Below are 127,500 nucleotides of genomic sequence, written 5' to 3'. Positions count from 1 at the left end.
TCTCCAACACCCAGCCTTCTGTCTGTGAAGAGTGACAAGTCTAAGGGAAAACCTCCTAACTTCAGTAATGAACCTGGACCTCAGTATGTGAATCTCCCTATACATTATGTACACTATACAATATTTACACTATAAAATATTTACACTATACAATATTTACACTATAACACTATACATTATTTACACTATACAATATTTACACTATACAATATTTACACTATAACACTATACAATATTTACACTATAAAATATTTACACTATACAATATTTACACTATAACACTATACATTATTTACACTATAAAATATTTACACTATACAATATTTACACTATACAATATTTACACTATAACACTATACATTATTTACACTATACAATATTTACACTATAAAATATTTACACTATACAATATTTACACTATAACACTATACATTATTTACACTATACAATATTTACACTATAACATATTTACACTATAACACTATACAATAATACACACTACACACTACAATACACAACACTGTGTATGTGTGTGTGGGTGTGTGTGTGTGTGTGTGTGTGTGTGTGTGTGTGTGTGTGTGTGTGTGTGTGTGTGTGTGTGTGTGTGTGTGTGTAAACTATGGAATATGAACCTGTTATTGTACTGTAACTTTGAAGAGCTTTATATAATGGTCAATAATAATATAATGGGACATGAATGAGTGACTGGTCTATGGGAGAACCTATTAACTTCAGTAATGAACCTGGACCTCCAGATACACAGTATGTCAATCCTCCTGTACAATATAAAGCATAACGGACACTCAGACAGTAACAATCCTCCTGTACAATATAAAGCATAACGGACACTCGGACAGTAACAATCCTCCTGTACAATATAAAGCATAACGGACACTCGGACAGTAACAATCCTCCTGTACAATATAAAGCATAACGGACACTCGGACAGTAACAATCCTCCTGTACAATATAAAGCATAACGGACACTCGGACAGTAACAATCCTCCTGTACAATATAAAGCATAGCGGACACTCGGACAGTAACAATCCTCCTGTACAATATAAAGCATAACGGACACTCGGACAGTAACAATCCAGATTAATGACACATTGTTGTGACGTCCTCGACTGTCTGACAGCAACCAGTTGTGGTGACTGAGAACTGTAATCCATGTAGATGATAATTATGAAAACATTTATGTTATTCCAGAGGTCTGTACCACAGAGCAGAGTCTCCAACACCCAGCCTTCTGTCTATGAAGAGTGACACGTCTATGGGAGAACCTATTAACTTCAGTAATGAACCTGGACCTCCAGATACACAGTATGTCAATCCTCCTGTACAATATACTGTACACAACACTATGACACAACTACGGACCTCAACCAGGGCCGGTCCTGAGCAATCTGGCGCCCCAAGCAGGATTTTTCGCGGCGCCCCCCCCCCCCCCTCAAAAAATAAAAAAATTAAAAAAGTTTTTTTTTTTTTTTTTTACTCTGTCCCAAAAAATGAGGAGACACTGTGGAGGCACTGGGGGGACAGTGGGGACACTGTGGAGGCACTGGGGGTCCATTGGGGAGGCACTGTGGGGACACTGGGGAGGCTCTGTGGAGGCACTGGCGGGACACTGGCACTGGGGAGACACTGGGGAGGTACTGGGGAAGCACTGGGGAGGCACTGGGGGGGCACTGGGGGGACAATGGGCAGACAGAGTTGGGACAGAGTAAAAAAAAAAAAAAGTGTTTTTTTTTTTGGCGCCCCTCCCCCATGGCGCTCGAAGCCGCTGCTTCGTCGGCCTGTAGGAAGAACCGGGCCTGACCTCAACACACACTGTATGTCAATCCTCCTATGCTTAAGATTGGATCTTTAAACCGCTCACACTAGAGGATAATCACGCCCAATATTCACTCTGAATCTAGGCTGGGGTACGGACGTTTTCAGGCCATGTCCCAATCTGCAATTTGTGAAACATCATGAAAGGAGAGCCCACAGTTCACTAGCTGTTCCTAAACAATTATAACACCATGAAAGGAGAGCCCACAGTTCACTAGCTGTTCCTAACAATTATAACATCATGAAAGAAGAGCCCACAGTTCACTAGTCTAGCACTGTTTCTTAACAATTATAACATCATGAAAGGAGAGCCCACAGTTCACTAGCTGTTCCTAAACAATTATAACATCATGAAAGGAGAGCCCACAGTTCACTAGCTGTTCCTAAACAATTATAACATCATGAAAGGAGAGCCCACAGTTCACTAGCTGTTCCTAAACAATTATAACATCATGAAAGGAGAGCCCACAGTTCACTAGCTGTTCCTAAACAATTAGCACATAATATACAGAAGCATGATGGTTAGACATTATTATTCTAAACCAACACAGACAACCAGTTGAAGAAATCACAGACGGTGGCTTTAACCTTTACTTTTATCGAATATCTAGATAAACAATCATGGTTTTATGGAAGATGCTTCTGAACATGTATTCTATAGTTTGACCACTTCTAAGAAACAGTTTTTTATGTGTCCTGCATCATTAGATGCCCAGCCCGCACAACGCTTACAAGACAATCACTAAATGTACAAACACCAACACAGCACAAACACAATACATAAACAGTTATGGATACATTGTTCTCCAACGTAACTGCCACGCCTTCTCTATGAACTTTCCTAAAAACAAAAACATCCAAAACAAATCTGGCTTCTTATCTTGGATTTTAACATAATGAATCCACAAAGACATCATTAACTATAAAGTAGTTTTACGTTGGTTGTAGAAAATAGAAGACTAAAATAATCTGGTAATTTGATAGATAGACTTTGTGTCAAATAGATGTTTGAAAGATGATCAAGGATCTTATAATAATATCCTGCTTTTATGTCATCTTGTTGTGGTAACAGTTTATCCTGCCTGTCACAAATCACTCTCATGATCTCCATCTTGTTGACAAAACAGCAGCTAGGATTTGAACCGGTGAAGTCAAGAAGATAATAGAACGCAGCACTGCCAATAGTACAAATGTAGTTGTTTATCAAAGCAAAAACTTTGCACGTGGACGTGTCTTAATCAGTCAAACAAATTGATTAATTTATATCTTAAATAATAATGTTTGATTGAAAGATTCATGAATATACCATATAGTTTTATGACATGGAGATTATTATTGTAACACAATTCTGCGTGGACATATCAATGATGTAATATGTCATACTATATTATTATATGTCCGTATTAAAGACTATTATTAATACATTGTCTTCATCTCCACAGGGAGAGGAAGAGGAGTCGTGTTGTGGCAGAGCAGGCGTCCAGGTGTTCAGTGTGTGAGGAGGTTCTGACAGATCCAGTCTCTATCCGCTGTGGACACCAGTCCGCTCCCACAGGACACCGTGGCTTTCCCCAGTGTGGAAATACATCCAGAACCACACCTGGACTGAAGACACCCAGTCAAACCACACCTGGACAAAGTGGGTACTAGGCTTGGGCGATATTGATTTTTTGATATCGGTATTGATAACGTGAATAATACCGCGATAATCGGTATTATCGGTTTTATTAATAAAACATTAATATATCACACTGACGGGCTGAATTTCCCAATAGAGTGCTATTTCTTGTTATGGCCACTGTACTGTACTGTACTGTACTGTACTGTATGCCACTGTACTGTACTGTACTCCGCTGTACTGTACTGTACTCCGCTGTACTGTACTGTACTGTGCTGTATTCCACTGTACTGTACTGTACTGTACTGTACTCCGCTGTACTGTACTGTACTGTGCTGTATTCCACTGTACGGTACTGTACTCCACTGTACTGTACTCCACTGCACTGTACTCCGCTGTACTGTACTGTACTGTGCGGTAAAATGACGATATTAGTATTATGACGGTATTCTGTATTATTTATATACTCCGCGATATTACCGGTATTCGGTATTATTTATATACTCCGCGATATTACCGGTATTGATTTAAAATATCGCGGTAAACGGTAATATCGGTATATTGCCCAAGCCTAGTGGGTACATGCTTTTGGTTAGACATACCATTGGTCCGATATCTCAAACCCTCACCCTAACCTCCCACGGGGCAGCAGTAAGAATGTGCACTCATTGGAAATTGCAGAAATCATAGTCAGACTAAATGTGTTTTTTTGGTCTGTATCAATTATATCTTAGTGCAAATAATGAAGCTAAACAACTATCACTCAACAACTAGACAAAAACAACTGATCTTGTGTTACTTTTGGCAGTTTTTAGATGTATTTGTATTAAATCTGCGTGCGGGGTGCATTGGACGTGTATACACGTCTGTAGGTCCTTTTTAATGATATAAAACACAAATAACTACATCTATGGCACTCTCCATGGGTTTGATCACAACGGCAATGTTCCGTCATCATTTCTGACTTAACCAATCATCTCGTTTGGAATATAAACGCTTATGGAGAGAGACGCTTCTCTTCCTCGCACTTCTCAGCGCAAGGAAGTAACGGAAGATTATGCCTCCTGGTGTTGGGGGGTAATGGAAGACGTTTCAGAGTAAAATCTGCCCGATCTGCTTGGCACTAAAGCACCATTATTTTTGAAACATTCTGGCGCATTCATGGTGTTAACAAAGTGCATATTTTCTGTAGGGCATTAAATTAGTAATGTGTGCTGTAAACAAATTAACCTGAATATTTTAAACATAAATGTTCTTCTCATTTCAGACGTCAGTCTGCAGGATGATTTGAACGATTATAAGGTCAGTTTGCAGGACAGTCTTGATGAAGTGAAAAACCACATGACGGAAGAGTCTGGAACCTCCCTCACGGAAGAGTCTGGAACCTCCCTCACCAGCACCTACTCAGAGCTCTACATCTCAGCGGGACAGAGTGAAGGGGTTAAAGGGGGAATGTCATTCCCCTCGGGAGATAAGAACGGCTATTTTTCATGCTAACGTGATTATGACGTCAGCCAGGCAATAAAAATTTCCCCGTCTTCTATGCGGGCTTGCTCGCAGAAGTAGCATAGCAACTTATGCTACTCTTTTGGTGTCACATTTAGCTTCATACTGGGTGAAAGTCTCATTCAAAAAATTATTTTTTCGCTCGAAAATGTTAGTTACAATGACATTGAGTTGACGTGTTGTTTTTTTTTGGTAACTGTTGCATAATCGCAATTTCGCACTCGAGTCCCATGCCCCGGCCATCTAGCTCTGTCTCCCCCCCGCTGACATGCCCTCAACCACGGCTAAGTTCAGCCTGCTGCGGTCGGAGCCTTGCTCACAGGTTGAGCAGCACTGCAGCGGGCTAAAATGCATATCCGTCATTCAAATATCTCATGTACCACAACATTGTTCAAGTGCACTGTGTGTTTATGCTTATTCATTGTAATAATCAATATCGCTATGATGATTTATCGCCGCGCCGCTCCGCATGACAGCATGTAGTCTAGCCCGTCTCAGATGCCCCCTCTCACCGCCGGCCGCCGGGGCACTGAGCCCGTGAGCCGGCCCTCTTCTCGTCATGCAGGCTGCAGTACTCATAGGCTCATAGCACACGCACACACACACACTCTCTCTCTCTCTCTCTCTCTCTCTCTCTCTCTCTCACACACACACACACACACACACACACACACACACACACACACTCACTCACTCACTCACTCACTCACTCTCTCTCTCTCTCTCTCACACTCACACACACACACACACACACACTCTCTCTCTCTCTCTCTCTCTCTCTCTCTCTCTCTTCAAATGCCGTAGTTACCACAACATTGTGAACTGTGTGTTTGTTTATTCATTGTAATAGTCAATATCGGCTCGCTATGATGAATTATCGCCCTCGTTGTCCGATCCGCTCCGCGGGGCTGAAGCATGTAGTCTCCCGGCAATCAGATCATGCCACACCGGGGCATTTGCACTGGGGCTCATCGTGTCGTGAGCACAAGTAACCTGACACCGATATGGGGGGGGGAGCTCTCTCTCTCACACACACACACACACACACACACACACACACACACACACACACACACACACACACACACCCAATATGGGGGGGCGGGACCTCTCTCACTCACACACACACACACACACACACACACACACACACCGATATGGTCTCTCTCTCTCTCTCTCTCTCTCTCTCTCTCTCTCTCTCTCTCTCTCACACACACACACACACTTCATTTTCACATCGCACAACATGCACAATGATTGTTTACTTTCAATTAATTATCAAAAAGTATTCTTGTTTTTCATTCATTGGTAGAATGTTCCCACACTAGTGAAGTTTGTAAAGCAACTACTACAGATAATATTTCATGTTCTTGCTGTCTACGAGGAAACCACCTTCGTAATTCCTTTATTGTCTCCACCAGGCCGAAGGCATGGGGAGAGAGTATGTTTTGCACTCCGTCCGTCCGTCCGTGTGTCCGTCCGTCCGTGTGTCCGTCTGTGAACAGCTAATCTCTGGCACCGTTGGCTTGATCGCAGCCATACTCTGCACACACCCTGAATGCCAGAGCTGAACCTCTGCCCCAAAGTTTTCACATTGGCCTGTTATAGCGCCACCAGGAGGCCGCTTTGTGAAAAACAAATGTTTTGACAGTACACCTACAGATTTTGTCCAAACATTACGCAAATTGGTACACAGTCTCTCTAGAGCCATTCAACGAAACGGGTCTTTCAGATTTTTCAGACTCCATCCTGATTGGCTAAGATTGGCTTCCAAAGTTCGCAGGAGTTCTCCGTTTCAAACAAAATGCTGCAAATCATGAACACATCGTGTGATTTCCGTGAAATTTTGCACGCACATTCCCACTAGGTCGAGGAAGAAATGCCACTTGAATATTTTCAACTCAGCCTAATGGTGGCGCTATGACTGGCCGAAAAGTGTTTTTACCTCTAACTGCACGGATCTGTGGATAACTTTGTATGCCAACTCCCTAGACGCCAACGAAAAACCTTTGCCTGGAATTTTTCACATCTGCTCTTTATAGCGCCACCAAGAGGCCGACATATGTAAAACACATTTTCTAATATTACTCCTTCAGATTTTATCCAAATTTCACGCAAATCGGTACACATGCTCTCCATAGTCATGTGATCAAGACGGGTTTGTTTGATTTCTCATAATCCACCCTCATTGGCTACGATTGGCTTCTAAACTTTTCAGGAGTAGCCCGCTTTGTACCCGTTTTGTACAAATCGCCACAACTACTCAACGCAGCGTCCGATTGTGGTGAAACTGTGCATGCATATTCCCACTAGGCTTTGGAAGAAATGCCACTTGACAGTTTTCAAATCAGCCTCATGGTGGCGCTACAACAGGCCAAGCCGCGTCACACACACACACACACACACACACACACACACACACACACACACACACACACACTCACTATATTGCTCTTAAACATTTTGCCATACATCACACACACACACTCCTATCCTCCTGGTGGAGACCTGTGCCCAGAAGGGCACTTTTTCTAGTTGATTCTGTTGGTTATCTCTGCCCTACCAAGCTCTAGATTCTGATTTTTTTCCCATGCTGTATTGATGTATCATTGTAGGAGAGATGACAGGCAAACGTTGATCAAAATAACAATTCTACACCATACCCATTTAGGACTGAGACCAGATTCTACTAAATGTTTTCTAAATCATTTTCTGAAAAACCTGTTTCTATAAAAGTGGTTTTCAAACTATTTCATGTCAAGGACCCCAAAATATGTATGTAATTGGCCGTGGACCCCAATCTTAAAATGTTGTTTCATGGACCTCCCAGAAACGTTCGCTGTGAATGAATATTATATTCAAAGATTGGCACTCATTTCACGATTTCTCAAAAATGCCAGATCTACAAGTTTAGATCGTTACTCTGTGCACTCTGTGTATGAGCTTGTAGATCTGCTATTTTTAGTTTGTTATTTTTTATGAACTTGTTGATCTATTCTATGTAGATCTGCTATTTTTATGTTGCTCCCATGTAATGGGTCCCTGGACCCAGGGATGGTCGTTTAGATGGGTCCCAGGAGTCCTACTTCAACGACGTTAGAGTACAGTAGGCCTACTGAGTACAGTATTCCATCCCAGAATCTAAGGATGTAATTTTCACTTCAAACTGCAATGATGCAAATAGCCTGCATCCTGTCCGGTCTCAGAGGAAAAAATACGTGAATGTGAGTTTCGCATTTCCCATTCACGTGAATGGGGAAAATTAATTCACTAACTAATTAATGTCTTAGCAAGGAGATAGCACACGATTCCCGATGAAGCCGGTCGTTTTGACATATGAGTGGGTGCGGCAAAAACTGGGAGGAGTAGCGTGACACAATAAAGTTTATAGGCCTAATATACAATAACGTCACCTTATTAAACTAATGGCCTAAGTCATTTTTTGCCGAAAATGAGTTTTTGGCCTAAATCAACTCCTGGTGATGCTGGCCACCTCTGGTAAAATCGCCCCCTAACGTAAAAGGCCTCCCTGTTACACCCTATTAAAAAAATGGCCTATGTCAAGAGTGAGACTTAGGCCATTTTATTTTGCCTAAGTCATAATAAAATGTGACTTAGGCCATTTTAACACACCTTTCAAAATGGGACTGAATGGGAGTGAATGGGAGTGAATGGGAGGTACTGTTACTATGGGACTGATACTATGGGAGTGAATGGGAGTGAATGGGAGGTACTGTACTATGGGACTGATACTATGGGACTGAATGGGAGTGAATGGGAGGTAATGTTACTATGGGACTGATACTATGGGAGTGAATGGGACTGAATGGGAGTGAATGGGAGGAACTGTTACTATGGGACTGATACTATGGGAGTGAATGGGACTGAATGGGAGTGAATGGGAGGTACTGTTACTATGGGACTGATACTATGGGAGTGAATGGGACTGAATGGGAGTGAATGGGAGGTACTGTTACTATGGGACTGATACTATGGGAGTGAATGGGAGGTACTGTTACTATGGGACTGATACTATGGGAGTGAATGGGAGTGAATGGGAGGTACTGTACTATGGGACTGATACTATGGGAGTGAATGGGAGGTACTGTTACTATGGGACTGATACTATGAGAGTGAATGGGAGGTACTGTTACTATGGGACTGATACTATGGGAGTGAATGGGAGGTACTGTTACTATGGGACTGATACTATGGGAGTGAATGGGAGTGAATGGGAGTGAATGGGAGGTACTGTTACTATGGGACTGATACTATGGGAGTGAATGGGAGGTACTGTTACTATGGGACTGATACTATGGGAGTGAATGGGAGTGAATGGGAGGTACTGTACTATGGGACTGATACTATGGGAGTGAATGGGACTGAATGGGAGGTACTGTTACTATGGGACTGATACTATGGGAGTGAATGGGAGGTACTGTTACTATGGGACTGATACTATGGGAGTGAATGGGACTGAATGGGAGTGAATGGGAGGTACTGTTACTATGGGACTGATACTATGGGAGTGAATGGGAGTGAATGGGAGGTACTGTTACTATGGGACTGATACAATGGGAGTGAATGGGAGTGAATGGGGGGTACTGTTACTATGGGACTGAATGGGAGTGAATGGGAGTGAATTGGAGGTACTGTTACTATGGGACTGAATGGGAGTGAATGGGACTGAATAGGAGTGTATGAGGAGTGAATGGGAGTGAATGGGAGTGAGTGGGAGTGAATGGGAGCTACTGTTACTATGGGACTGTCACTCCCATTCATCCCATTCACTCCCATTCAGTCCCATTCACTCCCATAGTATCAGTCCCATAGTAACAGTACCTCCCATTCACTCCCATTCACTCCCGTTCACTCCCATTCACTCCCATTCAGTCCCATTAAATCCCATTCACTCCCATTCAGTCCCATAGTAACATTACCTCCCATTCACTCCCAGTCACTCCCATTCACTCCCATAGTATCAGTCCCATAGTAACAGTACCTCCCATTCACTCCCATAGTAACTACCTCCCATTCACTCCCATTCACTCCCATTCACTCCCATAGTATCAGTCCCATAGTAACAGTACCTCCCATTCACTCCCATAGTAACTACCTCCCATTCAGTCCCATTCAGTCCCATTCACTCCCATTACCTCCCATTCACTCCCATTCACTCCCATAGTATCAGTCCCATAGTAACAGTACCTCCCATTCACTCCCATAGTAACTACCTCCCATTCACTCCCATTCACTCCCATTCCCTCCCATTCAGTCCCATTCACTCCCATAGTATCAGTCCCATAGTAACAGTACCTCTCATTCAGTCCCATTCACTCCCATTCACTCCCCTTCAGTATCAAATGTCTTTGTGCTCTGATATAATTTTAAACACTCTGTGGCTGACCCTAAACCATGGTCTATTAAAAATAATTGGAATAAAAACATTTTGCCTAAGTCACTTACTGCAGTAAGTAATTTGGCCTAAATAAGGTTTATAATTGCCATAAATGGCATGTTCAGATATTGGCCTAAGTCATTTTATCCTTACATGTTACATGATTGACATACAACTTTATTTGTATGTCAATAGTCATATTTTTTCATATTTTTTGGAATTTAAATAATTAAGAAATATAATATATTCTACATTTGGCACAGTTTTTTGTGTTTCCTGAAAACCTTGAAAAAATGACTTAGGCAATTAGTTTAATAAGGTGACGATAAATAAATGTTACCAATAACAATAACACTAAAAAGTGTTACAATTACAATAGTCTGGTTGCAACCACACTAATTACATAGTTTGGTTTGTAAGATGACTGTTAGTTCATTCTATTGGAATAATGGCATGGTTCTGTGGCAAAATAAATATTATGCAACAATGCTGAATCTGCAGTACATACACATATCCCATTTACTACCCAGGGGGCAAAGGGGGTTGACCTGCATTTGTCATAACATACAAAGTTGTCCACCAGAAATAATATCTATGACCCAGTAGGATCACAACCTATATGGACAACCCGGTCAAGTTTTGGGCGAACGTCCAATATGGCCGCCCCAATATTAGCCCCTATGGGGGGTGAATAGGGCAAAATTGTACACATTACAATTCCTGTAAGATCCTATTACCCAGGGGGGCAAACCACCCCTTTTTGATTCTATTGGGTCATAGATATTTCTGGTGGACAACTTTTGATGTTATGGCAAATGCAGGTATCCAAAATCTGACAGGAAGTCTCTTTTCTTTTTCATGTTTGCAGCCATTTTGACAATATGCAAGCTCAAGCATATATGTCCCTTCTGTGCCATGGATCTTAGCCAATGGACTAATATTGCTTGTGTTTGCCAAAACAGTCAACAATCATGGTAGAAATCATGGTAAAGCACTATTTCGGGTAGCCACCAGACCACCAGGGTAGCCACCAGACCATTGGGTCCAGACACACCCAATAATAAAAATAGGTATTCCATTGAGTCTCTCATGGTCAGAAACCATGAAATAGACACCAAGTTTGCATTTCTAGCTCATCTGGTTCAGAAGTTAGAGCCAAAACCTATTTTCTTGGTACTAATATTGTGGCGGCCATATTGTGGCGGCCATATTGGATTTCATGGAAACTTGCAATACAAAATTTTTTCGTATTCATATCATTGATCAACCTGAGAAGTTTCGTGGAAATATCTCTCAGTTTAAAATTGTGCCCTATTCACCCCCCATTATAACTAATAGGGGCTAATATTGTGGCGGCCATATTGGATTTCATGGGAACTTGCAATACAAAAAATGTTCGTATTCATATCATTGATCAACCTGAGAAGTTTCGTGGAAATATCTCTCAGTTTAAATTTTTCCCCTATTCACCCCCCATTATAACTAATATTGGGGCGGCCATATTGGATTTCATGGAAACTTGCAATACAAAAAATGTTTGTATTCATATCATTGATCAACCTGAGAAGTTTCGTGGAAATATCTCTCAGTTTAAAATTGTGCCCTATTCACCCCCCATTATAACTAATAGGGGCTAATATTGTGGCGGCCATATTGGATTTCATGGGAACTTGCAATACAAAAAATGTTCGTATTCATATCATTGATCAACCTGAGAAGTTTCGTGGAAATATCTCTCAGTTTAAATTTTTCCCCTATTCACCCCCCATTATAACTAATATTGGGGCGGCCATATTGGATTTCATGGAAACTTGCAATACAAAAAATGTTTGTATTCATATCATTGATCAACCTGAGAAGTTTCGTGGAAATATCTCTCAGTTTACATTTTTCCCCTATTCACCCCCCATTATAACTAATATTGGGGCGGCCATATTGGATTTCATGGAAACTTGCAATACAAAAAATGTTCGTATTCATATCATTGATCAACCTGAGAAGTGTCGTGGAAATATCTCTCAGTTTAAAACTTTGCCCTATTCACCCCCCATTATAACTAATATTGGGGCGGCCATATTGGATGATCAAATCAATACTGTGTGAGGAATTAACTGGATTTCAAATGTTTTGAATATGCTGATATGGGGAAAGAAATAAAAATGGCCACCAATGTACATCAAATTACTTCAAATTACACCTAACTTCTGTTCTGTTGAACCTAGAATGGTGAGGTTAGTGCCTATACCTACAGTATGTTATCATGAATGAGTAATTGTATAAAAATTAAATATGATTGGAAAATCTCTTATATTTCACACAAATGAGACAATACAGTATGTGAGGAACTAAAGTTAGATATTGGAATATAATACCCCACTTAGCCCAGCCTCTACCCGTGGAAATCGTGCACTTTACGATGACATTTGGCTCACAGTTAAATCATGCCATAAGGGACATTTTTGGCTAACATGGGGCCATCGCAGAGTTGTCCCGTGGTGACCTGGCCGCCATTTTCCAAAATGGCCACGACCACCTGCTGTTATTTTACCAATTCAGGTTTTCAAGGATGAGGAATACAGTGCTACAGTACTATTTACAACATGCACATCAAAATGTGTAATATCGATGTAGTACTGTACAGTACATGTGTTCAAACTGACATGTGAGAGTCAAGTGAGCCCAGGACATCAGCCGGCGTATTCCGTGTACTACTCCTCATCAGACCCCCTTCCAAATAAAACCAGCTCTGCCCCTGAGTCACCAGTACCCAGTGAGGTCATAACACCAGGAGTGTACTCCTAGCCAGACCCCCTTCCAGCTGGCCAACCAGCTCTGCCCCTGAACTGCCAGTATCCGGCATTGCCAGAACACCAGCCCTTGTACCCCCCACCAGATAACACAGTGGAGCAGCAATACAGGGGGCCACGACCTACCATCCCCGACTTCACCAACAGAGACCCGAGTGAGTTTGCCCGCCTCAAATTATCACTCAAACCTGCTGCCATCCAACGTCACCCAGCGGTTACCTCAGAAAATGGGCAGATATGCCACAGTTCTGCATGGTTCTGAAGACGGAGTGCGAGGCTGCAACCCCACCCTAAGAGACAGGGAAAGCTAATGCATACTGTCCATTATGTGAGATTAACGAACACTTCAGTGTACTAGAGACTCATGACAGAACCGATCACAGAATGGATTCGAACCAAGAAGTGGTGCTGGCGCTGTGGTAGATCACACCTATAGCTGCCCAGTGTGATCTCAGGAGGCCATGTAGCCTGTGCATTGGCAAACACCTTGAAGTCCTGCTTGAGGCCTGATGAGAGCTGTCTGGTGAACACCACTGCCGAGGTGCTGTACCTTGACAAGCCAGTTGACGGGAAAAAGGTCCTACTCAAAGTAGCTTGAGTTATATTTCACGACGGTGACTGTTCCCTCGACACTTATGCCCTTCTTGGCGATGGGTCAGAACGCACAATGCTTCTTCCCGCTGCAGTGGAAAGACTCGGCCTCAACCGAACACCTGAAGATCTGCCCTCAGAACTATCAGGCAGGATGTGCAGACACTGAATGGGGCATGAGTGTCGTTCTCTGTGTCCCTATCATGTCAGAATGTCACAGAACACAGAGCTCATTGAGAAGTATGGAGAAACACTGACAGGAGGCCGCCAAGATACAATGCCCCAGAGACCCAGAGTGTGCCACTGCCGCAGCAACGATGTCATGAGGCAAGTCTCCACCAAAAACACTGTGCCTTAAAGGGACGAGTCAAAGGTCAGAAAGCCCACCTCCTGTATGTCCTGTCAGTAGCAACTCAACCTGGCTGCGCCAGGCTAAACTCAACCTGCACCTGAAATAGACCCTCACCACACCTCATGTGGTGGAGTTATTGGTAAAATAACAGCAGGTGGCGGCCATTATGAAAAATGTCTACCATGGTCACAGGACAAATAGTACCACTGTATTCCTCATCCTTGACAATGTAGGATTAGTCACCAGAATCAAGATCCTAGGTGGTCTAGAACCTGAATTGGTAAATTAACAGCAGGCGGCGGCCATTTTAGAAAATGGCTGCCATGGTTACCACGGGACAAATCTGTGATGGCCCCATAGTCAACAATGTTCCTTATGGCATGCTCCAACTGTGTGCCAAATGTCATGCTTTTATTGTAAAGTGCACAATTCCATCAAAATACTGCACATAGATGCTGGACTACTTGCTATTTTTGTGGATATACACCAATACGGGGGGGGGGGGGGGGGGGGTATTATATGTGTAATATGGTCTAAGTACCAAATGCTACTCCGGATTGTGAATCCATACATATCTCATGTGTTCAGATTGGATAATTCAATCAAAAGTTACAACAGAACATGTTTTGCTAATGGGGGGTACGCCCCCTAGAGGCCAATTTTTTTTATCTGGGTGGTTGCCACTGAACCAAAATGGTTCTATAGACCCTCACCTTCAAATTAGTAGTGAAAGTTAAACTTTTACATGAGTTGTAAATGACAACTAAATTTAACATTGAGACGGAACCCCACTACATGAAAAGCTACTTCCACATGTTAAAAGGTATTTTTATGTGACACCATGAAATTGTCGGTGGACCAACCAGTTCATAGGGTTCACCTTCATGAGGTACGGCCACAGTGCAGAATGGATTATTAGAATAACCTTGAAGCAAGGGACCGTGAATACCTTGGCCCTGAGCAGATTTGTGTCTGGCCACTGCGAGGCTACTATAAAGAGTGGGAACACAATTTTTCAAGATTTAGAAAAGATGTCCTGGTCAAAGGTATTTCACAAGACCATCCCATCTAAAGTGAAGATGTTGGCAACAACAGCCAAATCCATTCAAATAATACACTCAAAGTGTATGACCTAAATGCTATCTATTCAAGGGTCATCATACTCCTGTCTAGTGACTGTGAGGTTCATGTGGAGGATGCCCTCGCCTATGAGCTGGCACCAATCTTAACCGCCATGTTCACTGAGGATGGGATGCAAATTGAGAAAGCCAAGTCCACCGGCATGGGACCCAGAGTAGTTTGGATGGAAAAAGACACATCAGGCCACTGAGCCCTAACAATCTACCTGAAGAATACAAACCTGCCCCAGATGGCATTTGTGCAATTATAAAGTGTGCAGCATGCACACTTTATAATTATGTGTAATAATAATGTATAAGTATGAATGATTATATATGGTTTGTCATGCACACAATGTTCTGTTGATGTTTTGGTGTAGAATGCTCACAATAAGGCTGAAGGAGTTAATTCATCAAGGGGTTGTGGTGGAAAGGAGATATGACCACTTCCACATTTATTTTGCAATGAAAATGTGTTGCATTTGCATTGATTTATATTGTATTTTATGGGATTTTGCTGTTTTAAGCATGAAGGGGTTAATATCTAAAAATGCCCTATTCTGAAATCATATATATTGTACATATCCACATCCATGGATAAACACTCTAAAAATAGCATAGTAGCCAAAAAGTGAACCCGGACATGTTGAGTACTCCAACGTTTTATGTTAGAAATGTTTAGTATGGGTCCCCAGCATGTAGAAACTGCCGGATGCTAACTTGCACATGTTTTCATAATTGGCATAATATGTGACCATACCAATTACAACCTATAGCAGGCAAAATATTAAAAATGTCATCATGCATGTAGCATGTGACATGTCAAACTAGGGGGTTTTCATGATGCTGAATCCATTCCAAGCATTAGTTTTGCAAAAAAAAACACTCAACGAAGGGACCCTCAGATGCCCCGCGCACTTTACCCACGCACAGAATCTGTGCCTCGGTAGCACCGAAGCGACATTTCAGGTTGAGGACTCCCCATCATTCATCCCAATATCGAACGTGGAAGATATCAACGGGGTGGAGCAACAAAGATTGGTAAATAAACACAACATGGCCAACTATATCGTCCTGCTCCTATGCTACACAGGCTAAAAAATACCAATATAATAATAATATATGGGGGTAAAGTGTGACATGTAGAAACCATGCTGTTTTATCATATTCAGTATTGCATCGTGTATAGTATATATAGTGCATGTTGAATTATCTCTGGTCAATAGCCCTAATGCCCTTTGCTGGCATTAGAGCTATGGACCAGAGCTAATGTTGAATGTGACTCGGATGAAACTTCATCCCTGATTACAACCAAACCAGTCTTGGTGCTTTTCTGGTTTCATCTTCTTGTTGTATTCACTTGTGCTTGAAATGTAGGCCTACCCATTCTACAAGCTGAATAAAAATGTCAATCAATCAATGATGTATAACGTCATGTGAATCACATTGCAACTATGTGGTGTAACTTCACAACAGAACCATGCCATTATTCCAATTTTGAACATATTTGACTAAGAACATACCAGAACAACCCAGAACAATGTAAATGATTCAGAATTGTTGCATAAGCTATTATTTATTTTGCCACAGAACCATGCCATTATTCCAATAGAACGAACTAACAGTCATCTTACAAACAAAACTATTTAATTTTCACTTATATCACCTTTGTTGTCATGTCTCACATATAGCCTATCAATAAAGGAACCATGGATCTGCATGTCAATAAAATACACCATGTCATTTTCACTTGGAACTTTGAAGTGAAAATGACATCCTTAGACTCTGGGATGCAATACTGTACTCTAACGTTGTTGAAGTAGGACTCGTAATATGTCCCTGGGACCCATCTAAACGACCACCCCTGGGTCCAGTGAACCATTACATTGAGGCAACATGTCACTCACTAACAGAACCATGTCAATAATTGAACCATTGCATGATCACATCATGAACACAACACCAGATATCTGTCTAAACACCTGAACGTGGCCAGAGTGCATGTGGTTGTCGTTTCAAGTCATTATATCACAGTTGTACAAAAATTGTACCATCAAAGCCCATGTACAGTAAATCATGTCTCACAGTCTGTTTCTCTGCCCAATAGGCAGTACCGGTACACAGCCTACCGGAACTTTGTCCGTTGGTGCTAGGGATGTCTGGCAGAGCAGCTCATCAGAACGGTCGTTCCCTCATGCGTCTTCACGAATATTCTGTTATTTATGTTGGATCCAAGGACTCCAAGCATTTCAACCTGCCCCCTCTACCAGAGTCCTAATTTATTGTAATAAAATACCATGTACGGAAATTATGCATTTATAATGTCATATAGTCCAATGCAATGGTTTTCAACCAGTGGCCCTGACCACCAGTGGTCCTTGAGGGGATTCCAGGTTGTCCCCATGGGCCCAGCTAAATGGAGAGTTTGTAACCATTACCAATGGACCCTTTTTAGATCTGGTCCATTTGGTTTCATTTTATGCTCTCAAGAGTACAATTATTGCACATGCATTACAATTCAGGATTCAGGACAGGAACCCTGTTTGGTGCATTATGTTATACTTTGAAGAATATTGAAAAATAGCAGATCTGCATAGAATAGATCAACAAGCTCATAAAACAAACAAAAAATAGCAGATCTACAAGCTTGTAGATCTGGCATTTTTGAAAAATCATGAAAATGAGTGCCAATCTTTGAATATAATATTCATTCACAGCGAACGTTTCTGGGAGGTCCCTGAAACAACATTTTGAGATGGGGGTCCACGGTCAATTACATACATATTTGACATGAAATAGTTTGAAAGCCACTTTTATAGAAACAGGTTTTGGTCTCAGTCCTAAATGGGTATGATGTAGAATTGTTATTTTGCTCAACGTTTGCCTGTCATCTCTCCTACAATGACACATCAATACAGCATGGAAATGTGAACAACATTTTATCCAACAACGACAATATTCTATGTCTTGGGTCTTCTGAGAGGCTAAAATCTCAAATGGTAGTCTGGGTCAAATTCTGAATAAATAATGATTTTTGATTAGGGATGCAAGAAATTCTTGGCTGATACCGATAACAATTTAGCCAATACTGATATTGATATGTTTATTTAGTTAGTTATTTCCCCTTTTTGTGTCAGGGAAACAAATACATATTCAATCAAATAAATGTTCAGAATCCACAGCTTGGTAGGCTGCAGATAACCAACACACCAACATATAATCTACATAAGCTTGGTAGGGCAGAGATAACCAACATACAATCAATAAAGGAATTACGGTAGGTGGACAGCAACAACATGAAATATTAGCTGTAGTTCCTTTACAAACTTCACTAGTGTGGGAACATTCTACCAATGAATGAAAAACAGGAATACTTTTAGATAATTAATTGAAAGTAAACAATACTGAAGAGTAATTTATAAAACTGTTATTGGAAGCCAAGAGGGGCCAAAAAACCTCTATGGTGAATCATGAGCATTGGGGATTTCATGTCTCACACGAATCAACACAGGATGGGAGGACAAAGCAGCCCATGTAACTCCAACACCAACGGACGAATTTGCTGTATCCCAGGTGCCTGTAATAGCGGCATGACCTGTATTTGGAGAGACATGTTTTTAGATTCATCATATACTAGTACTACATTTCAATTTCCTATCATGATACAAAATTAGTTTGTCTATTATACTCAAAACATTTATGTATTATGTTGACAGTACAGCATTGAGGTCATGGGGGTGACCTGCTGCAGTCAAGTGCATGGATCTGCAACCTTTTTGACATGTTTTCATTTCCTCATCATCATTTTATCACGACCACAATCACATGGTATGGAGCACAGATTCACTATTTTAACAGTGGAAGAACATTTTTCAGAAAAGCACCGAATTTATAGATTACTTTTTGTTCTTCAGATTTTAGTAATGCAATTAATTTAAACATAGATGGGTGGGTAATAAAATTAATTGGCAGGTATTTTTGCCTGAAATTCATAATGCTAGTATTCTTACATTCCAACAAAACATGGTAGGCTACTCATCTCCAATTCTGGCTTTATTCCTGATAGTGTCATATCAACATGAAGTGACATATCACATTCAATGCTGTATTGTAATATTTCTAACTGGTTTTGATTGTCTAAAGGCAATACATGACCTTTGTGTTTTATTTATTTCCTTTCACTTCATTTTGATTGATTCAATCAATCAATCAAAATGTATTTCCTTTCACTTCAGGGTGTATAATGATAATTAGAATCAAAGCACTAACACACATATCTCCCAGACAGAAGCCAGGGTGTACTTTGTGTATAAATGTTGTGAGTGAGTCACTGTGAGTGGACTAAAATGTCTAAACGTTTTGTATATAAAAACTCTTATAACACTTATGCCAGTTATCACAAGCCTCCCCTGTGCTTGTGTTGGCTCTCCATAGAAAAGTAAGGGCTACAGCACACATTTTCTTTGGGGGACAGTATTTCACAAAGTCCACGTTGGAACATAATCTTACTAGATCAAGTGGGGGTGACGTTCATTTACCAAGTTGATTATATCGATATGTTTTAGCCTGTATAGTGTAGCCGTTGTGAACGCGAAGAGTTGTGTTTATTTACCAAGCTTTGTCACCCATGCGATAATCAGCGGCCATGGCTTCACACCTCCGACAGCTCCATCAACTGCCTCCGTAGCTGCTGAGCCAGAAGCCAGGGGTTCAAACTGGTAGGGCAATGATGGTTGCTCCACTAAAGTCCCCATCTTCAAATAACGCTTCGCTAATGGTGCCAGAGTCCGTCCTCCATTGCAAGATGCGATGTGTGTGTGTGTGTGTGAGAGAGAGAGAGGTCCCGCGCCCCCATGTGTGTGTTACAGTATGCCTGCATGATCAGGTCTCACTGCGGGGACCAGAGGCAACGCAGCCTCCCCGGGCCAAAACTGCCTCAAACCCGCGGAGCGGCTCGGACAACCAGGGCGATAATAGCGATATTGATTATTATTTACAATGAATAAACAAACACACAAGTTCCCTTGAACAATGTTGTGGTAACTAAGGACGGTATTGCAGAGGGTATACATTTCGTCCTGTGGCTGAGAGGGGACGAAAGGAAGGGAAGAGAACAGCGGTACATTAGACAGGCGCTGCGGCGATGAGAGCTGTCAGAGCGGGCAGAGGCCACAGCAGACAGTCCGTAGTCACGCTGCAGGGCTGCGGGTCTCAGAGCGGGCAGACAGGGGTGTTGGTGACCGGGGGAACGTGGGACTCGAGCCCGAAATTTGCGATTGTGCTGCAGTTCCCCTAAAAAACCCCACGCCAACCTCAGTTGCATTCTAACTAAGAGATTCGAGCGAAAAAATATTTTTTTCCAATTACATTTATAGCCAATATGACGCTAAATGTACCGTCAAAAACGCTAGCCTGACCTAGTAGCCACTTGTTGCTAGCGCCGTAGCGCGTCGCGCGTGGTTTCAAGGGTTTCAAACTGTTTTCAGTCAGACCACGTGATGTACAATACCAGCAATAGGAATTCTAGGAATGTCAGCGGACCTTTAATAGCCAACATGAGGTGATACAGCTTGAGAGAACTTCCAACATGAAGACCTTCCATGACGAACCAATCAACTGCTGTAAAATCCTTAAGATCCTTTTCCCTGGCAGAACAGTTCTGACCAATGGCATCGCTGGCATCGGAAAAACATTCTCTGCGCGCAAGTTTGCTCTGGACTGGGCAAGAGGTTTGGAGAATCAAGATATAGATCTCCTGGTTCTCTTTTCATTCCGGGAGCTGAACTTGGTCAGAGATAAGCAGTACAGTCTTCTCAACCTGATCCATGAGTTCCACCCAACGTTAAAGAAGGTCACAGCAGAGCAGCTCGCTGCCTGGAAAGTTTGCTTCATCTTCGATGGCCTCGATGAAAGCAGGTCTCCGTTGCACTTCGACAAAAATGAAATCATCTCTGATGTCACAGTAACATCATCGGTGGATGCTCTGTTGACAAACCTCATCAAGGGGAATCTGCTCCCCTCGGCCCTCCTCTGGATAACCACCAGACCTGCAGCAGCCAATCGGATCCCTCCTGCATGTGTTGACATGGTGACAGAAGTGCGAGGGTTCACAGACCCCCAGAAGGAGAAGTACTTCAGGAAGAGATTCAGTGAAGAGAAGCTGGCCGACAGAGTCCTCTCACACTTGAAGACATGGAGGAGCCTCCACATCATGTGTTACATCCCACTCTTCTGTTGGATCATTGCTACCGTTCTGCTGGACATGTTGAGGACACTCACCACGATAGGACAGCTGCCCAAGACCCTGACTGAGATGTGCTGCCACTTCCTGTTGGTTCAGACAAACACGAAGAAGCAGAAGTATGATGAGACTCATGAGGGGGAAAAGAGAAAAAAGAAAAGAAACAAAAAAAAGAAAGATAATCGACAGCAGCTCATGAAGTCTGACAGGGATGTTCTTCTGAATCTGGGCAAGCTGGCGTTTAAACACCTGAAGAAAAGTAGCATCATGTTCTACCAAGAAGACCTGGAAGAGTGTGGTCTTGATGTGAAAGACGCCGCGCTGTACTCAGGAGTGTGCACGCAGATCTTCAAAACAGAGAGTGTGCTGTTCCAGAAAACGGTCTACAGCTTTGTTCATCTGAGCATCCAGGAGTTTCTGGCTGCAGTCTACCTGTACCACTGTTTCACACAGAAGAACAAGAAGGTACTGGAGACATTCCTACATGATGATGATGATTATGAGGATGTGGATGAGGATGATGAATACAGTAACAGCACCCTCTCCGACTTCCTGGAAGCTGCTATGGAAAAATCCCTGGAGAGTAAAAATGGCCACCTGGACCTCTTAGTCCGCTTCCTTCATGGCCTCTCACTGCAGTCCAACCAGAGTCTGTTAGGAGGCCTGCTGGGTCAGACAGAGAACAGTCCAAAGGAGATCCAGAAAGCCATCCAGAACCTGAAGGAGATGTTAACTCGTGGTGATGTCTCTCCTGACAGATGTATCAACATCTTCCACTGTCTGATGGAGATGAACGACCACTCATTACATCAGGAGATCCAACAGTTCCTGAAGTCAGAGAACAGAACAGAGAAACTGTCTGAGACCCAGTGTTCAGCTCTGGCCGTCATGCTGCAGATGTCAGAGGAGGTTCTGGAAGAGTTGGACCTGGACAAATACAACACATCAGAGGAGGGGCGAAGGAGACTGGTCCCAGCTGTGAGGAACTGCAGAAAGGCTCGGTTAGTAGTTAACACATTGACTTGACTGCCAATCACGTCATGTTACGTCGCATCGAATCCATCACTTGACTGCCAAGTACGCAGTATTGTGTCCTATGGTCTTTTCAGTGGATTAGTATAGATGGCGCTCTTCATCAACGTACTGTATGAATGATGCTAGGTTGCTAGGCAACAGATAAAACCAGAAATGAACCAGAAGTGAAAGTCTGCCTCCCGTCCGCCTCAATTTAAACAGAAATGTGCTTTGGATAAAAGTGATACATAAATGCACCATTTACAATGACGCAGAATTTTATACAGCCGGTTCCATGTTTTCCCGATCTCAACCCTGTCTGCATGCACAGGACTGCTACAATGTCAACCCTGTCTGCATGCGCAGTCAGTACTGCTTCAATGTCAACCCTGTCTGCATGCACAGGACTGCTTCAATGTCAACCCTGTCTGCATGCACAGTACTGCTTCAATGTCAACCCTGTCTGCATGCACAGGACTGCTTCAATGTCAACCCTGTCTGCATGCACAGTACTGCTTCAATGTCAACCCTGTCTGCATGCACAGTACTGCTTCAATGTCAACCCTGTCTGCATGCACAGGACTGCTTCAATGTCAACCCTGTCTGCATGCACAGGACTGCTTCAATGTCAACCCTGTCTGCATGCACAGGACTGCTTCCGTAAGATTGCATTGGGAAAACATGCTGACTTCAGTGTTGTCCCTGAACGCGTTCAATGAGCGATCGTTCACGAACATGTTCATATTTTGGGTGAACGTGAATGTACTGTATTTCTGTTTGATGAACGTCATTGTGAACGCGTTCATTTCTGCCGTGTGTGAACGTCACTTTCTCACGTTCAACTTCGTTCAAGAGTGAGTGTTTCCATAGAGCCTTCCAGGCGAAATCCCCACTAAGACACACCCTAAACAGGCCTTAATATCTAACAGAAAACCACCAATAAGTCCTTATGCGACACAATTTAACTAATCGTTCTCAACCGTACAATTTCACTGGAGCGCGCAGCACGCAATGAAAATGGCTGATCTACAAGCTCACAACGTGTTGCGTCCGCGACGCGTTGTGAGCTTGTAGATCAGCTATTTTCAGCACGCGGAGATATGCAGGCTGTGAGAACTGAACTGAGAGCCTTCACAATAAAAGCATGCAGCTTTCACAAGTTGGCCCATAATTAAGACAAGGAAAAGGATTAAAGGTGTAGTGAAACGGAAATGGTGGACATTTATTGTGAAGTTTCAAGTTGAAACACCGCTATGAAGTTTCTGAACCAATCAGAGCGTCGCATCCCTTCAGGCGATGGGACGGTAGCTAGGGAATGTTGCTATGCTATACGCAGCAGCGTGGTGTGTGTTTGTTTACAAATCAAATAGACAGCCAGCTCTACCAGTTTACTGTTATGTGGCTTATTTCTACCCTATAATGTTTTCAGATACATATTTTAGCGTGATGATTAAGTTGAAACCGAGTAATACACTGTCTGGATGTTATCTGGAATGGGAATAAAAACGGAGGATTTCTGTAATCAATAGCAGCTGTGCTGCATGGATGCGCACATATTGGAGAGGATACGGGTGAGCTTCATTTTTATTGGCTTTTATCGATGTGGGCCTCGACACGTCATCACGCAGCACGTTTTCGTTTTCAGGAAGTAATAAAAAAATATATTTTTATGGACTTTTGATATAAAAACACACAAAAATGAGAATTTTCCCATTTTTTTGGCATCCATTGTTAGGTATGCTCATATGATGACCACGGAGATGGTCTAAAAGTGTGAAAAACGTATTTTTCATTTCACTACACCTTTAAGAATTCTGTGGCACTTTTGCAAAAGAGCTATTTTTTCCAAAATGTAAAAAAAGAAGGAATTATTTTGGGTAATGGAGAAATTGTAAAAGTTGTAACTTTATTAATCCCAAAGTTATTCCCAATAGGAATAAAGTCTGCGGTTCTATGGCTATGGGCTGCGGCAATAATTTAGAAAAACTAAAAGAAAAGAAAAGAAAAGCGAAAATAACTAAAATAGTTCATTTTGTGGAACCATGAACTTTAGTTCAAAATGTTGAATGATGAACTATGAACTGAACTAGTTCATTTTTAAATGTTTGAACTGTGAACTGAGCTAGTTCATAAAAGAGATGAACTTTCCCAACACATGGCTGACTTCATAAGCAATTTAAACGCTCGTTTCAACCCGTCACTTAGATGTTCTTGGCCGCTAAGAAATAAAACATCTGAGAGCATACTGTAGGTTATGACATTTCTTTTATAATATTGGGGAAAATCAAACTAGTCTTCATTTCACACCTTCTACTGCTGGTTGAAATCTATGATATCTAAATGTCGATCTTCCTGTTATTCTAGTGGTGTTGACCCGAGGGTCACGACCCCTCGGGGGGTCGCCAAATTATTTTGGGGGGTCCCCAAATTATTTATTACAACTGAATGGCTGGGAAATGGAAATGAAGTGTTTACATAGTACACATAGTACATGCATAAACTTTCCTTAATGATTATATCTGGTTTCAGTATTCATTTATGATATATTTTCTCTATTATTAAGGTTATTTTTGCAGTCAGTTTGTATTGGGGGTGGGGAAGCGGGGCGGGGGTCGCGAGACATGGCCAAAGCATCCCTGGGGGTCCCCAGCCAAAAAGGTTGAGAACCCCTGGTCTATTCCACAATACTGTTTATGTCTGGATAACTATAGATAGGAGATGTTTTAGTTAACTTCCATGACAGTGGACTAGGTATCATTTGTTTTGATCATCTCTTATTTAATCTGCATTTACAGACTTGCTGGCTGTAATCTCAGAGAGACAGACGTTGAAGTTGTGTCTTCAGCTCTCAGCTCTAATCCTTCCCATTTGAGAGAATTGGACCTCAGTGAAAACGACCTGCAGGACTCAGGACTAGTGGAGCTGCTCTGTGCTTCACTGAAGAGCCCACACTGTAGACTGGAAGTTCTAAAGTAAGATACATTTACCACATTTATTATGATCACTTCTGTTTTATTATTTATTATTACGGCACGGAGTGCCACGCTATGAGCTTGTAGATCTGCTATTTTTGAAAAATCGTGAACATGTGGCACAAATCTTTGAATATATATTCTCAGGGCGAACATTTTTAACTCAAATAATTTGCTTCTGGGGGGGCATGTTTTCAGATGGGGGTCGGCGGCCTATTACATATCATTTGTTGGGTCCTTGACGTGAAATACTGTAGTTTGAGAACCACTGACATAGAAATATAGGTTTTTCAGAAATGTTCAGATTTAGAAGACATTTTGTAGAATCGGCCTCAGGGTTAATAAGCTTGATATTGAATAATTAATATCCCTTTAAGGCAAATGTACAGGCTACTTTGACATAAATAGTTGCACACCGAAAATAGCTGATCTACAAGCTCACTGTCTCCAAATGTCTTAATGCTCAGGGTGGGATCTATGTTGGTTCTCTGCTCTACATGTAAAGTGTCTTGACACAACTTGTTGTGAGTTGACACTTTAATACAATTTAACTGAATTGAATCACAGAGCGTCGGAGACGCAGCACTTGTGAGCTTGTAGATCGGCTATTTTCGACGTTCAATCCCTTGTAGCTACCGTGCTACCCATGAATACATAATCAATATTCTGCATCTACCTACTGTACCAATCAATTATCATTCTATTAGTCTAGGTCTGTGGTTCTCAAACTGAGGGTCTGGACCCCCAATGGGGTCCCCAGAGGATTAGCATAATGTGCAGCATTGTTTTCTCACTGAACAGTAGACAAACCGTCAGTATAAGTTACAGTATACAGTATACAGTAAGTATACAGACTATCTGCACATTTCTAAAGCAACCACACCGAAGGGTTGGGTCGGGACAAAGTGTTTTTAAGATAAACCACACCAATGCAACTTGGTGTGCAACTCATTGTGGTTGATAAAATAAAAAATAAACAAATAAAACGCTTTGGGTACAATTAAATTACTTTTAAAACATTTTTAAAACCAAATTGTCAAATATTACGGAAGAAAGAGGCAAACATTGTGAAAATAGCCGAACTACAAGCTCACTGCAAGGCTTTGTGAGCTTGTAGTTTGGCTAGTTTCACAAAATGTATCTGTGGAGCCGAGTCAAACTAAATGTAATGCCTACAATTCCAAGTCCTTGTCAGGTAGGTGGTCCTCTGTTCAGATATGATTATTTAGGTATCATTTGTTTTATAATCTCTTATTTAATCTGCATTTACAGACTTGCTGGCTGTGAGCTCAGTGAGACAGGTGTTGAAGCTGTGTCTTCAGCTCTCAGCTCTAATCCTTCCCATTTGAGAGAATTGGACCTCAGTAAAAACGACCTGCCGGACTCAGGACTAGTGGAGCTGCTCTGTGCTTCACTGAAGAGCCCACACTGTAGACTGGAAGTTTTAAAGTAAGATACATTTACCACATTTATTATGATCACTTCTGTTTTATTATGTACTGTATTATGTGAATATAATATGAATGCTGTGGTGAGAATGTATTAATCCATTCTTGGTGGTGTGGGATATCGCTAGGCAACCAGCCGCCAGGTAAGCGTGGGACCCGAGAGAGCCAGTGTGAAAGGAGCATAGAGCAGCCGAGAAGACCACGCCCACCACTGGGCCAGCTGATCGAGGCCTGTTACGTTCCAGCCTATGTGCTGTCTCAAGGCCAAGGGTACTCATCAGGCCCACCTGCGCGGCCAGACAAACAGTTCAAGTGCAGACGAGGCTGCTCTTGCGCTCACTTCCTCACTGACTCTCCGACAGGATAGATCGGGCCATGCTGGCGGTAACCCGCTCCCGATCAAACCTGTGATCCTTACATTAACCCCGCCTGGCTATAGGACGACGGGGAACGAAGTACCCGTCTCAGGCCAGGCGGAATTATACGCCTAAGCAGCAGGAAAGACTGTTTAGAAGCCCCTTGAAAAAGGGAGGACATTTACGTTGTTGTTTCATGCTGCTTTATTATTTCGCACCCCAACCAGCCCATACCCACGGGCCTGTGAATAAATAAAAAGCCATACTGGCGAGTTCTACTACAACCTGAGTGTTCTGGTGTGTTCAATCTCCACAGTGGGAACCCCTTTTGGTGTTTTATACTTTAGCTATTGAAAAATAGCAGATCTACAAGCTCATAGCGCGGCACGGAGTGCCACGCTATGAGCTTGTAGGTCTGCTATTTTTGAAAAATCGTGAACATGTGGCACAAATCTTTGAATATATATTCTCAGGGCGAACATTTTTAACTCAAATCTTTGCTTCTGGGGGGGCATGTTTTCAGATGGGGGTCGGCGGCCTATTACATATCATTTGTTGGGTCCTTGACGTGAAATACTGTAGTTTGAGAACCACTGACATAGAAATATAGGGTTTTCAGAAATGTTCAGATTTAGAAGACATTTTGTAGAATCGGCCTCAGGGTTAATAAGCTTGATATTGAATAATTAATATCCCTTTAAGGCAAATGTACAGGCTACTTTGACATACATAGTTGCACACCGAAAATAGCTGATCTACAAGCTCACTGTCTCCAAATGTCTTAATGCTCAGGGTGGGATCTATGTTGGTTCTCTGCTCTACATGTAAAGTGTCTTGACACAACTTGTTGTGAGTTGACACTTTAATACAATTTAACTGAATTGAATCACAGAGCGTCGGAGACGCAGCACTTGTGAGCTTGTAGATCGGCTATTTTCGACGTTCAATCCCTTGTAGCTACGCCACAGTTATCGAGCTTTACCGTGCTACCCATGAATACATAATCAATAGTCTGCATCTACCTACTGTACCAATCAATTATCATTCTATTAGTCTAGGTCTGTGGTTCTCAAACTGAGGGTCTGGACCCCCAAGGGGGTCCCCAGAGGATTAGCATAATGTGCAGAATTGTTTTCTCACTGAACAGTAGACAAACCGTCAGTATAAGTTACAGTATACAGTATACAGTAAGTATACAGACTATCTGCACATTTCTAAAGCAACCACACCGAAGGGTTGGGTCGGGACAAAGTGTTTTTAAGATAAACCACACCAATGCAACTTGGTGTGCAACTCATTGTGGTTGATAAAATAAATAAAAAGTAAATAAAACGTTTTGTCCCGACCCTTTGGGCTTTAGGTACAATTAAATTACTTTTAAAACATTTCTAAAACCAAATTGTCAAATATTACGGAAGAAAGAGGCAAACATTGTGAAAATAGCCGATCTACAAGCTCACTGCAAGGCTTTGTGAGCTTGTAGTTTGGCTAGTTTCACAAAATGTATCTGTGGAGCCGAGCAGCGTTGTGAGCTTGTAGATTTGTAATATTTTCGCATTCATCTAATGCCTACAATTCCGATTGCTTCTAAGGGGAGGGGGGGGGGGGGGGGGGGGGGGTCCCAGTTCAAATATGATTACGGTATGTTGGGGGCCAGGGTTTGTTTTAATTGAACTAAAGCATCCAGGTGTGAAGGCACCCTAAGTGGGACAAGAGAGTCCTTTAATACAGGGGTTCTCAACCCGTGGGTCGCGACCCCTCAGGGGGTCGCCAAATTAGTTTGGGGGGTCCCCAAATTATTTTTTAAAAAAAGTTTTTTTTTGTTGTTTTTTTTTCACCATTTTTCAAAAATAGCAGACCTACAAGCTCGTAGCGCGCCACTCGGTGGCGCGCTATGAGCTTGTAGATCTGCTATTTTTCAATAGCTAAATTATAACATAATGCTTAAAGCACCAAAAGGGGTTCCCGCCCAAAATGGGTTAAGGTTATTGTAGCAGTCAATTTATATTAGGGGGCGGGGCGGGGGTCCCGAGACATTGCCAAAGCATTTCCGGGGGTCCCCGGCCAAAAACGTTGAGAACCCCTGCTTTAATAGATGCTGGAAGCAGGTTCTAAATCCAGGAATAATGCATATTTAAATTGTTATTTATTAATTCATTTATTCATGTATGTTTCCATCTGGTGTTTCAGCCTGGCTCACTGCGGCCTGTCAGAGAGATGCTGTGAAGCTCTGGCCTCAGCTGTAAACTCTAATCCCTCCCTAAGAGAGTTGGACCTGAGCCTCAACGTGGTGAATGATTCAGTCCTGGAGAACTGCAAGTGAGTAGACTTGGGCTGTGTCCATGTTGGACAGTGCAGTGTTTCCCTTAACAGTGTATTCACTCTGACACGACGTCACAAAGCATGCAGAGAGAACAATGCAGTGCCTCAAAGAAACTGGAAATATTAACCTAGCATTTGTACTCAAAACTAAACAACAACAAAAAACTAAATCTAATAACAAGACATATCCAATATGTGATAGTTTCTGACCGAGGCTAAGTCATATGAAAGCTGGGAATCATATCTTCAAATTTATATATTGGTTGTTCAGTTTGAGTTGACCCACCAGTTTTGGAGATATGGCTTATAGAGTAATGTCTTGCAGAAAACGAGTTGAGAAAACATGCTTGAAATGTTCACTTCTGTGGACTAACATTACACCTATAGCTACATATTTCAGCTCTGACATTTATTTCAGACATGCTCTAGTATGTGAATAGTGACAGTCTGCCTCTTTTAACTCATTTTGGATTAAAAAAAAAAGAACATTGATGCATTGTTGTTCTACTTCCTACAGAGTGAAACACTGTAGTGTCAGCTAGTGGAGACGTTGTGTTAGACAGTTAGACATTGATGCATTGTTGTTCTACTTCCTACAGAGTGAAACATGGAGGAGAAGATTGGCTCACTAATCCTCAACTGAGTCAACTCATTACAAAACGTGAGTTTTCTGTTTTTGTCAATATCACACATTAACATTTATACACTGTTGTATACTTGGTTGATGTTGTCCTGAAAACTCTTGTGCTCTCTACTCTCTGCTCTTGGCCTGGTCCTTAACACCATCAAGATGAGGTCATGTGGTTTGACAGAAACAATGGGCCTCATTCACTAACCTGGTCGTAAACAACATGTATTTCGTCTATATTGGCATAAGTTCAGTTCTGACGTGCGATGCATGAAAGGTGGTGCAGAGCCGTGATGTGTGCAGATCACAGGTGGATCTCGTTTTTTTTTGAAAGTCACAAGTGATCTCCCGTGTCGATCATTGGCATCGTTCCACGCTCCATTTAACAACATACAAGACAACCAGAAATATAAATCACACGTGTGTGAACTGAGCGGTGCAACTATACATGTATTGTTACAGTTACTGTACTGCACTGTGCTCTGTACTGTATTGTAGTGTACTGTGCTCTATGCTGTACTTAGTAAATAGTTACCGTGTGTTACCATGCGGGGGTCCCCGGGGGGTCCCCAGAACAACCAGACCTCCAGGAACACGCCCAGGGGGCCGGCTCAGTTCTGGCGAGCCTTCCCACGTCTGAAACGGTTGAGAAGTGAGAGAGTTACCGTGTTGCAGCTTTCCGTGCTCGGACAGACAGACAGACAGACAGACAGACAGACAGGTACACAGAGAGACAGACAGGTATACAGAGAGACAGACAGGTACACAGAGAGACAGACAGGTACACAGAGAGACAGACATGTATACAGAGAGACAGACAGGTACACAGAGAGACAGACAGGTACACAGAGAGCCAGACAGGTACACATAGAGACAGACAGGTACACAGAGAGACAGACAGGTACACATAGAGACAGACAGGTACACACAGAGACAGACACACATAGAGACAGACAGGTACACAGAGAGACAGACAGGTACACAGAGAGACAGACAGGTATACAGAGAGACAGACAGGTACACAGAGAGACAGACAGGTACACAGAGAGACAGACAGGTACACATAGAGACAGACAGGTACACAGAGAGACAGACACGTACACAGAGAGACAGACAGGTACACAGAGAGACAGACAGGTACACAGAGAGACAGACAGGTACACAGAGAGACAGACAGGTACACAGAGAGACAGACAGGTACATAGCTGTGTAATGGAGAGGAGGCACCGCTCATAAAACTACAGATCTGAGATTTCAACGCGTGTGTAATAAAGTGGAAAATATTGTGAAAATAGCAGATCTACAAGCTCACAATGCCTCAAACTAAATGTAATGCCTATACAATTCCAAGGGCTTGTCAATGTGGGGGTTCAATTATTATGGGGGTCCCCAGTTCAAATATGATTATTTTGGGGGTCTCCAGTTCAAATATGATTATTTTGGGGGTCCCCAGTTCAAATTATTATTCTGGGGGGTCCCCAGTTCAAATATGACTATTTTGGGGGTTCCCCAGTTCAAACATGACTATTTTAGGGGGTCCCCAGTTGAAATATGATTATTTTCGGGGGTCCTCAGTTGAAATATGATTATTTTCGGGGGTCCTCAGTTCAAATAAAATCACACTGTGTGGAGACTTTAAGACATTCTGCCCCCTGGTGGTTGGACTCTAACACTTCACCCGACAGTGACGATCTTCTCTATTACATTTTAAATGTATCGAGACTTAATTTAGTCGACTAATTAGACTAAATAATGTACAACTGACTAAAATAGGACTAAAACTAAATGGTATGTTATTCAAAAGACTAAATCAGAATGTGTTGTCAAAATTAACACGGCATTAGTTTGTAGATCAGTGTGTGTGTGTGTGTGTGTGTGTGTGTGTGTGTGTGTACACGCACATACACTGTGTGTGTGTGTGTGTGTGTGTGTGTGTGTGTGTGTGTGTGTGTGTGTGTGTGTGTGTGTCAGCCAGTGAATGATGTATTTAATGTGTACTGTGTTGTTTTCTCATCAGATTTCCAGCGTCTCACACTGGACACAAACACAGCACACTGTGACCTCTCTCTGTCTGAGGACAACAGGAAGGTCACACAGGGGTCACAGAGGTCAGGGGGTCAGCGTCCTCCTGATCATCCAGACAGGTTTGATGTCTTTGAACAGGTTCTGAGTTCACAGAGTGTGACTGGACGCTGTTCCTGGGAGGTAGAGTGCAGTGGAATGGTTGATATAGCAGTGGCTGACGGAACAATCAGCAGGAAAGGAGATGGTGATGACGGTTGGTTTGGATGGAATGAGAAGTCCTGGAGTCTGTACTGTTCTGGTGATTATGGTTCCAGGTACTTTGTCACACACAACGGACAGCAGACTGTCCTCCCTGTCAGTCCCTCTACAGGCTCCAACAGAGTATCAGTGTATGTGGACCGTCCCGCTGGGACTCTGTCCTTCTACACAGTGTGCTCTGACTCACTGAGACACCTGTACACCTTCCAGACCACTCCCACTGGACCTCTCTATGCTGGGTTCGGGTTATACTCCCCCTCCTCCTCAGTGTGTCTGTGTGAGCAGAGATAGAGTCTCTATGTGAGGGTGACATCATCAGGTCGCCATGGTTACTCAACATGTTTGAGTGAGTGCAGGTTGTCATGGTTACCACCGTCGCCACGGGGTACCGGCCACCGGCCTAGTGTTACATCATGGACTCCATATTTGGGCATGAGTGACTCGCCATGACATCACGGTGACATCATCGTGATGATGTAATAAGCAGCACAGTGACATCATTGTGATGATGTAATAATCAGAGCAGTGACATCACCATTACAGCTCCTGGACGTTGTCATGTCAACACCCCCCAAGCATTTGACCTTTGACCCCGGACCCCCGTTAGATCAGATTTGTGTCGTTAAAAATGTTACAAACTGTACAATAATGCATTGTGAGCTTGTAGATCTGCTATTTTCAAATATCAAAGAAATATATGGTTAATATTTGATCATTTAGCTTCTAGGACCCCCTGGAACCCCCTCAAGGACCCCCGGGGGACCCTGGACCACACTTTGAAGAACCAGTTAGTGTTGATTTAGTCGACTAAAACATTGACGGAAAATGTTTGTGGACTACTTTTTTTCCACTGAGGAAGACTAACATGACTAAAACTAAGACTAAAATACTGACAATGTCAACAAATAAAACCTAGACTAAATGTTAGGGTGGAGAAGAGATCCAGTAGAACTAAAAGACAAGTCATTCTATGCTTGGTTGCATGCTGAAAATAGCAGATCTACAAGTGCAGTGTAGATCGGCTACATTCAGCAAATCAACCATTACGACGCCACCAAGGCCCACCGAAATACATTTTAGTCGACTAAAATCATATCATTAGTCGACTTAAACTAGACTAACACTAAAACATTTCAGATGACTAGAATAATGACTAAAACTAAATGAAGCTTCATTCCAAAGACTAAAATGACAAAAAACAAATCTAAATTTGCTGTCAAAATAAAACAAAAGAACCAGTTTAAACACGTTAACCCTTTATATACACACTGGCTATTTGAAAACAGCAGATCTACAAGTTCACAATGCGTCGCCATGCATATATATATTTTTTATATATATTTCAGAAAATGGTAACACAAATCTTGTGTGGGGGTACCTGTGGGGGTCACTGGCACAACTATGTTCAAATGACCTTTGACCTGGTAGACGGGGATATTCTTTGACCTTTGACCTGGTAGACGGGGAGAGTATTTGACCATTGACCTGGTAGACGGGGAGAGTCTTTGACCATTGACCTGGTAGACGGGGAGAGTCTTTGACCATTGACCTGGTAGACGGGGAGAGTCTTTGACCATTGACCTGGTAGACGGGGAGAGTCTTTGACCTTTGACCTGGTAGACGGGGATAGTCTTTGACCTTTGACCTGGTAGACGGGGAGAGTCTTTGACCTTTGACCTGGTAGACGGGGAGAGTCTTTGACCTTTGACCTGGTAGACGGGGAGAGTCTTTGACCTTTGACCTGGTAGACGGGGAGAGTCTTTGACCTTTGACCTGGTAGACGGGGAGTCTTTGACCTTTGACCTGGTAGACGGGGAGAGTCTTTGACTGTAACTGCTGGGTCTCAGTGTGGAGGCTGCAGCAGAGCTCAGTGTGGAGGCTGCAGCAGAGCTCAGTGTGGAGGCTGCAGCAGAGCTCAGTGTGGAGGCTGCAGCAGAGCTCAGTGTGGAGGCTGCAGCAAAGCTCAGTGTGGAGGCTGCAGCAGAGCTCAGTGTGGAGGCTGCAGCAGAGCTCAGTGTGGAGGCTGCAGCAGTGTGGAGGCTGCAGCAGAGCTCAGTGTGGAGGCTGCAGCAGAGCTCAGTGTGGAGGCTGCAGCAGAGCTCAGTGTGGAGGCTGCAGCAGAGCAGGTTGTTTCTGGACTTCACCTTCGCTGCCGTTCCCTCTTAGGTGTTCCTTGAAGGACAGGGTTCTGTCGAGGGTCACACCGAGGTGGGTTGGATTAGAGGCAGCTTTATCTTGAGTCCACTCAGATGATGTTCAGTTCTCTGGCAGCTTTAGCGTTGTGGAGATGGAATACGTTGGAAACTGGTTTTGTTGGGCTTGGTTTTAGGCGCCAGGTTTTGCAGAACTGGTCCAGTCTTGTAAAGGTCTTCGGTGAGCACCTGTTCCGGTTGGTCAAGGTCTGGTGGTTTGGAATGCCAGACAGATGTCGTCTGCATAGAGGAATGTTGCAGGATTTGGTGGATGGTGGGTCGTTTTGTGTAGAGGTTGAACAGGGTTGGAGCTCTAGAACTGAGCCCTGCGGGACTCCATTTATCTGTGTTCTCCGTGCGCTCGTGTTCTGTCCGAGGTGAACTCTGAACCTCCGGTTGGTCAGCAGAGCTTTAATTACTGCCGTTGTCCAGCAGGGAGCGTCCTTTGTTTCACTATGAGGTCTTTGTGAGTTTCACTATGAGGTCTTTGTGAGTTTCACTATGAGGTCTTTGTGAGTTTCACTATGAGGTCTTTGTGAGTTTCACTAGGAGGTCTTTGTACCAGACGGTATCATAGACAGATGTGAGGTGTATGTGTACAGGTACTGTATACATACAGTCCCTGTCTTCAGTCATCTACCATGCAGACATCTACACCCCCCCCCCCCCCACACACACACACACACACACACACACACACACACACAGCTCCACTGCCATCTAGACCAACTCCCACCAGCTGACTTCACCGTCCAACCAGCCTGGAGAAAGGAATGGGAGGTCCCAAACAAACACCTGGTGTCAGACCCCAACCAACAGGTCCCTGGCACCACCCTCAATAGATTCATAGATCCAACCAACAGGACCCTGGCTCCACCCTCAATAGATTCATAGATCCAACCAACAGGACCCTGGCTCCACCCTCAATAGATTCATAGATCCAACCAACAGGTCCCTGGCACCACCCCCAATAGATTCATAGATCCATGCAACAGGTCCCTGGCACCACCCTCAATAGATTCATAGATCCAACCAACAGGACCCTGGCACCACCCTCAATAGATACATAGATCCAACCAACAGGTCCCTGGCACCACCCCCAATAGATTCATAGATCCATGCAACATGTCCCTGTTCACTCTCTCTGCTCTCCTATATTAAATTTATATCATTTGATCACAACAATGTACAATCTGCAATCCATTCCTTACAATACATTTCACCAATGTGTTTGTAAAGGTGTCTAGTAACAAACAAACGTGTAAAACAAAAGCTTCGTCATTTGGGTTAATATTGAATGTAGAAAAGTAATGGTTTTCCTCTAATGACTGTAACTGATTTATGAACGGCAGTAATGCCCGATGTCCTCAGACACTTTCATTAGTGTTCAATCTTTGTATAATATTTGTATATTTGTATATTTGATATTTTTATATATTGGCCAAATGTATTGACATTGTTAATAGATACTGATATATTGTATCTATCCAGTCTGTAATCACACCTTGGGTGTGACTGTGAGGTGATGATTAGTGATGGTGTGCACCTGCACAACGTCACCACTCCTTCAAAAGAGACTTGACTCCCACAACTCCTCACACTGAAGAAGGCTGTTAGCCCAAACGTTTGTCCCCATGAAATAGAGAAATAAACCTGCTTGAATGTGTTTCTTGGTGTGTGAGACCTCTCTACTTTTTATGATGTTGATTTAAGCTGGCAACGCACCATAAGTCAGAGCACGGTGATCACAAGAACGTTTTCTAAAACAATTTTTTGCAATGATTTCAATGTGTTTGTAAAGGTGTCTAGTAACAAACTAACGTGTAAAACAAATTATTGCAATGATTTCAGAATCATGAGAAAAGGTTGACTAGACTTCATGTCTGCTCTCCTACTGCTGTGAACATGTTGTTGACTAGACTTCATGTCTGCTCTCCTACTGCTGTGAACATGTTGACTAGACTTCATGTCTGCTCTCCTACTGCTGTGAACATGTTGTTGACTAGACTTCATGTCTGCTCTCCTACTGCTGTGAACATGTTGTTGACTAGACTTCATGTCAATCACTCTGGATTCACACATCTACTAAATGTGTTGTTAATTAACTCAAATCAATCATTGTTTATATATCGATTCATTATTAGATCATTATTTCCTAACTCGTTCCATTATTGTGTTTTCATTGAATATCCATTTGATATCGTTCTCATTCTCCACATGTTATTGTATGATCATGTGTAGAAGTCATAATGTTATTGTATGATCATGTGTAGAAGTCATAATGTTATTGTATGATCATGTGTAGAAGTCATAATGTTATTGTATGATCATGTGTAGAAGTCATAATTGTTTAATAAAGTGATTGTTGACAGTCTGTCGTTGTTCCTGTGTATTAATATTCATAGTGTTGTCATGACAACAACATGGCCACAGCTCATTGGTCATGTATAATAACTGTGTTGGGTCTATTATTTCATATATAAACCCACAGTGTCTTTACATTACAACTACAAGGCTAGCAGCACAAAGTAAAAGTTGCAGCATATAATGATGCATTGAGGTTGCTGCTGAGGGTACCAAGATGGCACAGTGCCAGCCAGCTGATGGTGAACTTGGGGGTTCCTACCTGTCAAGGCCTTCTAAGAAACTTCATGTATAAATATAAATATAATATCTATTTATTGTGTATTGTCATCTTGTATGTGATCTGGACCCTGAGTCTGGAATAAACATTGGATACAAGATCTCTGCTGTCAGGAGGAAACCTCTCAACTCCATATCTCTGCTGTCAGGAGGAAACCTCTCAACTCCATATCTCTGCTGTCAGGAGGAAACCTCTCAACTCCATATCTCTGCTGTCAGGAGGAAACCTCTCAACTCCATATCTCTGCTGTCAGGAGGAAACCTCTCAACTCCATATCTCTGCTGTCAGGAGGAAACCTCTCAACTCCATATCTCTGCTGTCAGGAGGAAACCTCTCAACTCCATATCTCTGCTGTCAGGAGGAAACCTCTCAACTCCATATCTCTGCTGTCAGGAGGAAACCTCTCAACTCCATATCTCTGCTGTCAGGAGGAAACCTCTCAACTCCATATCTCTGCTGTCAGGAGGAAACCTCTCAACTCCATATCTCTGCTGTCAGGAGGAAACCTCTTAACTCCATATCTCTGCTGTCAGGAGGAAACCTCTTAACTCCATATCTCTGCTGTCAGGAGGAAACCTCTCAACTCCAAAACCTCTCAACTCCAAAACCTTCATTTTTCAGGAAATGGAAAAACTAATGTTACGTTTTTTTCAGAAATTGAAGAAAACCTTATATTTTTGAAACAAAGCAATACTGCCTCATGATTGGAATTCTTTATTTGGAACCCCGTGAGATACAATATCTCGTTTCCAAGAAGAGGGTCCATCAAAGCTGGTATTGTGACTTTGTATATTATCAGAAACTTGCATGTGTCATTATATTATCACCACTTTACCCGAATACAGCTCAAGTGGAGTTAGGTGGTTTTCTCTGTCATTGATAGTTCTTATCAATGACAGAAAATAATACCTAAAATACATTCATATACATATAAACATATAGTAGAATACAGCTTGTTACAATACATTCATATACATATAAACATATAGTAGAATTCAGCTTGTTAAAATACATTCATATACTATAAACATAGTAGAATTCAGCTTGTTAAAATACATTCATATACATATAAACATATAGTAGAATTCAGCTTGTTAAAATACATTCATATACATATAAACATATAGTAGAATTCAGCTTGTTAAAATACATTCATATACATATAAACATATAGTAGAATACAGCTTGTTAAAATACATTCATAAAAACTATAATACAGCTTGTTATTTAACCTCTTAAAGCGTCTAAACTGGACCTGAGTTGTCTCTGTACTTTTTTTTCTGTCTACACCAAATGTTGGCAGAAATCCTCGTCCTACAGCTTGTAGATCTGCTATTTCTGGCTGAAGGTTCCCCCCAGAATAGAGGGTATGCGTATGACATCATCATCATACCCAGAAGTTATGTGGGAACGCCTACTGAGTGGCAAAAACTACTTTATGGCCTGATTGACAGCCCATACATCCAATCAGAAAAGTCCTATCTGATTGACAGCCCATACATCCACACAAAAAAGTCCTATCTGATTGACAGCCCATACATCCAAACAGAAAATTCCTGATTGACAGCCCATACATCCAATCAGAAAAGTCCTGTCTGATTGACAGCCCATAGAGCCACACGGGGACTACACATTTCACTCCCCCAAATGAGACAGCGTCCCCACTTCTGGTCCGTTAGAACGGTGTACTGCAGGCCAGCCCATAGGAGTCCATTGAAATTCAACAGTAGTTAGCCTACTTTTAAAATGTAACAAAATTAACTGAAGACTATATTGATTTAAATAAAAATATGTTTCCAAATAAATGTATGAAGTGTCTTTGTCAACATATATTGTTGTTTTCTCAATACAGGATGTATATCACATTTAATTTACCACTTGAATGAGTTACCCATAATGTTAACGGAGCAGAGGGGAGACGGCAGACACAGAACCTGTCGCTTTTAAGGGACGTCACTGCCTTTACGAGGCTACGAGCGCCGACTTTGAAGAGTGGAATTCTCAATAATGAATCCCGATCCTGACTGACTTTGTTCATTCATGTCTATATTTGGAACATGTCACAGGCTTACTAATATGTTCTACCTACCACGGAGCTCCGACGGTGTGTTTTACCGCTGTCAACTTGTATATTAACTTGGCTGAATAGTTGGGAAAATAACCCAGCTAAATGGAGGAGTGACATCCTGACATTTACAACTAGTGAATTCTCAAGGTTCAAGTATTTATTTGCCATTTCAAAACAAGTTTGATAGGAAATTGTCATGATACTTCCTCTCACATACAAGACAACACAATAAACAACAGCACAAAGACAAGAACAAAAAGAGACACAAGAAACAGAACCAGACCAGGACCAAGCTGCAGCTTTGACGCATGTATACAGTACAGACAGTAGAAGAAACTGGTTAGTGAAATTATGTAGCAATTTTTAAAGTGCATAATTATAATTAAAGTGCATACCGTCTAGTTTGTGTTTGAAGTGCAAGAGTGTCGTTAAGGTACCTGACTGCTTGGAGGTATGTGCTGTCTCTAAAACGGGAGGTTCTACTCCCAATGCTGCCATATCTCCTACCTGATGGGAGGAGATTGATAAGGTAATGGGCTGGATGGGAATAGTCGGCTATGATTTTTTTAGCCCTCTTCACCAATCTAGTGGGATAGAGTGATGACAGCGATGGAAGGCTCGAACCAGTTATCCTAGCTGCCTGACGTGTAACCCTCTCCAACCGTGTCCTGTCCTGTGCGGTTGTATTACCGTACCAGACAAGCATGGAAAAGGTGAGCACGCTCTCAATGACTGACCTATAGAAGTGTATCATAGCTGTTTTACTGACCTTGAACTTTCTGAGCTGCCGCAAGAAGTAGAGACGCTGGTGGGATTTACTGACCTTGAGGCTGGTGTTGAGTTCCCATGATAGGGATTCGTGGATGGTGGTTCCGAGGAACCGGAACGAGGAGACCCTCTCAACCTCTACTCCATTTATGGAGAGAGGAGGGAGGAAGGTTTTGTTCTTCCTCCTAAAGTCAACAACCAACTCTTTGGTTTTTGAGATGTTAAGTATGAGATTACGGTTCTCACACCACCTCACCAGGTCATCTATCTCATTACGATAGCCAGATTCATCACTGTTTGTGATTAGGCCTACCACAGAGGTGTCATCTGCAAATTTAAACAACAGGACTGAATTAGTGTGTGATTGACAAAAATATGTGTAGACAGAATATAGAAAAGGAGAAAGAACACAGCCCTGGGGGGCACCTGTGTTCAGAACCTTGGATTGTGAGATTAATTTGCCGACTTTGACAGCTTGTTTTCTGTCACTTAAAAAGTCATAAATCCATTTGCAAATGGATTGTTTAACACCCAGTTCCTGCAGGGTTTGGATCAACTTAACAGGAACGATAGTGTTAAACGCAGAACTGAAGTCGACAAATAAGATACGAGCATATACAGGCACAACCCTGGTTTCCAGATGTTGAAGGATAGAGTGCAAACACAAGGACACTGCATCGTCAACACTTCTATTTGCCCTATATGCAAACTGATGGGAATCAAGTGAGATGCTGGACATTAATCTACACACCAGCCGCTCAAAAACCTTCATAATGACCGATGTTAAGGCAACAGGCCTATAATCATTAAGACAGGTGATGTTGTTATTCTTCTTTGGGACTGGAATGATCACTGCTGACTTAAAACAAGCAGGCACGATAGAGTGTAGCAAGGACTGGTTAAAGATGGAAGTGAGGACTGGTGCCAGCTGGTCGGCACAGTGTTTAAGGGTGGCAGGCGACACGCCGTCAGGCCCTGCTGCCTTTCTGGTGTTTTGCTGGCGGAGCAGAACTCTGACGTCATGTTCTGATACAGTGGGAGGTGTGTCCCCCTGCTCTTCCAAAAAGGAGGGGGGCTGATAAGCCCCACCATCGAAACGACAGTAGAACTCATTGAGCCTCCCAGGGAGAGAGGGGTCACTGTCTAGAACATGGTTCTTGGTTTTATAATCAGTGATCGCCTGCAGCCCTTGCCAAACACCTCTGATGTCATTAGCTTGAAGTTTGTTTTCAAGTTTAGCTTTGTAGGAAGCTTTAGCCCTAAGCACGGCACGTTGGAATTCATATTTTAATGCTTTATATAGCACCAAATCCCCCTGCTTAAAAGCATCATGTTTCCTCCTACAAAGCACCCTCACTTCATTATTGAACCAGGGCTTATCGTTGCCGTAAACAGTGACAGATTTAGTTGTAATACAGACATTCTCACAGAATTGAATATAGGAGGTAACAGTGTCAGTGTAGGTGTTAATATCATCCTGGTCAGACCAGAAGTCACTCCATACTGTGGAATCAAAGCAGTCCTGTAACATGTCTATTGCTTGAGGAGACTCCAGATGAGTATTAATAATTAGTCTTGCACGATGCCGTTTAGATCATTTTCAACAAATACATAAAACGAAACACAACAAATATATCTGGGTATTGAAAACCTCAAGGGATGCGACCGTGACGTATATACCGTGCGCCCACTTTGACTTTGAGATTTACAAATGTAATGCTAGCACTTTTCACAAACTGATGGAGTATATTATAGTACATTGTGGGTTGTATATTGAGATGGCAGGTAGCATATGTGACATTGAAAAGGACAAATCAAACATATGGGACACTTTATTGGAACACAAAAAAATAATTGCTACAGCCTCAGTAATGAACCAGTGAAATGAGGGTATTTCATGATGCCTCTCATAGGGATTGCATTGGCAGCTGCAGTACACTGCTGAAACGGACCAGAAGGGGGCGCTGCAGTACACAGTTGAAACGGACCAGAAGGGGGCGCTGCAGTACACCGTTGAAACGGACCAGAAGTGGGGCCGCTGTCTCATTTGGGGGCGTGACATTTGTAGTCCCCGTGTGTCTCTATAGCTCTGATTGGTTCAAATAGGTTAGGAACCGCTGCAGTGGTGTCCAATTAGAACTTAAACCATTCTGGGCAGGAACCCCTGTTGGTGTTTGAAGCATTATGTTATACTTTAGCCATTGAAAAATAGCAGATCTACAAGCTCATAGTACAAGCTCATACAAGCTACACCCCACTTTGGGAACCACTGGTGTAGGGTACTGCGCCTGCCTTGGGCAAATACTTTTATTGTATTTATAATATCAAGATGGTTAGATCTATCATCACATGGTATAGGCCAGTGGTTCCCAAAGTGGGGTCCGGGGACCCCCAGGGGTACCTGAGGGAGTTCCAGGGGGTCCGGGGACCCCCAGGGGTACCTGAGGCTGAGTTTCTTCTACAGAATGAAGTCCTGCTTTTCCAATGCTTCTCGCAAAAAGCTGGTTACAGGACTCTTCCTGTCGCAGCTTGATTATGGCGATACTGTCTACCGCTTTGCTAGTTCCTCAACTCTGAGCAAACTTGACCCCCTGTTTCATGCTGCATTGAGGTTCATAACCAACTCCCCCTATAGGACTCATCACTGTACTCTGTACGCCCCCTAGTGGGTTGGTATTCCTTAACGTCTATAGGACTCATCACTGTACTCTGTACGCCCTAGTGGGTTGGTATTCCTTAACGTCTATAGGACTCATCACTGTACTCTGTACGCCCCCTAGTGGGTTGGTATTCCTTAACGTCTATAGGACTCATCACTGTACTCTGTACGCCCCCTAGTGGGTTGGTATTCCTTAACGTCTATAGGACTCATCACTGTACTCTGTACGCCCCCTAGTGGGTTGGTATTCCTAACGTCTATAGGACTCATCACTGTACTCTGTACGCCCCCTAGTGGGTTGGTATTCCTTAACGTCTCGCAGGTTGCTACATTGGTATATTCTCATTTATAAAGCCATTCTTGGTAATCTCCCACGTTACATTGGTTCTAAATTTGAACTTGTCCAAAACTCTCTCAACCTCAGATCAAATGCTTGGTTACGCTACGTCGTGCCCCCAACAAAATCTGAGGCTGGGGAAAAAAAGCTTATTTCGGACAATGGTCTGAGCTACAGACCAGATTCAAACTGGACCCTGGTCTTAATGACCTACAGACCAGATTCAAACTGGACCCTGGTCTTAATGACCTACAGACCAGACTCAAACTGGACCCTGGTCTTAATGACCTACAGACCAGACTCAAACTGGACCCTGATCTTGGAATGACCTACAGACCAGACTCAAACTGGAACCTGGTCTTAATGACCTGTAGACCAGACTCAAACTGGACCCTGGTCTTAATGACCTACAGACCAGACTCAAACTGGACCCTGGTCTTAATGAGCTACAGACCAGACTCAAACTGGACCCTGGTCTTAATGACCTACAGACCAGACTCAAACTGGACCCTGGTCTTGGAATGACCTACAGACCAGATTCAAACTGGACCCTGGTCTTAATGACCTACAGACCAGACTCAAACTGGACCCTGGTCTTAATGACCTACAGACCAGACTCAAACTGGACCCTGATCTTGGAATGACCTACAGACCAGACTCAAACTGGAACCTGGTCTTAATGACCTGTAGACCAGACTCAAACTGGACCCTGGTCTTAATGACCTACAGACCAGACTCAAACTGGACCCTGGTCTTAATGAGCTACAGACCTGACTCAAACTGGACCCTGGTCTTAATGACCTACAGACCAGACTCAAACTGGACCCTGGTCTTGGAATGACCTACAGACCAGACTCAAACTGGCTGCTGTGATTCCCCTAGTGAGCTTTAAAAGGATTGCCATCATGGGCACACTTCCCATACACTGCTCCTGCTTTGACGTATAGCAAATGTCTGCTTGCTTTTTAGTCTACTAGCAATTTTCCGTTGCTTAGTTTTTATTTTATTAGTCCTGGCCGCGTTCCTGTTCTCCCTTTGAGCTTCGGTAGTGGGTTCTGTATTTATGAGCGTTGTATGTCTGTCCTGTTTTTTGTTGTGTATTTTCTTTGTTATTGGCAGAGCTGTGTCACTTATTTTGCCTCTTGTCTTGGCAAGTTCACACTTGTAAAAGAGACTTCAGTCTCAATGTGGTTTTTACTGGTTAAATAAAGGTTAAAAAACACCCCACTTTGGGAACCACTGGTGTAGGGTACTGCGCCTGCCTTGGGCAAATACTTTGATTGTATTTATAATATCAAGATGGCTAGATCTATCATCACATGGTATAGGCCAGTGGTTCCCAAAGTGGGGTCCGGGGACCCCCAGGGGTACCTGAGGGAGTTCCAGGGGGTCCGGGGACCCCCAGGGGTACCTGAGGGAGTTCCAGTGGGTCCCCAGCTAAATTATAGTTTGGAACCACCTTATGGGGTCTGTAACTCAGAGAGTGTACAAATGGAACCAAATGGACCCGTACACTCTCAGAGTTAAATTAAGATTGATTTTACTAAATAAATTGGGGGTCCCAGAGATAGAAATGCCATTAAATGGGGGGTCCGTAGACTAATGCATGTCAAACTGGGGGTCCTTGAAATTAAAATGGTTGAGAATCACTGCTAGAGCCGTACAAATCTTCTCTTATGGGGGTCCCTGGCATGTCTTTTCAAATGGGGGTCCGCGGGGCTAATGAGTGTCTATTTGGGGGTCCTTGGTGTGAAAAAGTTTGGGGAACCACCGGTAGGCCTATAGGATAGAACCACCGGTAGGCCTATAGGATAGAACCACCGGTAGGCCTATAGGATAGCCCCTTTCTGGACCCTTGAACCACCGGTAGGCCTATAGGATAGCCCCTTTCTGGACCCTTGAACCACCGGTAGGCCTATAGGATAGCCCCTTTCTGGACCCTTGAACCACCGGTAGGCCTATAGGATAGCCCCTTTCTGGACCCTTGAACCACCGGTAGGCCTATAGGATAGCCCCTTTCTGGACCCTTGAACCACCGGTAGGCCTATAGGATAGCCCCTTTCTGGACCCTTGTTTTATATTTGGGACAAACAAACAGGGGTCCTGAAAGGGGATAATTATTTCACAACAAAAAAACACAAGTAGCCTCTGTAGCATCATGATAACCACCAGGGGCCTGTTCCACGAAACTTGGATTAACTAATCCAGGATTTAGGCCAAAACCAGGCTTTTTAAATCCTGGTTTTTACAGCCTGGTTTATTCCGTTCCACTAAAGCCAAGCGAGGCTTAGAATGGGCGGATTTAGCGAGCCAGGATCATAAAGCCTGGCTGAATAGACAGCCTGGCTTTTTGTCTCTAGACCCATTCGGTTGAACACAGATTTACTGATCCTTCTTCTTCATGGGGTATTATGGCAGTTTGCATCCTTAATAGTTGCCTTACTGCCCCCTTCTGTATATCTCAGTATCTTTACTAATCTATTCAAGACTTACTGATACAAGGACTTAAGCTTCTAAAATAAATACTGCTGCTGTAATTAAAGAGAGAACATACTCTCAATAGTGGATAGACTGAATGATTAACTACCCCAAAAATATAGTTTACATTTTACCACTACTATTAACTTAAAACAGAATTATTAATATTGTAAGCATAATGATATTGTCGCATTGTGATATTTGGCCATAACTCCCTCCTCTGAGGGAGCTACCTTTGGGGAAGGGGGTTGTTGTCCAGACAGGGGCCAGACTGGTGAACTGTGGGTCATGGGTTCAATAGTGGGTGAAACGTTACAATGGTAATATGTTGTAAAACAATGAGTAATGGTAGGTTTTCACTTTTACAAAAAAGAAAAAATATATATATAATATAATATAATAATTATTCTTAACCGTGCACTTGCACGACAGCAAACCTATTCTGGGGAACATTCACCAAAAGCAGCTGATCTACAAGCTGTCATGATGTTGTGCAGCCTATATATTTTGGTTCTTTGATTTTATATAGTGCTTAAATTAGTCCTTTAATGCAGACCGATAAAAATAAGGCAACCCATAATAATTGAATAAGTGTGGAAAACATCATTGGTTTGTGATCAGTTTGACTGCTTAATGAACAGTAAAGACATCAGGATTAGGTTAAACCTGGCTGTTAGCCTGGTCCGGAGCAGGCTAAGTCCAAAGCATTAGTTTCCATGGTAACTAATGTAGCATCACTTTCATGAAACCGAATCAAGCCTCAACATATCCAGGTTAACTGGTTAAATTAATCTGGCAAGATTAACCAGCTTTCATGAAACCGGTTAATCGCTGATCCAGGATATATTAAGCCAGGATATCTGTTAAATCCCGGTTTAATCTCTAATCCAAGTTTCGTGGAACGGGCCCCTGGATATATAACCCAGTGTCAGTGTGTTTACATTCTGATTCGGAACTGAATAAGAAAACAGAATATGATACTAAAACAATCTCAGCTTACTTCTAGCCTAGCTCTGGTTTGATTGATTGATTGAAAGTATTTATTAACAGTTTCCAGAATTTCAGTACATTTCAAGCACAACTCAATACACAGACTGTTAACTGTGAGTGGACGACCCCATAAAGCATTACACTTGTTTACAAGAGGGTCCACCTTGTTCAATTAATCAAAACATTTAGAGACGTACAAATAGCCTAGACACTTCTATAGCCTATAGACAAAGAACAGAACAGGAATTCCTCATAAAAGGAGGTAAAAAGGGAAAGGTTTTACGGGGACCAGTCAGCAAAGTGCATTAGGCTATGGACCAGAGATACTTTTCTAGCCTATGTTCTTATTCTGAAAGCCTAGCCTGTACTCACGGTATGGTTATGGTGACAGTCTGACAGACGTAATGTTTGGCCTGGCAGACAGACCGCATGGTGACTTGAAGTTATCCAAAATAAATCAAATAACTTCTTTCCGCCAACAACACGTGTCTATTCAACAAGAACATAATATATGGACCTTATTATAATTACAATAACTTGAAATGAAAATAAGCTACACTATAAAGTGAAACGTCAGAGATAAGAAGAAAACTGTTGGAAATGAACGAGAACAGTACATAAGCCATAAGGTGTCTTTGTTGTTGTTGTTGCAGCTTCTAATGCGCCAGCTGTCAATAATACATCAATTGTAACCAACTCTGTTTTGTTTTCTATGGCTTGTTGTCACCATGACGTCACACTACAGTGCACTATATCTTCGCACGGCACATTTATAGGAAATCCATGTCTGCTACCAAAACAATAAAAATAAAGAGTGTTTGATTGATTGATTGATTGAAGAATTTATTAACAGTTTGCAGAATTACAGTACATTTCAAGCACAAACTCAATACAAAGGCTGTTAACTGTGAGTGGACGACCCAATTAGGCATTACACTTGTTTCCAATAGGGTCCACCATGTTCAAATCATCAAAACATTTAGAGACGTACAAATAGACACTTCTATAGACAGAACAGGAATTCATCATAAAGGAGGTCAAAAGGGAAAGGAAATATATACAGTGAGGGGAAAAAAGGGGGGGGCGGGGGGGGGGGGATTCAGATTTTACGGGGGCCAGTTTCGAATTGCAGCCATCCGTAGGTGCCCTTTGAGAGCGGTTTTGAAGGAGTCAAGGGATTCGCATGTCTTAATGACAGTTGGTAGGGCGTTCCACATTTTGGTGGCATAGGAGCGAAAAGAATTTAGTCCCTTGTTTGTGCCGAATCTGGGTTGTACATGGTTCGTTGCACTCCCTCTGGTGTTGTGGGTGTGGACTTCGTTAACATTAAGGAAGTATCTAGACAGGTACATGGGTATCTTGGTGGTGTATCGAATCTTGTGGACCAGACCCATTGCAAGATGCTGTACTCTGTCGTCGACCCTAAGCCATTCCAGCCTGTCGAAGTGGGCAGGGGTGAGGTGGGTTCGGGGGGCTAGATCAAGTAGGAGCCTGACCAGTTTGTTTTGGGAAGTCTGGAGCCTGGTTTTAAGGGCCTTTGAGGTGCTGTGGTACCAGGAGGTGCATGCATAGTCAAAGAAACCCTGTACAAGGGCTCCTGTTAAGGTCTTCAAGGTGTTTTTGTTGACCAGTGAGGAGATCCTGTAGAGGAATCTTGTTCTATGGTTGACTTTTTTGATTACGTTGGTGGCCATTTTATCACCGGAAAGATTAGCCTCCAGGATGGAACCTAGGTAGGTAATTTCATCTTTACGTGTGATAACATTGTCACCCACTCTAACCAAGAAGCCATTTGCCTTGCTGAGATTACTAATAGAGCCAAAGAGAATGGATTCAGTTTTTCCCAGGTGTAAAGATAGTTTGTTATCAGCGAGCCAGGTGCAGATTCTACCGAGTTCAGAGCTGAGGGCATTTTCAACCTGCAGTTTGTCCCTGTCCGAGACCAGCAGTGCTGAGTCATCTGCGAACAGGAACAAGTTGCAGTCACAGGCTGAAGTCATGTCGTTTACATATATTAGGAACAGTAGAGGCCCTAGTATGCTTCCTTGTGGAACGCCACAGCTCACTGGGAGGGGGGGGGACAGTGTTCCGTTCACTTCCACCATCTGTTCTCTCCCCTCCAGGTAGGATTGCATCCAGCTCACTGATGTGCTATCGAAACCAATTGCTTTTAGCTTGTTAACCAGTATGGAGTGGTTCACGGTGTCAAAAGCCTTTTGGAGGTCCAGCATGACCATGCCGCAGTATTTGCCAGCGTCCACCTCTTGTTTGATGTGGTCGCTCAAATAGAGAAGGCATGTGTCAGAGTGGGATGTTCTGAAGCCAGATTGGAACTCGTACAATAATTTATTAGTGGCAAGATACTTTTCAACCTGTTCATAGACAATTTTTTCCATCACTTTCGAGATGGAACTAAGAATAGAAATAGGGCGGTAGTTGCCGGGGTCTAATTTACTCCCTTTCTTGTGCAAGGGGGTTACTTTGGCCAGTTTGAAATCTTGGGGGACCTGTCCCTGTTTGATGGAGAGGTTTACTATGTGGGTGATGATTGGAGCTATAGAGATGGCTGAGTCTCTGAGAAATTTGGAGGGAATGTTGTCATGGCCTGTGGCCTTGTGGGGTTGGAGGGCACTCAGTTTCTTAATTACCTCATCAGTTGTTACCATAACTAGTTTAAAATCGTCTTTACAAACACCTAGGTTTTTGTAGAAGGTTGTAATGTGCTCTACACCAAAGAGCCCAGAGTGGGAGGGCAGTTTGTTAACCAGAGTTGTTGCTATGTTTGTAAAGAAGATATTCAAGTAGTTGGCCACATCAAGGTTGTCAGTGATGAGAGTGTTGTCCGATTTGATGTTTATGTTCGAAAATCTGGTTTTTAGTTTCTGACCATAGCTTAGTTGATTGTTTAGTAGCTTCCAGAGCTCATGAGGATTGTTTTTGTTTTCCTGAGCTTTATCATTAATGAAGTTACTTTTAGCTGATTTGGTCATGGCAGTTACACTGTTTCGTAGCTTGATTCGTTGTGTATTTAGGTTGTTCAAACGAGCTTGGCGAACACTGTCGAAGCGCTTGGCTAGCTTTGACTTGCATTTTAGAAATTCAGAGCATTTTTTGTCTCTGGCTTTCATTGCAGCCAGTATGTCCGAATTCATCCATGGTTCCGAGCGGGTTTTGCCCCTGGTGGTTCTCAAAGGAGCCATGTTGTTCAGTACTGATGTAAATTTGGTTTTGAAGCCAAGCCAAGCTTCTTCGACAAGTGTGCTTTTAAGCTCATCGGACCAATCCAGACTCTCCAATACTTGGTTAAAGACCTCACTAGAGTAGGTTTTGAGGTCCCTTGATATGACTGTTTTGTGGCAGCCGGTCTTAAGTTTTTGTATTTTGCGGGTACAGAATATCATAAAATGATCACTAAGCCCACATACAATAACCCCTTTCTTGGAGATTCTGGATTTGTCCGAGGACAGAATGAGATCAATGACAGTTTGAGTAGAATCACACACTCTAGTGGGTTGGGTAATTAGCTGACTGACACTATGTAGATCACAGAACTTACTGAATGACTTAAACACAGGTGCTTCCTTACGTTGCATGTCTGTATTGTAGTCGCCAATCAGGATTTTCTCTACACATTCCTCCTCAGCTAAGCACCCCTCAAGTATATCATAGAACCCATGTTGGTCAGGCGGTCTGTAGACGGTGCCCACTAATACTGATTTAGCCTTTTTGAAAATTAATTCAACCCACACAGTATTGAGTTATAGTTTCAGTAGAACAGTAGGACCTATAGGCTATAGCCCTTACATGTCATCTAAGAATACATAATGAATGCTTCATAATGTCACAATGCTAAAGAAGAAAGCATATGAGAACAAGAACATAATATTACTCACAACTCGCTGCTGTTTCATTGAATAGTTCCTTCAGAAGTCATGTTCTCAATGCAGTCAACTCTCTCTTGGCTAAACGCTAAAGCATCACTGAAAGAGGGTTAAGAGCGACACCCAGTGGACATTCTGTAGACCTACAGATGGTTAAGATTTGGTCATACAATGTTTCTTAACCCATTTAGGCCTGACGTCGACATTTAAAAAAATGCCTTTTTAAAATGTATTTTTTTCTGAAAAACCTCATGTTTCTATCAGTGGTTCTCAATATTTCATTGGCCTCCGCCCCCCCATCTGAAAATATGTTGTTCCAGGGACCCCCCCCCCCCCCCCCCCCAGTAGCAAAGATTTGAGTTAAAAATGTTCACTCTTAAAGAATATATATTCTGCAGCCACATTTTCACCACATTTTCCCGATTTTTCAAAAATAGCAGACCTACAAGCTCGTAGCGCTGCCTTGTAGATCTGCTAAATTATAACATAGGCTAATGTTTAAAACACCAAAAGGGGTTCCCGCCCGTTATGTTGTTGCCTAGCCCAAGAGGGACAGACATGAAACTAGAAAAAGTGCCCTTCTGGGCACAGGTCTCCACCAGGAGGATAGGACGGTGTGTGATGTTTGGCAAAATGTTTAGGAGTAATATAAACATGTTTTTTTGTTTGTTTTTTGCAACAATTTTCTTCATTTTGTTGAGGAAATGCAGAGCCAGATCACTCATAGCATCTCTGAGGATAGAATTCTGGATGAGCAGGACATGTGCAGCATTTTGAACGAAACAGGCCACTCCTGAAAACTTTGGAAGACAATGTTAGCCAATCAGTGTAGAATCTGAAAATCCAACAGACTCGTCTTGATCACATGACTACAGAGATCGTGTGTACCGATTTGCGTGAGATTTGGATGAAATCTGTGCAACTAACATAAGCAATGTGTTTAACAGAAATCGGCCTCATGGTGGCGCTATAACCGGCAGATGTGGAGGGATGAAGGGAAAATGTTTTCCCATGGCCTCTAGGGAGTGCGCATACATAAGTTGTATACAGATTGATGCAGTTATAGCTAAAAACAGGAATTGGCCTGTTATAGCGCCACCATGACGCTGATTTGGAAAATAATGAGTGGCATGTCGTCCTCGGCCTAGTGGAAATGTGCGTGTATAATTTCACGGAAATTGCACACTGTTTTTGTGATTTGTGGCATTTTGTTCGAAACGGACCATTCATGTGAGCTTTGGAAGCCAATATTAGCCAATCAGGATGGAAGATGGGAAATGGTGCAAATCCGTGTTGATCACATGACTATGTAGATAGTGTATACCGAATTGTGTGATGTATGGATAACATGTGTATGGGTAATCTACAGAAATGTAGACGGACGGAAGGACGGACGGAAGGAAGGAAGGACACACACACACACACACACACGGACGCAAAACATACTCTCTCCCCATGCCTTCGGCCTGGTGGAGACAACAATATTGTTGAAGAAAAGGAGTGACTTTTGGACAAAGTAATTTCGTTTTTGCTTTGATAGAATGAAGGTTTTATTTGTCACCTGATGCTCATGGTACAAGTAGCCTACAGACTTTGATAGTTTAAAGAATGAAGGTTTTATTTGTCACCTGATGCTCATGATACAAGTAGCCTACAGACTTTGATAGTTTAAAGAATGAAGGTTTTATTTGTCACCTGATGCTCATGATACAAGTAGCCTACAGACTGTCAGACTGCTAAAATTACAATGTCCAAACACGGTTACTATAATAGAAACCAGGTATAATACAAGTAGGAAATACAGATTAAATACAGATTTATGTTCTCCCCTGCATCAAAATCTCCGTTTTAAATCATGTGCTGTGATGCTGAGGCACATTTTAAGGGTGTGAACTTCTAAAGGGTCACCAAATCCTAATCTGAAAGATGCATGTTCACTTTGGAAATACCCAGATCTGCAGATCTGTTAATTTGTAGGATTTCAGATTCAGATTCACTTCATCGTCACCTAGAGCAGGGGTTCTCAACCCATGGGTCGCGACCCCTCAGTGGGTCACCACATTATTTTGGGGGGTCCCCAATTTTTTTTTTATTTTTTTTTTGCAACTGAATGGCTGGCAAATGGAAATGAAGAGTTTACATAGTACACATAGTACATGCATAAACCTTCCTTAATGATTATATCTAGTTTCAGTATTCATTGATGATATATTTTCTCTATTATTAAGGTTATTTTTGCAGTCAGTTTGTATTGGTGGTGGTGGGGAGGGGGGGCGGGGCGGGGGTTGCGACACATGGCCAAAGCATTTCCGGGGGTCCCCGGCCAAAAACGTTGAGAACCCCTGACTTAGAGGTACGTACTGAAGAAACGTATGTGCTCAGAAGCTCCAATAAAAAAAAATGATAATAATGATGATGATCATAAAAAAGACATGATCTTAAAAAAACATGATACAATACCTAAAAACAATAAACACAGGGTGTGACAGAATATATCAGTTAAAGAAAGTGCACATACCTGATGGTGCCCTCTGGTGTGCGATCCCCACTAAGGACTTGGCCGATACGATACCATAACAATTTAGCCGATAGCCGATACTAATACCGATATTATGTTGAATTATTATTTTGTAGTTTTTATTTCCCCCTTTTGTTGCCAGGGAAACAACCTTCTTTTTTTTTATCAATTTTTTATTTTATATTTTCTTAACAAAACAAACATGTAAATCACCAATGCACATAGGTGGCCTTACACAGGGACAGCTAACACAATGAAACACAAGACAATAAAAAAGGGGTGGGAAATGGAGGGGAAAAAAAGAACCGTTAAAGACAAAAACATTCATATAATATATAATATTCATAAATATACTGTAACTTGGAAAACTCATGAGTCAGCAAAATATAATGGAGAAAAAAAAAGGGGGGAAAACAACAAAGAGAAAAACAACATAACAAATACAAAACATACAGACACTACAGACCAGTACGAGACACAAACAAACAAACACAGACCAGTACGAGACACAAACAAACAAACACAGACAAGGACGAGACAGGACAAATAAGACATGTACAGTACAAGGGCTACAGATACAGACAGGGGAGCCAAAAGCAAAGCGTTGGTCACAACGTCAGATCAATGAAATAATGAATTGAGCTGCGTCAAGAGCTTTGGACCAGTTGTCCACAGTGTCCGCTCTGGCGCCATTCATCTTGGCAGTAGAACGCTCCAGTAAACAAATATCAGAAAAGCAATTAAGCCAATTTCTCTTCAAGTTAACAGTCGGTTCAAACCAGTTTTAGCTAATTGTTTTCTTAGCAGCAGTTGAGGCAGCTAATAATATGCGTTTGTCCTGGAAAGTTAATGCGATGTTCGGGTTATAACCAATGAGAAAGAGGGCTGGGCAGCTGGGAAGAGCTTTACCAACAATGGTTGCTACAATCTCCTTAATCCAATTCCAAAAACCTTTGATTGAGGGGCAATGCCAAAACATATGTAAGTAGTCTCCTTTAACAGAAGAACAGATGGTACATAAGTCTGAATTGACTCATTTACATTGAAATCTACGCTCAGGCGTAAAGTAAAGTTTATGTATAAACCTATAATGAATAATCTGGTGAGCTGTATTTTTAGATGAGGAGAAAATAATATTCCAAACAGAAGGCCAATCCCAAACCAAATGCAATGCCTGGGAAATCCTTTCCCAACAATCTAACTAAAAGTGGTTTGGTTACAGAAATAAGTTCATCATATATTGAGGCTACTAATTTGCTTTTGGTTGTGACTAATTGTACCAAAGGGTGTTGGGGTAAAGCTGCATCCCAGGGTACACCATATGTTCTCAATGCTGTGCGGAGCTTGAGATAGAAAAACCACGAGGAGCCTGGAAGAGAATAATCATCTTTCAGGTCTTGAAAAGACCGGAGACATTGATTGTTAAAGATATCGCCTAGAACATGAACACCTTTTTTTGACCACTGTGGGAAGGAGAACGGTAAAGATCCTGAAAGGAGAGCATTATTGTGCCAGATAGGAGACAGCGAATGAAACTTACAATCAATAGACAACCGTTTCAGTATGCAGCGCCAGATGGACAGTGTGTTGGCAATAATTGGTCCCATACGCGATTCTACAACATTTTGTTTGATTGAGGTGAAAGGTAAGTCCTGAATCCTGACTGCAAAACAACCTTCTTTTTACAGTCTATGGGAAACAAGTAAGTACATCTTCAATACAATAAATCAGGGGTAGGCAACCTTTAACCTGACTCCGCCAGATGGGGCAGCAGAGAGTACACTGGGTTCCACCCAGTGTACTCTCTGCTGCCCCATCTGGCGGAGTCAGGTTAGGCAACCTTAGGCACCAGTGCCAACATTGGCAGAAAGGAGGGTGACCACTGGCACACTGGCAAGTGTGTGAGAGAGTATTTTTGGTTTTAAATAAACTATTAAAAAAAATGCAGTCAAATAAATTAAGTCCCTCACATTTGTGTGTAAATTACATCCTGCATTCTACATTCTTTAAAACTGAACTCTGTTTTGCCCTGAGTCTAATGATCATTATAACAACATGAAAGAAAATATTTAAAAAGAAGGAAAAATTTGTGGACAATCAAAATATGTTGGAATTTTTCACGTGGTGTCATTAAAATGAATTAATGTTGATATGGCACACTGACAATCTAGAAATGGCACTTCATTTAAAAAAGGTCGCAGACCCCTGCAATAAATAACTGTTCAGAATCTACAGCTTGGTACAGATAACCAAAACACCAAACATGGCCGACGCAAAATGTATGCTTATCAACAACAGATCAATACTGCCATCTGATTGGTTAACCCATTTAGACCTGAGGACGATTCTACAAATGTCTTCTAAATCCTGACAGTTTTCTGAAAAACCGTATGTTTCTATGACAGTCGTTCTCAAACTATTTCATGTCAAGGAGCCCCAGAATTATCTGTATTTGGCCGTGGACCTGCAATCTCAAAGTATCTTGTTCCAGGAACCCTCCCAGAAGCAAAGATTTGAGTTAAAAATGTTCGCTCTGAAAGAATATATATTCAAAGATATCCACCACATTTTCATGATTTTTCAGAAATAGCAGATCTACAAGCTCGTAGCGCAGCACTCGGTGCCGCGCTATGAGCTTGTAGATCTGCTATTTTTCAACAGCTAAAGTATAACGTAATGCTTAAAACACCAAAAGGGGTTCCCGTACTGACAATTGACCGATTACCGATATTGACCGCTAATTGAATATCGTCCGATACAGATATGTGATACATCGATGCATCTCTACTTGTAATGAATCACTATACAATATAATATACTAATAAATCCGTTGTACTTGGTCCAGGTTCTCCATCATCAAGTCGTGCTGCCAGTGGAACCCACGCCAACGACTCGCCAGGCCCGAGCTCATCGGGAAGCTCCGGTCGGGAGAGCGGTCGGCCAATGACAGGACAGTTCTCCGGGTGCCCGAACCGCTGGACATGGAGAAGTACCTGAGGGAGGTGGGCTACGGGGAGGCCTACAACTACGCCGTCTTCTGATTGGCTTCAGAGCGCGAGTCGATTGACAAGCGTCTCAGCCAATCAGCAAGGGCAGTCCTGGTGGTACCCGCCTGAACTACTGTGCCAAAGGGGAGGGGCCAGGCTGGATATCAAATCAAATCAAACTTTATTTGTTGATGTACGGCACATTTCCAACGACCAAGGTGGAACCAAAGTGCTTCACATCACAGAGCAAAACTTACGAAGAAAAAGATATAAGAAGACAGAGAGGAAATAAAACATGTCAAAGCAACATATCAATGAGCAGTACATCAAAGGTGGGCTGTGAGGGGCCTGGGATAAACTAATTACACGTCGAAAGCGAGCCAGAACATTTAGAAAACCACCAAATGACCGAGCAGAGTGAATATGGAGCGAGTGGCAGGACGTTCCAGAGACCAGCTCGGTCTCCTCTGGTTCTGTACTGTCTGAGTATCAGGCATAATGAGGCTCGGTCTCCTCTGGTTCTGTACTGTCTGAGTATCAGGCATAATGAGGCTCGGTCTCCTCTGGTTCTGTACTGTCTGAGTATCAGGCATAATGAGGCCCGGTCTCCTCTGGTTCTGTACTGTCTGAGTATCAGGCATAATGAGGCTCGGTCTCCTCTGGTTCTGTACTGTCTGAGTATCAGGCATAATGAGGCTCGAGCCATAAATGATCAGACCATATTTATTATTTTGATCAATTCAACAGTGTAACATAAATCATTACCTAAAATATTCACATTCTCAAGTTTGTAAACCATCGCAATGCAAAGTCGATGTGTAACTGTGCATTTTAACCACATCAATCCACATTGAAGCAAGGAAGCAGATCTACAAGCTCACAACGTGTCTGTCACAATGCAAATGCAACACGCCGAGAGCTTGTAGAGCTTCTATTTTCGTTAGTGTGTAGAGCAGTGGTTTTCAACCAGTGGTCCGGTCAAAAAGACAACATAACCGTTTTTTCCCCCGCAGAGAAACTGGCATATTCTTTCATTGAAAGACTTTAAGCACTTGAAGGTGACACGCAAACACCTTAATAACTGTTTGTGTATTATTGAGAGAGTAATATATTGATTTTATGTGTTAATTATTTGTAATATATGTTTAGCGGCGGTGGCTCAGGGGTAGAGTGGCTGGATGGTAACCGCAAGGTTGCCAGTTCGAACCCTGTGGGCTCCCCCAGAGTTAGTATCGAAGTGTCCTTGAGCAAGACACTGAACCCCTAATTGCTCCTGATGTGCAGGTTGGTGCCTTGCATGGTTTATTCCGCCATCGGTGTATGATTGGGAGAATGTAATGCACAATCTATGTAAAGGTGTGTGAATGGGTGAATGTAATGCACAATCTATGTAAAGGTGTGTGAATGGGTGAATGTAATGCACAATCTATGTAAAGGTGTGTGAATGGGTGAATGTAATGCACAATCTATGTAAAGGTGTGTGAATGGGTGAATGTAATGCACAATCTATGTAAAGGTGTGTGAATGTGTGTGTGAATGGGTGAATGTAATGCACAATCTATGTAAAGCACCTTGGATAAAGGCGCTATATAAATGCACCATTTACCATTTTTATGTGGGTATAGAGGTCTATATGGCAAGGAAAGAGAGCCAGATTTGCCTGTTTATGTTTTAGCATTTGACTCACACAGGTGTCCGTCCGCCTGCTGTGGAGCTGTGCTGGTCTGCTGTATGGACTGTGGTTGTACTGGACAGCCTCTGGATGCCTGCAAATCCACACCCAAACACGTTGGACCACAAATATGTATTAAACAGTCTATTGTGTCTTTACGCCTTATACTCTTTATCTGTGAACTTTGCGTAAAACTGCACTTTATTTATACATAAGTATCCGGGGCGACTGTGGCTCAAGAGGTAGAGCAGGTCGTCCAATGATCCATGGGTCGGCGGTTCGAATCCCGGCTCCTCCTGTCTTCATGTCGAAGTGTCCTTGGGCAAGACACTGAACCCCAAATTGCTCCCGATGTGCTGGTTGGTACCTTGCATGGCTTCCGCCGCAATCGGTGTATGAATGGGTGAATGTAATGCACAATCTATGTAAAGCGCCTTGGATAAAGGCACTATATAAATGCACCATTTACCATTTATCTGTGTAATGGTGGATAAAGCCAAACGGTGGTATATTGGGTTGACAACTGTTGAAATAAGGAATCATCCCTTATTTGTAAACTAAAGACATGTCCCTTATTGAACTGATAAGAGACACTGTGTTCCTTTTGTAAACTAAGACATGTCCCTTATTGAACTGATAAGAGACACTGTGTTCCTTTTGTAAACTAAGACATGTCCCTTATTGAACTGATAAGAGACACTGTGTTCCTTATTTGTAAACTAAGACATGTCCCTTATTGAACTGATAAGAGACACTGTGTTCCTTATTTGTAAACTAAAGACATGTCCATTATTGAACCAATGGATGGAATTGATGGAATCAATCAATGCCACATCTTTCAAACACAGTTCAAACAGCTAATATACATATAAACATATAGTAGAATACAGCTTGTTAAAATACTTCATATAAACATATAGTAGAATACAGCTTGTTAAAATACATTCATATAAACATATAGTAGAATACAGCTTGTTAAAATACATTCATATAAACATATAGTAGAATACAGCTTGTTAAAATACATTCATATAAACATATAGTAGAATACAGCTTGTTAAAATACATTCATATAAACATATAGTAGAATACAGCTTGTTAAAATACTTCATATAAACATATAGTAGAATACAGCTTGTTAAAATACATTCATATAAACATATAGTAGAATACAGCTTGTTAAAATACATTCATATAAACATATAGTAGAATACAGCTTGTTAAAATACATTCATATAAACATATAGTAGAATACAGCTTGTTAAAATACTTCATATAAACATATAGTAGAATACAGCTTGTTAAAATACTTCATATAAACATATAGTAGAATACAGCTTGTTAAAATACTTCATATAAACATATAGTAGAATACAGCTTGTTAAAATACATTCATATAAACATATAGTAGAATACAGCTTGTTAAAATACATTCATATACATATAAACATATAGTAGAATACAGCTTGTTAAAATACATTCATATACACTATATTACAGCTTGTTATTTAACCTCTTAAAGCGTCTAAACTGGACCTGAGTCGTCTCTGTACTTTTTTTTCTGTCTACACCAAATGTTGGCAGAAATCCTCGTCCTACAGCTTGTAGATCTGCTATTTCTGGCTGAAGGTTCCCCCCAGAATAGAGGGTATGCGTATGACATCATCATCATACCCAGAAGTTATGTGGGAACGCCTACTGAGTGGCAAAAAACTACTTTCTGGCCTGATTGACAGCCCATACATCCAATCAGAAAAGTCCTATCTGATTGACAGCCCATACATCCAATCAGAAAAGTCCTATCTGATTGACAGCCCATACATCCAATCAGAAAAGTCCTATCTGATTGACAGCCCATACATCCAATCAGAAAAGTCCTATCTGATTGACAGCCCATACATCCAATCAGAAAAGTCCTGTCTGATTGACAGCCCATGCATCCAAACATTAAAGTCCTATCTGGTTGCATTAAACAACGTTAAACAACTGCTGGGGTTCAGATGGTTAATATAATACACAGAAACAACATATTGTGATGTCATCATGAGAGCTACAGAGGAGGCTAGTGGAACAACATATTGTGATGTCATCATGAGAGCTACAGAGCAGGCTAGTGGAACAACATATTGTGATGTCATCATGAGAGCTACAGAGCAGGCTAGTGGAACAACACATTGTGATGTCATCATGAGAGCTACAGAGCAGGCTAGTGGAACAACATATTGTGATGTCATCATGAGAGCTACAGAGCAGGCTAGTGGAACAACATATTGTGATGTCATCATGAGAGCTACAGAGCAGGCTAGTGCGAGGCAGGGCAGAACAAACAGGATAAATCCAGGGTTACAAATGAAATGAGGTTCAACTTTCACACAGATAATGAACTCAGGTGTATTTAATGAACTCAGGTGTATTTAATGAACTCAGGTGTATGTAATGAACTCAGGTGTATGTAATGAACTCAGGTGTATGTAATGAACTCAGGTGTATTTAATGAACTCAGGTGTATTTAATGAACTCAGGTGTATTTAATGAACTCAGGTGTATTTAATGAACTCAGGTGTATTTAATGAACTCAGGTGTATTCAATGAACTCAGGTGTATTTAATGAACTCAGGTGTATTTAATGAACTCAGGTGTATTTAATGAACTCAGGTGTATTTAATGAACTCAGGTGTATTTAATGAACTCAGGTGTATGTAATGAACTCAGGTGTATTTAATGAACTCAGGTGTATTTAATGAACTCAGGTGTATTCAATGAACTCAGGTGTATTTAATGAAGTCAGGTGTATTTAATGAACTCAGGTGTATTCAATGAACTCAGGTGTATGTAATGAACTCAGGTGTATTCAATGAACTCAGGTGTATTTAATGAACTCAGGTGTATTTAATGAACTCAGGTGTATTTAATGAACTCAGGTGTATTTAATGAACTCAGGTGTATGTAATGAACTCAGGTGTATGTAATGAACTCAGGTGTATTTAATGAACTCAGGTGTATTTAATGAACTCAGGTGTATGTAATGAACTCAGGTGTATTTAATGAACTCAGGTGTATGTAATGAACTCAGGTGTATGTAATGAACTCAGGTGTATACAATGAACTCAGGTGTATTTAATGAACTCAGGTGTATTTAATGAACTCAGGTGTATTTAATGAACTCAGGTGTATTTAATGAACTCAGGTGTATTTAATGAACTCAGGTGTATTTAATTAACTCAGGTGTATTTAATTAACTCAGGTGTATTTAATGAACTCAGGTGTATTTAATTAACTCAGGTGTATTTAGGCCAACATGAGGCAGTTTGCAAAGACAACACCAAACGTCCCAAAGGGAGAATAATGTCCAAACAGTGACTAACTTGTCTCCGGTCAGTCCTTGGGGTCCAGCTCCGTCCAGCCCTCAGCTCTCTGTCCTTCCTTGGACTGTTTGTTTGCTCTGCCATGTGCTCTCCCAGCTCTGCTGCTGCACGGCCCTCTGGGAGTTGGAGTTCTCTCCCAGCTCTGCTGCTTCTTCTTCTTCTTCTTGTTGATTTCCGGCAGTGTGGACGCCGCGAGGCGTATTACTGCCCTCCACAGTTCGAGAGTACTGGCAGTTGGAGTTCTCTCCCAGCTCTGCTGCTGCACGGCCCTCTGGGAGTTGGAGTTCTCTCCCAGCTCTGCTGCTGCACGGCCCTCTGGGAGTTGGAGTTCTCTCCCAGCTCTGCTGCTGCACGGCCCTCTGGGAGGTGGAGTTCTCTCCCAGCTCTGCTGCTGCACGGCCCTCTGGGAGTTGGAGTTCTCTCCCAGCTCTGCTGCTGCACTAGCCTGGCTAATAAGCCAGACTCAAATCACACTGTCGTGTGGTATGAAATGTATTATATTGGGTAAAATGATATACCTAAAATGATATATCTGGGATTGGAGGTGGCGGCAAACTGTGTTTATGGTGTGACAAATGTTGTGTCTGTCTCTCTCAACCGGCAGAAGTGGATGTTTATTATTGTAATGTTATGTCCGATGTTTGTCCAGCAGAGGGCGACAGACTCACACATTTGGTGTCACATATTCTCGACCCCATTCAGACAAGGAGCATTGATTGATTGATTGATTGAAATATTTATTAACAGTTTGCAGAATTACAGTAAATTTCGAGCACAAACTCAATACAAAGACTGTTAACTGTGAGTGGACAACCCAATTAAGCATTACACTCATTTACAAGAGGGTCCACCATGTTCAATTCTGTAGCAATCTGAGAACCAATCGTCAAAGAATAAAGGAGAAACAGCGCCCTCTTTTCCTGTGAATGTGACGTTAGTCAACAGTCTGTCTCGAGAGACTAGACAAGAAGCAACAGTTCATTCAAAGTGAGCAGAAGATTCAATGCAGTCAGTGGATCATTTCTGGTTTTTACAACAGAAGACTCAATGCAGTCAGTGGATCATTTCTGGTTTTTACAACAGAAGACTCAATGCAGTCAGTGGATCATTTCTGGTTTTTACAACAGAAGACTCAATGCAGTCAGTGGATCATTTCTGGTTTTTACAACAGAAGACTCAATGCAGTCAGTGGATCATTTCTGGTTTTTACAACAGAAGACTCAATGCAGTCAGTGGATCATTTCTGGTTTTTACAACAGAAGACTCAATGCAGTCAGTGGATCATTTCTGGTTTTTACAACAGAAGACTCAATGCAGTCAGTGGATCATTTCTGGTTTTTACAACAGAAGACTCAATGCAGTCAGTGGATCATTTCTGGTTTTTACAACAGAAGACTCAATGCAGTCAGTGGATCATTTCTGGTTTTTACAACAGAAGACTCAATGCAGTCAGTGGATCATTTCTGGTTTTTACAACAGAAGACTCAATGCAGTCAGTGGATCATTTCTGGTTTTTACAACAGAAGACTCAATGCAGTCAGTGGATCATTTCTGGTTTTTACAACAGAAGACTCAATGCAGTCAGTGGATCATTTCTGGTTTTTACAACAGAAGACTCAATGCAGTCAGTGGATCATTTCTGGTTTTTACAACAGAAGACTCAATGCAGTCAGTGGATCATTTCTGGTTTTTACAACAGAAGACTCAATGCAGTCAGTGGATCATTTCTGGTTTTTACAACAGAAGACTCAATGCAGTCAGTGGATCATTTCTGGTTTTTACAACAGAAGACTCAATGCAGTCAGTGGATCATTTCTGGTTTTTACAACAGAAGACTCAATGCAGTCAGTGGATCATTTCTGGTTTTTACAACAGAAGACTCAATGCAGTCAGTGGATCATTTCTGGTTTTTACAACAGAAGACTCAATGCAGTCAGTGGATCATTTCTGGTTTTTACAACAGAAGACTCAATGCAGTCAGTGGATCATTTCTGGTTTTTACAACAGAAGACTCAATGCAGTCAGTGGATCATTTCTGGTTTTTACAACAGAAGACTCAATGCAGTCAGTGGATCATTTCTGGTTTTTACAACAGAAGACTCAATGCAGTCAGTGGATCATTTCTGGTTTTTACAACAGAAGACTCAATGCAGTCAGTGAATCATTTCTGGTTTTTACAACAGAAGACTCAATGCAGTCAGTGGATCATTTCTGGTTTTTACAACAGAAGACTCAATGCAGTCAGTGGATCATTTCTGGTTTTTACAACAGAAGACTCAATGCAGTCAGTGGATCATTTCTGGTTTTTACACTAACTAAAAAGTGAGGGCAGAAAAGTGAGGACGCAAATTGTGATTGGCCAGAATGAGATGATAATGTACGATGATAAGAGCGCCGCTCACTTCACACAGGTGTGATGTTTTCTAGTTATAGACTATAGAGCGTCAGCAGTCCCGCCCCCTTTCATGATGACGCCAGGCCCAGTCCCGCCCCCTTTCATGACGACGCCAGGCCCAGTCCTGCCCCCTTTCATGACGATGCCAGGCCCAGTCCCGCCCCCTTTCATGACGACGCCAGGCCCAGTCCCGCCCCCTTTCATGACGACGCCAGGCCCAGTCCTGCCCCCTTTCATGACGACGCCAGGCCCAGTCCCGCCCCCTTTCATGACGACGCCAGGCCCAGTCCTGCCCCCTTTCATGACGACGCCAGGCCCAGTCCTGCCCCCTTTCATGACGACGCCAGGCCCAGTCCCGCCCCCTTTCATGACGACGCCAGGCCCAGTCCCGCCCCCTTTCATGACGACGCCAGGCCCTGTCCCGCCCCCTTTCATGACGACGCCAGGCCCAGTCCCGCCCCCTTTCATGACGACGCCAGGCCCAGTCCCGCCCCCTTTCATGACGACGCCAGGCCCAGTCCTGCCCCCTTTCATGACGACGCCAGGCCCAGTCCCGCCCCCTTTCATGACGACGCTAGAACCAGAAGTGAATTCCTCTGTCATTTTCCTCTTCAAAAAGTATTTATTTAAAGACGATTACGCCAAAAGCCAACTGGAGTTGTGACACATCATGACAATAAACACAATGTTTTTCGCTGATCAAATAATTTGTAAGACGAATTACAATTACAATTATAAATATAGCTGCAAGCAGCGATAAAGCGGGACCAAGATAGAAGAAGAACAATGTGCAATTAGAACAACATGCACAAATGAGACTGACAAGCTGAGTTGTCGGTGCCGGGATTTGAACTCACAACCTTGTGGACCGAAGGCAGGAGCTATACTGACTGAGCTACACAGAGACAATCAGTGACTACATTGTAAACTGTAAAACCATTCAGTGATTTGGTAACAAGAAGGTGTGTCCTCATTTTGGGCATGTCTTTCCATTACTACAGTGTGTTTTCACGCACAGTTAAAGTGTGCGTGTGCGTGGCTGCCTGCCTGCCTGCCTGCCTGCCTGCCTGCCTGCCTGCCTGCCTGCCTGCCTGCCTGCCTGCCTGCCTGCCTGCCTGCCTGCCTGCCTGCCTGCCTGCCTGCCTGCCTGCCTGCCTGCCTGCCTGCCTGCCTGCCTGCCTGCCTGCCTGCCTGCCTGCCTGCCTGCCTGCCTGCCTGCCTGCCTGCCTGCCTGCCTGCCTGCCTGCCTGCCTGCCTGCCTGCCTGCCTGCCTGCCTGCCTGCCTGCCTGCCTGCCTGCCTGCCTGCCTGCCTGCCTGCCTGCCTGCCTGCCTGCCTGCCTGCCTGCCTGCCTGCCTGCCTGCCTGCCTGCCTGCCTGCCTGCCTGCCTGCCTGCCTGCCTGCCTGCCTGCCTGCCTGCCTGCCTGCCTGCCTGCCTGCCTGCCTGCCTGCCTGCCTGCCTGCCTGCCTGCCTGCCTGCCTGCCTGCCTGCCTGCCTGCCTGCCTGCCTGCCTGCCTGCCTGCCTGCCTGCCTGCCTGCCTGCCTGCCTGCCTGCCTGCCTGCCTGCCTGCCTGCCTGCCTGCCTGCCTGCCTGCCTGCCTGCCTGCCTGCCTGCCTGCCTGCCTGCCTGCCTGCCTGCCTGCCTGCCTGCCTGCCTGCCTGCCTGCCTGCCTGCCTGCCTGCCTGCCTGCCTGCCTGCCTGCCTGCCTGCCTGCCTGCCTGCCTGCCTGCCTGCCTGCCTGCCTGCCTGCCTGCCTGCCTGCGTGCGTGCGTGCGTGCCTGCGTGCGTACAAACTTCTCTTTGTGTGTGTGTGTGTGTGTGCGCGTGCGTGCGTGCGTGCGTGCGTACAAACTTATCTTTGTGTGTGTGTGTGTGTGTGTGTGTGCGTGCGTGCGTGCGTGCGTGCGTGCGTGCGTGCGTGCGTGCGTGCGTGCGTGCGTGCGTGCGTGCGTGCGTGCGTGCGTGCGTGCGTGCGTGCGTGCGTGCGTGCGTGCGTGCGTGCGTGCGTGCGTGGCTGCATGCGTGTGTGTGTTAGGCAGACAATCGTTCATAACCATGGATTTGGATTGAAGATCATCTCTTTAGTTTTTGTGGTGTTTAACATAAGGTGGCTATTATCACACCAGTCTTTAAAGTTATTGATCTCACTGATATAGCCCACAGGGCGTTCAACAATATGTACAAATAAGACTGACAAGCTGAGTTGTCAGTAGCTGGATTTGAACACACAACCTTGCGGTCCAAGGGCAAGAGCTCGACTGACTGAGCTACACGGAGACAATCAGTTACTCCATTGTTAACAGGAAAATCATTCAGTGTTTGTTCAGCATAAGTACTCAAACTTTAGTGTGTGTGTGTGTGTGTGTGTGTGTGTGTGTGTGCGTGCGCAATTTTCATTGGCTCATAAAAACTTAATTTTTTCACTTAACAAAAATGTGCTACGATTATTTGTCCGTATAGGTCCAAAGTTCACGTGTAGAAGTTTTCGTGCATTTTGAGCAAAGATTCTGGCAGGAGTTACATTTGAACTGTTTTTCATATAATTCAAAATGGCGGGTGATCTAAAGGTCAGAAGTCAAAAGTCAGAACACGAAAGTTGTTCGGCATGAGGAGACACATATGTGTATCAAAGTGTCATTGCCAACGGTCAAACGGTTCATGAGATATGCACGTTCAAAGTTTGCAAGTTTGCAAGTTTTGCATCAATTGAGTGCTATAGCGCCACCATTTGGCCAATCATGATGGGCTTCGCATAGTCACCGTTTGGCATGGTCCTCTATCATGTTGACAAGTTTTGCGAAAACCGACTGCACGGTTCAGTCAGAACAGCTATTTTTGGCGGAAGGAGAAGGAGAAGAAGTACTGATCATATAATTCAAAATGGCGGGTGATCTAAAGGTCAGAGGTCAGAACACGAAAGTTGTTCAGCATGAGGAGACGCATATGGGTATCAAAGTGTCATTGCCAACGGTCAAACGGTTCATGAGCTATGCACGTTCAAAGTTAGCATTTTCAATTGAGCGCTATAGCGCCACCATTTGGCCAATCGTCTTGGGCTTCGCATATTCACCGTTTGGCATGGCCCTCTACCAGATTACCGCGTTTCACGAAAACCGACTGCACCATTCAGTCAGTCTTGGTCCCTAATTAGGGGTTCAGTGTCTTGCTCAAGGACACTTGACACGCCGACAGTGACACTGGGGGAGCCCGGGTTCCAACTGGCAACCTTACGGTTTCCATCCAGGCACTCTACCCCTGAGCCACCGCCTGCCCATTTAGTTTTCGTCAGTGAAAAAAGGTAGTCGACGAAGATCTTTCGTCTTAGTTTTAGTCAACGAAAACAAAACTGCTCTCAAGTAAAAAAAAGTGTGGGCACTTACAGTGTTGAGTCATCACAGTAGAATGCTCAGCAGTGACTCCTCCCACACTGTACCTGCTGTATGATAACTGACTCCTCCCACCAGACTCTCCCTTCCTACATTCAACTCTATGTTAAAACACAGTCCACCATTTTGACAACAACACCACAGAGAACTGATCACTCTGGACCCCTTTATGACGCGTTGGATTAAAGTCTAAAGGTTAATATATCGGGTAAGTGTTTTAAATTAATCACCATTTACTGGGGAAAAAAAGTACATCTGAACATCTGAACTTTGGTCTATGGTCTGGAGCTGAGAGAGAGAGAGAGAGAGAGAGAGGGATATGGAGAGGGAGGGACAGACAGACAGACAGAGCTTCTGCTGGAACCAGGCCAAGTCTCCACAGCATAGTATAGCATATATGTGTAGTTTATATGTATAGTGTCATTATATAGATATGTTCTAGTTATAGTTTATATGTATAGTGTCATTATATAGATATGTTCTAGTCACGTTCTTAGCTTACGCATGTTTCACGATAAATGCATTTTTTACATATGTGATGTATTCCCATGCTTTTTGTTCTTGCTTATTGTAAGTCGCTCTGGATTAAGAGCGTCTGCTAAATGCCTAAATTGTAAATTGTAAATTGTTTACTGTAAACCATGTGATCAGAGGAGGGAGGAGGCTGTTTCCTGCTTAGTCTCTCTCTCTCTCTCTCTCTCTCTCTCTCTCTAAAGTTAACAGCAGGCAAAGAATAATCACAGTTCTGATCCATTTTGCCAGTCGGGGGTTTGTTCTTGCGATTCGGGTTTGCTGTTAACAAGGCGTGAATCGCTGCCGACCCAAAATAAATGTGTTTACATTCCGAGCCGTTTAGGAGGAAAAAGTCGCTGTGAAACTCCTCCGTTTCGTCCCTAGTTCAGGACCAATCATCTGCTGTGAAAATAGCCACAAAAATAGCCAATCGTCTTTGGTCTTTAGCTCACACGTCACAACACACTGCCATGCGTCGTGAGTTTGTAGATCGGCTAATTGCACCAAAAGTTCCCATATACAAATGTCAGTGTCTGCCCCTCTATCGTTCTCTGCACTTCACTGTATAGGTGTGTGTACGCGTGCGTATATACAGTAAACATTGACTGTTTTCTGATGTATTGTGACTATAATCTTGACAGGTTTCCTGAAGACCAAAGATGAGTCAGTGTGAGCAGAGAGAGGAGGAGGGAGCTGACAAACATCTCATCCACAGACCTGTGTCTCCAACAGCCAGCCTTCTGTCTGTGAAGAGTGACACGTCTATGGGAAAACCTCCTGACTTCAGTGATGAACCTGGACCTCCAGATACACAGTATGTCAATCCTCCAATAGCCTACAGTTCAAGGTTCAATGTTGTACTTTATTGTTCCATCTTGTGTACACTGCAGGTTCATAAGAATACAACTTTATTGTTCCATCTTGTGTACACTACAGGTTCATAAGAATACAACTTTATTGTTCCATCTTGTGTACACTACAGGTTCATAAGAATACAACTTTATTGTTCCAGCTTGTGTACATTACAATTTACAATGTAGGCATTTAGCAGACGCTCTTAATCCAGAGCGATTTACATTAAGCAATAACAAAAAAGCATTGGGAATACATCACATACAAATTAAGCTAAGAACGTAACAGTGGCATATCTATATAATTAAACTATATAAACTATACATATACTATACTATACTATACTATACTATACTATACTATACTATACTATACTATATACATATGTACTATGATGTGCTATGACTACATACAATGCAATTATAGTGCTGTCTACATAACATGGTATAAGTCTGTCTACAGAAATGCACTACAGGTATACTACAGGTTCATAAGAATACAACTTTATTGTTCCATCTTGTGTACACTACAGGTACATAACAATACAACTTTATTGTTCCATCTTGTGTACACTACAGGTACATAACAATCAAACTTTATTGTTCCATCTTGTGTACACTACAGGTACATAACAATACAACTTTATTGTTCCATCCTGTGTACACTACAGGTACATAACAATACAACTTTATTGTTCCATCTTGTGTACACTACAGGTACATGAGAGTAAAACGTATTCATATTTTGGTTTGGCTTCCTTCAGACCATACATGGGCAACTGGCGGCCCGGGGGCCCCATGCGGCCCCCACCTTCATTTAATATGGCCCTCAGGTTAATGTCAGAATACTGATATATTATTGGTTTCAGCTGTTTACAAATCCAAAACATGCAAACATGATCCGCTGTAATTACTTGCATTTTACATTACATAAAAATGTTGATTTTCAGGATTCCAATTAAAAAATAGCAAAAAAGAATTCAACATTTCAATTCGACTATAGCAAAAATAGCAGATCTACAAGCTCAAAACGCGTCGCAGTGTGACGCGTTTTGAGCTTGTAGATCAGCTATTTTTGCTACGGCAGCAATGTGGCCCTCTGGAGTGAGTGTGGAACTATAGTGGCCCTCTCCATCGTCAAAGTTGCCCACCCCTGCTTCAGACAATGCAGCAGCATTATATACACAACACTATAACACAACAATGTGATCTCATGCTAAGTTACATGAATGACAAAAACAAGACATAACATCTAATAATGTTGTATCAACCCTGTTCAAAGTTCATCTACAGATTGTAAATTACTGTGTGAGCAGTTTGTGAATGAAGTGGTACAAATCACAGTGTGGTGTTCAGTAGACAGGCTGGCTGCTTGTGTGCAGTATGAGTACAGTATGTACAGTTAAGTGTACACTAGTAGTGTACAGTATGCCACATATACATTTAAACTATCACCTGTTAGTGTAGGCCTATTGTATATTTAGTAAGATGTTATATTTCTGTGGTAACTTAAAGACGCCACACAAGGTTACAGTACAATATTATGCTTGTTGTTTATTTCCCAAGTGAGAAACAGACTGGAAGCTCTATCGCCACATAATAAAGTCACTTCCTCCTACTGACAGCCTAGTCCTAGTCTGGTGTACTGGTGCCCCCTCTTGGCCAGGCCCTGTAACTACTACACTTTTTTACATGCCTAGTACAACCACAACTTAACAATTTATATTATGTTTTGTTGCTATTTTATTCAGTTTTCTTTTTGCTGCAATGTTGTGAGAGGAAACTAAAAGATGTTACCCTTTTACACTATACAACTAGGGATGGGAATAACATATCGTTTTGCTGGTGTGATCATCTGGTTGATTATTGTGACAGCACACCTTTCCGAATATGAAAACATTACATTGGCCTGCTACACACATTCTGGATAGCATTACAATGTGAATTACATGAATGACAAATACAGAATATCATAACAACAGTAGTCTGACTGTGACTGGAAGAACATTGACCCTGTTGTGTGTGAAAAAGCACTCTTTCTTTCAGGTGACCAGCTTGTGACTTCAGTCATCGATGACATATCGATGACATATCGATGACGTATGACCATTGATATTTTCTGAAGTGGGGGGTGCACCTACAGTAATGCATGTGCATTTGCACACTTGTGCAATGCATGCATGCCATATAATGCACATGCAATATGAAAACTAAACAATTAAACATCATGAAAGGAGAGCCCACAGTTCACTAGCTGTTCCTAAACAATTATAACATCATGAAAGGAGAGCCCACAGTTCACTAGCTGTTCCTAAACAATTATAACATCATGAAAAGGAGAGCCCACAGTTCACTAGCTGTTCCTAAACAATTATAACATCATGAAAGGAGAGCCCACAGTTCACTAGCACTGTTCCTAAACAATTAGCACATAATATACAGAAGCATGATGGTTAGACATTATTATTCTAAACCAACACACAGACAACCAGTTGAAGAAATCACAGCTGGTGGCTTTAACCTTTACTTCTATTGAATATCTAGATAAACAATCATGGTTTTATGGAAACACCAACACACCACAAACACAATACATAAACAGTTATGGATCCATTGTTCTCCAACAACTGCCACGCCTTCTCTATGAATTTTCCTAAAAACAAAAACATCCAAAACAAATCTGGGTTCTTATCTTGGATTTTTCAAATAAATCATTTCTTACATCATGGTACAGTGGACAGTAAGCTTGTAGATCTTACATCATGGTACAGTGGACAGTAAGCTTGTAGATCTTACATCATGCTACAGTGGACAGTAAGCTTGTAGATCTTACATCATGCTACAGTGGACAGTAAGCTTGTAGATCTTACATCATGCTACAGTGGACAGTAATCTTGTAGATCTTACATCATGGTACTGTGGACAGTAAGCTTGTAGATCTTACATCATGGTACTGTGAACAGTAAGCTTGTAGATCTTACATCATGGTACAGTGGACAGTAAGCTTGTAGATCTTACATCATGGTACAGTGGACAGTAAGCTTGTAGATCTTACATCATGGTACAGTGGACAGTAAGCTTGTAGATCTTACATCATGGTACAGTGGACAGTAAGCTTGTAGATCTTACATCATGGTACAGTGGACAGTAAGCTTGTAGATCAGCTATTTTCCGTGAGCGATGTGCTTCCAAATAACTGAAATCAGTTGTGGTGACTGAACACGTTAATCCATGTAGATGTAAAATGGGACTTTACAACAACAAATATTGAACCAAGTGAATTCACATGATAATTATAGAAACATTTCTATGATTCCAGAAGTCTGTTACACAGAGCAGAGTCTCCAACACCCAGCCTTCTGTCTGTGAAGAGTGACAAGTCTATGGGAAAACCTCCTGACTTCAGTAATGAACCTGGACCTCAGTATGTGAATCTCCCTATACATTATTTACACTATACAATATTTACACTATACAATATTTACACTATAACACTATACATTATTTACACTATACAATATTTACACTATACAATATTTACACTATAACACTATACAATAATACACACTAAACACTACAATACACAACACTATGATATGACGACACAATATCATGCAGTGTAATAATGTGCAAGTGAATGAAACACAAGACACAATATAATAACAACATGGTCTCCCAATCTTTATAGATTATAAGTTAAAAATGTGTTCAGTTTGTGAATTAAGTCACAATGTGGTGTTCCAAAGTTGCACTGTACAGACCTACTGCATGTGTCCTGTCTCTCTCTCTCTGTGTGTGTGTGTGTGTGTGTGTGTGTGTGTGTGTGTGTGTGTGTGTGTGTGTGTGTGTGTGTGTGTGTGTGTGTGTGTGTGTGTGTGTGTGTGTGTGTGTGTGTGTAAACTATGGAATATGAACCTGTTATTGTACTGTAACTTTGAGGAGCTTTATATGATGGTCAATAATAATATAATGGGACATGAATAATCCTATCACGGTTTCATCCATATTTAATGTCTATGGTTTCCAGAAGTCTGTACCACAGAGCAGAGTCTCCAACACCCAGCCTTCTGTCTATGAAGAGTGACACGTCTATGGGAGAACCTATTAACTTCAGTAATGAACCTGGACCTCCAGATACACAGTATGTCAATCCTCCTGTACAATATAAAGCATAACGGACACTCGGACAGTAACAATCCTCCTGTACAATATAAAGCATAACGGACAGTAACAATCCTCCTGTACAATATAAAGCATAACGGACACTCGGACAGTAACAATCCTCCTGTACAATATAAAGCATAACGGACACTCGGACAGTAACAATCCTCCTGTACAATATAAAGCATAACGGACACTTGGACAGTAACAATCCAGATTAATGACACATTGTTGTGACGTCCTCGACTGTCTGACAGCAACCAGTTGTGGTGACTGAGAACTGTAATCCATGTAGATGATAATTATGAAAACATTTATGTTATTCCAGAGGTCTGTACCACAGAGCAGAGTCTCCAACACCCAGCTACATGTCTATGAAGAGTGACACGTCTATGGGAGAACCTATTAACTTCAGTAATGAACCTGGACCTCCAGATACACAGTATGTCAATCCTCCTGTACAATATACTGTACACAACACTATGACACAACTACGGACCTCAACAAACACTGTATGTCAATCATCCTATGCTTAAGATTGGATCTTGAAACGGCTCACACTAGACGATAATCACGCCCAATATTCACTCTGAATCTAGGCTGGGGTACGGACGTTTTCAGGCCATGTCCCAATCTGCAATTTGTGAAACATCATGAAAGGAGAGCCCACAGTTCACTAGCTGTTCCTAAACAATTATAACATCATGAAAGGAGAGCCCACAGTTCACTAGCTGTTCCTAAACAATTATAACATCATGAACGGAGAGCCCACAGTTCACTAGCTGTTCCTAAACAATTATAACACCATGAAAGGAGAGCCCACAGTTCACTAGCTGTTCCTAAACAATTATAACATCATGAAAGGAGAGCCCACAGTTCACTAGCTGTTCCTAAATAATTATAACACCATGAAAGGAGAGCCCACAGTTCACTAGCTGTTCCTAAACAATTATAACACCATGAAAGGAGAGCCCACTGTTCACTAGCTGTTCCTAAACAATTATAACATCATGAAAGGAGAGCCCACAGTTCACTAGCTGTTCCTAAACAATTATAACATCATGAAAGGGGAGCCCACAGTTCACTAGCTGTTCCTAAACAATTAGCACATAATATACAGAAGCATGATGGTTAGACATTATTATTCTAAACCAACACACAGACAACCAGTTGAAGAAATCACAGACGGTGGCTTTAACCTTTACTTTGATCAAATATCTAGATAAACAATCATGGTTTTATGGAAGATGCTTCTGAACATGTATTCTATAGTTTGACCACTTCTAAGAAACAGACAGACAGAAGGACAGACGATCGCTCAATCTATAGATTGATCTTTTTTATGTGTCCTGCATCATAAGATGCCCAGCCCGCACGATGCTTACAAGACAATCATTAAATGTACAAACACCAACACACCACAAACACAATACATAAACAGTTATGGATACATTGTTCTCCAACGTAACTGCCACGCCTTCTCTATGTATGAATTCTCCTAAAAACAAAAACATCCAAAACAAATCTGGGTTCTTATCTTGGATTTTTCAAATAAATCATTTCTTACATCATGCTACAGTGGACAGTAAGCTTGTAGATCTTACATCATGGTACAGTGGACAGTAAGCTTGTAGATCTTACATCATGGTACAGTGGACAGTAAGCTTGTAGATCTTACATCATGGTACAGTGGACAGTAAGCTTGTAGATCTTACATCATGGTACAGTGGACAGTAAGCTTGTAGATCTTACATCATGCTACAGTGGACAGTAAGCTTGTAGATCTTACATCATGCTACAGGGGACAGTAAGCTTGTAGATCTTACATCATGCTACAGTGGACAGTAAGCTTGTAGATCTTACATCATGCTACAGTGGAAAGTAAGCTTGTAGATCAGCTATTTTCGGTGAGTGATGTGCTTCCAAATAACTGAAATCAGTTGTGGTGACTGAACACGTTAATCCATGTAGATGTAAAATGGGACTTTACAACAACAAATATTGAACCAAGTGAATTCACATGATAATTCTAGAAACATTTCTATGATTCCAGAAGTCTGTACCACAGAGCAGAGTCTCCAACACCCAGCCTTCTGTCTGTGAAGAGTGACAAGTCTAAGGGAAAACCTCCTAACTTCAGTAATGAACCTGGACCTCCAGACAAGTATGTGAATCCTCCTGTACAATACAATTACAATTACAATTTAGGCATTTAGCAGACGCTCTTAATCCAGAGCGACTTACATTAAGCAATAACAAAAACAAAAAGCATGGCATACATCAAAAGTAGTTATCATGAAACATGCGTAAGCTAAGAACGTAACAGTGGAGTATCTATGTAAACTATACATACTATACTATATTATATATTATACATGTGTACTATAAAGTGATATGACTACATCAAAATGCAATTCTAGTGCTGTCTACGTAACATGCTATAAGTCTGTTTAAAATACTATCCAAGTCTACATAACGTGCTATATTTAAAATACTATCTAAGTCTACATAAAGTGCTATCTAAGGGGCTAGTGCTACGGGCCATGGTGGAGTCTGAACAGGTGGGTTTTCAGACTACGGCGGAAGATTGGGAGTGAGGCTGCAGTTCTGATTGTGATGGGGAGTGCATTCCATAGTTTTGGAGCCAGAAGGGAGAAGAGTTTGGGACGTGTGGAGCGTTGTCCTGGAATTTTTAGTGAGGGTACTTCCAGCTTCCCTGCGTTGGCTGATCTGAGTGTACGGGAGGGTTTGTAGGGTTCGATCAGACTTGTAAGATATGGGGGAACAATGCCTTTGGTTGCTTTGAATGCCAGCATCCTATTCTGTGCGGGCAGCGACCGGGAGCCAATGGAGGGAGCGGAGCAGGGGGGAGACGTGTGACAATTTTGGCTGGTTGAAGACCAAGCGAGCTGCGGCATTTTGGATCAGTTGGAGGGGCTTAAGTGCACATGCCGGTAGGCCAGTAAGGAGGGAGTTACAATAGTCAAGTTTTGATAAGACTGTTGTCTGGATTAGGAGCTGGGCTGAGTCCTGGGTGAGAAACGGTCTAATTCGTCGTATGTTATAGAGTGTATACCTACAGGATCGAGTGACAGCTGTGATGTGTGTTTTGAACGAGAGCTGACTGTCCAGGACAACACCAAGGTTCCTGGCTGTCGGGACAGACTTTACCAGGGCGTTGTCTACGGAGATAGTTAGCTCCCGCATAGGGCAGGACTTAGCTGGGAAGAACAGAAAAAACAATAAACACAACACTATGATACGACTTCATAATATCATGCTATGTACATGTTAATTACTAAAGCAACAGACAACATTTCATAAAGGTGTATCCTCCCTGTCCAATCCTAACTATAGATTATAAATTACACAATGTGGAGTTCAGAGGTGAAGCTGCACTATACAGACTGACTGCTTGTGTACATGATGTCTATGTAACACACTATGTTAAATATATCTATTATTTAATTGTATGTTGTGAGGGTGAAGGACATCCTCTTAACTTCAGTAATGAACCTGGACCTCAGTATGTGAATCTCCCTATAAAATATTTACACTATACAATATTTATACTATAACACTATACAATAATACACACTAAACACTACAATACACAACACTATGATATGACGGCACAATGGTGTAACAACATGGTCTCCCAATCTTTAGATTATAAATTAAAAATGTGTTTGTGAATGAAGTCACAATGTGGTGTTCCAAAGCTGCACTGTACAGACCTACTGTGTGTGTAAATGGTAAATGGTGCATTTATATAGCGCCTTTATCCAAGGCGCGTTACATAGATTGTGCATTACATTCACCCATTCATACACTGATGGCGGCGGAAACCATGCAAGGTACCAACCAGCACATCAGGAGCAATTAGGCATTCAGTGTCTTGCTCAAGGACACTTCGACACTAACTCTGGGGGAGCCCGGGTTTGAACTGGCGACCTTGTGGTTACCATCCGGAAACTCTACCCCTGAGCCACCGCTGTGTGTGTGTGTGTGTGTGTGTGTGTGTGTGTGTGTGTGTGTGTGTGTGTGTGTGTGTGTGTGTGTGTGTGTAAACTATGGAATGCGCACCTGTTATTGTACTGAAACTTTGAGGAGCTTTATATGATATAATAATAATATAATAGGACATGAATAATCACGTTTTCATCCATATTTAATTTGTATGGTTTCCATAGTCAGTACCACAGAGCAGAGTCTCCAACACCCAGCTACATGTCTATGAAGAGTGACACGTCTATGGGAGAACCTATTAACTTCAGTAATGAACCTGGACCTCCAGATACACAGTATGTCAATCCTCCTGTACAATATACTGTACACAACACTATGACACAACTACGGACCTCAACACACACTGTATTTGAATCATCCTATGCTTAAGATTGGATCTTTAAAACGCTCACACTAGAGGATAATCACGCCCAATATTCACTCTGGATCTAGGCTGGGGTACGGACGTTTTCAGGCCATGTCCCAATCTGCAGTTTGTGAAACATCATGAAAGGAGAGCCCACAGTTCACTAGCTGTTCCTAAACAATTAAACATCATGAAAGGAGAGCCCACAGTTCACTAGCTGTTCCTAAACAATTATAACATCATGAAAGAAGAGCCCACAGTTCACTAGCTGTTCCTAAACAATTATAACATCATGAAAGGAGAGCCCACAGTTCACTAGCTGTTCCTAAACAATTATAACATCATGAAAGGAGAGCCCACAGTTAACAAGCTGTCCCTAAACAATTATAACACCATGAAAGGAGAGCCCACAGTTCACTAGTCTAGCACTGTTTCTTAACAATTATAACATCATGAAAGGAGAGCCCACAGTTCACTAGCTGTTCCTAAACAATTATAACATCATGAAAGGAGAGCCCACAGTTCACTAGCTGTTCCTAAACAATTATAACATTATGAAAGAAGAGCCCACAGTTCACTAGCTGTTCCTAAACAATTATAACATTATGAAAGAAGAGCCCACAGTTCACTAGCTGTTCCTAAACAATTATAACATCATGAAAGAAGAGCCCACAGTTCACTAGCTGTTCCTAAACAATTATAACATCATGAAAGGAGAGCCCACAGTTTGTAACGCTCAGATATTACTATCACTGTTACCATTATTTAAATTACGAGTTATGAATGATCTCCTCTTAGGATACAATCTGATAAAGTGGAATGTAAAGAAATAGCCTAAATAAGCAGCAGTAAACACAGTCAGAAACACAACTCACGTCAACCTTTTATCTACTCAAAGCAAGGAATCAACAGTACAGTTATACAGACAGGGTTGAATGAATGAATGAACCGCAACGAGTGTCCGTGTCTCACGCACGCACGCACGCGCTCGCTTATTGTTTTGTATAGTTCCGTGGTTGTTTTCCAAACAAAGTCTGTTCCTCCTTGTAACACTCCCTCCAATGTAAAGTAGAAGATTAGTAAAGTAATAAAGTACGTAGTAAATAGTAAGTCCCCGTAGCGACGTAATCCAACTGAATCCACTCCAAAGAAAGAGGAAGAACGACACCTCGGATCCTCACGGGACGAAGAAGTAAACAAATAAATAAATAAAAGACGAACGATCTCACCAATTCAGAAGGACGTCTCGAGCCGCTTCATATAATGAGCACAATCGTTCTTGTAGCTATAGCTTTGGTACAGAGATGTCTTAGAGAACAAACATGTCCAGGTCCCCCGTAGACTCCCTGTTTGTTTGTATGTCTCTCCAGGTCTCTCTCAGGCCGGTAGCCGACGCCTACTTTATGGGCGTCAATCCAACTCCTGACCCATGTCAATCAAATATATATTAAATCATAAACATAGTCTTTAAAACCCCCCCAAATAATAACAAAATCACAACATAGACAGCACAGAATATATAGGACCTTACCCTTGACAGATGGCGTTAATTCAGAAATATTAAATAATACAACATGGACTTTTAAATGTTGATATTAAAATAAATCATTGTATAACATGTGTGGCAGTTGCTACATAGACCCCCCCTCCAGCCAGCGGCATCTAGGGTTTGGTACATACATAGCATTTAATAAATTAATATTCACCACCAACACAGAATCCTGTTCATCAGGTGGGTTTTTCCTTCACAATCATGGTAAGTCTCTGTCCTAATCTTTGCTGGTCCTTCCCACTCAGGCGCTAGCATGGCAGAGAATGTTTTGTTGGCCTGGTGAGAGAGGACACGACCTGACCCGACTAGGTCACCCTGCTGAAAGTGGCCTACTTTCCTGCGGGCATTCTCTGGCCTAGCTTGTCTAGCCTGGTGCACCCCCACTCTCCCCCTGACCTCCTCCGCCCACTTCTGCTGTCTCTTCTTCACCAGGAGGTAAACGTTGGCAGGGCTTCTCCTTGGACCTGGACCCCTCTGGTCAAGGCGGGTGTTCAGTAACGGTGATGGCTTAGTGTTCTTTGCCTTGTCCTGCCGACATGTCACACAGGCCTTTGTATGACCCCACACGTCCTTCCGGACACTTGGCCACCAGGCCACCTCCATCACTCTCAAGAGGGTCTTCAGTCGCCCCCGATGACCACCGAAGGGTTTCTGGTGAAGGTACCGGAGGAACGCCGGCACCAGAGACTGAGGAACGACCACCTGCCATTTCCCTCCCTGGCCAGGTACTCCTCTGTGCAGTACCCCCTGGAACTCACAGAGGCGGATGCAGTCTGGTGAAGGTGTAGACTGACCGCTGTCCTTCCTCAAGTCCCTCACACCCTGGTCTTTCCCTTGTGCCAGGGCCAGTTCTTCCAAAGAGGTTGGTAAATCAGAGTAGCTCTCTGCGGAGGCTACTCTCAGAATGTCGCTGATGATGGGTGCCGGATGAGCGTCTTGTGTAGTCCCGGCAGTCACCCTCCTGTGGTCCACACGGAGCCTATTGGTCCCGTCTGGGATGTGTACCAGTGCCACAGGGAATGCTCCGGCTGACGACGACGACTCAGGAGCCTGGGCCTCGGTGTTGTTGGTCGAGCCACTTCTCACCTCGCCTGGAGTTGATGCGTGGAAGAAGAGAGCCGGAGAGGAGAGTGAATGTGCACCAGGCAGACTGCAGGGCACAAGTGGCATGGGGCTGACATCAGTGGACACGGCTGAGGGACTGGTTGTCAGGGGTGTGCTAGTGGGTTTTAAGCTAGCTAGCTCTTTCCTCAAACTGTCATCCCTCCGCAACAAACAGTTCACAGTTTCCCTCTCCAGCGTATGCATGTCTGCTCTCAGAGTGGTTATAGCAGCATCAAAAGACTGCCTCAAGAGGATTTCCCTGTTCACTGCACTGTCCACAGACTCTCTGAAATCAGTTTTTAGCTTAGCCACCTGTTCCCTCAGAGAATTTAATTCTCCTTTAACTTCCCCATTTTCGGCCTTCAGAACCTTCACTTCCCTCTTAAGCTCGCAACACAGAGCCTCAAAATCTCCAATTTCATCATCATCATCATCATCATTTTCAACTGGTGCATTAACCTGTAGTTGATTGTCCTCTACATGAAACTCATTCAACAAGGTTGACATCTCATCATGAATAGAAGAAATAAAATGAATAGCACTGAATTCGACTGTATTCACTTTTCTTGTTGCCATACTGCAGGCCAAAATTACAAACCAAACCAAACAGAATCAATTTAAATCATCCCCGTGTTGGGCCACCATATGTAACGCTCAGATATTACTATCACTGTTACCATTATTTAAATTACGAGTTATGAATGATCTCCTCTTAGGATACAATCTGATAAAGTGGAATGTAAAGAAATAGCCTAAATAAGCAGCAGTAAACACAGTCAGAAACACAACTCACGTCAACCTTTTATCTACTCAAAGCAAGGAATCAACAGTACAGTTATACAGACAGGGTTGAATGAATGAATGAACCGCAACGAGTGTCCGTGTCTCACGCACGCACGCACGCGCTCGCTTATTGTTTTGTATAGTTCCGTGGTTGTTTTCCAAACAAAGTCTGTTCCTCCTTGTAACACTCCCTCCAATGTAAAGTAGAAGATTAGTAAAGTAATAAAGTACGTAGTAAATAGTAAGTCCCCGTAGCGACGTAATCCAACTGAATCCACTCCAAAGAAAGAGGAAGAACGACACCTCGGATCCTCACGGGACGAAGAAGTAAACAAATAAATAAATAAAAGACGAACGATCTCACCAATTCAGAAGGACGTCTCGAGCCGCTTCATATAATGAGCACAATCGTTCTTGTAGCTATAGCTTTGGTACAGAGATGTCTTAGAGAACAAACATGTCCAGGTCCCCCGTAGACTCCCTGTTTGTTTGTATGTCTCTCCAGGTCTCTCTCAGGCCGGTAGCCGACGCCTACTTTATGGGCGTCAATCCAACTCCTGACCCATGTCAATCAAATATATATTAAATCATAAACATAGTCTTTAAAACCCCCCCAAATAATAACAAAATCACAACATAGACAGCACAGAATATATAGGACCTTACCCTTGACAGATGGCGTTAATTCAGAAATATTAAATAATACAACATGGACTTTTAAATGTTGATATTAAAATAAATCATTGTATAACATGTGTGGCAGTTGCTACAAGTTCACTAGCTGTTCCTAAACAATTATAACATCATGAAAGGAGAGCCCACAGTTCACTAGTCTAGCACTGTTTCTTAACAATTATAACATCATGAAAGGAGAGCCCACAGTTCACTAGCTGTTCCTAAAAAATTATAACATCATGAAAGGAGAGCCCACAGTTCACTAGCTGTTCCTAAACAATTATAACATAATGAAAGGAGAGCCCACAGTTCACTAGCGGTTCCTAAACAATTATAACACCATGAAAGGAGAGCCCACAGTTCACTAGTCTAGCACTGTTTCTTAACAATTATAACATCATGAAAGGAGAGCCCACAGTTCACTAGCTGTTCCTAAACAATTATAACACCATGAAAGGAGAGCCCACAGTTCACTAGCTGTTCCTAAGCAATTATAACATCATGAAAGGAGAGCCCACAGTTCACTAGCTGTTCCTAAACAATTATAACATCATGAAAGGAGAGCCCACAGTTCACTAGCTGTTCCTAAACAATTATAACACCATGAAAGGAGAGCCCACAGTTCACTAGCTGTTCCTAAGCAATTATAACATCATGAAAGGAGAGCCCACAGTTCACTAGCTGTTCCTAAACAATTATAACATCATGAAAGGAGAGCCCACAGTTCACTAGCTGTTCCTAAACAATTATAACATCATGAACGGAGAGCCCACAGTTCACTAGCTGTTCCTAAACAATTATAACATCATGAAAGGAGAGCCCACAGTTCACTAGCTGTTCCTAAACAATTATAACATCATGAAAGGAGAGCCCACAGTTCACTAGCTGTTCCTAAACAATTATAACATCATGAACGGAGAGCCCACAGTTCACTAGCTGTTCCTAAACAATTATAACATCATGAAAGGAGAGCCCACAGTTCACTAGCTGTTCCTAAACAATTATAACATCATGAAAGGAGAGGCCACAGTTCACTAGCTGTTGCTAAACAATTATAACATCATGAACGGAGAGCCCACAGTTCACTAGCTGTTCCTAAACAATTATAACATCATGAACGGAGAGCCCACAGTTCACTAGCTGTTCCCAAACAATTATAACATCATGAAAGGAGAGCCCACAGTTCACTAGCTGTTCCTAAACAATTATAACATCATGAAAGGAGAGCCCACAGTTCACTAGCTGTTCCTAAACAATTAGCACATAATATACAGAAGCATGATGGTTAGACATTATTATTCTAAACCAACACACAGACAACCAGTTGAAGAAATCACAGACGGTGGCTTTAACTTTTACTTTTATCAAATATCTAGATAAACAATCATGGTTTTATGGAAGATGCTTCTGAACATGTATTCAATAGTTTGACCACTTCTAAGAAACAGACAGACAGAAGGACAGGCGATCGATCAATCTATAGATTGATAGTTTTCTATGTGTCCTGCATCATAAGATGCCCAGCCCGCACGACGCTTACAAGACAATCACTAAATGTACAAACACCAACACACCACAAACACAATACATAAACAGTTATGGATACATTGTTCTCCAACAACTGCCACGCCTTCTCTATGAATTTTCCTAAAAACAAAAACATCCAAAACAAATCTGGGTTCTTATCTTGGATTTTTCAAATAAATAATTTCTTACATCATGCTACAGTGGACAGTAAGCTTGTAGATCTTACATCATGCTACAGTGGACAGTAAGCTTGTAGATCTTACATCATGGTACAGTGGACAGTAAGCTTGTAGATCTATACATCATGGTACAGTGGACAGTAAGCTTGTAGATCTTACATCATGTTACAGTGGACAGTAAGCTTGTAGATCTTACATCATGCTACAGGGGACAGTAAGCTTGTAGATCTTACATCATGGTACAGTGGACAGTAAGCTTGTAGATCTATACATCATGCTACAGTGGACAGTAAGCTTGTAGATCTTACATCATGTTACAGTGGACAGTAAGCTTGTTGATCTTACATCATGCTACAGTGGACAGTAAGCTTGTGTAGATCTTACATCATGTTACAGTGGACAGTAAGCTTGTAGATCTTACATCATGCTACAGTGGACATTAAGCTTGTAGATCTTACATCATGGTACAGTGGACATTAAGCTTGTAGATCTTACATCATGCTACAGTGGACAGTAAGCTTGTAGATCTTACATCATGCTACAGTGGACAGTAAGCTTGTAGATCTTACATCATGCTACAGTGGACAGTAAGCTTGTAGATCTTACATCATGGTACAGTGGACAGTAAGCTTGTAGATCTTACATCATGGTACAGTGGACAGTAAGCTTGTAGATCTTACATCATGCTACAGTGGACAGTAAGCTTGTGTAGATCTTACATCATGGTACAGTGGACAGTAAGCTTGTGTAGATCTTACATCATGTTACAGTGGACAGTAAGCTTGTAGATCTTACATCATGGTACAGAGGACAGTAAGCTTGTAGATCTTACATCATGCTACAGTGGACAGTAAGCTTGTGTAGATCTTACATCATGTTACAGTGGACAGTAAGCTTGTAGATCTTACATCATGGTACAGTGGACAGTAAGCTTGTAGATCTTACATCATGGTACAGTGGACAGTAATCTTGTAGATCTTACATCATGGTACAGTGGACAGTAAGCTTGTAGATCTTACATCATGGTACAGTGGACAGTAAGCTTGTAGATCTTACATCATGGTACAGTGGACAGTAAGCTTGTAGATCTTACATCATGGTACAGGGGACAGTAAGCTTGTAGATCTTACATCATGGTACAGTGGACAGTAAGCTTGTAGATCTTACATCATGCTACAGTGGACAGTAAGCTTGTAGATCTTACATCATGCTACAGTGGACAGTAAGCTTGTAGATCTTACATCATGGTACAGTGGACAGTAAGCTTGTAGATCAGCTATTTTCCGTGAGCGATGTGCTTCCAAATAACTGAAATCAGTTGTGGTGACTGAACACGTTAATCCATGTAGATGTAAAATGGGAGTTTACAACAACAAATATTGAACCAAGTGAATTCACATGATAATTCTAGAAACATTTCTCTGATTCCAGAAGTCTGTACCACAGAGCAGAGTCTCCAACACCCAGCCTTCTGTCTGTGAAGAGTGACAAGTCTAAGGGAAAACCTCCTGACTTCAGTAATGAACCTGGACCTCCAGACAAGTATGTGAATCCTCCTGTACAATATACACACTATACAATATACACACTATACAATATACACACCAGGGGCACATATAGCATTTTTGAGTGGTGCAACCACTCCAAGGAACAGCAATGTCCGTGTTCAACTATGTTTGTTTGTGTGTGTGCGTGTGACTATGTGTGTGACCAGTACCAATGAGCACCAAAAGTGGCGCTGTTGTGCCAGAAACAGAGAGAGAGAGATCGTGTTAGAACCAAAAGGAACTGAAATTGGAACGATACAGAGAAGAAATTGGAACGATACAAATTGGAACGATACAGAGAAGAAATTGGAACGATACAAATTGAAACGATACAGAGAAGAAATTGGAACGATACAAATTGGAACGATACAGAGAAGAAATTGGAACGATACAAATTGGAACGATACAGAGAACTAATAGGAACTGAAATTGGAACAGAAGAAATTGGAACGATACAGAGAACCAATAGAGGGGAGTTGCACCACTCAGTTCACACGGGTGTGATTTTTTAACTGGGTGGGGGACATATTTGGGGTCTATCTGCGCACGCGAAAAATGTCATGCGGAGGGGGGATCCGTGGGAGGGGGGATATCCGTCCCACTTTCTTCTATAATTACGCAGATTTTCCACGTTTTTTAGTGGATTTCACAGCAAAACACATGCAGCCTATAGGTACATGACTTTTTAATTTGGAGGGGATAATCCCCCCTCCTCATGAAACTCCCCCCCCCCCCCTATCTGCGCGCCTGATACACACTATACAATATACACTATAAAATGATGAATGTATACACACACACACACACACACACACACACACACACACACACACACACACACACACACACACACACACACACACACACACACACACACACACACACACACACACACACTCTTTATTTCCCAGGAAGTTGGTGGTCTGTATTTTCCTTTTTATGTCAAAGTGAATCAAAGGACACAGTTTGGCAAATATGGCATGCAAGCCTGTATACAATACAATAAGTGTAAACAAAATAGAATTACAAACTGGACCCAATTTGGCTCTGGATCATTGGCAGTATAATCTGCATAGTATGCACAACACTTTATCAATGTGTTTATATCAATCAATCAATACACTTTATCAATGTGTTTATATCAATCAATCAATACACTTTATCAATGTGTTTATATCAATCAATCAATACACTTTATCAATGTGTTTATATCAATCAATCAATACCCACAACATACGGTAGAGGCTCCTTCTAGGGAAAACAACAAAGATAACCCCTTACGATAAATCCAAAGACAATTACATTCATTGTGAGTTAAAACCAAAACTCACCACAAACAGTGTATGAGGAACGGCCAAACCCACACACTGAGCAAACGCTGGTCTCAAAAGCTTCACCTCTTTCCACTGAGAAACACATTAGCAACATTATCAACAAACTTGCAATTTCACACAAACATTAAAGGCTATTGATAATGAATGGACAGTGTTTAGTGTTTGTGTAAAACATAAACATTAAAGGCTATTGATAATGAATGGACAGTGTTTAATGTTTGTGTAAAACATAAACATTAAAGGCTATTGATAATGAATGGACAGTGTTTAATGTTTGTGTAAAACATAAACATTCAAGGCTATTGATAATGAATGGACAGTGTTTAGTGTTTGTGTAAAACATAAACATAAAAGGCTATTGATAATGAATGGACAGTGTTTAATGTTTGTGTAAAACATAAACATTAAAGGCTATTGATAATGAATGGACAGTGTTTAGTGTTTGTGTAAACATAAACATTAAAGGCTATTGATAATGAATGGACAGTGTTTAATGTTTGTGTAAACGTAAACATTAAAGGCTATTGATAATGAATGGACAGTGTTTAGTGTTTGTGTAAAACATAAACATTAAAGGCTATTGATAATGAATGGACAGTGTTTAGTGTTTGTGTAAAACACAAACATTGCGTAACACAAACATTGAAGACGAAGGTGAGGACGCAATCTGTGATTGGCAGGAATGAGATGATGATAAGAAGAGCGCCCCTCACTTCACAGGGGTGTGATTTTTTGTTGCGTGTCGTTATGACAGCGATGGCTCAGGGGTAGAGTGGCTGGATGTTAACCGTGAGGTTGCCAGTTCGAACCCGGGCTCCCCCAGAGTTACTGTCGAAGTGTCCTTGAGCTAGACACTGAACCCCTAATTGCTCCCGATGTGCTAGTTTGTGCCTTGCATGGTTTCCGCTGCCATCGGTGTATGAATGTGTGTGTGAATGGGTGAATGTAATGCACAATCTCTGTAAAGCGCCATTTTATGAGGTGAAACCCAAATATTTCACTCTCTTATACTCGTATAACTGGATGTAACAATAAGGAATCTTGAACAGACTGATGTCTTCATTCACGTGATAATTATAAAACAATTTCTCTGATTCCAGAAGTCTGTACCACAGAGCAGAGTCTCCAACACCCAGCCTTCTGTCTGTGAAGAGTGACAAGTCTATGGGAAAACCTCCTGACTTCAGTAATGAACCTGGACGTCCAGACAAGTATGTGAATCCTCCTGTACAATATACACACTATACAATATACACACCAGGGGCGCATATAGTATTTTTTAACTGGGGGGGGGACATATTTGGGGGCTATCTGCGCGCGCAAAGCGCACGCAAAAAATATTATGCGGAGGGGGGATATCCGTCCCACTTTTGCACATAATTACGCAGATTTTCCACGTTTTTTAGTGTATTTCACAGCAAAACACATGCAGCCTATAGGTACATGGCTTTTTAATTTGGAGGGGATAATCCCCCCTCCTCATGAAACTCCCCCCCCTATCTGCGCGCCTTATACACACTATACAATATACACTATAAAATTATGAATGTGCACGCACGCACACACACACACACACAGACACACACACACACACACACACACACACACACACACACACACACGAAGTTGGTGGTCTGTATTTTCCTTTTTATGTCAAAGTGAATCAAAGGCCACAGTTTGGCAAATATGGCATGCAAGCCTGTATACAATACAATAAGTGTAAACAAAATAGAATTACAAACTGGACCCAATTTGGCTCTGGATCATTGGCAGTATAATCTGCATAGTATGCACTACACTTTATCAATGTGTTTATATGAATCAATCAATACACTTTATCAATGTGTTTATATCAATCAATCAATACACTTTATCAATGTGTTTATATCAATCAATCAATACACTTTATCAATGTGTTTATATCAATCAATCAATACCCACAACATACGGTAGAGGCTCCTTCTAGGGAAAACAACAAAGAGAACCCCTTACGATAAATCCAAAGACAATTACATTCATTGTGAGTTAAAACCAAAACTCACTACAAACAGTGTATGAGGAACGGCCAAACCCACACACTGAGCAAACGCTGGTCTCAAAAGCTTCACCTCATTCCACTGAGAAACACATTAGCAACATTATCAACAAACTTGCAATTTCACACAAACATTAAATGCTATTGATAATGAATGGACAGTGTTTAGTGTTTGTGTAAAACATAAACATAAAAGGCTATTGATAATGAATGGACAGTGTTTAATGTTTGTGTAAAACATAAACATTAAAGGCTATTGATAATGAATGGACAGTGTTTAATGTTTGTGTAAAACATAAACATTAAAGGCTATTGATAATGAATGGACAGTGTTTAGTGTTTGTGTAAAACATAAACATTAAAGGCTATTGATAATGAATGGACAGTGTTTAATGTTTGTGTAAACGTAAACATTAAAGGCTATTGATAATGAATGGACAGTGTTTAGTGTTTGTGTAAACATAAACATTAAAGGCTATTGATAATGAATGGACAGTGTTTAATGTTTGTGTAAACGTAAACATTAAAGGCTATTGATAATGAATGGACAGTGTTTAGTGTTTGTGTAAAACATAAACATTAAAGGCTATTGATAATGAATGGACAGTGTTTAGTGTTTGTGTAAAACACAAACATTGCGTAACACAAACATTGAAGACGAAGGTGAGGACGCAATCTGTGATTGGCAGGAATGAGATGATGATAAGAAGAGCGCCCCTCACTTCACAGGGGTGTGATTTTTTGTTGCGTGTCGTTATGACAGCGATGGCTCAGGGGTAGAGTGGCTGGATGTTAACCGTGAGGTTGCCAGTTCGAACCCGGGCTCCCCCAGAGTTACTGTCGAAGTGTCCTTGAGCTAGACACTGAACCCCTAATTGCTCCCGATGTGCTAGTTTGTGCCTTGCATGGTTTCCGCTGCCATCGGTGTATGAATGTGTGTGTGAATGGGTGAATGTAATGCACAATCTCTGTAAAGCGCCATTTTATGAGGTGAAACCCAAATATTTCACTCTCTTATACTCGTATAACTGGATGTAACAATAAGGAATCTTGAACAGACTGATGTCTTCATTCACGTGATAATTATAAAACAATTTCTCTGATTCCAGAAGTCTGTACCACAGAGCAGAGTCTCCAACACCCAGCCTTCTGTCTGTGAAGAGTGACAAGTCTATGGGAAAACCTCCTGACTTCAGTAATGAACCTGGACCTCAGTATGTGAATCTCCCTATACATTATTTACACTAAACAATATTTTTGTGTAAACACAGACATTAAATGCTATTGATAATGAATGGACAGTGTTTAGTGTTTGTGTAAAACAAACATTAAAGGCTATTGATAATGAATGGACAGTGTTTAATGTTTGTGTAAAACACAAACATTAAAGGCTATTGATAATGAATGGACAGTGTTTAATGTTTGTGTAAAACACAAACATTAAAGGCTATTGATAATGAATGGACAGTGTTTAATGTTTGTGTAAAACATAAACATTAAATGCTATTGATAATGAATGGACAGTGTTTAATGTTTGTGTAAACATAAACATTAAAGGCTATTGATAATGAATGGACAGTGTTTAATGTTTGTGTAAAACACAAACATAAAAGGCTATTGATAATGAATGGACAGTGTTTAATGTTTGTGTAAACATAAACATTAAATGTTATTGATAATGAATGGACAGTGTTTAATGTTTGTGTAAAACATAAACATTAAAGGCTATTGATAATGAATGGACAGTGTTTAGTGTTTGTGTAAAACATAAACATTGCGTAACACAAACATTGAAGACGAAGGTGAGGACGCAATCTGTGATTGGCAGGAATGAGATGATGATAAGAAGAGCGCCCCTCACTTCACAGGGGTGTGATTTTTTTGTTGCGTGTCGTTATGAGGTGAAACCCAAATATTTCACTCTCTTATACTCGTATAACTGGATGTAACAATAAGGAATCTGGAACAGACTGATGTCTTCATTCACGTGATAATTATAAAACAATTTATCTGATTCCAGAAGTCTGTACCACAGAGCAGAGTCTCCAACACCCAGCCTTCTGTCTGTGAAGAGTGACAAGTCTAAGGGAAAACCTCCTGACTTCAGTAATGAACCTGGACCTCAGTATGTGAATCTCCCTATACATTATTTACACTATACAATATTTTTGTGTAAACACAGACATTAAATGCTATTGATAATGAATGGACAGTGTTTAATGTTTGTGTAAAACATAAACATTAAAGGCTATTGATAATGAATGGACAGTGTTTAATGTTTGTGTAAAACATAAACATTAAAGGCTATTGATAATGAATGGACAGTGTTTAATGTTTGTGTAAAAACATAAACAGTAAAGGCTATTGATAATGAATGGACAGTGTTTAATGTTTGTGTAAACATAAACATTGCGTAACACAAACATTGAAGACGAAGGTGAGGACGCAATCTGTGATTGGCAGGAATGAGATGATGATAAGAAGAGCGCCCCTCACTTCACAGGGGTGTGATTTTTTTGTTGCGTGTCGTTATGACGGCGATGGCTCAGGGGTAGAGTGGCTGGATGTTAACCGTGAGGTTGCCAGTTCGAACCCGGGCTCCCCCAGAGTTACTGTCGAAGTGTCCTTGAGCAAGACACTGAACCCCTAATTGCTCCTGATGTGCTAGTTTGTGCCTTGCATGGTTTCCGCTGCCATCGGTGTATGAATGTGTGTGTGAATGGGTGAATGTAATGCACAATCTCTGTAAAGCGCCTTGGATAAAGGCGCTATATAAATGCACCATTTACCATTTTATGAGGTGAAACCCAAATATTTCACTCTCTTATACTCGTATAACTGGATGTAACAATAAGGAATCTGGAACAGACTGATGTCTTTATTCACGTGATAATTGTAAAACAATTTCTATGATTCCAGAAGTCTGTACCACAGAGCAGAGTCTCCAACACCCAGCCTTCTGTCTGTGAAGAGTGACAAGTCTAAGGGAAAACCTCCTAACTTCAGTAATGAACCTGGACCTCAGTATGTGAATCTCCCTATACATTATTTACACTATACAATATTTACACTATAAAATATTTACACTATACAATATTTACACTATAACACTATACATTATTTACACTATACAATATTTACACTATAAAATATTTACACTATACAATATTTACACTATACAATATTTACACTATAACACTATACATTATTTACACTATACAATATTTACACTATAAAATATTTACACTATACAATATTTACACTATAACACTATACATTATTTACACTATACAATATTTACACTATAACATATTTACACTATAACACTATACAATAATACACACTACACACTACAATACACAACACTGTGTGTGTGTGTGTGTGTGTGTGTGTGTGTGTGTGTGTGTGTGTGTGTGTGTGTGTGTGTGTGTGTGTGTGTGTGTGTGTGTAAACTATGGAATATGAACCTGTTATTGTACTGTAACTTTGAAGAGCTTTATATAATGGTCAATAATAATATAATGGGACATGAATGAGTGACTGGTCTATGGGAGAACCTATTAACTTCAGTAATGAACCTGGACCTCCAGATACACAGTATGTCAATCCTCCTGTACAATATAAAGCATAACGGACACTCGGACAGTAACAATCCTCCTGTACAATATAAAGCATAACGGACACTCGGACAGTAACAATCCTCCTGTACAATATAAAGCATAACGGACACTCGGACAGTAACAATCCAGATTAATGAAACATTGTTGTGACGTCCTCGACTGTCTGACAGCAACCAGTTGTGGTGACTGAGAACTGTAATCCATGTAGATGATAATTATGAAAACATTTATGTTATTCCAGAGGTCTGTACCACAGAGCAGAGTCTCCAACACCCAGCCTTCTGTCTATGAAGAGTGACACGTCTATGGGAGAACCTATTAACTTCAGTAATGAACCTGGACCTCCAGATACACAGTATGTCAATCCTCCTGTACAATATACTGTACACAACACTATGACACAACTACGGACCTCAACACACACTGTATGTCAATCATCCTATGCTTAAGATTGGATCTTTAAACGGCTCACACTAGAGGATAATCACGCCCAATATTCACTCTGAATCTAGGCTGGGGTACGGACGTTTTCAGGCCATGTCCCAATCTGCAATTTGTGAAACATCATGAAAGGAGAGCCCACAGTTCACTAGCTGTTCCTAAACAATTATAACACCATGAAAGGAGAGCCCACAGTTCACTAGCTGTTCCTAACAATTATAACATCATGAAAGAAGAGCCCACAGTTCACTAGCTGTTCCTAAACAATTATAACACCATGAAAGGAGAGCCCACAGTTCACTAGCTGTTCCTAAACAATTATAACACCATGAAAGGAGAGCCCACAGTTCACTAGCTGTTCCTAAACAATTATAACATCATGAAAGGAGAGCCCACAGTTCACAAGCTGTTCCTAAACAATTATAACATCATGAAAGGAGAGCCCACAGTTCACTAGTCTAGCACTGTTTCTTAACAATTATAACATCATGAAAGGAGAGCCCACAGTTCACTAGCTGTTCCTAAACAATTATAACATCATGAAAGGAGAGCCCACAGTTCACTAGCTGTTCCTAAACAATTATAACATCATGAAAGGAGAGCCCACAGTTCACTAGCTGTTCCTAAACAATTATAACATCATGAAAGGAGAGCCCACAGTTCACTAGCTGTTCCTAAACAATTAGCACATAATATACAGAAGCATGATGGTTAGACATTATTATTCTAAACCAACACAGACAACCAGTTGAAGAAATCACAGACGGTGGCTTTAACCTTTACTTTTATCGAATATCTAGATAAACAATCATGGTTTTATGGAAGATGCTTCTGAACATGTATTCTATAGTTTGACCACTTCTAAGAAACAGTTTTTTATGTGTCCTGCATCATTAGATGCCCAGCCCGCACAACGCTTACAAGACAATCACTAAATGTACAAACACCAACACAGCACAAACACAATACATAAACAGTTATGGATACATTGTTCTCCAACGTACCTGCCACGCCTTCTCTATGAACTTTCCTAAAAACAAAAACATCCAAAACAAATCTGGCTTCTTATCTTGGATTTTAACATAATGAATCCACAAAGACATCATTAACTATAAAGTAGTTTTACGTTGGTTGTAGAAAATAGAAGACTAAAATAATCTGGTAATTTGATAGATAGACTTTGTGTCAATAGATGTTTGAAAGATGATCAAGGATCTTATAATAATATCCCTGCTTTTATGTCATCTTGTTGTGGTAACAGTTTATCCTGCCTGTCACAAATCACTCTCATGATCTCCATCTTGTTGACAAAACAGCAGCTAGGATTTGAACTGGTGAAGTCAAGAAGATAATAGAACGCAGCACTGCCAATAGTACAAATGTAGTTGTTTATCAAAGCAAAAACTTTGCACGTGGACGTGTCTTAATCAGTCAAACAAATTGATTAATTTACATCTTAAATAATAATGTTTGATTGAAAGATTCATGAATATACCATATAGTTTCATGACATGGAGATTATTATTGTAACACAATTCAGCGTGGACATATCAATGATGTAATATGTCATACTATATTATTATATGTCCGTATTAAAGACTATTATTAATACATTGTCTTCATCTCCACAGGGAGAGGAAGAGGAGTCGTGTTGTGGCAGAGCAGGCGTCCAGGTGTTCAGTGTGTGAGGAGGTTCTGACAGATCCAGTCTCTATCCGCTGTGGACACCAGTCCGCTCCCACAGGACACCGTGGCTTTCCCCAGTGTGGAAATACATCCAGAACCACACCTGGACTGAAGACACCCAGTCAAACCACACCTGGACAAAGTGGGTACTAGGCTTGGGCGATATTGATTTTTTGATATCGGTATTGATAACGTGAATAATACCGCGATAATCGGTATTATCGGTTTTATTAATAAAACATTAATATATCACACTGACGGGCTGAATTTCCCCATAGAGTGCTATTTCTTGTTATGGCCACTGTACTGTACTGTACTGTACTGTACTGTACTGTACTGTACTGTACTGTACTGTACTGTACTGTATGCCGCTGTACTGTACTGTACTCCGCTGTACTGTACTGTACTGTGCTGTATTCCACTGTACTGTACTGTACTGTACTCCGCTGTACTGTGCTGTATTCCACTGTACGGTACTGTACTCCACTGTACTGTACTCCACTGCACTGTACTCCGCTGTACTGTACTGTATTGTGCGGTAAAATGACGATATTAGTATTATGACGGTATTCGGTATTATTTATATACTCCGCGATATTACCGGTATTCGGTATTATTTATATACTCCGCGATATTACCGGTATTGATTTAAAATATCGCGGTAAACGGTAATATCGGTATATTGCCCAAGCCTAGTGGGTACATGCTTTTGGTTAGACATACCATTGGTCCGATATCTCAAACCCTCACCCTAACCTCCCACGGGGCAGCAGTAAGAATGTGCACTCATTGGAAATTGCAGAAATCATAGTCAGACTAAATGTGTTTTTTTGGTCTGTATCAATTATATCTTAGTGCAAATAATGAAGCTAAACAACTATCACTCAACAACTAGACAAAAACAACTGATCTTGTGTTTAAATAAATTAACCCGAATGTTTAAAACATACATTTTTTCTCATTTCAGACGTCAGTCTGCAGGATGATTTGAACGATTATAAGGTCATTTTGGAGGACAGTCTTGATGAAGTGAAAAACCACATGACGGAAGAGTCTGGAACCTCCCTCACGGAAGAGTCTGGAACCTCCCTCACGGAAGAGTCTGGAACCTCCCTCACCAGCACCTACTCAGAGCTCTACATCTCAGCGGGAGAGAGTGCAGGGGTTAATCGCCAACATGAGGTGATACAGCTTGAGACAGCTTCCAACATGAAGACCTTCCATGACGAACCAATCAACTGCTGTAAAATCTTTAAGATCCTCCTCCCTGGCAGAGAGACACCCAGCACAAGTGTTCTGACCGAAGGCATCGCTGGCATTGGAAAAACATTCTCTGTGCGCAAGTTTGCTCTGGACTGGGCAAGAGGTTTGGAGAATCAAGATATAGATCTCCTGGTTCTCTTTTCATTCCGGGAGCTGAACTTGGTCAGAGATGAGCAGTACAGTCTTCTCAACCTGATCCATGAGTTCCACCCAACGTTAAAGAAGGTCACAGCAGAGCAGCTCGCTGTCTGGAAAGTTTGCTTCATCTTTGATGGCCTCGATGAAAGCAGGTTTCCATTGCACTTCGACAAAAATGAAATCATCTCTGATGTCACAGTGACATCATCGGTGGATTATCTGTTGACAAACCTCATCAAGAGGAATCTGCTCCCCTCAGCCCTCCTCTGGATAACCACCAGACCAGCAGCAGCCCATCAGATCCCTCCTGCATGTGTTGACATGGTGACAGAAGTGCGAGGGTTCACAGACCCCCAGAAGGAGAAGTACTTCAGGAAGAGATTCAGTGAAGAGAAGCTGGCCGACAGAGTCCTCTCACACTTGAAGACATGGAGGAGCCTCCACATCATGTGTTACATCCCACTCTTCTGTTGGATCATTGCTACCGTTCTGCTGGACATGTTGAGGACACTCACCACGATAGGACAGCTGCCCAAGACCCTGACTGAGATGTGCTGCCACTTCCTGTTGGTTCAGACAAACACGAAGAAGCAGAAGTATGATGAGACTCATGAGGGGGAAAAGAGAAGAAACAAAAACAAGAAAGATAATCGACAGCAGCTCATGAAGTCTGACAGGGATGTTCTTCTGAATCTGGGCAAGCTGGCGTTTAAACATCTGAAGAAAAGTAGCATCATGTTCTACCAAGAAGACCTGGAAGAGTGTGGTCTTGATGTGAAAGACGCCGCGCTGTACTCAGGAGTGTGCACGCAGATCTTCAAAAGAGAGAGTGTGCTGTTCCAGAAAACGGTCTACAGCTTTGTTCATCTGAGCATCCAGGAGTTTCTGGCTGCAGTCTACCTGTTGCACTGTTTCACACAGAAGAACAAGAAGGTACTGAAGACATTCCTGGGAGATAAATACAACAGTAACAGCTCCCTCTCAGACTTCCTGAAAGCTGCTATGGAAAAATCCCTGGAGAGTAAAAATGGCCACCTGGACCTCTTAGTCCGCTTCCTTCATGGCCTCTCACTGCAGTCCAACCAGAGTCTGTTAGGAGGTCTGCTGGGTCAGACAGAGAACAGCCCAGAGGAGATCCAGAAAGCCATCCAGAACCTGAAGAAGATGTTAACTCGTGATGATGTCTCTCCTGACAGATGTATCAACATCTTCCACTGTCTGATGGAGATGAACGACCACTCATTACATCAGGAGATCCAACAGTTCCTGAAGTCAGAGAACAGAACAGAGAAACTGTCTGAGACCCAGTGTTCAGCTCTGGCCGTCATGCTGCAGATGTCAGAGGAGGTTCTGGAAGAGTTGGACCTGGACAAATACAACACATCAAAGGAGGGGCGAAGGAGACTGGTCCCAGCTGTGAGGAACTGCAGAAAGGCTCGGTTAGTAGTTAACACATTGACTTGACTGCCAATCACGTCATGTTACGTCGCATCGAATCCATCACTTGACTGCCAAGCACGCAGTATTGTGTCCTATGGTCTTTTCAGTGGATTAGTATAGATGGCGCTCTTCATCAACGTACTGTATGAATGATGCTAGGTTGCTAGGCAACAGATAAAACCAGAAATGAACCAGAAGTGAAAGTCTGCCTCCCGTCCGCCTCAATTTAAACAGAAATGTGCTTTGGATAAAAGTGATACATAAATGCACCATTTACAATGACGCAGCATTTTATACAGCCGGTTCCATGTTTTCCCGATCTCAACCCTGTCTGCATGCACAGTACTGCTTCAATGTCAACCCTGTCTGCATGCACAGGACTGCTTCAATGTCAACCCTGTCTGCATGCACAGGACTGCTTCAATGTCAACCCTGTCTGCATGCACAGGACTGCTTCAATGTCAACCCTGTCTGCATGCACAGGACTGCTTCAATGTCAACCCTGTCTGCATGCACAGGACTGCTACAATGTCAACCCTGTCTGCATGCACAGGACTGCTTCAATGTCAACCCTGTCTGCATGCACAGGACTGCTTCAATGTCAACCCTGTCTGCATGCACAGGACTGCTTCAATGTCAACCCTGTCTGCATGCGCAGTACTGCTTCAATGTCAACCCTGTCTGCATGCACAGGACTGCTTCAATGTCAACCCTGTCTGCATGCACAGGACTGCTTCAATGTCAACCCTGTCTGCATGCACAGGACTGCTTCAATGTCAACCCTGTCTGCATGCACAGGACTGCTTCAATGTCAACCCTGTCTGCATGCGCAGGACTGCTTCAATGTCAACCCTGTCTGCATGCACAGGACTGCTTCAATGTCAACCCTGTCTGTATGCACAGTACTGCTTCAATGTCAACCCTGTCTGCATGCACAGGACTGCTTCAATGTCAACCCTGTCTGTATGCACAGTACTGCTTCAATGTCAACCCTGTCTGCATGCGCAGTCAGTACTGCTTCAATGTCAACCCTGTCTGCATGCACAGGACTGCTTCAATGTCAGCCCTGTCTGCATGCACAGTACTGCTTCAATGTCAACCCTGTCTGCATGCACAGGACTGCTTCAATGTCAGCCCTGTCTGCATGCACAGGACTGCTTCAATGTCAACCCTGTCTGCATGCACAGTACTGCTTCAATGTCAACCCTGTCTGCATGCGCAGTACTGCTTCAATGTCAACCCTGTCTGCATGCACAGGACTGCTTCAATGTCAACCCTGTCTGCATGCACAGTACTGCTTCAATGTCAACCCTGTCTGCATGCACAGGACTGCTTCAATGTCAGCCCTGTCTGTATGCACAGTACTGCTTCAATGTCAACCCTGTCTGCATGCACAGTACTGCTTCAATGTCAACCCTGTCTGCATGCACAGTACTGCTTCAATGTCAACCCTGTCTGCATGCGCAGTACTGCTTCAATGTCAACCCTGTCTGCATGCACAGGACTGCTTCAATGTCAACCCTGTCTGCATGCACAGGACTGCTTCAATGTCAACCATGTCTGCATGCACAGGACTGCTTCAATGTCAACCCTGTCTGCATGCACAGGACTGCTTCAATGTCAACCCTGTCTGCATGCACAGGACTGCTTCAATGTCAACCCTGTCTGCATGCACAGGACTGCTTCAATGTCAACCCTGTCTGCATGCACAGGACTGCTTCCGTAAGATTGCATTGGGAAAACATGCTGACTTCAGTGTTGTCCCTGAACGCGTTCAATGAACGATCGTTCACGAACACGTTCATATGTTGGGTGAACGTACTGTATTTCTCTTTGATGAACGTCATTGTGAACGTGTTCATTTCTGGCGTGTGTGAACGTCACTTTCTCACGTTCAACTTCGTTCAAGAGTGAATGTTTCCATAGAGCCTTCCAGGCGAAATCCCCACTAAGACACACCCTAAACAGGCTTTAATATCTAACGGAAAACCCACCAATAAGTCCTTATCCGACACAATTTAACTAATATTTCTCAGCCGTACAATTTCACTGGAGCGCGCAGCACGCATTTCTGCATGAGGATCCTGTCATGCACGCAGACACAGAACATCCCGACTCCCGACCCAAACACTGGAAACGTATTGTTGTTTGATTAAACATAATGTGCCACGAAAAATAGCTTCCAATAGCTTGTTTTTTTTGCGTGGAGGAGGTATTTGTCCAAATACATGATCGCCTCGGTCGGCCAACTAAAGACATCTCCCTCCACATAAGCAGCGATGCCTGATTTATTCTTCGTCGTACAACGTGTTCCATGCTGAAAATGGTGAAACTGAAACGTGTTGCGTCCGCGACGCGTTGTGAGCTTGTAGATCAGCTATTTTCAGCACGCGGAGATATGCAGGCTGTGAGAACTGAACTGAGAACTGAGAGCCTTCGCAATAAAAGCATGCAGCTTTCACAAGTTGGCCCATAATAAAGACAAGGAAAAGGATTAAGAATTCTGTGGCATTTCACATTGCAAAAGAGCTATTTTTTCCCAAATGTAAAAGAAATATACAAGAAGGAATTATTTTGGATAATGGTAATGGAGAAATTGTAAAAGTTGTAACTTTATTAATCCCAAAGTTATTCCCAATAGGAATAAAGTCTGAGGTTCTATGGCTATGGGCTGCGGCAATAATTTAGAAAAACAGAAAGAAAAGAAAAAAGCAAAGAAAAAAAAAACGAAAATTAACCAAAATAGTTTTTTTTGGAACCATGAACTTTAGTTCAAAATGTTGAATGATGAACTATGAACTGAACTAGTTCATTTTTAAATGTTTGAACTAAAAAAGATGAACTTTCCCAACACATGGCTGACTTCATAAGCAATTTAAACGCTCGTTTCAACCCGTCACTTAGATGTTCTTGGCCGCTAAGAAATAAAACATCTGAGAGCATACTGTAGGTTATGACATTTCTTTTATAATATTGGGGAAAATCAAACTAGTCTTCATTTCACACCTTCTACTGCTGGTTGAAATCTATGATATCTAAATGTCGATCTTCCTGTTATTCTAGTGGTGTTGACCCGAGGGTCACGACCCCTCGGGGGGTCGCCAAATTATTTTGGGGGGTCCCCAAATTATTTATTACAACTGAATGGCTGGGAAATGGAAATGAAGTGTTTACATAGTACACATGCATAAACTTTCCTTAATGATTATATCTGATTTCAGTATTCATTTATGATATATTTTCTCTATTATTAAGGTTATTTTTGCAGTCAGTTTGTATTGGGGGTGGGGAAGCGGGGCGGGGCGGGGGTCGCGAGACATGGCCAAAGCATCCCTGGGGGTCCCCAGCCAAAAAGGTTGAGAACCCCTGGTCTATTCCACAATACTGTTTATGTCTGGATAACTATAGATAGGAGATGTTTTAGTTCACTTCCATGACAGTGAACTAGGTATCATTTGTTTTGATCATCTCTTATTTAATCTGCATTTACAGACTTGTTGGCTGTGAGCTCAGTAAGACAGGTGTTGAAGCTGTGTCTTCAGCTCTCAGCTCTAATCCTTCCCATTTGAGAGAATTGGACCTCAGTGAAAACGACCTGCCGGACTCAGGACTAGTGGAGCTGCTCTGTGCTTCACTGAAGAGCCCACACTGTAGACTGGAAGTTCTAAAGTAAGATACATTTACCACATTTATTATGATCACTTCTGTTTTATTATGTACTGTATTATGTGAATATAATATGAATGCTGTGGTGAGAATGTATTAATCCATTCTTGGTGGGAACCCCTTTTGGTGTTTTATACTTTAGCTATTGAAAAATAGCAGATCTACAAGCTCATAGCGCGGCACGGAGTGCCACGCTATGAGCTTGTAGGTCTGCTATTTTTGAAAAATCGTGAACATGTGGCACAAATCTTTGAATATATATTCTCAGGGCGAACATTTTTAACTCAAATCTTTGCTTCTGGGGGGGCATGTTTTCAGATGGGGGTCGGCGGCCTATTACATATCATTTTTTGGGTCCTTGACGTGAAATACTGTAGTTTGAGAACCACTGAGATAGAAATATAGGTTTTTCAGATGTTTTCAGATTTAGAAGACATTTTGTAGAATCGGCCTCAGGGTTAATAAGCTTGATATTGAATAATTAATATCCCTTTAAGGCAAATGTACAGGCTACTTTGACATAAATAGTTGCACACCGAAAATAGCTGATCTACAAGCTCACTGTCTCCAAATGTCTTAATGCTCAGGGTGGGATCTATGTTGGTTCTCTGCTCTACATGTAAAGTGTCTTGACACAACTTGTTGTGAGTTGACACTTTAATACAATTTAACTGAATTGAATCACAGAGCGTCGGAGACGCAGCACTTGTGAGCTTGTAGATCGGCTATTTTCGACGTTCAATCCCTTGTAGCTACGCCACAGTTATCGAGCTTTACCGTGCTACCCATGAATACATAATCAATAGTCTGCATCTACCTACTGTACCAATCAATTATCATTCTATTAGTCTAGGTCTGTGTTTCTCAAACTGAGGGTCTGGACCCCCAAGGGGGTCCCCAGAGGATTAGCATAATGTGCAGCATTGTTTTCTCACTGAACAGTAGACAAACCGTCAGTATAAGTTACAGTATACAGTATACAGACTATCTGCACATTTCTAAAGCAACCACACCAAAGGGTTGGGTCGGGACAAAGTGTTTTTTAAGATAAACCACACCAATGCAACTTGGTGTGCAACTCATTGTGGTTGATAAAATAAATAAAAAGTAAATAAAACGTTTTGTCCCGACCCTTTGGGCTTTAGGTACAATTAAATTACTTTTAAAACATTTTTAAAACCAAATTGTCAAATATTACGGAAGAAAGAGGCAAACATTGTGACAATAGCCGATCTACAAGCTCACTGCAAGGCTTTGTGAGCTTGTAGTTTGGCTAGTTTCACAAAATGTATCTGTGGAGCCGAGCAGCGTTGTGAGCTTGTAGATTTGTAATATTTTCGCATTCATGTAATGCCTACAATTCCGATTGCTTCTAAGGGGAGGGGGGGGGGGGGGGGGGGGGGTCCCCAGTTCAAATATGATTACGGTATGTTGGGGGCCAGGGTTTGTTTTAATTGAACTAAAGCATCCAGGTGTGAAGGCACCCTAAGTGGGACAAGAGAGTCCTTTAATAGATGCTGGAAGCAGGTTCTAAATCCAGGAATATTGCATATTTAAATGTGTTATTTATTAATTAATTTATTCATGTATGTTTCCATCTGGTGTTTCAGCCTGGCTCACTGCGGCCTGTCAGAGAGATGCTGTGAAGCTCTGGCCTCAGCTGGAAGCTCTAATCCCTCCCTAAGAGAGTTGGACCTGAGCCTCAACGTGGTGAATGATTCAGTCCTGGAGAACTGCAAGTGAGTAGACTTGGGCTGTGTCCATGTTGGACAGTGCAGTGTTTCCCTTAACAGTGTATTCACTCTGACACGACGTCACAAAGCATGCAGAGAGAACAATGCAGTGCCTCAAAGAAACTGGAAATATTAACCTAGCATTTGTACTCAAAACTAAACAACAACAAAAAACTAAATCTAATAACAAGACATATCCAATATGTGATAGTTTCTGACCGAGGCTAAGTCATATGAAAGCTGGGAATCATATCTTCAAATTTATATATTGGTTGTTCAGTTTGAGTTGACCCACCAGTTTTGGAGATATGGCTTATAGAGTAATGTCTTGCAGAAAACGAGTTGAGAAAACATGCTTGAAATGTTCACTTCTGTGGACTAACATTACACCTATAGCTACATATTTCAGCTCTGACATTTATTTCAGACATGCTCTAGTATGTGAATAGTGACAGTCTGCCTCTTTTAACTCATTTTGGATAAAAAAAAAAGAACATTGATGCATTGTTGTTCTACTTCCTACAGAGTGAAACACTGTAGTGTCAGCTAGTGGAGACGTTGTGTTAGACAGTTAGACATTGATGCATTGTTGTTCTACTTCCTACAGAGTGAAACATGGAGGAGAAGATTGGCTTAATTCTACACTCATTTCAAAACGTGAGTATCTGTCTGTTTGTGTCAATATCACACATTAACATTTATACACTGTTGTATACTTGGTTGATGTTGTCCTGAAAACTCTTGTGCTCTCTACTCTGTGCTCTTGGCCTGGTCCTTAACACCATCAAGATGAGGTCATGTGGTTTGACAGAAACAATGGGCCTCATTCACTAACCTGGTCGTAAACAACATGTATTTCGTCTATATTGGCATAAGTTTAGTTCTGACGTGTATGAAAGGTGGTGCAGAGCCGTGATGTGTGCAGATCACAGGTGGATCTCGTTTTTGTTTGAAAGTCACAAGTGTTCTCCCGTGTCGATCATTGGCATTGTTCCACGCTCCATTTAACAACATACAAGACAACCAGAAATATAAATCACACGTGTGTGAACTGAGCGGTGCAACTATACATGTATTGTTACAGTTACTGTACTGCACTGTGCTCTGTACTGTATTGTAGTGTACTGTGCTCTATGCTGTACTTAGTAAATAGTTACCGTGTGTTACCATGCGGGGGTCCCCGGGGGGTCCCCAGAACATCCAGACCTCCAGGAACGCGCCCAGGGGGCCGGCTCAGTTCTGGCGAGCCTTCCCACGTCTGAAACGGTTGAGAAATGAGAGAGTTACCGTGTTGCAGCTTTCCGTGCTCGGACAGACAGACAGACAGGTACACAGAGAGACAGACAGGTACACAGAGAGACAGACAGGTATACAGAGAGACAGACAGGTACACAGAGAGACAGACAGGTACACAGAGAGACAGACGGGTACACAGAGAGACAGACAGGTACATAGCTGTGTAATGGAGAGGAGGCACCGCTCATAAAACTACAGATCTGAGATTTCAACGCGTGTGTAATAAAGTGGAAAATATTGTGAAAATAGCAGATCTACAAGCTCACAATGCCTCAAACTAAATGTAATGCCTATACAATTCCAAGGGCTTGTCAATGTGGGGGTTCAATTATTATGGGGGTCCCCAGTTCAAATATGATTATTTTGGGGGTCTCCAGTTCAAATATGATTATTTTGGGGGTCCCCAGTTCAAATTATTATTCTGGGGGGTCCCCAGTTCAAATATGACTATTTTGGGGGGTCCCCAGTTCAAACATGACTATTTTAGGGGGTCCCCAGTTCAAATATGATTATTTTCGGGGGTCCCCAGTTGAAATATGATTATTTTCGGGGGTCCTCAGTTCAAATAAAATCACACTGTGTGGAGACTTTAAGACATTCTGCCCCCTGGTGGTTGGACTCTAACACTTCACCCGACAGTGATGATCTTCTCTATTACATTTTAAATGTTTCGAGACTTAATTTAGTCGACTAATTAGACTAAATAATGTACAACTGACTAAAATAGGACTAAAACTAAATGGTATGTTATTCAAAAGACTAAATCAGAATGTGTTGTCAAAATTAACACTGCATTAGTTTGTAGATCTGTGTGTGTGTGTGTGTGTGTGTGTGTGTGTGTGTGTGTGTGTGTGTGTGTGTGTGTGTGTGTGTGTGTGTGTCAGTGAATGATGTATTTAATGTGTACTGTGTTGTTTTCTCATCAGATTTCCAGCGTCTCACACTGGACACAAACACAGCACACTGTGACCTCTCTCTGTCTGAGGACAACAGGAAGGTCACACGGGGGTCACCGAGGTCAGGGGGTCAGCGTCCTCCTGATCATCCAGACAGGTTTGATTACTGGGAACAGGTTCTGAGTTCACAGAGTGTGACTGGACGCTGTTCCTGGGAGGTAGAGTGCAGTGGAGGGGTTGATATAGCAGTGGCTGACGGAACAAACAGCAGGAAAGGAGGACGTGGTGACTGTTGGTTTGGACGGAATGACAAGTCCTGGAGTCTGGACTGTTATGGTGATGGTGATCTCAGGTACTCTGTCACACACAACGGACAGGAGACTGACCTCCCTGTCTTTGCCTCTAGAGGCTCCAACAGAGTATCAGTGTATGTGGACCGTCCCGCTGGGACTCTGTCCTTCTACACAGTGTGCTCTGACTCACTGAGACACCTGTACACCTTCCAGACCACGCCCACTGGACCTCTCTATGCTGGGTTCGGGTTATACTCCCCCTCCTCCTCAGTGTGTCTGTGTGAGCAGAGATAGAGTCTCTATGTGAGGGTGACATCATCAGGTCGCCATGGTTACTCAACATGTTTGAGTGAGTGCAGGTTGTCATGGTTACCACCGTCGCCACGGGGTACCGGCCACCGGCCTAGTGTTACATCATGGACTCCATATTTGGGCATGAGTGACTCGCCATGACATCACGGTGACATCATCGTGATGATGTAATAAGCAGCACAGTGACATCATTGTGATGATGTAATAATCAGAGCAGTGACATCACCATTACAGCTCCTGGACGTTGTCATGTCAACACCCCCCAAGCATTTGACCTTTGACCCCGGACCCCCGTTAGATCAGATTTGTGTCGTTAAAAATGTTACAAACTGTACAATAATGCATTGTGAGCTTGTAGATCTGCTATTTTCAAATATCAAAGAAATATATGGTTAATATTTGATCATTTAGCTTCTAGGACCCCCTGGAACCCCCTCAAGGACCCCCGGGGGACCCTGGACCACACTTTGAAGAACCAGTTAGTGTTGATTTAGTCGACTAAAACATTGACGGAAAATGTTTGTGGACTACTTTTTTTGCTCCCGCTTCGAATGGGATCAGTGTATTGAAACGGGGAAAATCAGGTGCAATCAGGCCTTTCAATAGACTGAGTAGACGTCTACCCGTCTACTCAGGTGCTCAGTAGGTTGATTCCTTCCTATTGTGTAGGTTGATCTGTGCAGTTTAATGCATCACATGCAGCTACTGGAGCTCAGTAGGTGATCATTCCTTTCAATGCAGCCGTGGTGTCTACCGCGTCGAACATCGAACATGCACTGCTCCCGTGCTTGCGGTTATGTTTAGGTTAGGATTAGAGATAGGGATAGTAATTTAGGAACAAGGAACCTTCTGACTAACGACACGGCACCGCTCCAGTAGCTGCATGCGATGCATTAAACTGCACAGATCAACCTACACAATAGGAAGGAATCAACCTACTGAGCACCTGAGTAGACGGGTAGACGTCTACTCAGTCTATTGAAAGGCCTGATTGCACCTGATTTTCCCCGTTTCAATACACTGATCCCATTCGAAGCGGGTGTTTTTTCCACTGAGGAAGACTAACATGACTAAAACTAAGACTAAAATACTGACAATGTCAACAAATAAAACCTAGACTAAATGTTAGGGTGGAGAAGAGATCCAGTAGAACTAAAAGACAAGTCATTCTATGCTTGGTTGCATGCTGAAAATAGCAGATCTACAAGTGCAGTGTAGATCGGCTACATTCAGCAAATCAACCATTACGACGCCACCAAGGCCCACCGAAATACATTTTAGTCGACTAAAATCATATCATTAGTCGACTTAAACTAGACTAATTTCAGATGACTAGAATAATGACTAAAACTAAATGAAGCTTCATTCCAAAGACTAAAATGACAAAAAAAAAATCTAAATTTGCTGTCAAAATAAAACAAAAGAACCAGTTTAAACACGTTAACCCTTTATATACACACTGGCTATTTGAAAACAGCAGATCTACAAGTTCACAATGCGTCGCCATGCATATATATATTTTTTATATATATTTCAGAAAATGGTAACACAAATCTTGTGTGGGGGTACCTGTGGGGGTCACTGGCACAACTATGTTCAAATGACCTTTGACCTGGTAGACGGGGATATTCTTTGACCTTTGACCTGGTAGACGGGGAGAGTATTTGACCATTGACCTGGTAGACGGGGAGAGTCTTTGACCATTGACCTGGTAGACGGGGAGAGTCTTTGACCTTTGACCTGGTAGACGGGGATAGTCTTTGACCTTTGACCTGGTAGACGGGGAGAGTCTTTGACCTTTGACCTGGTAGACGGGGAGAGTCTTTGACCTTTGACCTGGTAGACGGGGAGAGTCTTTGACCTTTGACCTGGTAGACGGGGAGAGTCTTTGACCTTTGACCTGGTAGACGGGGAGTCTTTGACCTTTGACCTGGTAGACAGGGAGAGTCTTTGACCTTCTGAAGCATCCTCTGAGTAACTGCTGGGTCTCAGTGTGGAGGCTGCAGCAGAGCTCAGTGTGGAGGCTGCAGCAGAGCTCAGTGTGGAGGCTGCAGCAGAGCTCAGTGTGGAGGCTGCAGCAGAGCTCAGTGTGGAGGCTGCAGCAGAGCTCAGTGTGGAGGCTGCAGCAGAGCTCAGTGTGGAGGCTGCAGCAGAGCTCAGTGTGGAGGCTGCAGCAGAGCAGGTTGTTTCTGGACTTCACCTTCGCTGCCGTTCCCTCTTAGGTGTTCCTTGAAGGACAGGGTTCTGTCGAGGGTCACACCGAGGTGGGTTGGATTAGAGGCAGCTTTATCTTGAGTCCACTCAGATGATGTTCAGTTCTCTGGCAGCTTTAGCGTTGTGGAGATGGAATACGCTGGAAACTGGTTTTGCAGAACTGGTCCAGTCTTGTAAAGGTCTTCGGTGAGCACCTGTTCCGGTGCGTCAAGGTCAGATGTCGTCTGCATAGAGGAATGTTGCAGGATTTGGTGGATGGTGGGTCGTTTTGTGTAGAAGTTGAACAGGGTTGGAGCTCTAGAACTGAGCCCTGCGGGACTCCATTTCTCTGTGTTCTCTGTGCGCTCGTGTTCTGTCCGAGGTGAACTCTGAACCTCCGGTTGGTCAGCAGAGCTTGAATTACTGCCGTTGTCCAGCAGGGAGCGTCCTTTGTTTCACTATGAGGTCTTTGTGAGTTTCACTATGAGGTCTTTGTACCAGACGGTATCATAGACAGATGTGAGGTGTATGACACCCCCCCCCCCCCACACACACACACACACACACACACAGCTCCACTGCCATCTAGACCAACTCCCACCAGCTGACTTCACCGTCCAACCAGCCTGGAGAAAGGAATGGGAGTCCAAGGAGGTCCCAAACAAACACCTGGGCCCTTTCTGAAACCAGTCCCTTGACTTGAAGTGCTCTCAGGAGGTTCCCTCGTCAGAAAGTGCCCCTCCAGCTGAAACAAGTTCCCTTGATTAGGGTGCTGGGTATACAAAACTGTTTGGAAATACACTCGCCCTCCTTGTGCAGAAACAGGAAACAGACACCATTCGTTGCCATGGTTACCAATCATCACGCAATTGTGTTACCTGTTATTTTGTTTGTACAGTTATATTGCATTGCATCGTGTATGTTTGTGACATGTGGATTTCATTAATATGGAAAAAGGAAATACAGCGTGACTGTCAAAAATGACATGTCATATACATCCATGGTGTTTATAAATCATTGTGTTAAAAATTGTTGTGTGGTTTCATAACTTTCATTTATAGTTTTTTCACGGTGGGGTAAATAAAGAGCCCTTGTGAACATCAGTTGGAGCATTGTCTATTCTGCATCAGATGACGATTGTTTAGGAGGAGTTTATTTATCATTTATTTGTGGTGGTTCTTACATTTGTAGGTCGCGGTTTCCATGCGGACACAGAGCAGGGCTGCACAAGGCAATGGAGTCTAGATCGGCACAGACTCGTTCTTGAGGGCTTTATAAGCCACTTCCACTCAAGGCTGCTTGGTTTCGGACGACACTTAATATGGCGCAGCCTCGCGTGAACGCGCATATCGAGGGCAAGTGTGTAGAGCGAGTGGCTAGGAGCTGGTTTCAGAAAGGGGGCTGGTGTCAGACCCCAACCAACAGGACCCTGGCACCACCCTCAATAGATTCATAGATCCAACCAACAGGACCCTGGCTCCACCCTCAATAGATTCATAGATCCAACCAACAGGTCCCTGGCACCACCCCCAATAGATTCATAGATCTATGCAACAGGTCCCTGGCACCACCCTCAATAGATTCATAGATCCAACCAACAGGACCCTGGCACCACCCTCAATAGATACATAGATCCAACCAACAGGTCCCTGGCACCACCCTCAATAGATTCATAGATCCATGCAACAGGTCCCTGGCAACACCCTCAATAGATTCATAGATCCATGCAACATGTCCCTGTTCACTCTCTCTGCTCTCCTATATTAAATGTATATCATTTTATCACAACAATGTACAATCTGGAATCCATTCCTTACAATACATTTCACCAATGTGTTTGTAAAGGTGTCTAGTAACAAACAAACGTGTAAAACAAAAGCTTCGTCATTTGGGTTAATATTGACTGTAGAAAAGTAATGGTTTTCCTCTAATGACTGTAACTGATTTATGAACGGCAGTAATGCCCGATGTCCTCAGACACTTTCATTAGTGTTCAATCTTTGTATAATATTTGTATATTTGTATATTTGATATTTTTATATATTGGCCAAATGTATTGACATTGTTAATAGATACTGATGTCTTTTATCTATCCAGTCTGTAATCACACCTTGGGTGTGACTGTGAGGTGATGATTAGTGATGGTGTGCACCTGCACAACGTCACCACTCCTTCAAAAGAGACTTGACTCCCACAACTCCTCACACTGAAGAAGGCTGTTCGCCCAAACGTTTGTCCCCATGAAATAGAGAAATAAACCTGCTTGAATGTGTTTCTTGGTGTGTGAGACCTCTCTACTTTGTATGATGTTGATTTAAGCTGGCAACGCACCATAAGTCAGAGCACGGTGATCACAAGAACGTTTTCTAAAACAATTTTTTGCAATGATTTCAATGTGTTTGTAAAGGTGTCTAGTAACAAACTAACGTGTAAAACAAATTATTGCAATGATTTCAGAATCATGAGAAAAGGTTGACTAGACTTCATGTCTGCTCTCCTACTGCTGTGAACATGTTGTTGACTAGACTTCATGTCTGCTCTCCTACTGCTGTGAACATGTTGTTGACTAGACTTCATGTCTGCTCTCCTACTGCTGTGAACATGTTGTTGACTAGACTTCATGTCTGCTCTCCTACTGCTGTGAACATGTTGTTGACTAGACTTCATGTCAATCACTCTGGATTCACACATCTACTAAATGTGTTGTTAATTAACTCAAATCAATCATTGTTTATATATTGATTCATTATTAGATCATTATTTTCTAACTCGTTCCATTATTGTGTTTTCATTGAATATCCATTTGATATCGTTCTCATTCTCCACATGTTATTGTATGATCATGTGTAGAAGTCATAATGTTATTGTATGATCATGTGTAGAAGTCATAATGTTATTGTATGATCATGTGTAGAAGTCATAATGTTATTGTATGATCATGTGTAGAAGTCATAATGTTATTGTATGATCATGTGTAGAAGTCATAATGTTATTGTATGATCATGTGTAGAAGTCATAATGTTATTGTATGATCATGTGTAGAAGTCATAATGTTATTGTATGATCATGTGTAGAAGTCATAATTGTTTAATAAAGTGATTGTTGACAGTCTGTCGTTGTTCCTGTGTATTAATATTCATAGTGTTGTCATGACAACAACATGGCCACAGCTCATTGGTCATGTATAATAACTGTGTTGGGTCTATTATTTCATATATAAACCCACAGTGTCTTTACATTACAACTACAAGGCTAGCAGCACAAAGTAAAAGTTGCAGCATATAATGATGCATTGAGGTTGCTGCTGAGGGTACCAAGATGGCACAGTGCCAGCCAGCTGATGGTGAACTTGGGGGTTCCTACCTGTCAAGGCCTTCTAAGAAACTTAATGTATAAATATAAATATAATATCTATTTATTGTGTATTGTCATCTTGTATGTGATCTGGACCCTGAGTCTGGAATAAACATTGGATACAACATATCTGCTGTCAGGAGGAAACCTCTCAACTCCATATCTCTGCTGTCAGGAGGAAACCTCTCAACTCCATATCTCTGCTGTCAGGAGGAAACCTCTCAACTCCATATCTCTGCTGTCAGGAGGAAACCTCTCAACTCCATATCTCTGCTGTCAGGAGGAAACCTCTCAATTCCATATCTCTGCTGTCAGGAGGACACCTCTCAACTCCATATCTCTGCTGTCGGGAGGAAACCTCTCAACTCCATATCTCTGCTGTCGGGAGGAAACCTCTCAACTCCATATCTCTGCTGTCGGGAGGAAACCTCTCAACTCCAAAACCTTAATTTCAAGAAATGGAAAAACAAATTGTACGTTGCTTTTTCAGAAATTGAAGAAAACCTTATATTTTTGAAACAAAGCAATACTGCCTCATCGAGAGGGTCCATCAAAGTTGGTATAATACACAGAAACAACATATTGTGATGTCATCATGAGAGCTACAGCAGGCTAGTGGAACAACATATTGTGATGTCATCATGAGAGCTACAGAGGAGGCTAGTGGAACAACATATTGTGATGTCATCATGAGAGCTACAGCAGGCTAGTGGAACAACATATTGTGATGTCATCATGAGAGCTACAGAGGAGGCTAGTGGAACAACATATTGTGATGTCATCATGAGAGCTACAGCAGGCTAGTGGAACAACATATTGTGATGTCATCATGAGAGCTACAGAGCAGGCTAGTGGAACAACATATTGTGATGTCATCATGAGAGCTACAGCAGGCTAGTGGAACAACATATTGTGATGTCATCATGAGAGCTACAGAGGAGGCTAGTGGAACAACATATTGTGATGTCATCATGAGAGCTACAGCAGGCTAGTGGAACAACATATTGTGATGTCATCATGAGAGCTACAGAGCAGGCTAGTGAAACAACATATTGTGATGTCATCATGAGAGCTACAGCAGGCTAGTGGAACAACATATTGTGATGTCATCATGAGAGCTACAGCAGGCTAGTGAAACAACATATTGTGATGTCATCATGAGAGCTACAGAGCAGGCTAGTGGAACAACATATTGTGATGTCATCATGAGAGCTACAGAGCAGGCTAGTGGAACAACATATTGTGATGTCATCATGAGAGCTACAGCAGGCTAGTGGAACAACATATTGTGATGTCATCATGAGAGCTACAGCAGGCTAGTGAAACAACATATTGTGATGTCATCATGAGAGCTACAGCAGGCTAGTGGAACAACATATTGTGATGTCATCATGAGAGCTACAGCAGGCTAGTGAAACAACATATTGTGATGTCATCATGAGAGCTACAGAGCAGGCTAGTGGAACAACATATTGTGATGTCATCATGAGAGCTACAGAGCAGGCTAGTGCGAGGCAGGGCAGAACAAACAGGATAAATCCAGGGTTACAAATTAAATGAGGTTCAACTTTCACACAGATAATGATTCAGGTGTATTTAATGAACTCAGGTGTATTTAATGAACTCAGGTGTATTTAATGAACTCAGGTGTATTCAATTAACTCAGGTGTATTTAATTAACTCAGGTGTATTTAGGCCAACATGAGGCAGTTTGCAAAGACAACACCAAACGTCCCAAAGGGAGAATAATGTCCTAACAGTGACTAACTTGTCTCCGGTCAGTCCTTGGGGTCCAGCTCCGTCCAGCCCTCAGCTCTCAGCTCTCTGTCCTTCCTTGGACTGTTTGTTTGCTCTGCCATGTGCTCTCCCAGCTCTGCTGCTGCACGGCCCTCTGGGAGTTGGAGTTCTCTCCCAGCTCTGCTGCTGCACGGCCCTCTGGGAGTTGGAGTTCTCTCCCAGCTCTGCTGCTGCACGGCCCTCTGGGAGGTGGAGTTCTCTCCCAGCTCTGCTGCTGCACGGCCCTCTGGGAGGTGGAGATATCTCCCAGCTCTGCTGCTGCACGGCCCTCTGGGAGGTGGAGTTCTCTCCCAGCAACATGACGCCACTAAGCCGCGGTGAAGAGCAAACCACCGCCACCACCCCAGCCCTTCTCTCTGTTTTTACTCACCACCGCTCCACGTTATTACATCTCCGGAGCGGTGGTCACCTCGCCACCGGAGCGGTGATCACCTCGCCACCGGAAATCCAGACTATGAATAGGCCTTAACACCGGTCTGTGCTGCACTGCTGCACGGCCCTCTGGGAGGTGGAGTTCTCTCCCAGCTCTGCCTCAAACACCTACCCAAGAGGCCAATGGCAAGAGGTCCCAACTTTGCTTTACTTCCCGTATCTGTGTGACGTGGGCACACGCCTTTTTAGGAGACGGAAAGCAGGTTGGAGTCTATTCAGATCCAATGGGAGAGTGACCGTGAACACAGCTTCTGAACCATTCCTTAGCTCCATGGTCACTGAACTAAATACTGGACCCAATCATCACAAGGCACACAATATTTACAAGATATTCATACTAAAATGGCTTCTTTTATTGAGACAAATCAGGAGAAACTACTTTCTTCTACTTTGTTATCGACCTTTCTTTATCCCAGCAACAAACTCTCACGAGATTTGAGAGGATCAATTTGATGGACGACACATAGGGGGCTCTGGCCCCATATTTAAGATGTGAATATGTAATTATAACGTCAAATGAATGGACAACAAAAAAAGTGTGTGTTCCAATGCTTAATAATATAATGATCTTTGCTCAAACACCTATACCTGTCTCCCTGTAACCACACCTAAGATTCCATGCACGGACAAAAGAAGCCATCAGCGCTGGAAGGGGGGTGCGGAGGGTGCTCCAGCACCCCCTGCTGGTGGAGAGGAGAATTTTTTGACATGTCTATCAGAGCGTGCTGAATGCAGAATGCACAGCGAGTGAGTTGACAGATAGACAACATGACGAGACAGCAAAAACGTATTGTAGTTTTACTTTCACCTGTACCAGGTTTAAAGAAATCTAACCCAAACAACAACACAATAAGAGTCACATACTGTTATTATGATTAACTCGGTTCCTCGGATGAGGTGGAAATAACTACACAGCGACAACTAATAGTAAGTATAACAGGTGTGTGTGTGTGTGTCACAAGAAGCTGTCTTTTGTCTCTTCCGGGTTGTTAGACAGCTGGTGGATGGAAATGAAGCTCCACCCACGCAGCAGAATAGGGTGGAGCTTCATTTCCATCCACCAGCTGTCTAACTAATGGAAGTTCAAGTGTGCCCAGGCTGAGTGTGTGCTGCTGCACGGCCCTCTGGGAGTTGGAGTTCTCTCTCAGCTCTGCTGCATGGCCCTCTGGGAGTTGGAGTTCTCTCCCAGCTCTGCTGCTGCACGGCCCTCTGGGAGTTGGAGTTCTCTCCCAGCTCTGCTGCTGCACGGCCCTCTGGGAGTTGGAGTTCTCTCCCAGCTCTGCTGCTGCACGGCCCTCTGGGAGTTGGAGTTCTCTCCCAGCTCTGCTGCTGCACGGCCCTCTGGGAGTTGGAGTTCTCTCCCAGCTCTGCCTCGGTCGGTCTACAACATCATTATCAGACGAGACCAGACAACTATTCCACAATATCCAAATACTACAGTGGGCGTGGTTATCTGGCACCACTGAAAAATCTGTCATTTTTCCCATAGAAAATAATTGATATTTATATCAATTATTTTAACCCTATATATATATATATATATATACTGCATTTAATAATTATCCTTTATTTCTCCACATAAACAAAGGGTTCACTAGCATTCTGGATGTCTTGATTCTAGGCTTAAAATAATTTATCTAAATATTTGTGTGTAAATCTCTAAGGGAAAAATTTAGAGATGTCCCGATACAGTATCGGTATCGAAAAAGTATCGGTAAGTATCGGTATCGGCCCTTTTTGGTCATATCGGTATCTGCAAATATGCCAGTCTAACCAGTGATCCCACACAGGGGTAAGGGGTCGACACTATGCCAGTCTAACCAGCGATCCCACACAGGGGTAAGGGGTCGACACTATGCCAGTCTAACCAGCGATCCCACACAGGGGTAAGGGGTCGACACTATGCCAGGCTAACCAGCGATCCCACACAGGGGTAAGGGGTCGACACTATGCCAGGCTAACCAGCGATCCCACACAGGGGTAAGGGGTCGACACTATGCCAGTCTAACCAGCGATCCCACACAGGGGTAAGGGGTCGACACTATGCCAGTCTAACCAGCGATCCCACACAGGGGTAAGGGGTCGACACTATGGCAGTCTAACCAGCGATCCCACACAGGGGTAAGGGGTCGACACTATGCCAGTCTAACCAGTGATCCCACACAGGGGTAAGGGGTTGACACTATGCCAGTCTAACCAGTGATCCGACACAGGGGTAAGGGGTCGACACTATGCCAGTCTAACCAGTGATCCCACACAGGGGTAAGGGGTCGACACTATGCCAGTCTAACCAGTGATCCCACACAGGGGTAAGGGGTTGACACTATGCCAGTCTAACCAGTGATCCGACACAGGGGTAAGGGGTCGACACTATGCCAGTCTAACCAGTGATCCCACACAGGGGTAAGGGGTCGACACTATGCCAGTCTAACCAGCGATCCCACACAGGGGTAAGGGGTCGACACTATGCCAGTCTAACCAGCGATCCCACACAGGGGTAAGGGGTCGACACTATGCCAGTCTAACCAGCGATCCCACACAGGGGTAAGGGGTCGACACTATGCCAGTCTAACCAGCGATCCCACACAGGGGTAAGGGGTCGACACTATGCCAGTCTAACCAGCGATCCCACACAGGGGTAAGGGGTTGACACTATGCCAGTCTAACCAGCGATCCCACACAGGGGTAAGGGGTCGACACTATGCCAGTCTAACCAGCGATCCCACACAGGGGTAAGGGGTCGACACTATGCCAGTCTAACCAGCGATCCCACACAGGGGTAAGGGGTCGACACTATGCCAGTCTAACCAGCGATCCCACACAGGGGTAAGGGGTCGACACTATGCCAGTCTAACCAGCGATCCCACACAGGGGTAAGGGGTCGACACTATGCCAGTCTAACCAGCGATCCCACACAGGGGTAAGGGGTCGACACTATGCCAGTCTAACCAGCGATCCCACACAGGGGTAAGGGGTCGACACTATGCCAGTCTAACCAGCGATCCCACACAGGGGTAAGGGGTCGACACTATGCCAGTCTAACCAGCGATCCCACACAGGGGTAAGGGGTCGACACTATGCCAGTCTAACCAGCGATCCCACACAGGGGTAAGGGGTCGACACTATTCCAGTCTAACCAGCGATCCCACACAGGGGTAAGGGGTCGACACTATGCCAGTCTAACCAGCGATCCCACACAGGGGTAAGGGGCCGACACTATGCCAGTCTAACCAGCGATCCCACACAGGGGTAAGGGGTCGACACTATGCCAGTCTAACCAGCGATCCCACACAGGGGTAAGGGGTCGACACTATGCCAGTCTAACCAGCGATCCCACACAGGGGTAAGGGGTCGACACTATGCCAGTCTAACCAGCGATCCCACACAGGGGTAAGGGGTCGACACTATGCCAGTCTAACCAGCGATCCCACACAGGGGTAAGGGGTCGACACTATGCCAGTCTAACCAGCGATCCCACACAGGGGTAAGGGGTCGACACTATGCCAGTCTAACCAGCGATCCCACACAGGGGTAAGGGGTCGACACTATGCCAGTCTAACCAGCGATCCCACACAGGGGTAAGGGGTCGACACTATGCCAGTCTAACCAGCGATCCCACACAGGGGTAAGGGGTCGACACTATGCCAGTCTAACCAGCGATCCCACACAGGGGTAAGGGGTCGACACTATGCCAGTCTAACCAGCGATCCCACACAGGGGTAAGGGGTCGACACTATGCCAGTCTAACCAGCGATCCCACACAGGGGTAAGGGGTTGACACTATGCCAGTCTAACCAGTGATCCCACACAGGGGTAAGGGGTTGACACTATGCCAGTCTAACCAGCGATCCCACACAGGGTGTAAGGGGTCGACACTATGGCAGGTAAATAAAATGTTGGGGCATGTGGAGTTTGCTTTGGAGTTGCCCAAACTGCAAGTGCACGTTTTTGAGTGAGGAGTCTGCTATTAACACAGCAACACACAGTTGAGACTGTTTTTTTCTTAAACAAGCGTGTTTTTCCATGTTTTTTTCTTTTTTCATAGAGATAATAGTGTGTAATAATATACTTCTAGAGAGCTGCTGGAACAGAACACAAAACACATCATTTCATCTTAAACATAGGCCTACTACCGTTTTTTCCCTGTTTTTTTAAATGCATGCCACCCCCCCCCCCCCCCCCCCCCCCCCCTCCCCCGGTCAGTCAGTCAACAGTAGCCATTTTATAACGTTTCGACGTCGGGCCTAAATGGGTTAAAATAAGAATTGCGAACGCACAGAATATCAATACGAAGCAACTGAAAAACACCTTATTTCAATGTTAGTGGATGGAGAGAGAGGATTTTTGTCCAACCACGAAATGGCAACCAATGGGTGCGAAGAGGGGCAGAACCAGGGGCGGGACTTGACAAAGGGTGAATTGGTCCACAGGAGGCAGAAATACAATGCGAGACGAATAGTGTTAATGCCTTCAAACAAGACTTTTATTTCTTGTGGTTAATTTACAAGAAGTAAAGAATGTAATTGCAATTGTTATGTTGATCAACGTTCGCCTGTTATCTCTCCTAAATGGTACCAGCATCAATACAGCATGGAATTGTGGGAAAAAAAGGTTATCAACAAAATATTTTAACCCATTCTGGACGGGAACCCCTTTTGGTGTTTTAACTAAGCATTATGTTATACTTTAGCTATTGAAAAATAGCAGATCTACAAGCTCATAGCGCGCCACCGAGTGGCGCGCTATGAGCTTGTAGGTCTGCTATTTTTGAAAAATCGTAAAAATGCGGCACGTGAACGTTTGTTTTTATTTCGACGTCAGGGCCTAAATGGGTTAAATCTTTGGTCTTTGGTCAGTAGCTTCACGTGAGAGCGAGTGGAAGGAGATTTCTGCGGCCTCGCGGTTCCGCTGCACAGGATGGACGCCCGGCTAATATAGCAGTTAGCCCAGAGCGCCATCTAGTGTCAAAAAAAATAAAAAATAGCTAAAACTAATTTAATGGGAAAAAAGCTTGTATAACTCGTTCTTGGCAGTCGATGAGTAAATTAAGGCTAGTTGATGAAGGCATTAAAACTATAGTCTTTTTGCATGGTACAGTGTACTGAGTATCACCGAGTACTCGGGTACACTGAGTACTCAGTGTACTCGAGTACTCAGTGTACTCGGGTACTCAGTGTACACTTGAGCACTGAGATAAGAGCCAAAATGGAAACACGCACATCTCAAAAAAGTTGACGGGTGCTGAACAAAACAATATACGTACGGAAATAAGCTAGGATGTCCCACAGCGTTCTTAATAAGCTAGGATGTCCGCACAGGGTTCTTAATAAGCTAGGATGTCCCACAGCGTTCTTAATAAGCTAGGATGTCCGCACAGGGTTCTTAATAAGCTAGGATGTCCCACAGCGTTCTTAATAAGCTAGGATGTCCGCACAGCGTTCTTAATAAGCTAGGATGTCCGCACAGTGTTCTGAAGCTAGGATGTCCGCACAGCGTTCTGAAGCTAGGATGTCCGCACAGCGTTCTGAAGCTAGGATGTCCGCACAGGGTTCTTAATAAGCTAGGATGTCCGCACAGCGTTCTGAAGCTAGGATGTCCGCACAGCGTTCTGAAGCTAGGATGTCCGCACAGCGTTCTGAAGCTAGGATGTCCGCACAGCGTTCTGAAGCTAGGATGTCCGCACAGCGTTCTGAAGCTAGGATGTCCGCACAGCGTTCTGAAGCTAGGATGTCCACACAGCGTTCTGAAGCTAGGATGTCCACACAGCGTTCTGAAGCTAGGATGTCCACACAGCGTTCTGAAGCTAGGATGTCCGCACAGCGTTCTGAAGCTAGGATGTCCGCACAGCGTTCTGAAGCTAGGATGTCCGCACAGCGTTCTTAATAAGCTAGGATGTCCGCACAGCGTTCTGAAGCTAGGATGTCCGCACAGCGTTCTTAATAAGCTAGGATGTCCGCACAGCGTTCTTAATAAGCTAGGATGTCCGCACAGCGTTCTTAAGCTCCCAGTAGCATTTATTTTAGTAATGAATTAGTTACTAATAAAATACTATACTGGGACCTTAACCCATTTAGGTCTGACGTCGGAATTTTAAAAATATCTTCTAAATCATGACAGTTTTCTTAAATACTATATGTTTCCATGTCAGTGGTGCTCAATATTTCATGTCAAGGACCCCACAAAATAATATGTAATTGGCCGCCGACCCCCATCTGAAAATATGTTATTCTAGGAACCCCCCAGAAGCAAATATTTGAGTTAAAAACGTTATATATATATTGAAAGATTTGCGCCACATTTTCAAGATTAAAAACAAATAGCAGACCTACAAGCTCGCAGCGCGGCACTCGGTGCCGCGCTATGAGCTTGTACATCTGCTATTTTTCGATAGCTAAAGTATAACACAATGCACAATGGGTTAAGAACGGTGTGCGGACATCCCAGCTTCTTTCTACACTGAGTACTCAGACCCCAGACAGTGGCCGTGTGGTTAGAGTGTCCGCCCTGAACCTGGGAGGTCGGGGGTTCGATCCCTGGCCGGGTCATACCAAAGATTGTAAAAATGGGACCCAATGCTCTCCCTGCTTGGCACTCAGCATCAAGGATTGGATTGGGGGGGTCAGTCCCTGCTCGCTGTCACGTTGTGGTTAGCACATTGGTGCTACGTCATGTTGTTAGCACATTGGTGCTATGTCATGTTGTTAGCACATTGGTGCTACGTCATGTTGTTAGCACATTGGTGCTATCTCATGTTAGCACATTGGTGCTATGTCATGTTGTTGTGGTTAGCACATTGGTGCTATGTCATGTTGTTAGCACATTGGTGCTACGTCATGTTGTGGTTAGCACATTAGTGCTACGTCATGTTGTTGTGGTTAGCACATTGGTGCTATGTCATGTTGTGGTTAGCACATTGGTGCTATGTCATGTTGTGGTTAGCACATTGGTGCTATGTCATGTTGTGGTTAGCACATTGGTGCTATGTCATGTTGTGGTTAGCACATTGGTGCTATGTCATGTTGTTGTGGTTAGCACATTGGTGCTATGTCATGTTGTTGTGGTTAGCACATTGGTGCTATGCCATGTTGTTGTGGTTAGCACATTGGTACTATGTCATGTTGTGGTTAGCACATTGGTGCTACGTCATGTTGTGGTTAGCACAGCTGCTATGTCATGTTGTGGTTAGCACAGCTGCTATGTCATGTTGTGGTTAGCACATTGGTGCTAGGTCATGTTGTGGTTAGCACATTGGTGCTATGTCATGTTGTGGTTAGCACATTGGTGCTACGTCATGTTGTTGTGGTTAGCACATTGTTGCTATGTCATGTTGTGGTTAGCACATTGGTGCTATGTCATGCAGAGACAGAGACACGGTGAGAGTTCACAGCAGATTTTTACGACTATGAGAACTAACTTAACTTATTTTCACAGGTTGAGGGTTCGGGTTCCAACTCCGTTTCCAGATAGGGAAATGGGGCTCTGGGTGGGTGCTGGGTGGGTGCTGGGTGGGCTCTGGGTGGGTGCTGGGTGGGCTGTGGGTGGGCTCTGGGTGGGTGCTGGGTGGGTGCTGGGTGGGCTCTGGGTGGGTGCTGGGTGGGTGCTGGGTGGGCTCTGGGTGGGTGCTGGGTGGGCTCTGGGTGGGTGCTGGGTGGGCTCTGGGTGGGTGCTGGGTGGGCTCTGGGTGGGTGCTGGGTGGGCTGTGGGTGGGCTCTGGGTGGGTGCTGGGTGGGCTGTGGGTGGGCTCTGGGTGGGTGCTGGGTGGGCTCTGGGTGGGTGCTGGGTGGGCTCTGGGTGGGCTCTGGGTGGGTGCTGGGTGGGCTCTGGGTGGGTGCTGGGTGGGCTCTGGGTGGGCTCTGGGTGGGTGCTGGGTGGGCTCTGGGTGGGTGCTGGGTGGGCTCTGGGTGGGCTCTGGGTGGGTGCTGGGTGGGCTCTGGGTGGGTGCTGGGTGGGCTCTGGGTGGGCTCTGGGTGGGTGCTGGGTGGGCTCTGGGTGGGTGCTGGGTGTGCTGTGGGTGGGCTCTGGGTGGGTGCTGGGTGGGTGCTGGGTGGGTGCTGGGTGGGTGCTGGGTGGGCTCTGGGTGGGTGCTGGGTGGGCTCTGGGTGGGTGCTGGGTGGGTGCTGGGTGGGTGCTGGGTGGGTGCTGGGTGGGCTCTGGGTGGGTGCTGGGTGGGTGCTGGGTGGGCTCTGGGTGGGCTCTGGGTGGGTGCTGGGTGGGCTCTGGGTGGGTGCTGGGTGGGCTCTGGGTGGGTGCTGGGTGGGCTCTGGGTGGGTGCTGGGTGGGTGCTGGGTGGGCTCTGGGTGGGTGCTGGGTGGGCTCTGGGTGGGTGCTGGGTGGGCTCTGGGTGGGCTCTGGGTGGGTGCTGGGTGGGTGCTGGGTGGGCTCTGGGTGGGCTCTGGGTGGGTGCTGGGTGGGTGCTGGGTGGGCTCTGGGTGGGCTCTGGGTGGGTGCTGGGTGGGCTCTGGGTGGGCTCTGGGTGGGCTCTGGGTGGGCTCTGGGTGGGCTCTGGGTGGGTGCTGGGTGGGTGCTGGGTGGGTGCTGGGTGGGTGCTGGGTGGGTGCTGGGTGTGCTGTGGGTGGGCTCTGGGTGGGTGCTGGGTGGGTGCTGGGTGGGCTCTGGGTGGGTGCTGGGTGGGCTCTGGGTGGGTGCTGGGTGGGCTCTGGGTGGGCTCTGGGTGGGTGCTGGGTGGGCTCTGGGTGGGCTCTGGGTGGGCTCTGGGTGGGTGCTGGGTGGGTGCTGGGTGGGTGTTTTGTTTAAGTAGCGTTATTGTCAGAGAGGGGGAGGGGAGGGGGCAGAGGCCAGCTCTGCGGGGGGGGTTCTAGCTGATGGCCAGGCTGTCTGTCTGGCCCAGCTCAGTCTCTGGGTCCGGTGGGGGGGTGGAGACCCCTCCTCCTCGCCCCCCCTCCCCCTCGCCCCCCTCCCCCTCCTCGGAGGGCGGGGGGACCAAGCGGTGGACGGCGGCGCCGGGCAGACGGACCGGGCAGAACGCAGAGCCCGTCGGGATGAAGTTCACCTTGTTCTTATCTGGGCACGAGAACAGGAGGGGGGCCGAGGGGGGGGTCTGTCTGGAGCCGCTGGGAGAGAGACATAGAGGGACACACAGAGGGACACAGAGAGAGAGAGAGAGAGAGAGAGAGAGAGAGAGACATTGATTGATTGATTGAATAGTTCATTAGACATAGATGTATAAACAGCAGCAGAGTTCAGTCAAACACTCGTCATTGCGATCTTGTTTCCATTTATATATATATTGACATTTTATTTCATTTAGAGGATAGCCCCTTGAGATGTATCATCTCGTTTTAGACGGGATCCTACTAGATTTAGGTCCTACTAGATTGAGGTCCTGCTAGATTGAGGTCCTACTAGATTGAGGTCCTACTAGATTGAGGTCCTACTAGATTGAGGTCCTGCTAGATTGAGGTCCTACTAGATTGAGGTCCTACAAGATTGAGGTCCTACTAGATTTAGGTCCTACTAGATTGAGGTCCTACTAGATTTAGTTCCTACTAGATTTAGTTCCTACTAGATTGAGGTCCTACTAGATTTAGGTCCTACTAGATTTAGATTGAGGTCCTACTAGATTTAGGTCCTACTAGATTTAGATTGAGGTCCTACTAGATTGAGGTCCTACTAGATTAGATTGAGGTCCTACTAGATTTAGATTGAGGTCCTACTAGATTGAGGTCCTACTAGATTTAGATTGAGGTCCTACTAGATTTAGGTCCTACTAGATTTAGATTGAGGTCCTACTAGATTTAGATTGAGGTCCTACTAGATTGAGGTCCTACTAGATTTAGTTCCTACTAGATTGAGGTCCTACTAGATTGAGGTCCTACTAGATTTAGGTCCTACTAGATTTAGATTGAGGTCCTACTAGATTGAGGTCCTACTAGATTTAGGTCCTACTAGATTTAGATTGAGGTCCTACTAGATTTAGGTCCTACTAGATTTAGATTGAGGTCCTACTAGATTTAGATTGAGGTCCTACTAGATTGAGGTCCTACTAGATTTAGTTCCTACTAGATTGAGGTCCTACTAGATTTAGGTCCCACTAGATTTAGGTCCCACTAGATTGAGGTCCTACTAGATTGAGGTCCTACTAGATTGAGGTCCTACTAGATTGAGGTCCTGCTAGATTGAGGTCCTGCTAGATTGAGGTCCTACTAGATTGAGGTCCTACTAGATTGAGGTCCTACTAGATTTAGTTCCTACTAGATTTAGGTCCTACTAGATTGAGGTCCTACTAGATTTAGTTCCTACTAGATTGAGGTCCTGCTAGATTGAGGTCCTACTAGATTTAGGTCCTGCTAGATTGAGGTCCTGCTAGATTTAGGTCCTACTAGATTGAGGTCCTACTAGATTTAGTTCCTACTAGATTGAGGTCCTACTAGATTGAGGTCCTACTAGATTTAGGTCCTACTAGATTTAGGTCCTACTAGATTTAGGTCCTGCTAGATTGAGGTCCTACTAGATTGAGGTCCTACTAGATTGAGGTCCTACTAGATTTAGTTCCTACTAGATTTAGTTCCTACTAGATTGAGGTCCTACTAGATTTAGTTCCTACTAGATTGAGGTCCTGCTAGATTGAGGTCCTGCTAGATTGAGGTCCTGCTAGATTGAGGTCCTGCTAGATTGAGGTCCTACTAGATTGAGGTCCTACTAGATTGAGGTCCTACTAGATTTAGTTCCTACTAGATTGAGGTCCTACTAGATTGAGGTCCTGCTAGATTGAGGTCCTGCTAGATTGAGTTCCTACTAGATTGAGGTCCTACTAGATTGAGGTCCTACTAGATTGAGGTACTAGATTGAGGTCCTACTAGATTGAGGTCCTACTAGATTTAGTTCCTACTAGATTGAGGTCCTACTAGATTGAGGTCCTACTAGATTGAGGTCCTGCTAGATTGAGGTCCTACTAGATTGAGGTCCTACTAGATTTAATTCCTACTAGATTGAGGTCCTACTAGATTGAGGTCCTGCTAGATTGAGGTCCTACTAGATTGAGGTCCTACTAGATTTAGTTCCTACTAGATTGAGGTCCTACTAGATTGAGGTCCTACTAGATTGAGGTCCTACTAGATTTAGTTCCTACTAGATTGAGGTCCTACTAGATTTAGTTCCTACTAGATTGAGGTCCTACTAGATTGAGGTCCTACTAGATTGAGGTCCTACTAGATTTAGTTCCTACTAGATTGAGGTCCTACTAGATTTAGTTCCTACTAGATTGAGGTCCTACTAGATTTAGTTCCTACTAGATTGAGGTCCTACTAGATTGAGGTCCTACTAGATTTAGTTCCTACTAGATTGAGGTCCTACTAGATTGAGGTCCTACTAGATTTAGTTCCTACTAGATTGAGGTACTAGATTGAGGTCCTACTAGATTGAGGTCCTACTAGATTTAGTTCCTACTAGATTGAGGTCCTACTAGATTGAGGTCCTACTAGATTGAGGTCCTGCTAGATTGAGGTCCTACTAGATTGAGGTCCTACTAGATTTAATTCCTACTAGATTGAGGTCCTACTAGATTGAGGTCCTGCTAGATTGAGGTCCTACTAGATTGAGGTCCTACTAGATTTAGTTCCTACTAGATTGAGGTCCTACTAGATTGAGGTCCTACTAGATTGAGGTCCTACTAGATTTAGTTCCTACTAGATTGAGGTCCTACTAGATTTAGTTCCTACTAGATTGAGGTCCTACTAGATTGAGGTCCTACTAGATTGAGGTCCTACTAGATTTAGTTCCTACTAGATTGAGGTCCTACTAGATTTAGTTCCTACTAGATTGAGGTCCTACTAGATTTAGTTCCTACTAGATTGAGGTCCTACTAGATTGAGGTCCTACTAGATTTAGTTCCTACTAGATTGAGGTCCTACTAGATTGAGGTCCTACTAGATTTAGTTCCTACTAGATTGAGGTCCTACTAGATTTAGTTCCTACTAGATTGAGGTCCTACTAGATTGAGGTCCTACTAGATTTAGGTCCTGCTAGATTTAGTTCCTACTAGATTGAGGTCCTACTAGATTTAGGTCCTACTAGATTTAGTTCCTACTAGATTGAGGTCCTACTAGATTTAGGTCCTACTAGATTTAGGTCCTACTAGATTTAGGTCCTACTAGATTTAGGTCCTACTAGATTGAGGTCCTACTAGACGTGTAAGTCGGTGGGCAAATGGTTCTCGAGTTATGTGCATTACAACCGCACACGCGCGCACGCACGCACGCACGCACGCACGCACGCACGCACGCACGCACGCACGCACGCACGCACGCACGCAGACAGACAGACAGACAGACAGACAGACAGACAGACAGAGACGAGGCACATTTATAGTTAGATGCAATCAATTCATAGAGATGACATGAAGAACTAGAAAAAGTGCCCCTCGGGGCACAGTTCTCCACCAGGGCATGCAATATGAAATATCGGACAGATCCGTCTTGAACACATGACTATAGAGATAGTGTGTAACGATTTGCAGGGTTTTTGGACAAAATCTGGAGGAGTGAGAAAATTTGGCATCGACCGGGTTAGTGGTGCCGGAGATTAGCTGTACACAGACGGACACAGTCACACACCCTCACACATACACACGGACGGAGTGCAAAACATACTCTCTCCCCATGCCTTCGGCCTGGTGGAGACAATAATAAGAACAAAATTCAATATAATCAATAACAAAAGAGGGGAGGATCATTTCTGAAAGATGTAAGTGATCTGCATTTTTTTAGGGAAGGGGTCAGGCCAGGGCATTCCACGCCTGGGTGGCAGTGCTGTAGAAGGAGAATTTACCCATGTTTGTTTTCAAAGTGGCTGTGGGTGTCGCTGACTTTTTTTAGGTAGTTAGTCAGGTATTGTGGGTACTGAGGGCAATGTGAACAGGGCAATGTGAACAGGTCAATGTGAACAGATCAATGTGAACAGATCAATGTGAACAGGTCAATGTGAACAGGTCAATGTGAACAGATCAATGTGAACAGATCAATGTGAACAGGACAGGTCAATGTGAACAGGTCAATGTGAACAGGTCAATGTGAACAGATCAATGTGAACAGGACAGGTCAATGTGAACAGGTCAATGTGAACAGGTCAATGTGAACAGGTCAATGTGAACAGATCAATGTGAACAGATCAATGTGAACAGGTCAATGTGAACAGGTCAATGTGAACAGATCTATGTGAACAGATCAATGTGAACAGGTCAATGTGAACAGATTTATGTGAACAGATCAATGTGAACAGATCAATGTGAACAGGTCAATGTGAACAGGTCAATGTGAACAGATCAATGTGAACAGATCAATGTGAACAGGTCAATGTGAACAGATCAATGTGAACAGATCAATGTGAACAGGTCAATGTGAACAGATCAATGTGAACAGATCTATGAACAGATCAATGTGAACAGATCAATGTGAACAGATCAATGTGAACAGATCAATGTGAACAGGTCAATGTGAACAGGTCAATGTGAACAGGTCAATGTGAACAGGTCAATGTGAACAGATCAATGTGAACAGATCAATGTGAACAGTGAGATCAGATCAATAGTTACCTGCTCTCGTCGAAGGCTTTGATCTTCTCGCAGCCCTCCGGAGGCTCTCTCTTGAACATGTACGTGTTGTTGGGTTTGGGAGACGACGCGAACTTGGGCAGAGGTGAGCTGTCTGTGTGTCAGAGACAGGCAGGCAGGCAGACAGACAGACAGACAGACAGACAGACAGACAGAGAGAGAGAGGGACATGGTTTAGACAGGGTCTCTCGGATCACATACAACTACTAAATAAATAAATACAAACAAACTAGCCGATCTCCGCGGTGCAGGGGGGTGGCGCTGCAGGCGGGTGGCGATGCAGGAATGGAATCGAACCTCCTTCACGTTTGTGCGAGGACGCGCTGTGATTGGCCAGTAGTCACTTTGAGGGGCAGTGAGGGTGTGTGGGGCGTGCTGTTAGAACTACAGCTGGGCATACTGTTAGAACTACAGATGGGTGTGTGGGGCGTGCTGTTAGAACTACAGATGGGTGTGTGGGCGGGCTGTTAGAACTACAGCTGGGCATACTGTTAGAACTACAGACGGGTGTGTGGGGCGTGCTGTTAGAACTACAGACGGGTGTGTGGGGCGTGCTGTTAGAACTACAGACGGGTGTGTGGGGCATGCTGGTACCTTTGTCGCGGTCGTAGAGCAGGTCCTCGGCAGAGTAAGGGCTGCCGTCGTGCGATCCCTGCGGGGGGGCGGGGGAGGGGCAGGGCGACAGGCTGGAGCAGCTGCTGGAGCGCCCGCCCCCCCCTCCCCCCCCGCCCGGGGGGCCCGACGTGGTCTGAGTGTCCACGCTGTGAGCGCTGCCCCCACGCTGCTGGGGCCGAAACGGAGCCCGCCGACCATCTGGAACCTCCAGGGCCTGGAGGGGAGAGGAGGGAGGAGGAGAGGAGGAGGAGAGAGGGAGGGGAGGAGGAGGAGAGAGGGGAGGGGAGGGGAGAGAGGGGAGGGGAGGAGGAGGAGAGAGGGGAGGGGAGGGGAGGAGGAGGAGAGGGGGGAGGGGAGAGAGGGGAGGGGAGGAGGAGAGGAGGAGGAGAGAGGGGAGGGGAGAGAGGGGAGGGGAGGAGGAGGAGAGGGGAGGGGAGGAGGAGAGAGGGGAGGGGAGGAGGAGAGGAGGAGAGAGGGGAGGAGAGGAGGAGAGAGGGGAGGGGAGGAGGAGGAGGAGAGGGGAGGAGAGGGGAGGAGAGGAGGGGAGGAGAGGAGGGGAGGGGAGGGGAGGAGAGGAGGGGAGGAGGAGGGGAGGAGGAGGGGAGGAGAGTGGGGGAGGGGAGGAGAGTGGGGGAGGAGGGGAGGGGAGGGGAGAGGAGAGGGGTGGAGGGGAGGTGAGAGGAGAGGAGAGGAGAGTTATCCAGGAACGCCTACTGAGTGGCAAAAAATACTTTCTGATTGACAGCCCATACATCCAATCAGAAATGTTGTATTTGATTGCATTAGACGACGCTAAACAACATTAAACTCACTTTATGCATACCCTCTATAGAGCGCCGCAGGCCGCCTCCTACCAGGGCCCAGTCCCGCCTCCTACCAGGGCCCAGTCCCGCCCCCTACCCCCTACCAGGGCCCAGTCCCGCCCCCTACCCCCTATCAGGGCCCAGTCCCGCCTCCTACCAGGGCCCAGTCCCGCCCCCTATCAGGGCCCAGTCACGCCCCCTACCCCCTACCAGGACCCAGTCCCGCCCCCTAACAGGGCCCAGTCCCGCCCCCCTATCAGGGCCCAGTCCCGCCCCCTACCCCCTACCAGTGCCCAGACCCGCCCCCCTATCAGGGCCCAGTCCCGCCCCCTACCCCCTACCAGTGCCCAGACCCGCCCCCCTATCAGGGCCCAGTCCCGCCCCCTACCCCCTACCAATGAAATGAAATGAAATGAAATGATTGAAATGAATATTTACCCAGGGTATCTGGGCTAAGCTCAAGAACTTGTTTCCAGCCAGGCCCTGCTCA

At 43.3% G+C, this 127,500-nt stretch overlaps 3 protein-coding genes and 1 long non-coding RNA gene across 4 annotated transcripts; 2 read left to right on the top strand and 2 right to left on the bottom strand.

Annotated features, from left to right (window-relative positions):
* Positions 1 to 20,811: 20,811 nt before the first annotated feature.
* On the top strand, positions 20,812 to 26,904 carry LOC306918847 (protein NLRC3-like; the record flags this gene model as incomplete). The annotated part of the gene is made up of 3 exons (XM_079531701.1): positions 20,812 to 22,466; positions 25,275 to 25,451; positions 26,724 to 26,904. 3 exons carry the CDS (start codon positions 20,812 to 20,814, stop codon positions 26,902 to 26,904), a joined length of 2,013 nt encoding a protein of 670 aa, XP_079387827.1.
* A 6,967-nt stretch (positions 26,905 to 33,871) lies between these two features.
* LOC306918852 lies at positions 33,872 to 106,607 on the bottom strand. The gene is made up of 3 exons (XR_013789418.1): positions 106,150 to 106,607; positions 34,262 to 34,291; positions 33,872 to 33,909 (listed from the first exon to the last, which is right to left on the bottom strand). It is a non-coding gene; the product is annotated as an uncharacterized lncRNA (long non-coding RNA).
* On the top strand, positions 68,002 to 104,780 carry LOC306918853 (NACHT, LRR and PYD domains-containing protein 3-like; the record flags this gene model as incomplete). The annotated part of the gene is made up of 10 exons (XM_079531707.1): positions 68,002 to 68,156; positions 72,683 to 72,796; positions 74,408 to 74,518; positions 83,984 to 84,091; positions 93,158 to 93,354; positions 94,180 to 96,052; positions 99,546 to 99,722; positions 101,330 to 101,458; positions 102,060 to 102,109; positions 103,675 to 104,780. The coding sequence occupies 10 exons, from the start codon at positions 68,002 to 68,004 to the stop codon at positions 104,229 to 104,231; spliced, it is 3,471 nt and encodes a 1,156-aa protein (XP_079387833.1). The 3' UTR covers positions 104,232 to 104,780.
* A 10,970-nt stretch (positions 106,608 to 117,577) lies between the features above and the next one.
* Positions 117,578 to 126,421, bottom strand: LOC306918846 (uncharacterized protein; the record flags this gene model as incomplete). The annotated part of the gene is made up of 4 exons (XM_079531700.1): positions 117,578 to 117,882; positions 120,846 to 121,096; positions 125,575 to 125,686; positions 126,187 to 126,421. Coding segments are annotated over 4 exons (903 nt in total), but the record flags the coding sequence as incomplete, so codon positions are not given.
* Positions 126,422 to 127,500: the final 1,079 nt, after the last annotated feature.

Source organism: Electrona antarctica (genome assembly GCF_951216825.1).
Source record: "Electrona antarctica genome assembly, contig: scaffold_94, whole genome shotgun sequence".
NCBI classification, from domain to species: Eukaryota; Metazoa; Chordata; class Actinopteri; order Myctophiformes; family Myctophidae; genus Electrona; species Electrona antarctica.
The sequence above is the reverse complement of the archived record's forward strand: the minus strand, read 5'-3'. Positions and strand labels throughout refer to the sequence as shown.